General features: G+C 35.1%; 9 protein-coding genes and 1 long non-coding RNA gene across 14 annotated transcripts in view; 8 read left to right on the top strand and 2 right to left on the bottom strand.

Moving 5' to 3' along the window:
• LOC115981203 (putative disease resistance protein At4g11170) overlaps positions 1–4019 on the top strand; it is a 5538-nt gene extending 1519 nt beyond the window's left edge. Inside the window, exons 3-9 of the mRNA XM_031103369.1 lie at positions 1–144; positions 504–651; positions 760–1000; positions 1553–1623; positions 1768–1840; positions 2023–2754; positions 3468–4019. The exon at positions 1–144 is cut by the window's left edge and continues 92 nt beyond it. Of these exons, the coding sequence (XP_030959229.1) occupies positions 1–144; positions 504–651; positions 760–1000; positions 1553–1623; positions 1768–1840; positions 2023–2754; positions 3468–4019 (1961 nt within the window). The remainder of the gene's footprint in view (positions 145–503; positions 652–759; positions 1001–1552; positions 1624–1767; positions 1841–2022; positions 2755–3467) is intronic.
• Positions 4020–15215: 11196 nt separating this feature from the next.
• Positions 15216–16655, bottom strand: LOC115981202 (ensconsin-like). The gene is made up of 2 exons (XM_031103368.1): positions 16328–16655; positions 15216–15871 (listed from the first exon to the last, which is right to left on the bottom strand). Exons 1-2 carry the CDS (start codon positions 16653–16655, stop codon positions 15216–15218), a joined length of 984 nt encoding a protein of 327 aa, XP_030959228.1.
• A 9442-nt stretch (positions 16656–26097) lies between these two features.
• Positions 26098–40838, top strand: LOC115979492 (TMV resistance protein N-like). Of its 2 annotated transcripts, XM_031101543.1 has the most exons (7): positions 26098–26180; positions 26272–26791; positions 28298–29393; positions 30242–30529; positions 30721–31452; positions 31515–32073; positions 40390–40838. In XM_031101543.1, the coding sequence occupies exons 2-7, from the start codon at positions 26286–26288 to the stop codon at positions 40401–40403; spliced, it is 3195 nt and encodes a 1064-aa protein (XP_030957403.1). In that variant the 5' UTR covers positions 26098–26180; positions 26272–26285; the 3' UTR covers positions 40404–40838. The 2 variants fall into 2 exon arrangements, with proteins under 2 accessions (XP_030957403.1, XP_030957404.1); XM_031101544.1 differs by lacking the exon at positions 40390–40838 and having other exon boundaries at positions 31919–32012.
• A 3378-nt stretch (positions 40839–44216) lies between these two features.
• Positions 44217–44901, top strand: LOC115981201. The gene is made up of 2 exons (XM_031103367.1): positions 44217–44545; positions 44637–44901. The coding sequence occupies exons 1-2, from the start codon at positions 44217–44219 to the stop codon at positions 44899–44901; spliced, it is 594 nt and encodes a 197-aa protein (XP_030959227.1).
• A 10388-nt stretch (positions 44902–55289) lies between these two features.
• LOC115979676 (TMV resistance protein N-like) lies at positions 55290–61448 on the top strand. Of its 4 annotated transcripts, none has more exons than XR_004089140.1 (6): positions 55290–55535; positions 55659–56180; positions 56828–57920; positions 58518–58805; positions 59000–59520; positions 61363–61448. XR_004089140.1 is itself a non-coding variant. In XM_031101739.1 (5 exons), the coding sequence occupies exons 2-5, from the start codon at positions 55678–55680 to the stop codon at positions 59366–59368; spliced, it is 2253 nt and encodes a 750-aa protein (XP_030957599.1). In that variant the 5' UTR covers positions 55290–55535; positions 55659–55677; the 3' UTR covers positions 59369–59797. The 4 variants fall into 4 exon arrangements, 1 of the variants encoding a protein (XP_030957599.1); XR_004089139.1 differs by having other exon boundaries at positions 61315–61400; XR_004089141.1 differs by lacking the exon at positions 61363–61448 and adding an exon at positions 59808–60217.
• A 6475-nt stretch (positions 61449–67923) lies between these two features.
• On the bottom strand, positions 67924–68634 carry LOC115981200. The gene has a single exon (XM_031103366.1). It carries the CDS (start codon positions 68632–68634, stop codon positions 67924–67926), a length of 711 nt encoding a protein of 236 aa, XP_030959226.1.
• A 10869-nt stretch (positions 68635–79503) lies between these two features.
• LOC115982624 (TMV resistance protein N-like) lies at positions 79504–85175 on the top strand. Its single transcript, XM_031105269.1, has 6 exons — positions 79504–79653; positions 79776–80318; positions 81430–82516; positions 83074–83361; positions 83549–84280; positions 84366–85175. Exons 2-6 carry the CDS (start codon positions 79792–79794, stop codon positions 84915–84917), a joined length of 3186 nt encoding a protein of 1061 aa, XP_030961129.1. The 5' UTR covers positions 79504–79653; positions 79776–79791; the 3' UTR covers positions 84918–85175.
• An 11618-nt stretch (positions 85176–96793) lies between these two features.
• Positions 96794–97454, top strand: LOC115982626. The gene is made up of 2 exons (XR_004089688.1): positions 96794–96885; positions 97089–97454. It is a non-coding gene; the product is annotated as an uncharacterized LOC115982626 (long non-coding RNA).
• A 2180-nt stretch (positions 97455–99634) lies between these two features.
• On the top strand, positions 99635–110603 carry LOC115982625 (disease resistance protein RPP2B-like). The gene is made up of 7 exons (XM_031105270.1): positions 99635–99734; positions 99826–100345; positions 101847–102942; positions 103791–104078; positions 104270–105001; positions 105064–105622; positions 110073–110603. Exons 2-7 carry the CDS (start codon positions 100173–100175, stop codon positions 110081–110083), a joined length of 2859 nt encoding a protein of 952 aa, XP_030961130.1. The 5' UTR covers positions 99635–99734; positions 99826–100172; the 3' UTR covers positions 110084–110603.
• Positions 110604–138356: 27753 nt separating this feature from the next.
• LOC115982470 (polygalacturonase-1 non-catalytic subunit beta-like) lies at positions 138357–140310 on the top strand. The gene is made up of 3 exons (XM_031105079.1): positions 138357–138469; positions 138563–139567; positions 139956–140310. The coding sequence occupies exons 1-2, from the start codon at positions 138428–138430 to the stop codon at positions 139523–139525; spliced, it is 1005 nt and encodes a 334-aa protein (XP_030960939.1). The 5' UTR covers positions 138357–138427; the 3' UTR covers positions 139526–139567; positions 139956–140310.
• Positions 140311–144179: the final 3869 nt, after the last annotated feature.

Raw genomic sequence — 144179 nt, 5'->3', positions numbered from 1 at the left:
TGGATTCTTCAGTGCAAGAATTGATCACTGCATATTTAAAAAATAGGAACAATGTTTTCATGATAGGGATTTGTGGTATGGGGGGATCCGGAAAGACAACTCTTGCTAGAGTGTTCTATGAAAAACTTCGTAATTCTTTTGAAGGTTCTTCCTTTATTGCTAAGTTAGAGAATATTCAGAAAAAATTGATTTGCTTCAGTTACAACAGCTTCTTCTAGCAGATATTTTGGAGGAAAGAAATATAGAGATAAGGACTGTTTATCGTGGAATTGACATGATCAAGAGAAGGCTATGTCATAAAAAGGTTCTAATTGTTCTTGATGATGTTAATAAACTGGACCAACTAGAAAATTTGGCTGGAGAGCATGGCTGATTTGGATTGGGGAGTTTGATCATCATAACAACTAGAGATGAACGTCTATTGTTCCAACATGGAGTGCGTGAAATACATAAGCCTAATGCATTATCCAGTGACGATGCTTTAAAACTTTTTTGTTTGAAAGCCTTCAAAGATGAAAAACCCAAAGAAGATTATATGCAACTCTCCCTGGATGTTGTACGCTATGCTAATGGCCATCCATTAACTCTTGTAACTTTCGGTTCCTTTTTGTTTGGAAGAACAGTGGATGTATGGCAAAGTGCATTGGACAGGTATAAAAAAAATCCTAAAAGAGAAATATTTGACTCACTAAAAGTAAGTTATGACGGGTTAGTGGAAATGTGGAAGGATATATTTCTAGATGTTGCATGTTTCTTTAGAGGGAAGATGAGAGATCAAGTAATAGAGATATTAGAGGCCTGTGGTTTTCACGCAAGACTCGGAATACAAGTTCTCAAAGAAAAATCTCTCCTAACCATAGAAAACAATGCATTGCAGATGTATGATATAGTGCAAGAAATGGGTATGGAAATTGTCCGTCAAGAATCACCTGAAGAGCCTGGGGAGCGCAGTAGGTTGTGGCTTCATAAGGATTTGTTTCATGTACTGATGAACAATACGGTAAGAACATCGGCAAAACAAAATTTTATTTCAACGGTAATATTGAATAGATACACAACACAATTTCATTCTTTAAAGAAAAAAAATCCAATATATATGTAGTTACCTAAGTACTTAATTTATAAAATATAGAATACAAAATTTTATTTATTTTCATGTTAATATGCTGATTATTTCTTGTGTTAATGTGATTGTCACTTAAAAAAATGTCATCGTTGATGATTTCTTACATTTTGAAAACACAATGTGATTGTGACATTGTTTATTTATTTGAATTGTAGAATTGCATCCTTTCTAGTTGCAATGTATGATTCTCAAATGAAAATATCATTTGTTAATATATGAATAAAACTTAAATAAAAATTAAATTGTTTCTAAGGGCTCAATTTGGCAATTTCTCATCCTTCACCATGTTGGATTTACCAATGGTCTGGGAGATTATATATGTGGAAAACTTATCATGGATATTATTTGCCTCTAATACTATAAAACTGAAAATTTATTCTTAACTTTTGTTGTGCAATTCTCTGGTCCTTTGTTTTTGATTCTTAGGCAAAAACAGCAATTCAAGCCATAGTCCTAGACTTATCTGGAGGGGATGAGGCATATCAGCACATTGAACCGTATTCTCAAGGTTTTTCAAAGATGTGTAATCTTAGATTGCTCATAATTAACAATGTGCACATCCCAAATGGTCTCAATCATTGTTCTAATGAATTAAAACTTCTTGAATGGTGTGGGTATTCTTCAAAATGTTTGCCATCCAGATTCCAATCAAAAGAGCTTGTTGAACTTAGACTGCGGTTTAGCAAAATTGAATATCTTTGGAGAGGTGTAAAGGTGATTTTTTTTTTCTAGCCGTCTTTTTATTACTTGTTATTTCTCTTTTCTCTAGGAGTCGCTTCATATATACTTTCTTTCTGTTTGAGCTTCATCCTTTCATCAATAAAAATTGTTTTAATATTTTTTTAAAAAATCAATAATGGAAGCTAATTATCCTTTTTTTTTTTTTTGGTTGACAGTGTTTAGACAAGTTAAAAGTCATCAATCTTGAACATTCCATAGACCTTATTGAGACACCTGACTTCACAGGGGTTCCAAGACTTGAGAATATTTGTCTTCGAGGTTGCAAAAGTTTGGTTAAGATTGACCCATCTATTGGACAGCTTAGTAAGCTTACTGTTTTAAATTTGGAATTCTGCCAATCTCTTATCAATCTTCCAAGCAGCACAGATAGTTTAAGCTCTCTTGAAATACTCATTCTTTTGGGATGCTCAAAACTTGCCAAACTGCCAGAGAACTTGGGGAAAATCAAAAGTTTGAAGGAACTTAATTTCACTGGAACTGCTATTAGAGAAGTTCCATCTACCATTAGTTTCTTGATATGTCGTGGATGTGAAAAGCAATTTTTTAAGTCAAGGCTTGATAGTGTTTTCTGCGTTCGCTCGTTAAAATCTTTATCACTATCTACAAACAAGCTTGTCTTTGCCCTACCCACAAGCATCAGTCAACTTCAGAATTTGGAATCTCTTAATTTGGGCAACTGCATTCAACTTCAATCATTGCCAGAGTTTCCATCAAATTTGATATATATAAATGCTAAAGGTTGTTCTTCCCTGGAATGGTCACAAGCACTGCTCAGTGCGGGCAATTTGTCACAACCATCAATTTCATTTTTTAATTGCTGCAAGTTGGTTGAGTATGATGAGGGTGGTGATGGTCTGGCATTTGCAATGTTGAAACATTACCTACAGGTAATCTGTCCTCTCTCTCTCTCTCTCTCTCTCTCTCTCTCTCATTGTTAAACACGGGCAGCTCCAGTTGGAGCCCAGGGGGTTCAAATGAACCCCCTGTACTGAAACCAAAAAAAAAAAAAAAAATATATATATATATATATATACCCTCTTTTTTGGTTTTGACCCCTAGAATAAAATTTTGAACACCTTGGTCCTATATTTTTTTTAAGCCTAGTTGAAAATAAGTTTGAATATAATTCTTTTAACAATATCTTGGTCTTTTTAAACACACATACACACGAAAAAAAAAAAAAAAACCAATTTGATATAAAATTTGGAAAAAAATTAATAAGCCTAACAACAAAAGTAGAAATTTGTTAATCTTAAACCTTAGAAAAAATTCACTTAGATCTTTAAAAAATTGAAATAAATCAATAAAATGGGAGATCAATTGATGAACGATTGCTTGGCTATGTATATTGAAAGAGATATAGTTTGTAGGATTAATAATGAAGATATCATGCAACAAATTCAAAATATGAAACATCGTAGAAAGCAATTGTAAAACTTTATGTATTTGAGTTTTTTTTTTTTTTTTTGGTGATGTTGATATATTCAAGTTCTCTTTTATTTAAAATTTTGTATAATTTATGTTTCTTATTAACCCCCCTTAAAAATAATCCTAGAGTCGCCACTGGTTAAACAATATGTTTTTTTTCTTTTATGTACAGAGGCTCATTTATCCAAAAACTGGATTATATGAAACTTCTACCAAAAGGAAAGATAGGTCTAGAGCTGCGTTCCAGATAAATATTCCTGGATTGGATGTTCCAGAGTGGTTAACTCATCGAAGTATTGGGCACTCAATATTGTTAGAGCGGCCTCTGAATTGGTCTAATAGTAGGTGGATGGGAATTTCTTTGTGTGCTCTTTTCAGAATAAATTTCTGCGGGTATTCGAGCGAAAGATATAGTCTTAAAGGTCATGTGAAAGCCTATGGTGATATGCCTCATGATACTTATAAAGTTATTAAAGAGACATCCTCTGAAGTTGTTATTTGGGAGACATCCTTTGAAGTTGCTATTAGGGAAACATCCTTTGATTATAATGTGTGTCACCTTTGGCTATTGTATTGGTCTCGTGATGATTTGCTAGGTGAAGATTGGAATGATCATGAATGCAGTCAGATTAATGTTGTATTTGACAGCAATAGCGAAAGTGTGAAGGTGATCAAATGCGCAGTCTGTTTGATATATGAGCAAGATGTGGAAGAGTTCATTTAAAAAATTGCACAATGCAGCAGTAGGTGCGTTATTGCTTCCACGGGTTTGAATTGTGTCCATCATAAATTTGAAAATTCAACCGTAGTAAAAGCTACCAAAATTATGAGAACCTATGAAGACAATAATGAGGCAGGACGTAGTGCAAGATGGAGCTTTCCTGAGGAAACTGAAAGCGGTAACAACCATCTCATACATCCTGCCTGTTACAAGTATTTTCTTTATAGCTGTAATTTCCCAGATTGTTTGTCCAGATTTTTGTGTAGGTTTGGATTGTTTAGGTGTTGCATAGGCATGTACTGGGTAGGTTTTTTCTTCATAAACAAATACGAGAAATCTCAATTGTGAATGGTTATAATAGGGTATTGCATAATTGTGGCCAACACTCTCCTCCAGTCATGACAAATTGAATCACAATTAACCTGGTAACATTGTGACTGCAAGCAATCCAAATCACCCTTTACTTCTGTATTCTTGAAAATTAACCTTATATTTTGTCGCGAGTTCAATGCCAGTTGTCTAAAGAACTTGATTTTTCAGCCTCCACGTCATCATTTGTTACAAGAAGCCTACTAAACTAGTGAAAGCTTAGGTAATTAATGCCTATGGATTACACAAGTCTTGACAAGTATGTTAGAGATTTAAATGAGTAAATAGTGTGGATTTGTGTGTACCGCTGGTTTTGTCATCAGCAATCAAATTCCAATATTTTCTATTTTTTGGCCTGACCTCAAGCGAACTCATAGACTAAAACAAATCAAAGGTAATTAAGAGGAAAAAGGATCAAATATGGTTCAGTTTCTTTCAAAATCCTTCCCAAGATATGCAACACTAGCAACAAATGTGGGTTCAGCACACCAACGACCTACGAATTCCAAGAGTCCAACCTCAGTATCACTACGCGTTGATGTTGGGCTCGTGTGGTTTGTATTGCCAAGCCCAAGTCAACATAAGATGATAGAATTCCAATTGTAATAGGAATCTCATCTAGCCGACTTAACATGTATATCCATATATATGTGATTAGGTGCGGCAAAGTAAATTGACAAGAGATGAATTCCAAAAGACCTGGTACCGTATAAGAAGAAAAATAAGAGAAAAGGTTGTGGGTTATTCAGTCTTGTGTTTTTCTTGTGAGAGAGAGAGAGCTAGGGCGTAATTGGAATTTAGGTTTCTTGAGAATATTCTTGTGCACTATTGTATCACCCAATTTTTATAGTGAAATTTCTCCGTTGTTGTCGTGGAGATAGGTAGTTTGTCGAACCACGTAAATTCTTGCGTTCTTTGTGTGTGCTTTTTATATAATTTTCACTTATTTACTGTTATTGATTTGAATCTTAGGATGTTATTTGCACAACAAGTGGTATCAGAGCCAGGTTAGGATTCAATCCTTTGAATACAGTAAAGATGTTAGGCACAAAGTATGACGTAGAGAAGTTTTGTAGTAAGAAAAATTTTTCCCTTTGGCAAAGGTAGATGAAGGATCTCTTAATTTAACAAGGAGTTCATAAGGCCTTACTTGGGAAATGGAAGAAACTGGAAACGACGAAGGATGTAGAATGGGTAGACTTTTGTTCAAAACAAGCTGAAGGATGTAGAATGGGTAGACTTTTGTTCAAAACAAGCAACAATGTAATACACGCATGTCCACTTGCAAAAAGATCATTTACAAATCCATCACTATGTACAAAATGATCATTTATGAATCCATCACTATCACCAAAAGCTTTTACAGTTGATCATGTATGAATAAAATTTCTATATTAATCTTGTTACTTCTCTTGTTCAGAATTATTACGAAACCAACTTGTTTTACTTTGCTCAAGGTGAGTCTCCACTTGAATAACTCTTAAGGATTGTGGAGTAACTCCTCAAGAATATTTACTCTAAAGCCTTGTGGGAGTAATAACTCAGGTATTAATCCAATTACTTTATACGTTTTATACTGTTTAGACTCCAAACAGCTTCTGTTCTTACTTTCCATGATGTCTATTGAAGATAATAATGGGCTGCTTTCAAAGGCCATGACTCAAAGCCACCTAAAAAATCAGACACTATTGGTGTAAGAATAATTTTTCAAATTACCACACACATGGTTGTATACCTGAGCAATCTATACTCCCACTTTCTCATCTTCATGTTTTACAACAAAATCATCAATTTAAACCTCATCTTCTTCTCTATTTTCACATCCCACAACCCCAAAATTGGTATCTTTCCACAAGGTTTCCTCCGCTGGGGCTTGGTGGTTTCTCCCTATGGAGTGGTTTAAGGCATCTGGGTATCTCATAAAACCCCTCTCACTAAAGTGACATAGTTTTTCAATTAAAAGTATAAAGAAGGAAAACAACAATCTTGTTACAAAAACCCATTAACAACCAAGGTCAAAGTGTTCTTTAAACCTGGATTTGCAGCAAGCCTGTGGGTTTTCGATGGTGAAGTGGGACCTTCTTCCCTTGGCTTTGGTGGCGAGCAAACCCTTGGCTGTTGCTGGGTCGTGGACTGTTGATATTGGAGACTAGATCTGAAGGAAAGTGAAGCCTAGCTGCGGATTGTCGTTTACAACAATGGAGATGGGGAATGCGAAGGCGTGGGGTTGGTTGAAGATGAAGGAATGAGAAGCTTCAAAGGCACAAAAGGAAAAAGAAGGCCTGAGAAGCTTCAGACACATTTCTTCTCTCCTGAACATTACAGATTTAAAATTTGTACCCGTTGTTAGCTTTTTAAAAATTAAACACACACATACCAAACACACAATTATTTTTCAAACAATGAAATATGTTATTTGAAACATGGTACCAAACACATTCTTTACTTTATGAATACTATAAATACGTGTTTTTCACAACACTTTTTAAACCCCATTTTTCACTTCATTTTAAACAACGTTACTCAAACATCTCTACCAAACGGGCCCTTAATTTTGGAGAAAGGATACGAAAGAGAAGATAGAAAGTGGCGGGGGTTTGAAAATTTTCTAGGAAAAATTGTCATTTGGTTTGTGTTGGTAGAGTGAATTGCAGTGGCTTATTTTTTAACAGTTGTCAATCGTCTATTGGATATGAAATACCAAATAAATTACTAACTTGGTAATACCGAAACACTATATACTTTCTCGTCTATAGGAGGCTTTTTGTTGAATTGTCTATGGGAGGTTGATGGAGGATATTTTTGGTTTTGATGAACATTACAGATTTTATAGGTCTTAAGTTTAAGACAAAGTTTAGTTACAAAATTAGTTGTAGCCTAAAACAGCTGTAACCTAAGACTACAACCTTTCTTAATATCTTTTTATTGGATGTGAATTATTAGAAATTCACAATTGGATTACATCTTCTTTTTATATCCTCCATGCTTGAAAATTTTCTAAAAAATTAAAAATCAATAGCTATATTATCAATAAATTATTTAAATTGCAAGTTTTTATAGTTTAAAATTATGCATAATATATAAACTTATAAATTATATAATAAATAATATCTGATTAACACAAAATTTAGCATGCATATTAAGAGCATGTAGAACATGCAATTCAACAGTTAGATTTTCAAAATATGTAGTAACATTTATTTTATTGAGTAAAGTTGTAACTTTATGCTATAACCAATTTTGTAACTAAACTTTATCCTTAAGTTTTTACCTTTTTTTGTCACAAAATTTGCTTGGCAACTAATTAGTGGTTAATACTTAATAGTGTAGCAAGTATTTAGTTTTGGGTTTTATATATCTTTTTTTGAATTTATTAGAATAGTATTTTAACAATAGTTTTTAAAATTTGATAGTTTAATTCATCTTGTTTGGAATCTTTGGATACTATTTTCCCAATGCATTTTCATCTCGTAGGTTGTTTTTGTTTTCATTAATCAGCTAAACTTGTTGACTTTAAATATCTTTAGAGCATTTGTTAATGAACAATTTTAGAAAAAAATTTAATACTGCTTTTATGGAAAATATAAAAGTTGTCAAAATAATTAATGTGGGGACCGTTCGATCAATAGGCCCATAAAGTTCAGAATTGATTCAGGATTGTTGGGCCCGTGGCCCATCCGAGGATACATATCCGTCCGAGGAAGCCAAGTCAGGTCATAAGGTAGTTACTGAAGGGGATGGTAGACAACATCACAAGGGAAGGGTTCTGCATATCCGTCCGAGGACACCCTACTCCTCGGCAGTATGCGTCCGAGGACGATCAGGACGTGGTCTTATTGCAACCAGACCTCAGGATTAGGTCACCGTAAAGGATAGAATAACCGACCAAGGATGAAAGAGATAAGGCAAACAAATATCTATAACTACAGCTGCCTCCGCATTAATGACCTCTCAACCAACTCTCTGGCCGCATTAATGTGGAGGTGATACCTGAACAGTAAGGAAGCAGTCTTACAGCTGCCCATAGGAAGTTTCAGGAGGTGCTAGATGGGACAGAAAGAAATCTTCTGGACCCAACCTACACGTGTGCGGTAAGGATGGAACGCAAAGGGGGGTATATAAACTAAAAGAAGAGCATGAAAAAGAAGATCGGAACAGAAAAAGAAAAGGGAGAAAGACATAAACAAAAAAGAAGAGAGTAAGAGTAGAGAAAAAGAATTGCATTGATCACTAAAGAAAACGATCGTTGTACCAACTTTAGACCTTTAACATACTTGAGAGTGAATCTTTTTAAGGGAGACCACAGTTAACCTAGTTCTTTACACCCACGCTCTACAAATCATATTGTCTGGGCCTTTTTACGTGCGAACCCAACACTGTTACGGTTCGTTACAAAATCGCGCCCTCACAATTGGCGTCGTCTGTGGGAAGAGTTTGTGTTAGCTTGTACAACTTCTGGTACAACGTTTCCGATGGAAGGAGTGGAACCACCTCATCTCGCAGCGGGACCGCATCAGGATGATGTCAACCTGCATCAGGCGGAGTCAAGGGGCTCTCAGCATGGTGGTCCTCGAAGGAGTCCTGAACGGAGGGAAGTTCGGGAGGGGAGTGTACATACAACTCATACCACCAGGAGCCATTCACGCGGGAAGAGTCACGTTTCCCATGCGAAGCATGGTGGGAATCTGCAACGTGAGATCGCAGACTTGAAGAGAGAGTTGCGCCATGCACGGCGGGAACGTTCCCCACCTTGCTCTGAACCATCATCCGGGGAGTCGGATGGAACTAGCTACAGGCGGAGGTCGAGAACTCCGCAAAGCGAGACTTTCTCCTATGAAGAGGAACATCGCCATAGGCGTAGGCGTAGAAGTCCAACTAGCAGGGGCTTGGGAAACGATGCCATGAACAAAACCCTGAGTCAAATTTCCAAGTCACCCTTTACAAGAAACATAGACGATGCTACCCATCCTCAGCGGTTCCATCAACCTACGTTCTCTCTGTATGATGGCCATTCAGATCCGATGGAACATGTAAGTTATTACAGCCAGAAGATGGCTATTCACTCCAGGGATAATGCTTTAATGTGCAAGATTTTTCCATCGAGTTTGGGTCCAACGGCGATGAGGTGGTTCAATGGCTTAAGGGCCAATTCTATTGGATCTTTCAAAACACTGACTCAGACTTTTGGTGCTCGCTTTATTACATGCAGCCGGACTCCTCTGCCTTTGGGATCCTTGTTGACTTTGTCTATGCGAGAGGGCGAGACTCTCAAAAGCTATTCGGATAGGTACTGGGAAATGTTTAACGAAATAGAGGGGAAGAATGATCCTGTGGCTATAACCACTTTCAAAGCCGGTCTCCCAGCTGATCACGACTTGAGGAAATCCTTGACGGGTAAACCTGTCACCAGTGTGCGCCAGCTGATGGACAGAATAGAAAAGTACAAAAGGGTAGAGGAATATCAACTTCAGGGGAAAGGAAAGGCCAAGATGATCCTTCAGGAGAGGAGGGATTTCAGGTCGGATCGTTATAATAACAGCCGACCGAGGAGGGACTTTGTTGGGCAGTCGGGCTCGGCGGACGCCCAGGTTGTTAATGCAGTATTTCGGGAGCCTGTTCAGCAGGTTTTGGAGAAGATAAAGAACGAGCCATTCTTCAAATGGCCGAACAAGATGGCGGGAGAACCTAGAAAACGCAACCCGAGTTTGTATTGACATTACCATCAGGACCATGGGCACACGACAGACAACTGCAGGAATTTATGGGACCACTTGGAGCAGTTAGTCCGTGAAGGGAAATTAAAGCAACTCTTGCATCACTCCAGCGGAAGGGCGAGCCAAGCAGGTTCCGAGGTGCGTGGGGATGCTTCATCAAGGCTCCCCTTGGGTACGATTAACGTCATCTTTGCGGCCCCGGGAAGGATTGGATCTTGCCCCTCGAGAGTGTTGTCGGTGTCCCGATACCCGGCCGAGGATCATTCTCAGGCATTGAAGAGAGCCAAGAGGCGTGTCCCCTTGATTTTGGGTTTTTCAGATGAGGATCTGGTTGGGACCATACAACCTCATGAGGATGCTTTGGTGGTAACATTGAGGATTAGTGGGTACGATGTCCGAAGAGTGATGGTTAATCAGGGAAGCGCTGTGGATGTGATGTATCCAGATTTGTACAAGGGGCTAGGTTTGAAACCAGAGGACTTAACAACTTATAATTCCCCTCTAGTGAGTTTTGAGGGAAGGTTGGTCACTCCTATGGGGCTAATCAGGCTGCCCGTGCAGTCAGGCACGGATGTGGTGAAGGTGGATTTTATTGTTGTAGATGTTTTTTCTCCGTACACGGCTATTGTGGGCAGACATTGGCTTCACACCCTTAAAGCGGTTTCGTCCACCCTACATCAGAAGGTGAAGTACCCATCCGGAGACCAAGTGCTGGAGATCGTAGGGAGTCAAGCGACTGCTCGGCAATGCCAAGTAGCGGCTATACAGCATCGGCCAGAGGCAGAAACCTCGGCTACCGTCGATAACGAGTTATAGCAATTAAAGTCCCCAGTATCAGGCTTAGAAGTGCCAATCAATGGGGTAGAGTGTGAAGATCTGGAAAAGGCAGTTATCGCTGATGATCCAAAAAAATTCTTCCGGGTTGGGGCCAAGTTGCCTTTGCAAGAGAAAGCGAATTTGCTGGAGTTCCTCCGAGCCAATGTGGACGTTTTTGCATGGGACCCGTACGAGGCCCCAGGGATGGACCCGAATTTCATTTGTCACCGACTCAACGTGAACCCTGCCGTTGTCCCCAGGAGGCAACCTCCTCGGCGACCATCGAAGGAGCATGCCGAGGCAGTTAGAAGCGAAGTTGCCAAGCTCAAACAGGCTGGGGCTATCAAGGAAGTTTTTTACCCTCAATGGTTGGCCAATACGGTGGTAGTAAAAAAGAAGACTGGAAAATGGCGGGTGTGCGTGGACTTCACGGATCTTAATAAGGCCTGCCTCAAGGATTCATTTCCTATGCCGAAGATTGACCAGTTGGTGGATGCGACCGTGGGTCACCCTAGGATGAGTTTCTTGGATGCCTTTCAAGGGTATCACCAAATACCGTTGGCCGCCGACGATCAAGAAAAGACTGCTTTCGTGACCCCGATTGGGAACTACCATTACAAGGTGATGCCTTTCGGTTTGAAAAACGCTGGATCTACCTACCAACGCATGATGACGAAAATGTTTGAGCCACAACTGGGCAGAAATATTGAAGTTTATATCGATGATATGGTTGTAAAAAGTAAAGTAGTGTCCGAACATGTGGACCTCACTAGTATCTTCGGGATACTGAGAGAACATAAGTTGCGCTTGAATGCTTCGAAGTGCTCTTTTGGTGTAGGTTCCGGGAAGTTCGTGGGGTACATGGTGACCCATAGAGGAATTGAGGTGAATCCAGACCAGATTAAGGCCATTAACGATTTGCAAGCACCTCGGAATCCAAAAGAAGTGCAGAAACTGACTGGGATGACTGCTGCGTTGAACCGGTTCATCTCCAGGTCGGCTGAGAGGTGTCGTCCTTTTTTCCGCCTGTTACATAAGTGGCAAGGATTCGAATGGACCGTGGAGTGTGCTGAAGCGTTCCAGCAGTTGAAAGATTACTTGTCCAGGCCACCTATCATGTCTAGCCCTGAAGTGGATGAGGTGTTGTATGCCTATTTGGCGATAGCTCCCCACGCAGTTAGTTTCGTCTTGATACGAGAAGACAATGGCGTCCAAAGGCCAGTTTATTATGTAAGTAAATCCCTCCATGAAGCCGAGGTGAGATATCTGTCATTAGAAAAGGCCATATTGGTGGTGGTCCATGCAACACGTAAACTTCCGCACTATTTTCAAGCTCACACTGTGGTTATTTTGACCCAACTGCCTCTTAAGTCCATACTCAGAAGTGCTGACTACACCGGTAGAATTGCCAAGTGGGGCACGATTCTGGGTGCTTTTGACATCAAATACATGCCCCGCACCTCTGTGAAAGGTCAAGTCCTCGCCGATCTGGTAGCTGAATTCGCTGAGTGCCCTGAGGAAATTAGTAGGAATCAAGATCACATGGATGAAAAATCGGTTGGCTTGATATCCGCACAAGGGGAGTCTATATGGAAAGTGTACGTGGATGGGGCCGCAAACCAACGGGGAGCTGGATTGGGATTGGTGCTGATATCCCCCGAAGAGGTCATCATCGAGAAGTCACTAAGACTAGGGTTCTCGGCTACTAACAATGAATCAGAATACGAAGCCTTGATAATGGGAATGAGCATGGTCCATAAAATGGGTGGAAAGGCAGTGAAACTATTCTCAGACTCAAGGTTGGTAGTCGGCCAGGTGACCGGAGAGCTGGAGGCCAGAGACCCAAGGATGTAAGGGTATCTGGACCGGGTTAGGCGTATGCGAACGGAGTTCGAGTCTTTCGACGTATTACATATTCCACGAGGTGAAAATACCCACGCTGATTCCTTGGCGACCCTTGCCACCTCCTCGGTACGAAATTTCCCTCGGGTGATTATTGTCGAAGACTTGTGTACTCCCACTTCACCAGAAAAGGAGGTTTGCCAAATCCATCAAGTTAGTCTGTCGACAAGCTGGATGGATCCCATATTAAAATTTCTCGAAAGTGACTTATTGCCCGAAGATAAGCTGGAAGCTGAGAAAGTACGAAGGAGAGCTCCTCGGTACTGGTTATCCGAGGATAAAAAGTTATACAGACGGTCCTTCTCTGGGCCATACTTGCTCTGTGTGCCTCCTGAGACTGCAGAGTCAATTCTGGAAGAATTGCATGAGAGCATTTGTGGAAGCCATACAGGAGGAAGGTCTCTATCATGCCGAGCCCTCACGCAAGGTTATTGGTGGCCAAATATGCGGAGAGAAGCGCAGGAGTATGTTAAGAAATGCGATCAGTGTCAGAGATATGCCCCGAATATCCACCAACCGGGAGGAGTTCTTAACCCTCTCTCAAGCCCGTGGCCTTTTGCGCAATGGGGGCTGGACATTGTCGGCCTTTTTCCTAAAGCCATAGGAAACAAGAAGTACCTGCTGGTCGGCACAGACTACTTCACTAAATGGGTTGAAGCTGAGCCCTTGGCTAACATCAGGGACGTAGATGTGAAGAAGTTTGTCTGGAGGAACATTGTTACACGATTTGGAATTCCCCGAACTCTTGTCTCGGATAACGGACTCCAATTCGATAGCAATGCCTTTAGGGAATATTGTTCAGAACTGGGAATAAGAAACAGATATTCCACTCCAGCTTATCCACAAGGCAACGGGCAGGCTGAAGCTGTTAACAAGGTAATAGTCAATGGGCTTAAGAAGAGACTGGATGACGCGAAAGGAAAATGGGTGGAAGAATTGCCACATGTGCTTTGGACGTATCGGACAACACCCCGACGTTCGACGGGAGAAACTCCCTTCTCCATGACCTATGGGGCAGAGGCCGTCATTCCCCTGGAAACTGGATTCCCAACGTTAAGGACCAGTACATTCTCTTCGGGTAATAATGATGCGATGTTGGAAAAAAGTTTAGACCTGATTGAAGAACGAAGGGAGAGCGCGATGGTTCAATTAGCTTACTACCAGCATAAACTCAAGCAGGGCTACGATAGCAATGTGAGGATGAGGCCGTTAGCCATAGGGGATCTGGTGCTGAGGAAAGTCCTAGGGGCCACTAAGAATCCAAATTGGGGAAAACTGGGACCTAATTGGGAGGGGCCATATCGGATCACTTCTATAGCAGGAATAGGAGCCTACTATCTAGAGGACCTAGATGAAAAACCTGTACTCCATCCCTGGAATGTAAATAATCTCAAGAGGTATTATTATTAATAAAAGTGTTTCAATTCAAATATTTTCTTTTAAACTTACGTCAATCATACATCCTGTACTCCTGCATCCTATGATTTATATTGAATTGTTAAACAGAAACTAATTTATGCCAGGTCCTCGGATCGTAAACTTAGTGGAAATTAACATCCTATAACTTATATTGAATTGTTAAACAGAAACTAAGTTATGCCAGGTCCTCGGATCGCAAACTTAGTGGAAATTAACATCCTATGACTTATATTGAATTGTTAAACAGAAACTAAGTTATGCCAGGTCCTCAGATCGCAAACTTAGTGGAAATTAACATCCTATGATTTATATTGAATTGTTAAACAGAAACTAAGTTATGCCAGGTCCTCAGATCGCAAACTTAGTGGAAATTAACATCCTATGATTTATATTGAATTGTTAAACAGAAACTAAGTTATGCCAGGTCCTCGGATCGCAAACTTAGTGGAAATTAATATTCTATGATTTATATTGAATTGTTAAACAGAAACTAAGTTATGCCAGGTCCTCGGATCGCAAACTTAGTGGAAATTAACATCCTATGACTTATATTGAATTGTTAAACAGAAACTAAGTTATGCCAGGTCCTCGGATCACAAACTTAGTGGAAATTAACATCCTACGATTTATATTAAAACGTGGAACAGAGGCTAAGTTATGCCAGGTCCTCGGACCGCGAACTCGGTAGAAATTAGCCTTCTATGTTGTGTATTGAATTGTTGAATGGTCATAGAGTTGTGATAAATCTTCTAATCATAAATTTGACGGAAATAATGCCCTATAACATTCATTGAGGAGTCGGACAGAGAGCTTTGGACGCAAGATTGGCGCACAATAAAGAAGGTGATTAAAATGAACCTATGCAAAATTACAACGATAAAGTGAATGACTGCAAAGATAACATAGAGCCGCCAGAACGATAAGAAAATGAGCAAAAAAGTCCTCTATTAAGTGTCTATTTAAAGTTACAAGACAGATTCTACTTTTTTAATTTCAACTGGATCTGCGTGGTCTGGCTGGCGGGTATGTCTGCCTCCAAAGTTGCGATTCCATCTTTGGCTTTGGTAATGCCCCCAGTTGGTAGAACCGTAGAGTCCAATTCCTGTTGAAAACCCTGGGAAGCCGTCCCTGCCTCCGAAGCGGTGGTGATCTTGTCTGGGGAAGCTCCTGGAGGGGCTAATCTCTCTTTAGTCGGTCCCGGTTGGCCGCAAGGAGGAGAATTACGAGGCAAAACCTCCTCGTTAAGGTTAGTAACTAGAGAAGGAGCGTCAGCCTGATAGGGTTGAGGAGTGGAGGGGCGTATCGCCTCGGGGTAATATACGTTCTCTGGCCTACGTAGCTCAGATGAGGCTTCAACCCCAGCACGGTTAAGAGCCTCGCTCCAAGTTCTCAAAACCTTCTCAGTTTCAGCTATCCCAATTTCGTAGCCTCTGTGCTCGGCTTCGTTCATTGCCTGTTCGGCGTTGATTTTCGCTTTCTCGGCTTGCTCCTTGAGCTTTTCAGCTTGCTCCCTTAGCTTCTGAGTTTCCTCTAGGTGCTTCTTAAGAACAAGAGCTTGCTCCCGAGTCTTCTTCAGCTTGGCATTCGTCTTGCGCAGAAGCCTTGCTTGTTCCTCAGCCTGCTTCTGGTAGCCTTCTGATGTCGATTCAGCACTCTTGCGAGCTTCCTCTTCAACCTGTAGTTTTTTCCTTGCGTCGGTCAAATCCTGTTCAGATTTGGACAAGGTCTGTACAGCCATTACCCTTCTTTTCCTTTCGTCATCTAGCTGATTGGAGCAAGCATTGAGCATCTCATCTAGCTTGAAAGTATTTTGGATGATCTGTAAAAAAAAAAGGGGGGGAGTTAACATTATAGTCAATGAAAAGTACGTATTAGTGAGTAACAGTCATAGAATGAAACAGGGTAAAAGACAGCTTCTCACCATGCCCAAGTATCGTTTGTTGTCAAGGATGAGTTCATTCTTCCTCATATTCTTTATCTCGGTCATATCTTTTAGGAGCAATAAGGCTTCCTCTATGGCCGAGGCTACGTGACACCCAATGCCGCCGTTAAAGTCCCTTATAGAGGCATCGTCTCGCAGGGGCTCCCCACCGTGCATAGGTGCTGGCAACCACGTTTGTGGCTCAGGATGTAGGGAATCAGATTTCTCTTGGCCCCGCGTAGCTGGGTGCTTAGTTTTCTGCTGCTTTGCAGCTTGTTGGTCATCCTCCTCTCGAGTAGGACGAGACTTGCTCGTATCTGCCACCTCCTTACCCTTCTGTTCCCTGCGTTTTTTCTGCTCGGCAGCGCTGGGAAGCGCTGGTTGTGGAGATGAACGAGGAGGGTGGCGAGGAGTTGGAGGAGGAGACCTGGCTGGAAGAGATGAAGCCTGGGATGGTATTGTTTTGGCAGGTGCAGACTTTCTCGGCTGATCTTCCATCAGCTCCAGCAAGCTTTTCTGGGGTTTCCTTTGTATCCCCATCTCGTCAGGGTCTTCCTCGGGGCTTGTGGGCTGATCAAAAATCCCAAAATCGTCCGAGGATCCAGATACTGTTACAACGGTTTCCTCGTCTTTTCCCTTTTTCCTTCCCCTTTTTGTTCCCTTTTTCTTGAGGGAAGGTAAGGGTGAAGAAGGTCCCGCCGAGACGCTGGCCACGAAAAGAGGCTCTGTGCGAGGTGTGTATTGGGGAAGCGGAATACCCTCTGGAACGATAAACCCTTCGTAGGCAACACTGATACGGTGAAGCCGATGATCACGTGCTCTAATCACGTACTTCGGCGCCTGAAAGGCAAAAGAAAGGGGGGTATAGCCAAGAATTAAATGTGCTGCCCGGAGCTGACCATCAGCCTCGTTCACGTATATTTCAGCTTTCAATAACCTGTCTAGGCTCGCCTTATTGACTAATCTGAGATTGGGCTTCGTGTAGCGCCTATCTGCAAAACCGTTGATTCTAAAGTTAAAGTTGTATGATACAAAAATAATAAAAGTAAGTAAAATGTGCTCACGAGCTAAATAGTGTAGATCTATAACTTCACACCCACCTGGTGTTCCCTCTACTGTCGGACAAAGTAAACCATCGTGCCATTCCCCAGAAAAAATAAGGAAATCCTCTTTTAGGTTCTTATTTGAAGTGGGGAGGCACTGAATTAGCCTTACTTCAGGATATCTCGACTTGAGATAATAGCCCTGGTCAGCTAGGCGATGAAGGTTGTGCACCTAATTCACGTCATGGTGGGTTAGCTTTAGATCCATTCTCTTATTCAGAGCGTCTATGCTTCCCAAGACCCTAAACATATTGGGAGCACACTGGGTGGGGGATAGCCTAAAGAAGTTGAGATAACTCCTAGTGATACTACCCATAGGGATGGTCATCCCGCCCTCAATAAAGGCGATCATGGGGATGACTACTTCCCCAGTTTGCCTGGCATTAACCCACTCCCCTTGGGCTGCATACCTCATCCCTACCGTTGGGGGGATCTTGTACTTAGAACGAAAGTTTCTAATACCCTCCTCGGATTCAACGAGACATCGAAATGGATTCTTCTGTTTCCCCATTTTCCTAAAAAACTTAGTAGAAAAGACTTTTGGGCTTGAAACGAAAGTGGTAAAAACTTCAAGAGGACTTATAGGTTCAAAGGAAGGGCCTCGGACAACGTATGATTATTTGTAGTCGCCAGGAGAATGACGAAGACTGGAAAAAGGCAGGTTCAATGTATGAGCTCTGGAACCATGTAATCGTCGAAAGTAAAGTACGAGTTTAATTAGAGAGCGCCTTTATAGTCATGTGAGGGTTGTGAGCGGTGAAATTCCCGCTCACAAAACAAGGGAAGTCCTCTGCCGTTTGATTTAGATCTCACTGTCGAACGTGGGAGACAGTGGAGTTGTCAAAATTTAATGCTGTCAAAATCGGGATGCTGAAGCGTCAGGGGCATGCCCCAAAACGCACGCAGGTACAGGCTTATGACGTCAAAATCCACCTTCTCTCCCGAGGAGTCGAAAAGTACGATTTTGAGGGGCTATTGTGGGGACCGTTCGATCAATAGGCCCATAAAGTTCAGAATTGATTCAGGATTGTTGGGCCCGTGGCCCATCCGAGGATACATATCCGTCCGAGGAAGCCAAGTCAGGTCATAAGGTAGTTACTGAAGGGGATGGTAGACAACATCACAAGGGAAGGGTTCTACATATCCGTCCGAGGACACCCTACTCCTCGGCAGTATGCGTCCGAGGACGATCAGGACGTGGTCTTATTGCAACCAGACCTCAGGATTAGGTCACCGTAAAGGATAGAATAACCGACCAAGGATGAAAGAGATAAGGCAAACAAATATCTATAACTACAGCTGTCTCCGCATTAATGACCTCTCAACCAACTCTCTGACCGCATTAATGTGGAGGTGATACCTGAACAGTAAGGAAGCAGCCTTACAGCTGCCCATAGGAAGTTTCAGGAGGTGCTAGATGGGACAGAAAGAAATCCTCTGGATCCAACCTACACGTGTGCGGTAAGGATGGAACGCAAAGGGGGGTATATAAACTAAAAGAAGAGCATGAAAAAGAAGACCGGAACAGAAAAAGAAAAGGGAGAAAGACATAAACAAAAAAGAAGAGAGCAAGAGTAGAGAAAAAGAATTGCATTGATCACTAAAGAAAACGATCGTTGTACCAATTTTAGACCTTTAACATACTTGAGAGTGAATCTTTTTAAGGGAGACCAAGTTAACCTAGTTCTTTACACCCACGCTCTACAAATCATATTGTTTGGGCCTTTTTACGTGCGAACCCAGCACTATTACGGTTCGTTACAAAATCGCGCCCTCACAATTAATTACTTTTTTCTTTTCCTATATAAAAAATATATATAAATATTTCCTAAACCAATGCTCATCCCATAACTTTCCCCTTTAAATATTCATCTAAAAACAAAAACCTAAATCTGGGTTGTTTTAAACAGTCAAATTGAGATTTTGATGATTTAGGGATTTTGATTTGATCCCTGTGCGCGTCGAAAATGAGGCTGTTGGGTTTGGCCTCACTTGAGCTCACAGCTTACTTATAAGGTGGGCTTAGGATTTCCTACTTTGGGTCATTCTTGGTACAGAGACTCAACGTAGTTTATTCTTTCTCTTATTGAATCACTATTTCTCTCCACTCTCTATTTTTTGTGAACCTCTCAACCACCCTATTCTTTCCCCAACCTCTCATATTTATAGCTCTGAATTAGTGGAGAGATCATGATTACTACCATAGTTAGTGCAATTGAAAGTCCAATATCATCTGTCGTAAGTGGATGTTTAGGTGAGAGTGGAATGTGGTGAATGTGGCCTTGGAACTTAGTTCCAACTCAAGTGATAATGCTTGGTAGTGATGTTTCCTGGAAACTGCCGAGCATGTTATGGTGTGTTCGGATTTCAGTCTTTCTTTATTATTCGGGAACTTCACGCCGAGCAATGGTTAGGTGATGAGACTTGGACTTGTAGTTTGTGAGGGTAGAGTAGAAAGGGATTGAAAGTGTGGGCCGTGCTACTGGGCTTGAATCCAAGGCCTAATTGGGTTCGAGAACCTTGATGCTGTACATTAGCCCTCTCTTGATTCATGCCCTGCTACTGGGAAGAATCAAGGAACCGAAAAGGTATTCTCGTTTTGGGAGATTAACAGGCAGAAACTTGGGCAGTTACGGCATCCCATTAATGCTCTCTCAAAAGACGTGCTATTCCGAAGCGCCAGGTTCAATTGTCATTATTACCTGACAGTTCATGAACCGAGGCGACGCGCGTGTCGGTTACCATTGGCATTCGTAGAGTTTTTCGTTAATCATGCCTATTTATCGCTGATTAAACGTCTCTCTGTCCTTTTTGGCCTCTATAAATAGTTCATCTCAGAACGTTCTTTCACTTTTTCACTTCCCTCTTTCTGAGCTTACTCTCTGCCGAGCATTCACTTGAGCGCTTACTCACCAGTCCAAAGACTTTTCCTTCCTTAGAGCCCAAAGTAAGTTCTCTACCCCTTCCTTTTACTTCAGTTTCTTTCTTCGAGTTTCTTCCTTCAGTTTTAGACTTTGAAATGGGTTTTGCTTTTCTTCTAGATACCTCGACGTCTTTAGCCACCTTTAGGCAAAAGTTTGATATCCCCAATGATGTGGAAGTGGCATACTGCCATGAGAGCGAAATTGCTCTCCACAGAGGGCACGATACTGCTTTCTTCCCCCTAATGGCGATTCTAGAGGGCGGAGTTTGGCTTCCCGTGGACCCTCTTTTAGTCAACACACTTAGGTATTATGGGCTGTGCCCTGACCAACTCCCACCCAATTTTTACCAGGTAGTTAGTTGTGTTAGTAGGTTGAACCATATATTTGATTTGCAATTGGACCACCATGATATAAACCACATGTATAGTCTTTGTTTGGTAAAGTACTCTAGGAAATCTAGAAGATTTGAATCCCCTTTGATAATAATAGGTTAAAGTTGACTCACTTCAGTCACACATTAGAGGTCCACCCCTTTTCTAACCAATTTTCATAGCACTCAAGCTCCGCAAAAGGTATGAGTGTCATTGTGATGGGTAGTCGACCGTCGTGAGGCATCGACAGGAAATATAAAAAGCGGTAAACAATTTTTTTTTTCTTTTCTTATAAAAAATTTCAAAAAAATATCTCTTACCCCATTTGTTAACTTTTCCTTTTAGGCAAATTACAACTTACCCATTTGTGGTTTGGTTGAAATTTAAATTGCATACCTATGATTTGAAATTCAACTCTTTACCCGTCTGTAGTTTAAGCAAAATTTAAGTTGCCTATGGTTTGAAATCTCATGATGTAAGTGTTCCATTAAATTCTTTTTGATCTTATTTGATATTGTTTTTTTATTTTTATTTTTTTAATGTTTTTGGAAGAGAGAGACGTAAAAGTAGAACAAAATTACACATTATTTTTAATAGATGTGGGTTATAGAAATCGAATTGAGCTAATCTCAAGTAGGCAAAGTGTTAAATTTCAAACTACAAGTAGGGAACTTAAATTTCAGCCAAATCACGTGTGGATAAGTTGGGATCTGTCAGTTGGAAAGTGTTGTCTATCTATAATCTACATTAAAAAAAATTAAAAAAAAGAAGAAGAGAGGAGAGTTTGAGTGGTATTGTTTTGCATATAAATGGTAGTTTTGTTGAGTCATTCTGGTTTTTTTTTTTTTTTTTTTTGAGAAACGAGTCATTCTGCTTTTGTTACTCGGTCAATACCATTGAGGATGTTTTACAATTTTATGGATATATATATATATATATAGAGAGAGAGAGAGAGAGAGAGAGAGAGAGAGAGTTTGGTGACATTGTGAGAGGAGGGAGAGAGAACATGAAGAGTGAGTAGATTATATTATGAGCTTTAAAAAATGGGTGATTGGACGTGATTTGACGATTGGATAGTTTAACTAATAGGACCGTAATTACTTTATTACCCCTAGGTATATGTATAGTTCAAAGCATTGTGAGGTATTTTGGTCTTTTTGTCTCATACTTACTCCAACTACTCCCAAATCCCACAGAAGATGGTTTTTTTTTTTTTTTTTTGACTTGAAAGCAAATACAACTTCCCCTGATATTTTTTTTATTCAATTTAAATTTGACAAATCATCGTTGGATTATATTTCCTTGGTCAATACCACGGACAAAAGTGTGTGATGCAATAGATTATGAAATCACTTTTTTACTCCTAAAAGCATTTATAAGTTTCATAAACTTAAAGGTTTTTTGGTCTTTTTGTTTGGGTACTTCCTTTGAAACTTGGGCAACCTCTCTTGCTCACTTACTACTCTCAATTATTTGTCTCTCTTACGGTTCAGCTAACTCCTGTGTTTCGACATTGAAAGTATTTTTATTTTTATTTTCTTTCAGCATTATTTGTTAAATTAATATATACCATTGCATTTTGTAGTTGATAAAGTAGCTAACAAATTAGATTGTTTGGGCCACCTCTGACATTACTTTTTTACTCACTAATAATAGTCTGTCATTTAGGATTTGTTATGAAAAATTTTGTGAAAGTGTTGTGAGTCCAACATTTCTCTTTGATAGAATTGTTATTTACTTTTAAATATTATATTTCTTGTGGCAACGATGATTATGTTTACCTGTAATTGCTTTTGTTGATGAACTCCTTACACATTTTTTGCATTATCGTATTTAAGGATCAAGGCAATTAGGTTCAGGAAATACCGTGACATTATCATTTGATAAATACAGGTAATAGATCTAGCTAACTTTGCATTTAAGTGCTTCATTAAACATTTTATTTAAAGAAAGTTAACTTTTATTGAAGCAAGTTTTACACGCATTGTGTGGAGATCAAGTAAAAGCCCATTGTGTAGAATTCAAACAAAGGTTTGTGTGCATGAAGGATTATTCCTATACTGGAGAGAAGCAGATCATGATCATATAAATGATTGCTAACACTCCAGTAGCAATGATAGCTTTTTCAGATTCAATTTAGCTTAGAGGTCTTGTATTTGCTCACTATTATATGTTATAGGAACTATAGATTTCTAAAAATGTTTGTAACATTAATCATTTATGCACAACAAATTACTGTTGTATATAAATTGTTAGTGTTCATTCTAAACAATATAGAGAAATCAATTTTTAATTAAAAAATTATATGAGGGAATCATAATATTATTTAGAACAAAATTTAGCTATAAAATTAGTTGTAATGTAAGATTAAAACCTTACTCAATAAAATAAACATTATTTCTTGTTTTGAAAATCTAACAGCTAAATTGCATGTTCTTTACACTCTTAATACGTATGTCAAATTTTGTGTTAATATGATATTATTTACTATATGATCTAAAAACTTATATTTTATGTATAATTTTAAACTATAAAAATATGCAATTTAAATAATTTATTGATGATATAACTATTAATCTTTAATTTTCTAGAAATCTTGTAAGCATGAAAGATATAAGAAGAAGATGTAATCTAATGATAGATTTGTCAAAATTTACCTCTAATAAAAAGATATTAAATAAGGTTATAATCTAAGACTACAGCTAATTTTATAATTAAACTTTATCCTATTATTTGCGGTTTAATATTTTCTAATAGTAATTTATACGTGCGTTGCACATGCTTTAAAACTAGTATTGTAATAAAAGAGCAGAGTTAGTTTTTACGCGTAAGATATGCGTATTGATCACGTACGTCCGTAATCTATAAAAAGACTCGTGTCTTCAGTCATATTGGCAATGATACGGAACTATACACGTTAATTTGAGGCTGAAAGTATAATAAACGTTTGTAACGGAACAGGTATATATCGGCATGTTTAGTATGGCTTGATTGAAGAAACAACTTGTTAGAAAGTAACTTTCCTAACGAAAATGGTTGGTTTAGGCATCAAAAGTCAAACACGATATATAATGGTTTTGCTTGAAAGTTCGGTTGTGTTAAAAAAAAAAAAAAAAAAAACACTTTTAGAAATGTATTCCAATCAAACTTTTAATATATTTCTTATTTGATTTTAAAAAAAATGTTTAATATATCTATTTTTTAAAGTTGTAAACCCAAAAATAAAAATAGAAGCTAACAAAATAATCATTGTTAGTTCTTAAAAAATGTTAAAATTATTACAAGTTTTAGTATAAAAAGTGTACAAGTTGATGTGACAATGAATGCCATTAATGTCATTTTACAATGAAATGATAAAAGTGTGTTTTTGTTTTTAAGAATTTTTTTAAAAAAAAGTTATGAGTGTTTTTTTTTAAGGCGGTGCTTTATATATATATAAACAAAAATATGAGTGTTTGAATTATCTTTTATAAATTTATAATAGTTGACACATCAACTTGTTAGATTTATATAGTAAAATTTGTAGTAATCCTAGCATCATTCTAAAAAATATTAACTTTGTCGGGATATTCTAAGGATTAAATCACACCTGGCAAGAGATAAAGGTCACGATACAAAAATTATTGCTTTTATCTTTAAAAAGTATAGATATATGTTTCCGTATTTTTGTTACAATTTTTTTAGAGTCTTTTGGCTGAATATTGCTAAATTTGAAGTTAATTTGTGTTATAGGTACTGTTTCAACTTATTTAGGAATCTGAGGAAAGAGAGTGAATTTCGGCAATACCATTGCCGAAATTCAACAAAAGTAGGAGAGAGAAATTTTTGATTTTCGGCAACACCATCACCGAAATAGGAGGGAAAATTTTTTATTTTTATTTTTTTTTTGAGAAACCATCCAACATATTTCTTTTCTTTTTGTTGGAAAAAGAGTCGTAAATGAAAATTGGTAACTGATGATCCAATGACTTATATTAATTGTGTGTTGTGTTGTGTTGTGTTGTGTTGTGTGATAGAAGAAAGTGCAAGGAGAAACAGGTGAATATATAGTCAGTCACACGTACGGTTCCCACGTGCTGTCCATGCATTGGAATATTTGGATTCGTGAAAAATGAAATACTCATATATAATTCGTAATATTCGCGGTTCCTTAGTGTGTAAATTAAGTGCATCACTTTTCTTTTTTTGTTGAGATAGGAATCATAATAAATGGAGAAACTACGTGGCAAAGCCAAAGTGTTCCATGTGCCCCTTTTTCATTCCTATCGGACAACAACTTTTCTTTTTTTTCTTTTTTTATTCTTGGCTACCGCTGCCGACTTCCTCTTCGCTCCACGCGCCTTTTCAACTTCTCTATCCTATTTTTGGGTTCTAAAAACTTCTAAAACTATCTTTAAATTTTTACTATCGTTTTTGTTAATCTTTTGAGATTCGTAGGAAATTAAAATGCATCATTTTTCATGTTTAATTTTAAATAAACAATTTTGATTGGCAATGCATGATGTCCTTCTAAATCATTAAAAAATATTGGAAATAATTATTTTCGTAATATATGATAAAACTAGTATTATTTTAGAAGATTTGACTTCATTCATGCACGTCTGATATAATTATTATTTTTATTTTATTTGTAAGGAGCCATGTAAAAGTGATGCATGGGTAATTTTGATATAATATTTTTAAACCTAAGGATGGTTTGAGAAGAATAAATAATTATTATAGGAGTCCTAAAAATAAATCAAATATGCAAATTTAGATGTCGGCATAATTAGATGGATACAAATTAAGGTATCCTAAGTTCATAAAAGTATCATATTTATTTTTCCATGAACCTGAATGCGAAAGGGCATTTAGATCATGTCGGTTAACCCACAGATATTAAGCCCCACAAAGCAGAAACATCATTTTGTCGTCAAACAAAAAATGATATGTGCACACAATTTTTACAACAAATTTTAAGTGGCAAGTTATATTTGTTGGATTAAAAAAGTAATCTCAGTGTTAAATTCAAATTTTAACTAATAATAACTAATTATCTGTGATTTGTTGTAAAAATGTTGTAAAAATATTGTAAAAATTGTGTGCACATATCATTTCTAAAAAAAAAAAAAAAAAAAAAGAGTGAAATGTGGCAATGGCATTGCCGAAATAGGAGGGAAAAAAAATAAAAAATTTTCCCTCCTATTTCGGTGATGGTGTTGCCGAAAATCAAAAATTTCTCTCTCCTACTTTTGTTGAATTTCGGCAACGGTATTGCCGAAATTCACTCTCTTTCCTCAGCTTCCCAAAAAAGTTGAAACAGTACCTATAACACAAATTAACTTCAAAATTAGCAATATTTAGTCAAAAGACTCATTTTTTTTTTAAAAAAACCGTAATATACTCGTATTATACACATAGCGCTCTTTCTCCGTTTCCGCATTTTTATGCCGATTTTTTGAAACGTACTTATGCCGAATTAAACCCGTATACTCCCGCACTTTCCCCTCTCTTTACTAATGGGACAACAAGAGTAGTTGACTTGACTGAAAGTAGGGTACATGAATCACACACACTGTCCTCTCCCTCTATAGGTTTAGGTTCCGCGTTACTTCCTCTTTACAATCGCTGCTGCAATTTTAATCTGTGAGTTCTCACATTTTAACTTATTTTCCTTTTAATAATTTTCTTTCAGTTTTGATTGAATGTACTGATTTTATCAATATTGTTGTTCAAGATTTACTAGTTTCCATGAACCCTCAAAGAGCCTCATCGTCATTATCATCTTCGTCGTCTTCTTCTTCTCATTCAATACATCGGTGGAAATACGATGTTTTCCTAAGTTTCAGAGGCGACACCCGCTTTAATTTTACAGACCATCTATATGCTGCTTTGGTACGAAAGGGTATTTTCACCTTCAGGGACAATGAAAAACTTGAGAGAGGACAATCCATTCGCCGAAAACTCTTGGAATCAATAGAGCAATCAAGATTCGCTCTCGTTATTCTATCAAAAGACTATGCATCTTCGACATGGTGTTTGGATGAGCTTGCAAAGATTGTCAAATGCATGAAAGTAATGGGAATGGTAGTTCTGCCAGTTTTTTACTGTGTAAACCCATCTGATGTACGGAATCAGAGAGAATCTTTTGAAGAAGCCTTTGATGAACACGAAGCAAATAACTTAGAGGAGGTGGAAACATGGAGAGCTGCTTTGAAAGAAGTGGGCAATCTCTCCGGTTGGCATTTACAGAATAGGTAATTTCCATGAGAAATTTATTTTTAATTTTATGTTGACATTCAGATGGCGTTCTTCTTTTATGTTCTACTTGATTCAAGAACTTCACTTTCTGTGAAATATAAATCTGCTGACATTGTTTATCGTTTTCTTTAATCTTTTCACTTGCTTTGGTCTATCCCAAAAGTAAGATAAGTTTATCTACAAACTTCTCTTGTTAAAGTTCACCTATGAAAATGGTTGATTCATTATATATTGTTATGTGGAAATTAATTATACGATGAAGAGGCAATCCGTTATTGAGTTATTTACGTGAAGGCTTACATGGGTGTCAAGTGTTCTTTGAGCACCTAACTATTCTCCCAGGTGAGAATAATCCATCCTCCCACAAACATTAGCTAATTACAGGGAGGAATCCCGTGGGGGTGGCTCCAAGTTGGGGCAGCGATTGATTTTCCTTCTTCATTTTATAAAATAAGCATATCCAGCAATTATTCTAGCATGGCCACTTAAGAATTAGAATTTAAGTCAGTAGAAGTCCAGTTTTTTAATTTTTAATTTTATAGTTTTTGCTCTTTTTTATTTTATTTTTTTATTCCTTAGTACACTGCCTGTGTGGTTTGGTTTCTTGTATTGTTTTCTATTTTCAATGAAGTTATATTACTTATCAAGAAAAAAAGTCCAGTTTTGGAAACATTTCACTTTTATAATCGACATGATGCTTTAGTGATCCAAAATAACCTTATTCCATATTATAGGTTGGATTAAGTTCATGCTATGCATTTCAATGGTTTTCATAAAGATTTAGTCATGGCTCAATCATTGTTTTGGTAAAAAAAAAAAAAAAAAAAAAATCCATATAGCATAATTAAAAAAATTTATTCCCAAACCAATTGTTTACATTTTTTGTTGAAGTAGAGCTTCGAGGAATTTATTTTGATATTAGGGTGCCTTTGTGGAGTTTGTAGATGAGGTAATGCATTTCATGTGTAACAAATGAGGTGTAAACATGCACAACTCTGCAGAAATAGAAATTCAACGGACACACGTCTCTTCACATGTCTTTGGCAAGAATGATAATTGTCAGTTTTGAATACCTGCTTCTTATTTCTTACTTATCCAAAAAAAAAAAAAAAAAAAAACCCCATTTCTTATCACCCCCATCCCAACTCCTCCCCCCCACCCCCTCTCCTGAAGAAAAAAAAAATGCATGGAAGTACACCTACACCTAAAGCGACAGGATTGGATAAAAGATTGAATTGGAGAATCTGAGAAGCTTCAAAACATGGTTATATAACTAAGAAAAATTGATGTACTTAGTAAATCTGTTCCTACCAAGTCTTTGTCATGTCACATGTACAACTGATACGATACAATACTTATATGGATAGTTTTATCAGTTGCATGAGCCAATGAATTCATATTTGTTTGACCATTACCTAATATTTTTCTTCCTACCCCCTTCCCCCCTGCAATTTATGACTCATTGAAACCACTGTGTAATTATTGTTCAATCTTCTCCACAGGGAATATGAGTCAGAAGTTATCAAAAAGATTGTGGATGATATACTGCACAGATCAAAGTCAAAATTCTCAGTCATTACCAAAGACTTGGTAGGAACAGATTCTCCAATGGAGGAATTGATCACTCGATATTCAGATCTTGGGAACAACGTTTGTATGGCAGGGATTTGTGGTCTGGGGGGGCTGGGAAAGACAACTCTTGCTAAAGTGCTTTATGAAACAGAACGTAACCATTTTGAAGGTTCTAGTTTTATTGCTAATATTAGGGAAGTTTCAAAAAAACATGATTTGGTTCGATTACAAAAGCAGCTTCTTGCACAAATTTTGGAGGACGGAAATATAGATATATGGGATGTTCATGAAGGAGTTAACACGATCAAGAATAGATTACGTCGTAAAAAAGTTGTTCTTGTTCTAGATGATGTTGATCAATTGGACCAATTAGAAAACTTGGCTAGAGAGCCTCACTGGTTTGGGTCAGGGAGTTGGATCATCATAACAACTAGAGATGAACATTTGTTGGTTCAACATGGAGTCCATAATAGATCTACGCCTAACACATTGAATGATCATGATGCTCTAAAACTTTTTTGCTTGAAATCCTTCAAAAATGCGCAACCTATAGAAGATTATATGCAGCTCTCCAAGGATGTTGTATACTATGCTAAAGGCCTCCCATTAGCTCTAGTAACTTTGGGGTCCTTTTTGATTAAAAGAACAATAAACGAGTGGCGAAGTGCTTTGAAAAGATTAAAAAATAACCCTGAAGGAAAAATATTTGATACACTTAAAGTAAGTTATGATGGTTTAGAGGAAAATTGCAAGAAGATATTCCTAGATATTGCATGTTTCTTTAGAGGGAAGTTGAAAGATAGAGTAATAGAGATATTGGATAATTGTGGTTTTGCTGCAGAAATTGAAATAAGCGTTCTTAGGGACAAATCTCTTCTAACCATAGAAAACAACAAATTGTTGATGCATGATCTACTACAAGAGATGGGTTGGGAAATCGTCCGTCGAGAATCATATGAAGAGCCTGGGAATCGCAGTAGGTTGTGGCTTCGTAAGGATTTGTTTTGTGTATTGACAGAAAAAAGGGTAAGAACAGTGGCAAAACCAGTATTTTATTTTAGGGGCACGATTGAATAGATACACAGTGCACACACAATTTAACTAAAGAAATTAATTCTTTAAGAAAAATAAAAAGTTACTTATTACTTAATTCATAAAATTTAGAATACAAAATCTCATGCTAATATGCTGACTATCTCTTATATTTTGAAAACATAATGTGATTGTTACATTAATTTATTTATAAATTTGAATTCATATATTTTTTTAATTTCTTACATTTTGAAAACAATTGTTATAAGTTTGATTTCTTCTTTCTTGATTTAGTCAACCAATCATTCATCTTTTAATCCCTTGGGTGCATGAGCACTTAGGAAAAAAAAATATTTTTCAAACTTCCTTTATAGGCCTCGTATTTATTATCATTTGTTTTTTTTTTTTTTTTCAATAAGTTATTTAATTTAATTTTATTATAACTTTAAAAACATCCTTCTAAAATTTAGAATTGCATCCTTCCTATTTGGAATGTATGATTCTCAAAAGAAAATAACATTCTTAGTATATAAATTAAACAAGATTTTACAGAGAAAAGTTTAACAAATGATGTTCTGTTATGATCTAATAGTTAAAATTCGGTTTCATCATTATAGTATTTTTTTCTATTTACTGTTGTTAAATTTGAAGTTGTAAATGGTGCAATTTCTCACCCTCAGCCTTCTTGGTTCCACCGATGGTTAAGAGGAGGTTATATTTGGAGACAACTTAGAGAATGAATATTAGTGTCTCCTCTGACACTGGAAAAAACTGAATAATTCTAGTTTTCTTATTTTTTGTTGTGCAATTCACTGATCTTTTTTTTTTTTTTCGATTCTTAGGCAACAAAAGCAATTCAAGCCATAGTCCTAGACTCATATGAAGGGGATGAGGCCTGCAGGAACCTTGAAGTCTGTCCTGAAGCTTTTTCAGAAATGTGTAATCTCAGATTGCTTATAATCGATAATGTGCGCATCTCGAATGTCCCCAATCATCTTTCTAATGACTTAAGATTTCTTGAATGGCATGGGTATTCTGCAAAATGTTTGCCATCCAGTTTTCAACCAAAATATCTTGTTGAACTTAAAATGTGGTTTAGTGAAATTGAATATCTGTGGGAAGGTGTAAAGGTAATTTTGTTCTTTTGTATTTCTATTATTTATTATTTATCTTTTCTTTAGGAGTAATTTCAATACACTTCCTATATATTTGAGCTTCATTTCTTCATTAATAGAATTATTTTAAATTTAAAACTATATATGTGTTATTTTAAAATAGATCAGTGGAGGCTAATTATCCTTTTTTTTTTTTGGTTGAACAGTATTTAAACAAGTTAAAACTCATTGATCTTCAACTATCCAAAAACCTTATTAGGACACCTGACTTCACAGGGGTTCCCATACTTGAGAGACTATGTCTTAGAGGTTGCATACATTTGGTTGAGATTGACCCATCTATCGGAAAACTCAGTAGGCTTACAGTTTTAAATTTGGGATTTTGCCGATCTCTTATCAATCTTCCAAGCAACATGGATGGTTTAAGATCTCTTCAAAAACTCATTCTTTTGGGATGCTCAAAACTTGCCTGCCTGCCTGAGAACTTGGGGAAAATTGAATGTTTGGAGGTACTTGATTTGACTGGAACTGATATTAGAGAAGTTCCCTCTTCCATTAATATCTTCATATGTCATGGATGTGAGAAGCAAATTTTTAAGTCAAGGCTTGATAGTTTTTTCTGCATTCACTCGTTAAAATCTTTATCACTATCTACAAACAAGCTTGTCTCTGTCCTACCTGCAAGCATCAGTCAACTTCAGAAATTGGAAGCTCTTAATTTGGGCAACTGCATTCAACTTCAGTCATTGCCAGAGTTTCCATCAAATTTGAGATATATAAATGCTAAAGGTTGTTCTTCCCTAGAACCATCACCAACACTGCTCAGTGTGAGCAATTTGTTGCAAGCATCTATTGCATTTTTTAATTGCTTAAAGTTACTTGAGTATTATGAGGGCAGTGATGGTCTCGCATTTGCAATACTGAAACGTTACCTACAGGTAATCTGTACTCTCTCTCTCTCTCTCTGCTTGTTATTTATTTATTTATTTTCCTGGTACAGGGACTCATGTATCCAAAAACTGGATATAAAACTTCTAACAAAAGAAAAGATAGATCTGGAGCTGCATTCCACATCATTATTCCTGGGTTTGAAGTTCCACCATGGTTAACCCATCAAAGGTTTGGGAATTCAATAAGCATAGAGCTGCCACTTAATTGGTGTAATAGCAGGTGGATGGGATTTGCTATATGTGCTTTTTTCAGAATAAATTGTTCTTGCTATTCGATTGAAAGATATAGTCTTAAAGGTCATGTGATAGCTCTTGGTGATATGCCTCACAGCCCTCACCATATTTTTGAAGTTTTAATTGGGGAGACATCCTTTGAGTATAGTGTGGGTCACCTTTTTCTATTGTACTTGTCTCTTGATGATTGGCTAAGTACAGGTTGGAATTATCAATGCAGTCGGATTAAGGTTGTATTTGACACCAATAGCCCAAGAGTGGAGGTGATTAAATCTGCAGTTCGTTTGATACATGAGCAAGACGTGGAAGACTTCAACCTAACAATTGCACAATGCAGCAGTAGCTGTGTCAATACTTCTGAGGGTACTGAAAGAGGTAATGAATATCTCACACATCCTTCTTGACAAGTCTTATTTTATTTTACTTAATTTTCTTTATTGTCTGGATTCTTTTTGTAAATTTGGACTGTATAGGTGTTGCGTAGGAATGTACTAGGTATATCTGGTATATATAAACAGATACAAGAAATCTAAACTGTGACTAGTCATAATAGGATTTTGTGTAAATGTAGCTAACATTTTCCCCAGATTGACAAATACTACTAGATGCGACCTGGTAACATTGTCTATCGCACGCAATCCAGATCACCCTTTGCTTTTGTATTCTTGTAAATTAAACTTAGATTCTATCACTTTAGTTCAATACTAGTAGTCTACAGAAATTTATTTTTTGGTGTACATCATCATTAGTTACATGAAGCCTAATAACTAGTAAAAGCTTAGACTAATAACACTTGTGGGTAACACAAGTCTTGACAAGAATGTTAGGGAATTAAGTGAGAAGATTGTGTGGATTTGTGTGTATTGTTTGTTTTTTCTTTTGTAGGCAAGCACAATCCAGTCTTTTCTATTTCATTTTTTTTGCTTGGTTCCAAGCAAACTCATGGGCCAAAACAAATCAAAGATAACTTCTCTCTAAAACCCATTGTCAAAGGAATAAATCAAAGATGCTCATATTTTCCAAGCTAACAAACCATGTATTTCACCATATGCATCTTTTAGTGTAATGCAGTTTCCTTAAAAAAATAAAATAAATAACAAGGTTGATGATACACACGGTACTTTAATTAGGAAAAGAAAAGCTTCATGAACAATGTTCCAATTGTGTTAACCCAAAAAAAATGCTTGCATGAAATAAAAGATTATATTCTTTTTTCTAAAAATCCCATCAAGTATTTATTTTCCTTGCTACTGCACCCAAGTCAAGAATTTCCCTTGAATTTCTCAAACGAGCTCAACTAGAGCCTTACCAACAATAAGTTTCAAGTATCAAAGTCCAACTCCAACTAGAGATACTTCTAACCAAACTATAAACTAGTTCTTCTAGGGCCATACCATTTGTCACAACTTGCTTAAGTGGTTGATTGTGAGTTTTAGACTAAATCCCCCTAACCTAGAGACATCATTTAAAACACAAGAATCATGTCCACACATGGTAGTAGTTCGCAATGAAAAGTGACATAGAATAAATAATTCTATTTCATTTTTAGGAGGATCATGACTAAACTCTTTCAAATGGTATTTACCACCATGATAAAGGAAGATAATTCCTTTTTTATTTCTATAATCAGGATCACCAAGATAATATTTACTTACAAATTTACAATAAATAGAAAAGCATTATGGGTAAATACTAGTTATTTTTAATAATTATAAATTCCTCTAACCTAGAGATCACATTTAAAACACAAGAATCATGTCCACACACGCATAGCCAATGCCACCTTCACTCCCCACCATGTTATCACTAAAGAAGCATAGTCACAAACATGACATGGGAATTCTTGAAAAATTAGGACACGGCACTATGGGAAGACATTAATTAATTAATTAATATATATTTAGGTATATTTTATACATATCTTATGTTTATTTTAGTTTTTAGAAATGAGTAACAACCATCAAAATCTTTAAAAACATATCTAAAAATTATAATAAGTTTCTCTTTTCTTTTTTTTTGGGGGGGGGGGGGTAAAATACTATTTTGGTCCCTTAACTCTTACCAAAAGTTTGTTTTTTATCTCTAAATTTTAAGAAGTTCGTTTTTTAGTTCCTAAACTATTAAAAATGTTTTCTTTTTGTCTTTCAACTTTAAAAAATATATTTTTTCACCCTTAAACTAGTGAAAAAGGTTCTTTTTCCTTCTCCATTTTTGTCTCTAAACTATTGAAAAAACTTTGTACAAAGTTTAAGAATGAAAAAGAACTTTTTAAAGTTTAGGGATCAAAAACAAAATTTTGGTAAAGTTTAAGGACCAAAATAATATTTTACTCTTTTTCCATAAGAAAAATATGATATGATTTCTCTGTTTTATTTATTTTATTTTTAATAATCAATTTAATTATTATGATAGTTATTAATAAGTTTTTTTTTTTTTTTGATAATTCGACATTAAATAAGTAATTAATAAAATCAAATCTCTACAACCATTAATGAAAATATGAATTTTTCTGATGATAAATATATTTTTATTAAGTATTCTTAATAACAAACCTTTCTTTACTAATAACGGAACATCTTTTTATTCATTTTTTCTAAATAAACCAAAAACCATTGGCCTACCAAAACAGGACCCACTTGATTTTTGAAGTTTTCTAACTAGCCGAATAATCTCAATATGTTTAGTGCTTGGTATTTATGTTCATGGTATGATGTTAGTTTCCCTTGAATCTCTTTTTTTGAAATAAAGTTTCCCTTGAATTCTACTATCAAAATAGTAACTATATTTGGGAGTTTGAGACTTTGATTACAAAGAATTAATGCTGGTCTATAAAATCAATAAAAGTGTTTCATTTTTTTAAAAAGGAATTTCTGAAATTGGGGTCTTTGGTAAATCTTAGTAACAATGCAACATTGGTTTTCAATTATTAAAGGTGGATATTAAGGGCTAAAATCTGATATTAATGATAGTATTTAAAAAAAGTGCTGGTTGTGTTGAGAATTTGCGATTTTGAAAAGGAAGTCTTTGAGGATTATAAAATCTGTTTTGAGGGCCATATTTAATGGTGAAAATATGTAATTTGATATCAGGCCCATTAAATTTAAGTTTTGTGTTCATTGTATTTATTGTAGTTAGATTATATACACTAAAGATGGGATTTTTGCTAAAACTTGTAGAACCATAAAACTTATTTGAATTTCTAAAAACAGGTTTAAAGATTTTTTTGATATCTTGGGTAGTTTGAATGAGTTGGGGATGTAAGGCACCTTATTTTGCAAATTGATAGTTATCAAGAATTTGTTTGGGAATCTTGGTGATGGTTTAGCTTGATTTTGTTAAATTGGACTACAGTTTGCAAATTGGTAGTTATCAAGAATTTGTTTGGGAATCTGGGAGATAGTTTAGCTTGATCTTGTTAAATTGGGCTAAAGTTTGTTAGGGAGTTTAGGTATGACTTCATTGGGGCAAGAATTTGAATAAATTGTTGGCTGCCTTGTTAATAATTTAGGGGATAATTGTTTAAGTTGGACTTGAGGCCTCCATTGAAGTTTAGTTAATGCTTTAATTATTAAATTTACAGCACTATTCTTACTTTGTCTACAATTGAGAAAGCTTAAGGACACCACTTTTGTGCCCTAATTTTTTCCACAACTTTGATGTGGTCGTCTATGAGTGGTGGAGAAAAATCCATGCAAAAGTGATTGTTTTAATTATTGTAAATAATCAGTATTTACGAGTAATGTTGTTTACTGTAAATTTATAGAAATAAAAAAAGGAATTCTCTTCCTTTATCATTGTGATAAATACCATTTGAAAGAGTTTAATCAGGATCCTCCTGAAAATGAAATAGAAATATTTAGTCTATGTCATTTTTCCTTGGAAACCACCACTGTCAGAGGTTTTGAAGAAAAGTTGTGTGTTGGATGCAGATCCATATTGGTCATTCGAAACACAAGTAGATGTAGTCCTTGCATGTTGTCATTTAAAATCACATAATAAGAGTTGACCCCATATGCTCAATTATGGAATATGTAAACTCTGATATATAAGTTGAAAATTCCAAACTATAGTCCAATAATCACAAAGTGAAGTTTAGGAAGAAAATAAAAAATGGATAATGAAACACTGAGATATACCAACATGTGCGAAGATTAGAATGTTATGGAGAATGAATAAATTTTCTTATTGGCTATGTAATTTGACTTTCTATTACTTCCATGATTAAAGACTGTTATGTAAATTACAAGTCTCAACTAACCATTCATTCAAATTGTCAATTTTACCATTCTCACCTAGGGTGAGTCTTTCTTCTCATTCTGGGTGAGTGCTCCATCTCACACTGTGTGAGTTCGGATTTTTTTTTTCAGCTCTTGATTTCGTTTTTGTTAGAGATATATATATTAAACATATATTAGTCCAATGTAATAGGCCCAAGCCTAGTCTTGCTTGTACTAGTAGTCTAGGGTTTAGTCGTCTATATATACTCATGTTAGGGTTCATTGTAACACAGGAGGTTACTGTACTACACTCTTATACACAATAAAGATGTAGCCCTTAAGGGATTCCTCCGTGGATGTAGGCCGTTAGGCTGAACCATGTAATCCTCGTGTTCTCAGTGTTCCTATTCTGTGCTTCTCCTTCCGCATCCACTCTAGCATATACAACATGGTATAACACACATCACGTTGCTAATATTCTTAATATTAATATTCAACATGGTATCAGAGCCAAACTTCGTTCTTGGCATCAAACAAAACATCTCTAACAAGCAAAGAAGAATATCACGCGCACACCACCATCAGAAGTCACACATGCTTGTCGGCTAGATCTAGACTCCGCGGCATCTCACAGCCGCCATGGCTCACTGCTGTGTCCAGATCTTCAAGCCCAAGCAATCAGTGCCTCTCCCTATTAGATCTGTGCACATCAAGCCTTCGCCTGATGAAACCAACAAGACATTAGTGCTCCACGACATATCGTGAACAAAACCTAGGAATCCGACCTCCAACGGCAGTCGCACCCGCCACCACGTGCGACCAATGGCTCCTGGAACTCTCACACACACCGCCGAAGATTCTCGACTCCCAGCTCGGATCTAAGTCACACGCGCCACCAAGACAGCCTTGTCGTCCACCGATCCACTTGGCTTGAGAATCTGATAATCTTATGAGGTTACATGCGCCAACACGCGCCGCCTGCGTTTCCGAATCTTTCCCACGCACTGCCACGATTTCTGATTTTGTAGCTCATCCGTTGGCCACACGCGCCATCCTATCGGCCATGTCGACCACCGATTTGCCTACGGAAGAAATATGGCTTTCAATCGATGTTGCATGCGCCTCCACGCGCTACTTGGGTTTCTGGCTTCTCCTCCACACGCCTGCCATGCGCTGAAGACTTCTGCTGATGTCATTTGATGTCACCGGATGACGTCACCTCTCCACATCAGCATGCCACGCACGCCCTAGTCCACGTCATCAGACACGTCATCTAGCCACGTCAGCAGTGTCGCCTCGTCAGCACCACATCACCTTGCTGACCGTTGACTCGGATCAACCCGACCCGGACCACCCGGATCTGACCCGTGAGCACTTTGACTGTTGACTTGACTCTGGATCAGTTGACTTTTACTTTGACTTTTTTTGCGTTGACCTTTGACCAAAAGTCAAAATTTCCAAAAGGGCCTATCTTGCTCAGTTTTTCCCGTAGATTCTGGTTATGTGCTCCGTTTCTGCATTTAAGACTCCGAAATTGGTCAATTGGCACATTTTTCATTATGGTTTCTTCAAAAGGCATTATTCATGGCATCTCCAAGTGATCTTCTCATGCTTATCCAACCTCAAGCCTTCATCGAGCTTTCGCCTTGAGTTTGAGGGAGGGTGTTAGAGATATATATATTAAACATATATTAGCCCAATGTAATAAGCCCAAGCCTAGTCTTGCTTGTACTAGTAGGGTTTAGTCGCCTATATATACTCATGTTAGGGTTCATAGTAACACAGGAGGTTACTGTACTACACTCTTATACACAATAAAGATGTAGCCCTTAAGGGATTCCTCCGTGGATGTAGGCCGTTAGGCTGAACCACGTAATCCTTGTGTTCTCAGTGTTCCTATTCTATGCTTCTCCTTCCGCATCCACTCTAGCATACACAACATGGTATAACACACATCACGTTGCTAATATTCTTAATATTTATATTTAACAGTTTTCTTCTCTTTTCTTACACAATCCAATCCTTTCTTTTTGTGAGTTAGTTTTTTTTTTTTTTTTTTTTTTTTTTTTCCCCAAGCTCTTGCTTTCGTTTTCCTTTCTTTTCTTACGCAATCCAACACCCTTAGATATTATTCTCATTTCACCTAAACTATGGACTCTGTTTTCATAGATAGTTACAGAGTATCACGTTGACTGAGGAAGAAGGCGAAGTTATCACTGTGGGGGCTACTCATAGGGAGAAAATTCTTGAACAATGCTCACTTAGTCTCTTTGGGTGTTTCCTTACAAAAAGGCCATATAATCAGAGAGTTGCCAAAGAGCTTCTTCGGTCCGTATGGAAGTTTGGTACGGACTTGAGGATTGTGGACGTTGGGGATGGCTTGTTCCAATTTAAGTTTACTTTGGAAAGCCAACTGAAGTGGGTGTTGAACAATGGCCCTTAGAGTTTCGATAATCATCCACTGGTGCTTCGTCGATGGGAGAGGGGAATGACAACGAACTCAATTACCTTTACCGTGCTTCCTATTTGGGTACAGGTATGGGGTTTACCTTTCGACTTAATATCCAAAGAGGCAGCTAGGGACATAAGTAGGGGCCTGGGACAAGTGGTGGAGATTGATCATAAGGCTTTTACGTCGGAACAAGCCCGGTTCATCAGGATCAGAGTTAAGATTGCCATTGACAAGCCGTTACGTCGAGGCGGTTTTGTTGTTAATCCTGAAGGTGATAAGGTACGTATTGGCTTTAGATATGAAAGGCTTGTTGGGCTATGTTTCCAGTGTGGCTGCCTGGGTCATGAGGCGAGAGATTGTTCAACTCCTAAATGCTCAACTCAGAGTGAACTTCCATACGGTGATTGGCTGAAAGCAGGCTTAAGGAAGTTGGGCGACAGACCAGATGGAAGAAAGAAGAGTCCTCCTCGACGTGAACCACCACAGGGTGAGGCAAATGGGTTTAAGCTTCAAATACACTCATCCAATACAGTGGTGACCGCCGTAATTGATGACCAGGATGGTGCCCGAAGTCCAAGTGGAGTGGAAGGATCAAACCCGGATATTCAGGGAGTACAAAATTCGAATATGGATAGCCATGAAACAGCAGGTCCTCAAATTTTGAATTTGAAACTCACCCACTTCTCAACAACTCTATCCCACGTTGATAGCATTCCTGTTGAAGATAAGGTTGACACAACTAAGGACTCTGAGGCAATGATAATTGTTGCCCCTGAGGAAGCCGAAAATTGGGTGAGTGGATTATGCTAGTGAAAAGTTCATGCACTTAAGGAGTATTAATTCGGGGCAAGATGAGCAAATATCTTCACCGGGTTTTGAGGGATCAGAGATATGTTTTAAAGTTGGTTGTGGTAACATGCAAGGAAACAAGTATACTAGTAAGGGCCGGCTCAAAAGAAGTGGTAAGATAAAGGTGGGAGTCAATCCTTGCATAGCCCAAAAGAAGTTGGGCCCATGGAGAAGTCTACAATTGGAAGCCCGAAAATAATGAGGAATTGGAAGAGGCTTATCACAAGACCTCAAACTCTTATTAATTCTTCAATTGTTGATGTGGAACCTGGGCAAAAAAGGAAGCAAGTAGAAACCATGAATAAGGAGACTACGGGTGTTAAGGGAGAAAAGAAACATAGAACTGTGGAAAATGAGCAATGTGTTGTGTCAACTATGGGATCGATGGAGGGTGCACGGCAACCATGCTGGGCATGAAGACACTCCTAAGAAGGGGGAAAAAAAAAATTCATCACTTTGATGTCCATGTAAATCAAGGTGTCGTTTGGCAGGTTTTCTGGGCATTCAAGTGAAGATTTGTTTTTCTTACAGTAGTTTGGATTTTGAAGTTTTTTCTTTGTTTCTTTTCTTTTTTTACGATGTAATCATGCTACTCTAGCGAATGCTAGTGTTGCAAAAGAGAAAAAGTGGTCATATGTCCCTCTTTCTCTTCCCCAGTGTATATCATATTTCTCAATTAATAAAGTCTACTATTGTTTCCTCTCAAAAAAAAAAAAAAAAAAAAAAAGGACTGTTATTTAATGTCTTGATTTTTCATGATTGATTGCATAAAGCACGTTTGAATTTGAGCTTTCATTTTGATAATAAAATTTTTTAGTGGACATGAAATAGAGTTTTCACGTGTCATTTTTTGTGTTTGTGTGCTCAATTTTGACTACTCTTCATGTTCTTGTAACTATAACAATAGACAAAACAAAGGATGAGGATAAGGAAAGTATAGGTGAGCAATTTAGGTGGTCAAATCAACTGCAATGTTTGTTACTTGAGATACTTGCTAATGAGGCTACTACCCTAAAATAAGCCGTCCGATACATTTATGCCTGGATCATTAGCTCGAGCAGTGATGTGCATGAACTATATACAATAAAGTATCATCAGATTTGCATAGTTAGCCTTGCTTTTACGTTATTTTGTGACTAATTATATATTTTATTTGTTTTATGGAAAATAAAGGCTATTCATGTTGAGAGGCTGAACAAGTTACAAGTTGTATGCTACGTGGGCCAAGCCGATTATAAAGCTAACTTAAGAGAATAGAGCTTGCAATGAAGTAAAGATTTAGCCCAAAGAAGTAGAACACCCAGCCCAGGCGTGTATTCAAGAAGAAGCCAAGATGCAATCCAACATGGATGAAGTTTGCTAGGAAAGAAACTCTTACAATTAAGCCATGAGGTGTCCGTACCACAAAAGAAATACAAGTTAGCGTGTAGGCCACGGAGTCCCTTGCATGTGCGTGGCTTGGAAATATGAATTCCTTATTTTGATTGTATTAGGAATATAGCATAGTGTAAGGCAGCTATTTTCATATATAAGCCTCTAGGTTAGATTGTTTAAGTGCTATGGCTGGGGGCTGAACATAGAAAGGCGGCTACCTCTTTGGTTTTCTTTCATGACAATTAGTTTTATTTTATTTGTCTAATTTAATGTTTAATATTTTATTTTTGTGTTTTCTTTCAATTACTATAAGTAGCTAAATTTATAATTAAGGTTGAGGATGAAACCTTGTTAAGGATTATTAGTATTGTTTATGTTATTTGATTTTTCCCACAATAGTTATTCTTTAATGATTTAAATTGTTCTTACTTCATATCAATTGACTAAAATGATATTCTAGATATGAGTTCAATCATGTTTTTCTCATGATTTAGGATTTGTCTTGATTAATTTAATGCATGGTTTATTATTTCTTGACTTTAAAATTGGATATCTCTTGTGATTTGTTTGTCAACGGATATAATTGATGATTTGATTTTATACTTAAGAAGCGAAGAAGAACATTCTTTAGATATTTAAATATAAGTTTTAATGATAATATTTTTCATGGTAGCAATATTGATTTCTAGATTATCATGTAGTAGTTGGGAAAAATTAATGATCATAAATATATGCTGATATGAATTAACAAGGCGGATTCCAAAACCTTAATTCATTTCTCTAGATTGTTTATATCTCTTTACTGCTTTATATTATATCTTTGCTTAGTTTAATTATTTGCTTAGTATATTTAATTGCAAGCATCCAATTTTTATTAAACTAGATTAGGATTAATTTGGTTAAGATTTGATTAATTTTCCTACGTTCATTCAAGTACCTGTGGGTTAGACCTCGTTCTTGTCAAACTATACTTTGGTACGGTTCGTACACTTGCGAGTACTTTAAAATTTCACAAGAAGTAGCCAAAGCAATTAGTGAGAAATTTGAGGTTCAATGCCAACCTAATCATGTGGAAAATTGTCTTCAAACTATCAAAAGCATTTGGGGTACCATTACACAACTTCGTGACAGAAAAAATTGTTTTAGATGGGATGATAATTTGAAAATGATTACTTGTGAAAAGAAAGTGTATGACAAAGAAGTAATGGTATGAAGCATATTTTCATCATTATGTAGGTGTTATAATAGTGATTGATCTTTCCTAACTATTTTTGTTTTTTTTTTTAACAGGCACATCCTGATCATGACCAATATTTGAATAAAAAAATTGAGATGTACGATGAGATGGCTTTGCTTTTTGGTAAAGACATTGCAACATGGAGTTTTGCAAAGTCTTTTGGTGATATGGTTTCAGAAAAAAAAAGGATTGGTGACTTTTGAGTCCCATGATTTGGACAAGTATTGATTTTGAGGAGGCATCAAAAGGGAAACAAGTTGGTTCTTCAAATGCAGCTTTCTCTAAAGCAAGTTCTCATAGGAAACGAAGTCGTGCTCAAGTCAACCAAGATGATAATTGTAGGGGTAAAAGACCCAAAAATATACGTCCACATATGTGGTGGGCCTGAGGCCCAGGCCGAGGATAAGGAATCATCTTCGGATGGGAAGGTGCTGTAGAAAGGGGCCCATGATAATAGGTGAAGAGAACAATGTTGGTCATAGTAGTCCAGGAAGCTTTGCTAAGGATGAGGTCCTTCTCAGCAACCCAACGTCGAGGTCCGAAGATATGATTTACCGACAAGAGCAGCATTCCAAACCATTCCGTGGAGGAAGATAAGTACTAAAGATAAATAGAGAAGAGTATGGCCATGAAATATCTCCAGGAAAAGCTACTGCCTCCGCATTCAATGCCCGACAATCAACACTTTAGCCGCATTAATGAGGAAGTGATGCCTAAACAGTGATTTCCAGCCTTACAGCTGTTACCTAAGAGCTTTGGGGAGGGGGGGTTGATGGGATAAAGATCGACACCAGCAAATCTGACCTACACGTGGATGGTAAAGATGAAAAGGAATTGTAGTATATAAAGTAGAAAAAAGAATGAAAGAGAGGACGGGAGAGAAAAAAGAAAACAAAACTACTTCTGTAACTATTATCATCAAATATATATAAGAATAGAGTTCCTCGGACTGTGCCGAGGACAAATTTTCTTACTTAAACATACTCTTGTTTTGTTTGATTGACTTATAAACCAAGTCTAATTGTTTTTTCATTGATGAGAACCTAGTTCTTTGACTCACTTTCTACAAATTTATTGTCTTGGGCTTATTAGGCTTGAATCCAATTACTTTTTGGGTCGGGGATCCAAATCTAGTCTTTACAATTGGCGCCGTCTGTGGGAAGAACTAGTTGATCAGCGAGTGCAACGTTGAACTATGGTAGGATCAGGTCCACACTAGGAAGATCCACACCGAGCAAAATCCGCGGGTTCTCAGCACCAAGATGATTTCCTTAATCTTGAACATGAAAGAGATCGTGAGCGTGAACGACATCGAGAAGGTAGCGTGCACACCATGCATACTAGCAAAAGCTGTTCTCGAGTTGGAAGTCATGTTTCTCAGAGGCAAAACAACAACAGAGACATGTAGGCAGAGATTGACAATTTGAAAAAGCAGTTGCGCCATGCACAGCGGAAGCAAACTCCATCCAATTCTGACATGTCCTCCAATGATGAGGAGAACGATAATTACAGACAGAGGTCAAGAACCCCACCAAGCGAAACCTTCTCCTATGAGGAAGAGCACCCTCATAGATGTAGATACAAGAGCCCGCCTCGTAAGGGTTTGGGAAATGAGGCTATGGGTCAAGTGTTGAAGCAAATCTCCAAGTCACCTTTCACGCGTAGGATAGAGGGGGTAAGACTTCCTCGGCAATTCCATTAACCCACATTCACTAGTTACAATGGTCAGACGGACCCTATTGAGCATGTGAGTCAATTCAACTAGAGGATGGCTGTTCATTCTAAAAACGAAGCATTGATGTGCAAAGTATTCCCATCCAGTTTGGGACCTGTAGCGATGAGGTGGTTTGATGGTCTGATGCCAAATTCCATTAACTCCTTTAAAGAGCTCACCTTGGCATTTGGCTCACGTTTTATCACGTGTAGTAGAGTTCCTCGTCCTTTGGATTTACTATTGTCCCTGTCCATGCGAGAGGGGGAAACCTTGAAAATATACTCGGACAGATACTAGGAGATGTTTAATGAGATAGATGGTAACTTTGACGATGTGGCCATCAGTACTTTCAAGGTCGGCCTCCCCGCTGAGTATGATTTAAGGAAATCTCTGACTGGTAAACTTGTCACTAGTGTTCGTCAACTCATGGACCAGATTGATAAGTATAAGAAGGTTGAGGAAGACCAGCAGCAAGGGAAAGGAAAAGCTAAGGTTATCCCTTAGGAGAGGAGGAATTTTAGGTCGGACCGATACAACAACAACCGAATTCGGATAGACTTTACAGGGCAGTCAAGCTCTGCCAACACTCAGTCGGTTAATGCTGTGTTCCAAGAACCAGTGCACCAGGTGTTGGAGAAGATTAAGAATGAACCATTCTTCAAGTGACCGAATAAGATGGCAGGAAATCCCATGAAGCGTAACCAAAATCTTTATTGCCAATATCACCAGGATCAAGGGCATACCATTAAAGATTGCAGGAATCTGTGGGATCATTTGGACCAGCTAGTCCAGGAAGGGAAACTAAAACATCTTTTGCATCGTTCCAGTGGTCAGCAAGGCCAGACGAATCCAATGCTCACGAGAGATACATCCTCAAGGTCTCCTATTGGCACGATAAATGTCATCTTCGCTGCTTCAGGGAGGACCGGTTCATATCCTTCAAGGGTGATGTCTGTGGCTCAATTGCCGTCTGAGGAGTCCGATTCGGAGCCAAAGAGGGCCAGGTTGGATATCCAGCCGGTATTAAGTTTTTCGGAGGACGATAAAACTTGGAACCATACAACCCTATGATGGTGCATTGGTGGTTACTCTTAGGATTGGAGGATATGATGTGAAAAGGGTAATGGTAGATGATGATAGTAGTGCTGAAATCATGTATTCTGACTTGTATAAGGGGTTGAACTTGAGACCCAAGGATCTGATAGCCTATGACTCTTCTTTGATAAGCTTCGACGGGAATGTGGTCACTCCGAGGGGTCAAATTAGATTACCCGTACAGGCTGGCACAGCGGTGGTGGAGGTGGACTTCATTATGATGGATGCTTATTCTCCATACACAGCCATTGTGGCCAGGCCTTAGTTTCATGTCGTGGGAGCCGTATCTTCTACTCTGCATCAAAAGGTGAAATACCTGTCCGAGGGTCGAGTTAAAGAGATCATGGGGAACCAGTCCACAGCTAGGCAATGCCTGGTGGCTGCCCTATTACATCGGTCTGAAGTTGAGTCATCGGCCTCTGCTGAAAAAAGCTTATAGCAATCAAAAACTCCGGTGTCGCCTAATAATGGAGCAGCCAAGGAGGCGAAGTGTGAAGATCTAGAAAAAGTTGCTATTGGTGATAATCTGGAGAAGTTCTTTCACATTGGGGCTCAGCTGCCTCTTTAAGAGAAGGAAGGGCTGATAGAGTTTCTTCTAGAAAATGTTGACATATTCGCATGGGACGCCTATAAGGCCCCAGGAATAGATCCAGGCTTTATATGCCATCATTTAAATGTCAACCCATCCGTTACTCCCAAAAAACAACCACTTCGGCGACCATCCAAGGAACATGCTGATGCTGTTAGAAATAAGGTGATAAAACTCAAGAAGGTAGGAATTATCAAGGAGGTTTTCTACCCCGAATGGCTGGCTAACACTGTGGTGGTGAAGAAGAAGAGTGGGAAGTGGCGAGTGTGTGTAGACTTCACCGATCTGAGTAAAGCTTGCCCAAAGGATCCTTTCCCTATGCCTCGGGTAGACTAATTGGTGGATGCAACTGTGGGCCATCCTCAAATGAGCTTCCTAGATGCCTTTCAGGGGTATCACCAAATACCACCAACCCTGGATGATCAGAAAAAGACAGCCTTTGTCACTCCTATTGGAAATTACCATTACAAAGTGATGCCTTTTGGTTTGAAAAACACAGGATCTACCTATCAAAGGATGATGACTAGAATGTTTGAATCACAGTTGGGCAAGAATATTGAAGTCTATATAGACGACATGGTGGTAAAGAGTAAGGTGGTGTCCGAGCATGTAAGAGACCTCAGAAACATTTTTGGAATTATGAGGAAACATAAATTGTGCCTCAATGCTTCCAAATGTTCGTTTGGCGTAAGGTCAGGCAAATTTTTGGGCTATATGGTAACACACAGGGGAATTGAGGTTAGCCCCGATCAAATCAAAGTTGTTCACAGTTTGCAACCACCTCGGAATCCCAAGGAGGTCCAGAAGCTCACCGGAATGATTGCTGTCTTGAATCGGTTTATCTCTCAGTCAACCGATAGGTGCAAATCTTTCTTCCTTTTGATGAATAAATGGAAGGAATTTGAATGGACCGAGGAATGTGTATTGGCCTTCAAGCAACTTAAAGAATATCTATCTTAGCCACCTATTATGTCCATTCCTGAAATAGACGAGGTCTTATTCGCTTATATTGTTGTAGCCCTTCATGCTGTAAGCTTGGTGTGGATACGAGTTGATAGTGGGATACAATGGCCAATTTATTATGTGAGCAAGTCATTACATGAGGCCGAGGTCCGCTATTTGCCATTGGAGAAGGCCATTTTAGCGGTGGTACATGCTACACGAAAACTTCCCCATTACTTCCAAGTACACACAGTTGTTATCCTAACCCAGCTTCCACTCAAGTCTATACTCCGAAGTGTTGATTATACAGGGAGGATTGCTAAATGGAGCACGGTTCTAGGAGCTTTTGACATCAAGTACATGCCTTGGACTTCAATAAAGGGCCAAGTCCTTACCGATCTAGTAGCCAAGTTTGCTGAACTCAAGTTAGAAGTAGAGGCAGCAAGGCAAAACATGGATGGAAAATCGGTTGGCATGATCTCCTGACAAGACGCTTTATACTGGCAAGTATATGTAGATGGTGTAGCCAACCATAGAGGATCTGGAGTGGGGCTAGTTATAGTATCACCCTAGAAAATTACCATTGAAAAATCATTAAGATTGGGATTCACGGTCACAAATAACGAAGCCGAGTATAAGGCTCTATTGAAGGGAATGGCTATGGTTCAGAAAATGGGCGGAAAGACAGTAGAGATGTTATCATATTCAAGGTTAGTTGTGGGCCAAGTGAAGGGTGAATTGGAGGCTAGAGATGTGAGAATGCAAGAATATTTGGGTCAGGTGAGACGCTTACAATTAGGGTTTGAATCTTTTAGATTGTCATATATTTCTAGAAGTGGAAACACACATGCAGATTCCTTGGCTACCCTCGCTACCTCTTCGGCACAAGACCTGCCTCGGGTTATACTACCCTAAGTATTAAACAGAACATAAGTCCTGCGTGGCTCCTCGGACCACAAGCTTGGAGGAAATTAATCACTTCGTATTTTTACCTAAGTATTAAACAGAACCTAAGTCCTGCGTGACTTCTCGGATCACAGGCTTGGGGGAAATTAATCACTTCGTATTTTTACCTAAGTATTAAACAGAACCTAAGTCCTGTGTGGCTCCTCGGACTATAGGCTTAAGGGAAATTAATCACTTAGAAAGGACGCAAGACACGGGGGAAGAATTTTTTTCTATTGTTTGTACTAAGATATATTACTTCAACTACGAATAATGAATTGGAAATCTAGCAACACAATCTAGATTCATTCATGATGACAATAGAGTTAAAACAGTAAAAATAAATACCAAAGAAGAAGAAGTTCTATCATTCATTAAACTAAAAGGTAAATTATCTTACAAGCACTGGCAAAAGCCAAGTAAATGAAAAGACAGAAGGAAACAATTACAAAAGAAAACCCCACACCTAAAGTTCTAAGCTTTATCTTTGATTGGGCCTTTTGTGGGGTCATCAGTCTCGGGACGATCATCTCTAGTTTTGGACTTAGATTCGGCATCCTTGGCCTGCGAAACAACGTCTCTGATTGCAAGGGTGTCCTCAGGCAACTTGTCCTTAGCCGGTGACAGAGCCTTCTCATCCACTCCTTTCCCCTTAGGAACAATGGGATCAGGAACAGAAGTCTAGGTAGAAGGGAGCTTCTCAGAAGGATCCGAATCAGGAATCTCTCGAATATTCTTGGGGAAGAAGATATTCTCGATTCTCCTGAGCTTGGAGTCTGCAGGGACTCCCGCCTGATCCATGGCTACTCCCTAGGACTCGGTGCAGTAGACCCTGCAAACCACAGCCACCTCCTCGGTCGGCCTGGTCTTTGTGTCCTTCACCCCACGCTTATAAGAGGCTGCTACCGCAGCTTCAGATGCCTTTCTGGCCACCCGAGCTGCCTCTTTAGCCTGTTGCAGTTGCGCTTTGAGATCCAGGACTAATTGCTTCTCGATGGCCATGTTTATTTCAGTTGTGTGCAGCAGCTGACGCATGTCCTCGGCCTGCCTTGTTGTGGTCTTAAGGCCTACTTCAGTGCTGTCTCGGGCCTTAATGGTCTCTTTGACCTTCTCATTTAGGCTTTCTTTCTCCAGCCTAAGGGCACTGACGACTTTCTTAGCTACGAGGCAGGACTAAACCTCAGCGTTCACTTCATCTCAGGAGTTCTTCACCCACTCTTTGGCCACGTAGATTTGCTGAGTAACCTGCATAAAAGTAACAGAAGAATCGTCAGAACGTAGACGACAAATAGATAAATATAAAACCAGGAACTTGAACAATGGGGAGCCTTTGCTTTACCATCGCGAGATCCCTCTTCAATGACATAAAGAGGTCTTGTTGCCTCGTGATCCGGAGCCCGTCCATGTCACGAGGCAAGAGGAGGGGTTGCTGTAGAGCCTCAGCAAGATGCAGCGCTTGCGCCTGCTAAGACTCCCAGAGGGTCACGTCCTAAGGGATGGGAGCGCCATCAAATTCGAGCCAAGGGGACCAAGTGCGTTGCCCCCTCCTCTGTGCAGCCTCATCCCGGCTGTCTATGGACTTTGTCCTTTTGTCTTTAGGCTCCTTGCCTTTCTTCTGCTGTTTGGCCTTCTAAGGGTCGACCTCACCCTCCTCCAGTTCATCAACTAGCCTTTTCCTCCTTAAGTTTGGAATGGGTTGCAGTGCGGGGTCAGTAGGAGAAGGAGGTGGAGAAGGAAGACTAGCAGGGACTTGCTCCTTATGGACATCCTCGGAAGATTGCCCTTTATTCCTGCTAGACATAAGGCCTCTCAGACCAAATCTCGACTTTAGATCCATGCCTTCCTCTTTAACTTCTTGGCTTGTATCGATCCGTGCAACTATTAGTTTTGGGGAGTGAGCCATCGAGAAGCGATCTAGATCCGAGCCTGAGTCTGAAAGCTCTACGAGCCTTGTTGACACCTCACCCTCTTCGACGAAGAGGAAGTGATTGATTTTAGCTTCGAGGGATGAGTGCAAAGAGTCAATTCCCTCCCCCAAAGTGGCTACCTCTTGGGGAACACGATGAGCGGGCGGCTTGACAGGTGGCAAGTCTCTTCAAGCTAAAAACTCCGGTATAGAAACGTCGATACGAGCTAATCGGGGACTCCCTGTAATACCCCGATTTTGTCATCATTATTAATATTATTTTTTTAGCTTTGACAAGTGATGTGGATAAACATGTAATGTCATGATAGGATTATTTACATAGTTAGTTTTTGGATATGCTACATGTGAGGTGTAATTTTGTGGCCAACAAAGATTACTACCCAAAGTAAGAGATGAAACAATAGACTGCACAATTAGGTAACGTGTAGTCCTCATTTATTTTGTTTCAGTTATAGAAAGATTAAGGAATTAAAGCATTATTCTCCTTATCAGTTAAGGAAAAGGTTGAGAGAATAAAAACCTTTTTGGATAACAAGTCTAAGAGTTATTGGAATCCCTTGGAGTTCTAGCTTACCTAAATAGGTCAGTAGTTAATAATACCTTAAATTGAGGTTTATTAGAAGCTATAAAATCTTGGAAGGCTCTAGGGTTTCTTCATTATATTCATTAACCAAAAAATGAAAAGAAAAGAGCATGGACGGCTGGAGACATCATCTATAGATTATAGTTAGCACTCAAAGATTGATCTCTCATCAGGTAATCATTCCCTAGTCTTGGCAGTGGCAGATCTATAGTTTTTATTAGAACTATTGTCATATAGTATTTGGCCTGTGATTAAAGATGAATAGAATATCTGTTCAAGTGTATCGCTGCCATGATTAATTCGGTTATTATACTTTAGTGCGTGAAAGATTTGGTATGAAGGACTAGACTAGACTTTGAATACTTCTATTATATTACTAGTTTAGGATTGACCCTAAAGAGAAGGTGGTGTTCAATAATAACATGAAGTCTTGTAGTTGGTTTAATATGATATTTGATATATTGGTCGATTGTTATAGAATAACTAATAGGTATATTCGGATTAGATGTTTCTATGTATGGGAAATAATTCTGCCTATATTATGACTCTAGGAAAAAGAGAAGGTTATGGAGGATTATAGTGTTTTTAGGAAGTAGTTTATGATAATGAATTTTCATGCTTATTGATTAAAGTAATTTTCTGTTTAGAGCTTACGGAAGACTAAAAGTGCTTGGCTGTGTTCGGATATATTAGCAAGAGAGGTAAGTAATTTTGCGTAATATGCACAAGTTTTGTCCATTAGGTTCTTAGAAGTTAAAAGTTTTCAAAAGTTTGTCAAAAGTATTTTTGTATCATTGAAAGAGAAATTTCAACTATGAAATAATATTTTAAAGAGATACTTTGAATTTTAAATAAGTTTCGAATGTCCAAATCTCATTTTAAAGGTGATTTCTAAGCTAAACTATTTTTCATAAATAATTGAGTTTCAATGTAAGTTTTCTAAAAAGGTTCTTGTTCTTTAAATATGTTAAAACCAAGTGATTTCAAGGTCATATTCCTATTATCCAAATGGTATTTAAAATGTATCTTTAAGCAAATTTAATTTTCAGATTTACTCAAGAATTGTAATATATTTACATAAACTCCTCAGTTCTATTCGTTTCCCATGAGAGTCAAGCATCTTTTGATTTATGTTCTATTCGATATTGTGATCTTTGATATGCCTCTGTATTTGAAAAGAAATTGTTAATATCAAGTAAATTATTATATTTTGTATAAACTTTGCTTTGTGATATGTGACTCAAAATAAGTGTTTTTAGAATTGATCAGATATATTAGATATATGTGTAAATCCGCTCATAGGATTGTATGTGAGAATATGTGTTGATTCCTCACCAGCAGGCGTTAGATGTTGGTATCCGCTCACAGGATTGTATGTGAGAATATGTGATGTGTATATGTGACACTGTGCTCTGATCAATTATGTGTATGTGATTTCAAATGACTTTAAGATGCGATTATACATGTATTAAGTGATTCATTATATGTTTTGGAATAATTATTTTTGATATCATTGAATGAGTTTGTGAAAAAAATCAAAATACTCGTGCTTTGCTTGACTCTATTCCGTTGTGTATTCTGTATAATTACTTACTGGATGTGTGGCTCACCTCATCAATTACAATTTTCAGATTAAAGTTTACTTGGGGAACAGAACATTTGGATTGCTTCATAAGGTGCAAGGTAGAGCGTGGGAGTTTAGGCGAAGTCAATAATATTTGAAGTCTTAAAAGATTATTAGTTATTTTTTTTTTATTCCGCTTTAGATTTCACAGTATTTTGGAGATTATTCTAAATTTGTGGATTTTAGTTATTGTAAGAGATTTATCAATAGCATTGTTTATTTGGAGTTTTGAATTATGTTTAAATTAATCATGTTTATTGAGTGATATAAGTTCAGCAAGTTAGTCATGCATCTAAATTCATGTTCCATGGATTTGGGTCGTGACACTTTCGACCCTTATCGCTTGGCCCACGTCCACGAACGCACGGGATAGAGCCTCGTAGTCCAAAATAAGGTGAGCGGCCTGTAACTGCCCGTCCTCGCTCACAAAGATCTCTGACCTCAAGAGGTAGTTGAGAGCTTGGACGTTGACCAGGCTGATCCTCGGAGTGGTGTGCACTTTGTCTGCAAAACATCCCCAGGAAGGGTTACATCAGTCCGAGAGAACGAGTAGCCAAAACCAAGACAAAAACAAATAAAAGGAAAGCTCAAAGGACTAAGATCCCCGCCTAGGGACCTGATCCTAGAGTGTCCCACGTGGTGTTCTTGCCGTAACTGGGCAGTGAAGACCGTCGTGCCACTCCTCGGAGACGACCAGATAATCATCCTTCAAGCCTTTGTTGGACTTGGGAAGGCAAGATATCAGTCTCACCTCATCGGACCTAGATTTCAGGTAATACGTCTCGGAAAGGCAGTGGCACTCGTACAAGTGAACAACATCGTGCCATGAGAGGCCGAGATTCATTTGGTCATTCAGAGCGTTTACGCACCCTATGATTCGGAACATATTAGCGGCGCACTAGTAGGGGGCCAGCCTATGCTTACGCAAGTAATCCCTAATTATCCTACCCATAGGAATTGTTATTCCTCCTTCTATGAAAGCGATCATAGGAATGACGACCTACCTCGTTTCTTTGTCGGTTAAGATTTGTTCCGAAGGGCAGTACTCTAAACCCACTCCTCGCGGGATATGGTACTTGGCCCTAAACCCCTCCATACTGACCAGAGAATCTACTAAGCTCTTAAACTTACCCATCTAGGTAACCTTAAAGGGCGCGGAGAAAGATTTATAAATGAAAGAAGGCCGAGGAAAGCAAAAATAAAATGTGGGTAAGGAAATATGGAAAATGGAAACTTACGGGAATACGAGTTCTAAATCCCTCAAACTTTAAAAGATCCGCAAGGAATCTTTACAGGAACGGCTATGGAACTCAGGAACTTGGAGTATTTCGTGAGAGAAGATACTGAAACGCTCTGGGATGCTTGAATGTTTTTTCTAAAAAAGGGAAAGTAATCTCCCTCATGGGCCTTTTATAGCAAGGGAAAATGGACGGGATTAATCCCGCCCAAAATTTTAGAAGAATATCTGCTGTTGGTTTAGCGCCCCACCGTTGGATGCGAAGGGACATAGAGTCTTCTGGTGCAATTAATGGTGCCTCGCGGGCTACGAAACATCAGTAGCAGTAATGAGGCGCGTGAAACGATGCTCCCACACGTGTGAATTAAAGAATTGGAGTGACTTATCCATTAAGTATCAAAATTCTGCTCTTTTCTCCTTGGATAATAGGGAAAAACCGGAATTTTGAGGGGCAATTGTGGGGGCAAAGACCCCAAATCGTGTAATGGGCCTGGGGCCCCACCCGGGATGATTAACAGTGTCTGAGGAGAGGAAATGGTTGCTAAAGAGATTTCCAACTTAGCTCTCGTAGACAAGGGGTATTTGGAGGACTGTCCAAGGAGGAATGCCTCCTTGGACGTGATAAGCATGGCTCAAACATGCACTTTGGCTACTAGAAAGAGCTGCCCAATGGGCATTAGCGATAGGGATGTGCCCCACAGACCTACTGGAAAGAAGGAAATGCAAAATATCTAAGGAGAGGCTGCTGCTGTCGCATTAAATGCGTTGCAGCTACTTTTCTGGCCACATTAATGTGGAGAGGACCTGTGAACAGTGCTTCCTTGGCCACCGCAACTCACAGAAGGCTGAAAGGGGGTGTCCGATGGGACAAGCACTCAAGTATGGATCCAGATGATTAACAAGTGTAAGACCACGATGGTTTCAAGAGGGCTGCATAAGATAGAGAGTTCCCATGAGGAAGGGGGACGGAAAAAGGAGAAAGAAAGGGGGTAGCAATAGAAAGGACCATAGTCTTCAAACATAAATTGAGATATATTGATCTATCCTTCTCGGACTGATGATCTATGGATGTTAACACGTTTTACTTGTGTTTAATTGTTGTATAGCCCAATACTAACCGCTGTCCACTTGTCTAGACCTAGTTCTACAGCCCACCCTCTACAAATTCATTGTTTCTAGGCTCCTTAGACCAAGACCCCATAACTCTTGGGCTTGGGCTCCAAATTGTGACCTTACAATGGTAATTTGCAGAGAGAAGAGGAGAGGTGAGGGAAAGAAGATTAGAAAAATAGAGAGAACGGGAGGGTTTCAAACGGGAGGGGAGTCGGACCCAATGAAGTTCTGCTTTCTTCTCAAAAAAACAAAAACCCCTCCCTTTTAATAATTATATTAGGGGACTGTTTGGTAAGAAATTTTTAGTAACATTATTTATGTGTTGTAAAAATATACATGGATGAAAAAGTATGATAAAAATACTTATTATGGTATTTTTAGTAACAAGTATTTTTTTTCTCAAAAAAAAAAAAATACTTGTTATGGTATTTGAACAACAAATACTGTTTCGTAAACGATCATAAATTACCAAAAATACTAGTATTAGATGACCCACAGCAAATGTGGCAAATGTGGCAAATGCCAAATATTTGGCACATTTGCCACACCAAACACAAAAAACACCTCCCATCAGATGTTCTATATGTGCCAAATTTTTACCATTTGTGTCCGTACCGTTGCAAATTTGCAACGGTACGGACACAAATGTAAACTGAAAAATACTATTTCATTCGACTTTTCTCTCTCCTCTCATTTCTTTATTTGATTTTCTCTCTCCCTTCTCAGAATCTGTTTCTCTCTTTCTCCCAAGTTCCCAACCTGTGTTCTTCCTCTTCTCATAATCAGATGCGAGCAAGAAGAAGGCGGCGGCAACGGCCAAGAGAGGAGGAAAGGCAGCCGCGACTTTGTCGAAATCGGTGGCTGTGGCTGCGGCTGCGGCTGCGGCCGTGGCGTCAGATTTTCATCGATGGTGGTAGATGGGTTTGTTGGGTTTGCCATGGTGGTGATCGATGGTGGTAGATGGGTTTGTTAGGTTTACCATGGTGGTGAATCTCTCTCTTGGGTTCATCGATGGTGGTAGATGGGTTTTAACAGCGGCCAGTGGTTGGTGGATTTGGTGGTTGAAGGTGGTGCTTGGCGATGTGAGCTTGAAAGTGGGTTTAGTTGGTGATAGCTTTGGGTTTGGCAGGCGATCTCACCCTCTTCCTTCTCCTTTCTGTTCGCCTTTCACTCTACCTCTCTTTGGTTGTGGGTTTTTTTTTTTTTTGCTGCAATTTGGGTTGATTTGATATTGGTGAGTAATTGTGGTGGTTGGTTTGTAGTAGAGGTGTTGTTGCGGTAGTGGATATTGGTGGCTAGTGGTTGTGCCATTGATATTGTGGCTGTTGTTGATGATAATGGGAACGAGATAATATATTATTTTAATGTGTAGTAAATATTATTTTAATATATAGAATTGAATATTAAAACATCTGATAAATGGAATGTTATAAAATAATGTGATAAAATAATAAAATTGGTCTTTTTTTTTTTTTGAGAAAAAATAAAGTTGGTCTTTAATATGGTAAATTGATTTTTTTGACACATCCGATAAGGATGCTTTTACCGTGGCAATTATATATATATATATGAGCTTAAAGATATGAAAATATAAAAGAATTTGAAAAGGTGCTTTATAGCTGGTCACCACCATCTCGAAAATCATAGCTGGTCATCACCACTATCACGAAAATCAGTAAAAGTTACTGTCCAGTTGCCTTTGTTGACTAGGTCTGTTCTTTGTTTGGTCTTGCTGATGAGCGATGATTTGACTTAATAAATAACAGGCCGTGAAATTGTGGATGAATTCCTCCGATCTGCTATTCCTCTATCCTTTTTGTCCCTCTCTAATACACGGAGAAAGAACACTATTTTACTATCCATTCATTTGCTAAAAAGCAATTACTATTTAATCGGAACTGAACCCGGCGTTGTTTCAGGACATCAAGGTTTTCGATCTGTAAGTTCTCTTTTTTTCACTCTTTTATTTATTTCCTTTCACTTCGTCCTTGAATTGAAAAATGTACATATCAAATCGTCTCCAGTTTCTATTGAATTTTAATACAAGCTTAAGATTTACCAGTATATTTCCAACGGAATCCATGAGCACTCAAGGACCGTCAACGTCATCAGCGTCTTCTCCTTTTTCAACCCCTCGATGGAAATTCGATGTCTTTCTCACTTTTAGAGGCGAGGACACCCGCAATAGTTTCGCAAGCCTTCTATATACTGCTTTGAAACAGAAGGGCGTTTTGGCCTTTATTGATGAAAAAATGGAGAGAGGAAAACATATTTTACGAGAGATCTTCGAAGCAATAGAAGGATCGAGGTTTACGATTGTCATTTTCTCAAGAAATTATGTATCTTCGGCATACCACTTGGAAGAGCTTGTCCACATCGTCGGATGCAGAGAAAAGACGGGAATGAGAGTTCTGCCGGTTTTTTATAACGTTAATCCATCTGATGTGCGGAGGCAAAGTGGAATTTTTGCAGAAGCTTTTACTAAGCACGAAGAACGGTTTAAGGGGGACATGGAGAAGGTTCAAATGTGGAGAGCTGCTTTGACAGAAGTGGCGAATCTGTCTGGTTGGCATCTACAAGATGGGTAATTTCCTAACAAATTTATTTTTATGATGATATTTAAAAGAAAATTTTCTTTTTTAAATATCATGAGCTATATAAATAGCTAATAGAATGTATCATGATATGACTGCATGGAAAAATATTACAACAATTACATTAGTTTTTACTGACTGAAATATTGTTTTCGGTTAGATAAAATCCATAAAGTGCATTTGGACAATTTTATTCACAAACCAATTGTTTAAAGAATTAAAATGTTTACATAATTTTAAGAGGTAGTTAGGTAGAGCTGAGCTTCAAGGACTTTTGAACTGATATTTTTGCAGCTGCTCTGCTTCTCTCCATATTTTGCCTTCTTTTTTTTTTTTCTTTTTTTTGTCTTTTCCCTTTTCTTTCTTTGAGCTCTATAATTGGGAAGGCCACATATCTCGGGAAAGAATGGAAATTGTCCACATGATAAGTAATTAACAAAATTTGATGGATTTGTTTCAGTAAATATAATCATACAATTCTCATATGAATAGTTGAGTAGTTGTATCCACGTTGCCTGAGCTAATGAGTTCATATTTGTTTGGCCAAGGAATATTTTAACCTAATATTTTTCTTCATCCCAAAGATTTTATGACTGGTTCGGACCATCACTTAATTATTGTTCTATCATCTTCACAGGAATTTGTCAGAATCAATCAAAAGCATTGTAGAAATCATATCACAACATCTGCGTTCAAGTTTCACAAGCATTACTCGTAACTTCATTGGAATAGATTCTTCAATGGAAGAATTGTTCACTTTCTATTCAAATTTTAAGGACAATGTTTGCATGATTGGGATTTGTGGTATAGGGGGATCTGGAAAGACAACTCTTGCTAGAGTTTTCTATGAAAATTTTCACAGGTATTTTGGAGGTTCTTCTTTCATTGCTAATGTTAGGGAATATTCAGAAAAATTTGATTTGCTTCAATTACAGCAGCTGCTTCTGGCAGATATTTTGGAGGAAAAAGATGCAGATATAAGGAATGTTTATCACGGAGTTAACATGATCAAGAAAAGGCTATGTCAAAAAAAAGTTCTAATTGTTCTGGATGATGTTAACAAATTGGACCAACTAGAAAATTTAGCTGGAGAGCATGGTTGGTTTGGATTGGGGAGTTTGATCATCATAACAACTAGAGATAAACATTTGTTGGACCATCATGGAGTGCATAAAATATATAAGCCTAATCCATTAAACAATGATGATGCTTTAAAACTTTTTTGTTTGAAAGCCTTCAAAAAAGAGCAACCCGATGAAGGTTATATGCAACTATCCCAGGATGTTGTTTGCTATGCTAATGGGTATCCATTAGCTCTAATAACTTTCGGTTCCTTTTTGCTTGGAAGAACGATGGATACATGGAAAAGTGCATTAGACATATTTAAAAAATTTCCTAAAAAGGAAATATTTGACACACTTAAAGTAAGTTATGATGGCCTGGAGGATATGTGGAAGGAAATATTTCTAGATGTTGCATGTTTCTTTAGAGGAAAGATGAAAGATCAAGTAATAGAGATATTAGAGACCTGTGGTTTTGACGCAAAAATCGGAATACAAGTACTCATGGATAAATCTCTCCTAACCATAGAAAACGACACATTGCAGATGCATGATCTACTACAAGAAATGGATAAGGAAATTGTACGTCGAGAATCACGTGAAGAGCCTGGGAAGCGCAGTAGGTTGTGGCTTCATAAGGATTTGTTTCATGTATTGATGAACAAAACGGTAAGAACATTGGCAAGACAACATTTTATTTTAAGGGAAATAATGAATAAATACAGAACACAAGTTCATTCAAGAAATTAGTTCCTCAAGAAAAGAAAAAAAATGCAAGCTGATATGCATGTAGTTAAATAAGCACTTTATTCATGATATACAGAATACAAATTTCATCTAATTTCATGTTAATATGCTTACTATTTCTTGATTTTTGAAAATATAATGTGATTCACTTAAAAAAAAAAAAAAAGAATTCATCTTTCCTAAATCCTATTTTTTTACATTTTAAAAACATAATGTGATTGTGACATTGTTTATCTATTTGAATTGTAAAATTGCATGGTTTCTAGTTGCAATGTATAATTCTCAAATGAAAATAACACTTTTAGTTTATTAATAATAAAAAAATTAAATTGTTTCCAAGTGCTCAATTTGGCATTTTTTCATCCTTCACCTTCTTGAATTTACCAATGGTCAAGAGGAGGTTATATATGTGAAAAACTCAGTATAGATATTATTTGCCTCTAACACTATAAAACTGAAAATTTCAAGTGTTCTTAACTTTTGCTGTGCAATTCACTAATCTTTGCTTTTGATTCTTAGGCATCAAAAACAATTCAAGCCATAGTCCTAGACAAACCTGGAGGGGATGAGGCATATCAGCACATTGAATCCTATTCTGAAGTTTTTTCAAAGATGTGTAATCTTAGATTGCTTATAATTGATAATGTGCACATCCTAAAAGGCCTCAATCATCTTTCTAACAAATTAAGACTTCTTGATTGGCATGGGTATTCTTCAAAATGTTTGCCTTCCAGATTCCAATCAAAAGAGCTTGTTGAACTTAAACTGCAGTTTAGCAAAATTGAATATCTTTGGAGAGGTGTAAAGGTGATTATGTTCTTCTAACTGTCTTTTTATCACTTATTATTTATCTTTTCTTTGGGAGTTTCTTCAAATACACTCCCTTTGTAATTGAGCTTCATCCTTTTGTTAAGAAAAATTGTTATTATTTAAAAAATTTCTAACTAAAAAAGTTCAATGTTTAATGGAAGCTAATTATCCCTTCTTTTTTGGTTGAACAGTATTTAGACAAGTTAAAACTCATCAATCTTGGACATTCCTTAAACCTTATTAGGACACCCGACTTCACAGGGGTTCCAAGACTTGAGAAACTATGTCTTAGCGGATGCATAAATTTGGTTGAGATCCACCCATCCATTGGACAACTCAGTAAGCTTACTGTTTTAAATTTGGAATTCTGCCGATCTCTTATCAACCTTCCGAGCAGCATGGATGGTTTAAGGTCTCTTGAAAAACTCATTCTTTTGGGATGCTCAAAACTTTCCAACCTGCCAGAAAACTTGGGGAAAATCAAATGCTTGAAGGAACTTGATTTAACTGGAACCGCTATTCGAGAAGTTCCCTCTTCCATTGATATGTCGTGGATGTGAAAAGGAAATTTTTAAGTCAAGGCTTGATAGTGTTCATGATGAATTTGAAAATTCAGCAGTAGTAAAAGCTACCAAAATTATGAGAACCTATGATGACAGTAACGTGGCAGAACATAGTGCAAGTTGGAGCTTTCCTGGGGAAACTGAACGAGGTAACAACTATCTGACACATCCTTTTGGTTACAATTATTATCTTATTTTACTATATTTTCTTTGTAGCTGCAATATTGCATACTGCTTGTCTAGCATTTTGTGTAGATTTGGATTGTTTAGCTGTTGCATAGACATTTACTGGGTAGGTTTTGTCTTGAAAGAGTTTAGCCATGATCCTCTTGAAAATAGAAAAGCTTTATTTTTAGTTTTCGTCACTTTTCCTTGTGAATTACCACTGAGGGAGGTTTTGATGGTTTGAATAAACTGTTTTGTTTATTGGATGCAGGGGTGGAGGGAAGGAGGGGCAATTGCCCCCCTGCCTTCTCAAAAATTCTCAAATAGTAGTAATACTGTATTGTAGTGAAGGGTTATTTGCCCTTTGAGACGAAGGACAATCAACTTTTTACTTTGTTATATGTTTTAGCTTGTCAACAAGAAGCCAAGTTTTACATTCACATGGGAACACTTACATTAAATAATCGATCCCACCTAATTTCTGCACATTACTTTGCCGAATAGGACTGGAAAAAAAAATATTGAATAGGACTCTGAAATTAAAAACCAGGCAGTTGGCCTCCTATTTACAACTTTTTCTCTCGTTATGAAGCTTTTCAATCTCAATCAGAGTTTCTGCTATGAACCCAAATTTTAACAACTTAAAAGAGGAAGATAAAATGTCTACATAACATTTTAAAAGCATTCATGGCATTGGGGCATGTATTCAACTTGATAGGTATATTGCTATATTCGTAATATTTTTACATTAATTTAATTTCTCAATTTATTTTAAAGAGAAGCTTGATCATAATAATGAGTTCAGGCCAAATTCTAAACAAACTCATATCGAGGTAGATTTTGCAATTGAGTAAATCAAACTAGGTATGGAAAAATGAATTAAAGTTTACATTTTATATTACTTTTGTGTATGACAATAACATTAGCATATAGTTGTTTATTTATTTTGTCATTAGTATCACTTAATATTTCTTAAATTAATTTACATTAGCATATATTTCTTAGACTTAAATCTTGGCCCGACAACTAATCAAATCACAGTCTGTAAGACTACTAAATACAATACAAAATAAAAAATAAATTAGTCCAATGATATCTCCTAAATTGAATGGGGATAGGCGCATGAGATTATTTAGGTCAATTATAGTTTTTACAAAGTGATCCTTGGCCATTCTCAAAATGTAGGCCTAAACATTGTTTTTATTAAGCATATGTATTAGAGAGTAAACAATTTCGGAATCCCAAAAAAAGCAATACATTTCTTAGTAAGTAATCCAAATAAATTAAGAAACCCACAATTTAAAAGTAAAATGAATCAAATAAAAAATCATGAAATTTACTGATTTGGAGCCCAACGTGGTCAAACAGCTATAATTTAAATATCTTTTAAAATTAGAATTCATTGATTGGCACCTAGGAAAACAGAATTCCACACTTAACACAACATGGCTTAGTTATTTAGCATCACTAAGGTGAACTTTTTCATTTATAGAAACAAAAGAACTTTGAAAGTAGGGGATCAATATGATATTTTCTTTCATAGTAGCTAAGAGCACTCACAGCAGTGGAGCTAAATAGCTATATAGCTATTTTAGCTCCACCAAAATACAAAAAACTACACCACAGCAGTGGAGGTATAAGTAAAAAATTTTAGCTTCTTGCTACAGTACACATTTATAAATAGATGTGTACTGTAGCAAGAAGCTAAAAAAAAAAATAATATTTTATTACACTTCTCATTAAAATAATATTTCATTTTTTTCTCTTTCCGTTTACAGCTCATCTCTCTCTCTCTCTCTCACGTTACTCCCTCTCTGCTCTCTCAGACCAAAGCTCCTCTCTCATCCCTTGAATCCGTCTCGCCCAGTCCTCCACGCCGCCGACCCAACCTCTCCCATCTGAAGCTGATCTGCACAAAACCCAAGTGCAAAAACGATTGAATTATCGAAATTGGACGAAGACCCATTACTCAAAATTGAAAAACAAGAAATGGGTAAGCGTGAAAGGAGATAAACTCACAGAGGATGGTTGTCTTTCTGGCATTGTCGAGGCCGAGAACGAGGATCCGAGCTTCTCGGTTTCCGAAGAGAGTAGAGAACATTTTCGTAAACACGATACCCATCTTGAGAGATTAACTCTTAGTGAATGAAAATTCAGAACAGATCAGAAAGGTTTTGATTTGATTTTGGTTTGGTTCTTCTTTGAGATTTAAGATATCAAAGCAGAAACGGAATCGCAATGGAAGATGCAGAGCGTGGAAGAGGAAACGTGAGGTCACCACTCTCTCCGGTGCTGAAGATACAGTGGCCGCTTCTTCTTCTTCTTTTTTATTTTATTTTATTTTATTTTTATTGTTTAATGCTTGTGGGTTCTATAATTCCTGCACCTTTGAACAGAAATGGTGATTTGTGTGGTGGTGTTTTGGCGGTGGTTGTGGGTGGTAGTTCTTGGCTTGCTAGTTGTTGGGCGGTTGTGCGGTTGGGGTGGTTGTTTTTCGTTGGCAGGGGTTGTGGATTGTGCGGATGGTTTATGGTGTTTTTTTTTTTTTTTTTTTTTAAAGTATTATTTTATTATAGTAGATATATTATTATATTGTGATGTTTATATTATTTTATTATGTTGAAAGCTAAAATAGATCCACTGCTGTAGTATGTGTATAGGTAAAATAAATAAAGTAACTTTTGATGGAGCTAAATTGCTAAAATTTTAGCTCCACTGCTGTGGATGCTCTGCTAATTTTCTCAGAAGCTAAACAAAGAAAAATAAATGGTAATTCTCTCTATTTTCCTAACATTTTTTCCAGCATCCAAGCAGCCCCTAAAGGGAAGGGAAAAAAAAAAAAAAAAAAAAAAAAAAAAACACTCATAACCAATTGAAAACATAAAGACCCACAACCCGAAAAGCTTAAAAATCAAAACTTGCAAAGAAGATTAAACATACCCATTAAACCAATATGCTCAAATTCCATATCTAATTTTGAAAGGCTTCCATGTGGACATTCTCTCTCCCAAGTCAAAGATTAACTTATAGCTGGATAAAAGTTTAGTGATTATATTACAAATCAAAAGCAAATCTTACACGAATACCCACAGCAAAACTAATTCTAACTTAAATACCTTAAAAATCAAAACTTGCAAAGAAGATTAAACATACCCATTAAACCAATATGCTCAAATTCCATATCTAATTTTGAAAGGCTTCCATGTGGACATTCTCTCTCCCAAGTCAAAGATTAACTTATAGCTGGATAAAAGTTTAGTGATTATATTACAAATCAAAAGCAAATCTTACACGAATACCCACAGCAAAACTAATTCTAACTTAAATACCTTAATTACAAACAAATCCAAATTATTAAAAATAAATAAATTTAATCCAAATACCTAAATCAAAACCCACCCAATTCAAATATCCAAAACCTAAATGATATTTATCACCTAAGAGATCAGTAGTTTGTAAAAGATATGAGATGAATAGTAAGTCAACTACTAATGGCTAACCTTTGTACTGTAAAAATGGTGAGACAAAAATGAATTCAGTTAGAAAATTATTAAAACACAAAAGAAAAAAAAAAATCAATTTTCAAAAGAAGATTTACATTTAAATGATCATCATCCATGTATATTGCATACGGTATTACAAACCTTTAAGCCCTTTGAACATTTTCAGTAAGCTTTCTATAAACCTTGAAGATAGAAAAACTGCTATGCACTACAATTACAATCCCAAAAAATGTATCTAAGACATTTCTTTTGCCAACAAATTTCTATGTACAAAATATAAATGTCTACACTAAGCCAGCAAGTATCAGATGTCTTCCATCATAGCTATTTATTTGCTAAGGCAGAGCCCTTTTCTTAGAAATATCTCCCCATTAATCTTTATCACCAATTCAGGAAATGATTCAATGGAAACCTCTCAAAGATAAAGATTTTAACTTTTTTTTCCCTTTCAAATAAAGTTGAAACAAAGAGTTATCTGGCAACCTAGATAACAAAAAATGTAATAATGATCTTAAGCAATTCCTGTGAATTGGGGTTAGTTTGTATATCAAAAGAAAAATTTAAGTAAAACTACCGAAAAGCACAGGAGGCGGCATGTAATACACATACGTTTCTATAGGCCTTCCGAGCATCTTTGGTGTCTCTCTCCACTTGTTGAACCAAAACAGAAATTCCTGCCCTAAAAATTCAAGGCATCAATGTTAATTCGTTTTAAAGAGGGAAAAATGAAACCCCTAATTAAATATTCCCAGCAAGAGTTGGGAGGAGTTTTGCCAAACAAATGGTGTGCATGTTTCAAATGGAAATGAAGAGAATGTTATTTGCTATGAATTTATAAACAACTCCATACTCATTCTTACATTGTTCACAATAGAGGATGTGGATATCTGCAACATTATAGGGTGTATATACTTCATCTTGTGGAGAATTGTGCTAACAAAAAAGACCTCAAAATTAGGGAAAAAATGAACAAAATTGCAAAGAGGGATGAACCTTAGTGAGAATCATATCCAAAGATTCAATCATGTTTTTGAATCTCCGATCACTGTAAGAAGGCTGGAATTTTAGAAGGATATTAAGAAAAAACCATAGATCTTTTGAAAAAATCACTTATTTTTAAAGTGGGGTAATAAGCGCATAGAATAGATTAATAGATCTTCACTCAACAAGAATTAGTAAAAAAAAAAATCATAGAAAAACAAAGTGACAATGGACAAAAATGACAGACCAGAAGTAGTGATGGTCATGAAAGTCTTAATTGTGTGGACTTGCCATTGCCATTGCCATCGATGTTTCGAAAGAGATATTTGTGTGTAGTTGGTAAAGAAAAACTGTGTTAATTTCCTCTTTGTTTTTTTCCTCTAGAATTTTCTCTCTTTGGAACGTCGTTTAACTTAAGAGGATAACGCCTGTTCTATTCCATTAGACTCCTTGGTTCTTGCATTCATATAAATATTTTGCAGTAAAATTTAGAAATTTAATAGTACAGGTAGTGCAAAAATGTACTCCAATTACAAGTTTTAATTAGATATTGTCTTAGTGGTCTCCACATAAATTTAGACATATGGCACAAAATTGAACTTTAATTTGGAATTTTAATTTGACTTTCTCTGAGTTTCACCTGGGTATATATATATATATATATATAGATTTCTTAGACTTAAATCTTGGCTTGGCCACTAATTGAATGCATATCCATATTGGTCATTTGATGTAGGCTCTTTATGAATTCGGCACTATTCTAGGTTTCTTGATGAGTTCTTGAGTAAGGATTGATGTTTAAGAGTACTAGTCTAGAAAAGAATGATTATTGAAGGTTGTTTTAGGCTAAAACATGGGATAAATAGAAAATAAAATAAATAAAATACTAGGAAATCACACCTAGATCTTCCTAAGTATCACACTCCAGAGAAGTTTGCATCACACAAAAAAGCTTAAAATAAGTTACTAAATTTTATAAATCAATCACCATATGAAATAATATTGACTACAATAGAGCTTTATATGGAGGCTGTAGTTATCTCTTTCCTAGTAGGACTTGGACTTTGGGACTGTTTGGTAAGGTGTTTTGAGTAACAGTTTTCAGTGTTTAAACAATATTACACGTATTTTCACATGTTTTTTGACTCGCACTTATTTTCAAAAAATACAAATAATGTTACTAGAACAACATTACCAAACGGCCCTTAAATAACCTATTCCTAGAATGAATAGGAATACTAGTAACCAAAAGTCTTAATAACTCCTAAACCAAACAGGATGACATAAAACATAAAATAAGACTCATGGGCCTTTAAGACAGCCAATGACAGCCCATCCTAGAAAATTTTGGGAAATTATACTTTACTACTCTAAACTATATCTCATGTTACATTTTGCTCCGTAAACTTTTTGAGTGCAAGTTTTGCATCCTAAACTATTATACTTGTTATTCTCTGAAAGGGCAAACTCCAAATTTTAAACTAGCGGGGGGCGGATTATAAAGGAAAAAAAAAACTTCAAATAGACATTCATATAACATTAAAAAATTATAAATATATAAAATTGTTCTTTCTAAATATATTAAAATGCAATCATTTACTAATAAAAATAAAAACAAACAAAATAATGTTTTTTTTTTTTAATACTAGGCTGGCTATGTTTTATTTTTTATTTTTTGTTGAAGTTAGAGTATTCATAGTGATGGTATTAAAATTTTTAGCTTTTGGCACTTTAAAAAGTTACTTTATCTATATTACCACCCCACTTTATAATACACTTAATATTAAATGTTTTATTTATTTTTAATAATTTCATTTAAAATAATATAAACAACTTATTAAAATAATAAAGGAAGAGAGATAATTTGAGTTTTTTAATTGAAAAAAGAGATAATCTTAATATAATAAAATATTTTGTTTTTAACAATTTGCTACAGTCAATTGGTATTTATACTAGTTTATTGTAGTTGCAAAAAATTTAGTTTTAACTTCTTCAATAACATATGATTTTTTGGTTCTTTGGTGGTGAAATAGTTTTTTTTTTTTTTTTTCCCCCGCTAAAAGACAATTACCATTGTGAATGTTTTTATTGTTTTTGTTAAGTTTTGGGTTGGATAGTTATTATTTGGGTGAGGTTAGCTAAGCGAAGGGGGGCAACTATAAAAATAAAAAATATATTAATTATAAATAAAAATATATATATATTTGGACCTAGGGGGGCTTGGACCTCCACCTGGGTCTGTCCTTGCTCTGATATTAAGTTTGTTGTTAACTTAGATGAAAATTCAAAGTTTAGAGTGTAAAGTGTAATAAGAAGTATAGTTTAGGTTGGTAAAGTGTAATTTATCTTTTATTTTTAAAGCATTGAGAAGAGAGACAATTAGGTCTTTTCATGTGGTGCTATATTTTCCATCCAAATTAACAATAAACTTAATGTCGGAATGCAAAGTGTAGCAAAGATAATAATTTAGGGTGCACAACGTGCATTCGAAAAGTTTAGGGTGCAAAGTATAATCAGAGGTATAATTTAAGGTGGTAAAATTTAATTTTCCCAGAAAATTTGGAATTACCAAATTGCCCTTATTCTAGTAAACCTAATTAAAACTGATCCAATAACTTTCCAACCTAAAAGACTAAAGAATAACTAAAATAACCTATCAAAGGTGCTAAAAGAAGGTCCAACATCAAAACTAGACCACAATTCCTGAATCTTTGTATATATAAAATCTTCTTTTTCCTTGAGCTCTTCCTTATCCTCCTCATTCTCCCCTGGTTAGAGAAGACTTGACCTCGAGTCGTACAATCAGTGACTTTTTTTTTTTTTTTTGGTTAAGTAACGTAAGAAATTTTATTAAGTAAAGAAGCCAACCAAGTACATTGGAAATGTACTACAGTGGCACAAATATCAAGAACCCAAATTACAATGATTAAGAAGATCAAGAGATCAGGAAAGGATAAACAAGAACAAGATAGCAAAACTAAACTCTAATCAAGGAGAGTATGGAAAAAGAAAGAATTTAAGTTAAGAATAGACTTATAGACTGTTCACAATCCTAAGCATCTAGCATTTCACTCCTGCCATAAGCACCAAAATAAACAATGCGGTGGCAGAAACCTCCATATATCTATATTTCGATGTCTACCAAACTTACCTTGCCTTAAAGTTAACAGCTCATTAACTTTATACGGCATAACTCAATGGATACCAAAAAAACAAAATACCATAGACCAGAACTCAAATCCTATAGGACAATGAAGAAAAAGGTGATCCACCTACTTCCACCCCTTTTACACATATAATAGTAATCTAGCACTGCAGTATGCCTCTTCCAAAGATTATTTGTAGTTAAGATCTTACCTAAAGCAACAATCCAAGAAAAGAACGCTACTCTAGGAGGAACCTTTGATTGCCACATCATTTTCCAAGGAAAAGAAATGAAGAAGGAGGAGATACAAAGTGATAGAAACCTCGAACCTCAAAACCTCTACTCATTGTTGGCTTCCAACAAAGTTTATTAACACCAATACCTCGCACATATCCCGCACATTCGTGGAATAAAGTACATCAAAAAGAAGAGCCAACGCTTGCAACTCCCAATCCTGCACTAGACATTGAAATTGAATGTCCCAATGAAGCCTCCCATTAGAGAAGTGCAAGACCACATAGAAGACTCCCTTGCTCGACTAATACTATACAATTTTGGAAATACTTCTTTAAGAGAACAATCCATATACCATACATCCTCCCAGAACTTTACACTAGTACCATCACCCACGGCAAATTGAAGATATTTAGAAAAGTCCAGCCAACCACTTGTAATGGATTTCCACACACTAACACTATAGAGTCTATGACACTGGATTTGTGCACCAACCATTCCATCCGGCCCTATTTTCACCTCAATTACCCTCCTCCAAACGGCATCTCTCTCTTCGTTCCATATCTCCACAACCATTTGCCTAGAAAAGCAAAATTAAATCTTCTTGGATGCCTAATCCCTAAACTGCCATTCTGCACCAGCTTACAAACCTTAGACCAATTCACTAGAGGTACCTTAGGAGCATCAGTACGACTCCAAAGAAAGTCTCTTTGTATTTTCTCCCTACAGTTAGCCACTTTTACTGGAACAAGAAGGAGAGATAGGAAATAAGTAGGCAAACTAGATAGAGTACTCTTAATGAGAGTTACTTTACCCCTTTTAGATAAATACAACCTCTTCCATTTAGCCACACGCCTCTCCATCATCTCCAAAATAGGGTTCCAAATTGTCTCATCTTTATAAGTAGCACCCAATAGAAGGCCCAAGTATTTCAAAGGAAGTGAAGACTGCTTACAACCCAAAATTTCCACTACTTCCTCCATATTAAGCATGTTACTAATTGGAACCAATTTTGATCTCAAGAAATTAATTTTTAACCTTGAAACCTCTTCAAATTTGTCAAGAATTTCACACAAAGCAGCTAAATTACGGGAATCAACATCATAAAAAATAAGTGTATAATTTGCAAATAAGAGATGAGACACTGTTAGCGACATACTAGCTGAATTACCTACTAAGAAGCCCAAAAACTGTCCCAAAGTAGCAACTGCATCCAACATACAAGTCAAGGCCATGACAATATCAAAAAGGAGCGAGATAATGGATCTCTTTTTCAAACACCCTTAGTGCTTCCAAAAAAATCAATTGGGGTACATTGATCAAAATAGAGAATTTGATAGTTGATATACATTACATAATCCACATTCCCCATTTTTCTGAGAAGCCACCCTGCTTAAGCAAATACATGAGAAAATTCCAATTCACATGATCATAAGCTTTCTCAACATCCAACTTGCAAATAACCCCTAGCACCTTTGTCTTCATCCTACTATCTATACTTTCAGAAGCAATTAGAACAGAATTCAAAATTTTCCTACTTTTGACAATGACATTTTGGAGAATCCGAGATAAGACTATGCGCCACCCTTCACAAACAATTAGCCAAAACCTTAGATATAATCTTATACATCCCTCCCACCAAACTAATAGGATGAAAATCGTTCACTTTCATAGCATCAGCTTTCTTGGGAATGATGGCAAGGAACGAAGCATTAAGACTCCTTTCAAACACAATTTGCTCATGGAAGTTATGAAGGACAATCATAATATCTGATTTCAAAATGCTCCAGCAAAATTGAAAAAAAACCATGGAGAAACCATCTGGATCTGGTGGTTTATCTCTGTTGAACCCACTAACCGATGGAAGAAATTTGTGTTCCTATTTCCTTCTTTAGTGCAAAAAACTCTTGTTTTTTGTCTCCAACAAATTTCTTCCAACTGTGTCATTTTATGTAATTTTCAACTAATTCTTTCTTTATCCAACTTTTCCTCCACTATAAGAATACGACTATCCTCAATAGTCTCCAACACTCGAAGATCACTCCACAACTTCTTCCTCTTTTCTTCTACATTACCAAACTCCTTCACATTCCATCTCTTGAGATTAACCTTCAAAGCCTTCAACTTATTTGCTAAAATAAAACTAGGAGCTCTATGAAAATGATAAAGACTCCCACTAGGAAAGCATCCTTTCTACAAAACACTCATCCTTTAGCCACATATTCTTAAACCTAAATGCATCCTGCCTCTATGAAAATTACCTCCCTCTAGAAGAATCGAAAAATGGTCTGATAACAACTTAGACAATCATTTGCTGTCACAAGAAATCTATCCAACTTCGACTTTGAATCATCCTCATGAGAATTAGACCAAGTGAAATTACCCCCTTCTAAAGCAATACCAATCAAACCGTGCTCAGAGATAAAATCAGAAAACTTATGCATAGCCTGAGTAAAGAAACAGAGCCCGAGCATTCAAAGGGAAATCACACAACATTAAAATCATCTCCCACACACCAATGCACATTCCACCAATTGCACAAACTAGATAGCTTCTCCCAAAACAACCTTCTGTTTCTGTCAGAATTAGGCCCAACTCCAATAAATGGCCATTCAAATTGATCAACCACATTTTTAAAAATACAAGAAACGGAAAAACGACCCATTGCTTCCTCCAAAATTTCCACAACCCTTCTGTCCCACATCACAAGCACTACTCCAGAAGCACGTATAGAACCTAAATAAATCTAGTACATATGCTGACCACCCCACAAATTACGGATAACTCATCTAGTTATAAGCTTCAATTTAGTTTCCTGAAAACAAATAATATCTGCCCTCTAATTCCTAATCAAATTTCTAACCCGAAGCCTTTTTTCCCCCTACTCATTCAAACCCCTAATGTTCCATGAAAGAATTTTCAAATTCATTGACCTACCACAACAACCCAATCCCTACTAACCCGTGTGCCTCTAGTTGAGTCAGCCTCACCACTCTAGGAACTCACCAAATTTTTAAGTTCCCAGTGACCTTTCTACCTTACCTTGACCATTTTGATTTGTAAACCTTCTTCACGCACCTCTCTTTTTTCCTACCTTCTAGAGCTAAGAACAAACCCATAACCTATTTTTCAAAATCCTATAATGACTTCCCCACAAATTTCCTGAAGGCTTTGATCCTATTGATTATTTATAGAGATAACTGACTGTTATAAATTTTTTTGGAACCCCCAACCTCTCATGGTTTCCTCTCAAACACCTCCACATGGTTACTCTCAGACACCGCAAGATTTTCTGTTGCCAATGGAACCATAACCAATGGCTCGCCATTACACTCAAAGGGCAAAATACCCTCATCAGACTCCCATAACTCACACTCCGAACCCATATCCTAGGTTGCACGGACACGCCATTTTTGGCGTCGTGTCGGTGTCGGACACGTGTCGGACACCGGAACGGGTACGACTCGTCGGATTCCGGTGTCCGGCGAGTGTCTTTTTTTTTTTTTTCGCTTCTCCGACACGCCGCCGACACGGCTCCGACGCGGCTCCGACACGCTAGCAGTGAAAAAAAAAAAGAAAAATCACAGATGTCTGACCTCTGACCTCTGCCCGCTGCTGCTGCCGCTGCCCTCCGTCGCTTGCCGGAGCTAGATCGGGCCGATCGGCGAGCTCCTCCTCTCTCCTTCTTCTTCTTCTTCTTCTTCTTCTTCTGCTTCTTTTTCTTTTTCTTTTTCTTTGCTCTCTCACCCAGATGCCTTCTTCTTCTTCTGCTTCATTTACGTTTTCTTTTTCTTTTTCGTTCATTTTAACTTTTCTAATATTTTTTTATATTTCCTCTTTGCTTTGTGGGTCTTCTGCGAACCCCACGTGAAAGCCAGTTTCAAACATTCAATTTCAAATTTTAACTATTGAGTACCATATGTCAGTCATGATTTCTTTGATATGCCATTGGTCCAAAAGAAAATAATTTTGACTATTATTTTGACTATTATTTTTAGTATTAGTATTAGTATTTGAACGTAACATATTTAAATTTTTGATTTATACTCTAAATATTTTATGTGTATTATTGTACTATTTTTGACGTTAGTTTACTTATTTATAATTTTGATATAATTTAAATTCTAGACATAAACGTATTTTATGTCTAAAAATATTAAAAAATATCCTAAATATAAAATTTAATTAATTATTTAACCGCCGTGTCCCCGCCGTGTCGTGTCCTTATTTTTCAAAAATTGCCGTATCCTCGTGTCCGTGTCCGTGTCGTGTCCGTATCCGTGTCCGTGTCCGTGCAACATAGCCCATATCAGCATAAGCAATATCCACTGCACCATCACACTTATCAGCCCAACTAGTAATTTGCCCATCAATATGAAAAAATTCGTACCTATGACAGCTTCACCTTTTGAGACTGGGTAATGCAACAATGACTCCAGAGATCGGTATGGAGAAAGTGAAATTGCTATATGCCTCCCATCACGAAGCTCAAGCACCCAATCTTTAGAATTCCCCATACTTTTCCCAAATCACCAACATAATATCTAATTGATGGGCATTGGTTATCTAACCATCATCGGAAACATGGTCAAGAGGCTCTGAACTATTAGTTGACGCTACCGAAACAACCTCACCCTCCTCTAAGTCTGACCCCGACAATGTCGCAGGTGTGAATGGTGTAGGGAAGCCACCTCCTTCACAATCGGACCAAAAGAAATCAGAGCAGACTCGCTAACACTTCTAGCCTGAAGAAAACCCAAAGAAGAATTCCCAATAATCGGAGAGACCAACTTTGAAACTCCGTTTGGTACATGTGTTTAAAAATTGAAAATTGTTGTTTGAAAATATTTGTGAAAAAATGTGTGGGAGAAAAGTGTGAAAATATGTGTAATATTGTTTAAAAACTAAAAATTGTTGTTTGAAAACACAAACCAAACACCCAGTTTCCAGCTGCGTTGGAGCAAGACATGATACACTCGGCTGGGTTGAAAAACTCTGGGGACACACCTCTGGTCTTTTATCAGAGTTTAGAAGCTGGTTTTTGGGCTTAAAAACAAGCACAGACTGTTTCGTACCTATAGGCTTCCAAACAACCCATTTGGGCTTCAACCCACTATCTTTAGGCAGTGAAGATAGTTTGGACTTCAGCCCGTTGTCTTTAGGCAGTACCGTAGTAGCTGGTTCAGTCCCAGTAGGATTAAAAGAGTATGAACCCACCTCACCAACTTTAGAAGAAATCATGCCCCAATTTCCTTCCTTCCCACTCTCAAAACGCAAATAAACACAGCGTATCTTTGATACCACTACTCACAACTCACAAGACCATTAATGACAGATAACTTCTGCCCCGAATTGAGCCTTCACATTCTTAGACTTGTCTTCAAGGGACACATGACCTCCATCAGAAATGAGTAATGCTATAAATACAATTTTTTTTACAAAAAGATTTTACAAACTATTGATGTGGTGAGTGGTTATTGGTAAATGAAAAAGTGATGTTAATGGTAAGTTTAGGTGAAAATCAATAAGAAGTTGGCCATATCAACAATTTGTAAAAATGTTGTAAAATAGTTTATGACTATAGCATGACTCATCGAAAATTATATTGTTTGAAATTTGAATTTCCGAGATTTTCTCCTTTCTCTTGTTTCTTACCCCACCACCGTTCTTCCATGTTTTCTCCATCACCACAATGACTGCCTTGGAGATACCTTTTTGGTTACCAAGGATGCCCTGTTGAATCGGAACTAGTGTCTTTCCCATGTGAATTCCAAAGCCTCTCCAACGACTCCCCAACTTCCCCTCTGGAGCTACTATGGATCCTTTATGTCTGCCTTTAAATAATTCAGATAGCATCAAAAGGGCGTTAGACCCCAATCACATAATGAAAACTTTGTCGCCCTCCCTAATCGTTCTTGCAAACTAACCTGGAGATTGCTTAGAAATCAATTCGTCAACATGAGTCAAAATTCTCATAGCACTCTCCTTTCACATACAAATAGAGGGCAATGAATTATGACCTCGCTCATAAATATATAACAAGTAAATGATCCCCCCTCCTCAACAACAAACTCAAAAGTTTTCGATTCGATGAAAACAAATGTAGAACCCACCATTGGACAAAAAGAATGAACAAAATAAGAGGGAAACTGATAATAGCTTAAAAGTGCAATATTATATTAGTTTTGATCGGCATTATCGCATTTATTTTGTGTTTATTCCCACACTTTCACATGAATATGAGAGTTTGCAAGTTTTCTTTAAAACGTACTCATTATGTGTATCTCTTGTAGGAGATTAGAATTAATGAGCTAAGCATGCAGACATGTAGTCAAGAGAATCCAAGGGTGAAGATCAATTGAAAAATGGCTTTTGAAGAATTTAATGAGTCAAAGATGTGTGGAAACATAAAAGGAAAGAGAAATTCGTTTGATCTAAAGATGGGAAAAAAATCCTGACATGGGAATATTCTGACTAGTTTTGGCCATATCTTTTTACTCCGATGTAGGATTGACTAGATTCTTTTGACCAAGAAAAGAGGACTTGAAGATCTAAAATTTTGTAGTTTACCAAAACTTTAGAATTTGCCGTATGCAAGGCCAAAACCGACCAGAAAGTTGACTCATTATTGAAAAACGAGAATTGACATTTTTTTATTTTATTTTTGGAGAGCATGTGTTTTAGGGTTTTGAGTGTTATATATATAAAAGGGATACAAGGGCAGCCACATTTTTGGCAGCTGGGAAACCTTATTTTTCATTAATTTTTTAGAGTTTTTATTTTCTATGTAAGCTTAAGAACCTAAGTTAGGGTTAAGGGTGAATCTCCATTGTAGTAAGTTGTCCACTATTCAATCTAAGCATGTTTTTTTATGTTTTGATTATTGAAATCAATTGTTCTCTTTTCATAATTGTTTTGTTAGATTGATATTTAATTTCTAATTCTTTCAAATGTCTATTCTTAAATTTTATTGTTAAAATAAAGTTTTATAATCTCTCTAATAAAACGTAATAATCTTATTAGATATTATTTTTGCCATAATATTGCCTCTAGGGTATGTGATGTTTTTGAGTTTTTCTTGCAAAGTTATTATTTTTTCTAAACTAAATTGTTGGAATAATTGATGAATATAATCAACCAAAGAGAGTTTTATTAATAAAGCTTATTTCAAAATCTACCAATAAGATAGTTTATGTGTTTACTTACCTAATTGTGTACTAAATTGGATTGATAATGGATGCTTAACAATATTGGTGGACAAATCCTAATGATCTAGTGATTTTAATTATTGAATTTTACCAAACTTTCTTTGTCCTAGCTTCGATCATATTTTTCTATATATTATTAGTGCTTTTGACATGTTCTTGGTTACCTTTTCTCGGTGGAATAACAACTTTAGCTACACCACAATTTCCGTTATAAAATTGAATGACATCAGAAACAAACACTCTTAAAAAAACTATGATGGACAAAACAATCTATGGCTTATTCGAGGTAGCTAGCCCTCATAGATTATATAGAATATTTCTTGTCAGAACAATTACCTATAATGAACTAAATTGATCCAAGTTCTTGTATGATGTTCATAGTTTAGAGAATAGTCAGCCTGGGCCATCAGTAATAACAATTTCGGCAAAGAGCCTTTGAGCTCAATGGCATAGCTTGCTTTTCTTTATTAAGAGATCCAATTTCAAAATATCTGTGATACTTTAACTTGATGTACAGGTGGAAATATTACAATAGGCTTCACCATCTCAAAATAATAGATATTCCACACTTCACAAATATCTGGGCACTCACATAGTGCATGAAAAATAGATTCAGAAGCTAATGAACATATGCTGCAGATATCCGTCTCCAAAACTTTTCGTTTCTTGAGTCCATATTCTTTAGTCGGTAGAGCTTCGGAACAAGCACGCCAAATAAAAGTCTTTTAACTTTATTTGGCACTTTAAGCTTCCAAACTCGAGACCAAAAAGATTTTAAACTATAATTTTCGGAGCTTGATGCCTCACCCCGCTAATCTTCCTCAAATAACAGCTGGTATCCAGTCTTAACGGAATAAACACCATTTCTACTTCTAGGCCAAATAATAAAATCTGTTTGGTTAGTAGTACAGAGAGGTAGAGCTTTTATTCTTTGGGCTTCAAATGGGAGAAAATTCTGATCTAGCACTTGACCATTCCACCCCTTAAGTCAGAATCAAATAATCAGGGACCGAGGAAGACTTGGACAAGGGGGGCAATGGCCTCCCCTTTTTCTTTTTTTTAATATATTAATATATACATGGGTACTAATTTTAGCAATTTTATTCTATAAAATTATATTTTGCCTTTCTTAACAATACCATTTATTTTTGGCAAAAATGCAAAACTGACCCTCTAACTTTTAGCTTTTGTCATTTCAGTCATCTAACATTCAGTTTTATCATTTCAATCCTCTAAGTTTCAATTTTTGTCAATGTAGTCTTCCATTAGAACTTAGTTATCTTTTTTCGTTAAGTAACCCTCTAACTTTTAGCTCTTTTTTTTAATAATAATTTTCATAATTAAAAGAAAATTAAAAGGAGCTGTAAAAAAAATAAAAAAACTGAGAAATCAAAACCTTGAACATGTCGGAGAAGTCCAATTCATGAACTTGAATCTAAGTCCCAAATGAAACGTAGCCAACAAGGGCATTCTCGGGCAATAAGCCAATGGCACACCGCACGCCTCAAAGCTGATTTGACATAGCCCATCTCCTCCTCGATCATGCAATTATCAAGCGCGAAAACAAAAACCTAGGAGAGTGTATTAATCGGTGGTGTGTTGAGCGTAGACTTCACCAGGGAGATTGGTATTGGAGATCATGGAATAGTGAGGAGGGAAATGGTTGCGCTGGTAATAGAAAGGGCAGATCCAGATCTTGGCGGCAAAGACGACGCAAGTGTAAGGGTTGAGAACAGAGGCATAGGTTTTGCAGCGAAGCGGAGCGTGGGGATGTCAAGGTGAGGGCGGATTGGAGAAATGGAGGCAGCGAGTGGGATTACGCACTTGCTTGCTTCAACCTTCGTTCGTGGCCACACGTTCCAACTCATCCGAACTTCGACGATTCCCTCTGGATTTGCGTTCGCCATTTCCAACATGGTTTTTTTTTTTTTTTTTTTTTTTTTTTTTTTTTTTTAGTTTTCTTTTAACTATGAAAATAATTATTAAAAAAAAAAAAAGTCAAAACGGTGTAGTTTTGATCACTTAATAGAAAAAGATGACTGAGTTCTAACGGAAGACTACATTGAAAAAAATTGAAATTTAGAGGATTGAAATGACAAAATTGAAAGTTAGAGGACTGAAATGATAAAAGCTGAAAGTTAGAGGGTCAGTTTTGCATTTTTGCCTTTATTCTTTTAAGAGTTTACTATAACCACAAACTTTTTTACAACATTTTTACAAAATATTGAGTGAGTAAATTCTTATTGGTTTGCATATAGGCTCATCACTTATACTAACAATTTGTAAAAATCACTCTATTTATTAAAGTCAGATCTAAAATCTAAAACAAAATAAACAAGCCCAAAGAAATTACCCAATAGCAAATATTACCAATAGTAAATCTAAAAACAATTAAGCCAATCAACCAATTTAATCAAAAACAAATAATTAGGGCCTTTACAAAATTTTAAACAGGATAATTTTGTCCATATCTAGATGCACACATAAAAAACACAAATAAGTTAATAAAAAACCAATAATTGTTAAGCAACAGAGCCAGAGGCTAGATTACAGCACACAATCAATAGCAAAACTGCCCCCTAACTCTAAGGCTTTGGCTCCAACCCTGCAAATAATATATCAACTGTTGCTTCCTCCAAACCGGCATCTCATGTAAAAAGCACTCTTGTGGTATAAGTTTCAGGTATCCAATTATCTTCATAAACTTGTATATTTTTTCCCTCCCCAACTCTCTACAACATTCCCGATAAGATTACTTTCCTAGCTTTTAGAATGCTTTGCTAAGCAAAGACGAAATTTTTAAATGGAGCAAACTTCAAGTATGCCAAGTAACATTATTAAATCACTGTTAAGAAAAGTAATTTCAGGTTATGGCAAAACTTAGGTACAGTACCTTACGTACAGTACCTTAGGTTCCCTATTTAAAATTTTGACACCTGTTCAATTTAATAAACCAAATAAACGGCGTTAAAAGTAAATTTTCTTTTCTTCCTTCTTCCTTCCTTTTGGTGTTCCTGCAAACGTTTTCTCTTCCAAACTCACAACCTTTCTCTTCCAAACCACCCATGACCCTTCTCTTCCAAACCCAAAACCCATATTTCCTTCTTCCTTCTTTTTCCTGTACCTAGAAACGGCTTCTCTTCCAAACCCAAAACCTTTCTCTTCCAAACCCAAAACCCAAAAAAGAAAAAGAAAAAGAAAAAAATCTCATATCTCTCTCTCTCGGTGTGTTTTGGATCCACTGATGGTTTGATGGGAGGGTTTATGAAGGTGTTGATTATGTCGTCTAATGCATTGAAAATCAGTGCTGGCATTGATGGCTCTACTTTTCTCTTTGTTGATTGTAAAGAATTTGAAGATGATGATCTTATGGAGGATGGGGTTTGGGACGTTGTTTTTGAAGGTGGGGTGGTTGAAGTGGAAATGGGTTGTGTAGTTTTTGTTGTTGGAGCTTTTCTGATTTATGATTCTTTCTTTTTTGATCTATGACTCTTTCTTCTTTTCTGATCTATGATTCTTTCTTCTCTCTCTCTCTCGGTGTGTGTGTGTAAGTGTATCTGTTTCCTCTTTTTTTTTTTTTTTTCCTGATCTATGATTTTTTCTTCTTTTTTGATCTATGATTCTGTGGAATTTGAACAGATCAGATCTGATTGGATCTGATTGTAGCTTCAAGTTCAAGTGCCATTTTTTTTGTTTAAAACCTAGTAGATCTGGCTTTTATTTTTTGATCTTTCCTGTTTGGTTACTGAGAAAATGATGAAGAAGGGTCCCTTTTTTTGGTTTGAAACCCAGTAGAAAATGAGGCAACTGGAGATTTGAAACTGTGGGTTCTCGCAGTACAGGAAAAAAAAAGGAAGAAGGAAAAAAGAAAAAAATTTTAAGCCGTGGGTTAACGCCGTTTATTTGGTTTATTAAATTGAACAAGTGTCAAAATTTTAAATAGGGAACCTAAAGTACTGTACATAAGGTACTGTACCTAAGTTTTGCCCTTCAGGTTAAAGCATAAGTATCTTTACAGCAATTGCCACAAACAAAACATAAAAATCCATCTATCCTTGTTATTATTATAGACTTATAATACTAAGAGCATCTCTAATAGCTTCTTTAAAACCAATTTTAGAGAGAAAACACCTCAAAAACCCACTCTAATAGCTTCTTCATCTTCATGTTTTAGATTAGAGTTGCTATAGTGCTTCTCTACAAGTAGAGAACACTGTAGCATTTACTGTTCACACTTCAAATATTTTTAGCTACTATAATAATCAATTATTGAATAAAAAAATGTTCGAAGATGTGTAGTTGTTAAAAAAAGAATAAAGAATGAATGAAAAAAATAATATTTAAATGAGATGGAAAAAAAGATAGAAACTCTGTTGGAAAATTTATTTGAAAAAGTAGGTAGGTAAAAGCTAGATATTACTGTTTACTGTCCAAACAATACAAAAATTTAAATAAGCTGCTGGAAATGCTCTAATACCCCAGTTGGTATAGTAGTTTAACAACATATTTTCAATTTTTAAACAACATTATACGTATTTTCATAAACTTTTCCCCTATACATATTTCAAAAAAATATAAATAACATTACCAAACATGCGTTCAATTACCAAAAATGCTAGTATTACTTGTAAGTAAAAAAGAATATACATACTAGTATTACGTTTTCAAAAAAAAAACAATACTAGTATTACAGGGGTAATTATTTGTATGAGCTTAAAATAAAAAAATAAAAAAGAATTTTAAAAGGTGCTTTATAGCTGGTCACCACCATCACGAAAATCAGTAAAAATTACTGTCCACTTGCCTTTGTTGACTAGGTCCTTTTTTGTTTGGTCTTGCTGATGAGATGAGCGATGACTTGACTTAATAAATAACAGGCCGTGAAATTGTGGATGAATTCCTCCGATCTGCTATTCCTCTACCCTTTCTGTCTCTCTCTAATACACGGAGAAAGAACACTAACTGTCTATTCATTTACTAAAAAGCAATTACTATTTAATAGGAACTGAATCCGGCATTGTTTCAGGACATCAAGCTTTTCGATCTGTAAGTACCTTTTTTCACTCATATTCGTCTACTTTATTTCTTTTCTTTCCCCTCATCCTTGAAATGAAAAATCTAAATATCAAATCGTCTGTACTTTTTTGTTTTGTTTATCTGTATTATAGTTCAAGATTTACAAGTATGTGTCCAATGGATTCCATGAGCACTGAAGGAGGGTCAACCTCATCACCGTCTACTTCTTCTTCAACACCTCGGTGGAAATTCGATGTCTTTATTAGTTTTAGAGCTGAGGACACCCTTGCTGATTTTACGGACCATCTATATGCAGCTTTGAAACAGAAGGGCATTTTGACCTTTAAGGATGATAATATACTTGAGAGGGGAGAATCTCCTTCAACAGAGCTCTTGAAAGCAGTGGAAGAATCGAGTTTTGCTATCGTCGTTTTCTCAAGAAACTATGCATCTTCGATATGGTGCTTGGATGAGCTTGCAGAAATCAACAGATGCCGTAAAGAGACTTTGAATATAGTTCTGCCGGTTTTTTATTACGTGCATCCATCTGATGTGCGGAGGCAAAAAGGAGATTTTGAATATCAATTTGCTAAGCACGAAGAACGATTTAAGGAGAATATTGAGAAGCTTGAAGTTTGGAGAGAAGCTTTGAGAGAAGTGGCGAATCTGTCTGGTTGGATTGCTACTGGAGATAGGTAATTTCCTAAGAAATGTATTTTATGTTGATATTTAAATGAAAATTTTCTTGAAGTATATAGAGTAGCATAATATGAATGCATGGATTGAAATATTATAGCAAATACTTAAGTGTTTATTGGTTGAGATATTGTTTTAGGTTAATTAAAATCCTTAAAGTTGGGTGTTTAAGTGGAAATACATAGAAAGATAGAATTCAAAATGAGAAAATTCAAATAAAGGTGCGGGTAGCCCCTATTGATAAAAAATATGAGGGAGGGTCACTTAAGATGATGAAAAGATGAGGGAATGTCGCTTAAGATGGTTCGGTCATGTTCAAAGGAGTGTGACCCATACACTAATAAGAAAGAGTGGGTTGATGCATCATACAAGTTGAGGGAATAAGAAAAGGTAGAGAAAGACCAAAAATTACATTTGTAGAACTAATAAAAAAGGACATTTCAATTAAGTGTTTGTTTCACATCAACTTATTTAGCTTTGTCCTGAAAATGTACTAAAGTCTACTTTTATTTTGAAATTGCGAGAAAAAGTGAGTTTTTAAATAGCTGTGCATAAAAGCTAAAGCTAAAAATTGAACGAAAAAGCTTAATGCCAAACACATGAAGTAATAGAGAGTATGGCTTTAGATAGAATAGAATGGAAGAAAAGAATACGTATGGCCGACCCTAATTAATTTGTTGACGATACATAGCCGATCCCGAAATTTTGGGTCTAAGGCTTTGTTTGTTGCTTTTATTATTAAATAAAATCCTTTAAGTGCATTTTGACAATTTTATTCACAAACCACTTGTTTATAGAACTAAAATGTTTACATAATTTTAAGAGGTAGAGCTTTACGGAGTTTATAATTGATATTAGTCCTCAAATGAAAATTCAAAGAACACTTCTTATATTGGTAGTTGACGAAATTTGATGGATTTGTTTCAGTAAATATAATCATACAGTTACAGTTCTTATATGGGTAGTTGAGTATTTCTATCCATGTTTCCTGAGCCAATTAGTTCATTTTTGTTTGTGCAAGAAGTATTATTGCCCAATATTTTTCCTCATCCCCAAGGTTTTATGATTGGTTTGGACCATAACTTAATTATTGTTCTATCATCTTTGCAGTAATGTGTCAGAATTAATCAAAAGCATTGTGGAACGGATATCACAAAATCTGAGTTCAAGTTTCTCAAGCATTACCAATGACTTGGTAGGAATGGATTCTTCAGTGCAAGAATTGATCACTGCATATTTAAACAATAGGAACAATGTTTTCATGATAGGGATTTGTGGTATGGGGGGATCCGGAAAGACAACTCTTGCTAGAGTGTTATATGAAAAACTTCATAATTCTTTTGAAGGTTCTTCCTTTATTGCTAACGTTAGGGAATATTCAGAAAAAATTGATTTGCTTCAGTTACAACAGCTGCTTCTAGCAGATATTTTGGGGGTAAGAAATATAGAGATAAGGACTGTTTATCATGACATGATCAAGAGAAGGCTATGTCATAAAAAGGTTCTAATTGTTCTTGATGATGTTAATAAACTGGACCAACTAGAAAATTTGGCTGGAGAGCATGGCTGGTTTGGATTGGGGAGTTTGATCATCATAACAACTCGAGATGAACATCTATTGTTCCAACATGGAGTGCGTGAAATACATAAGCCTAATGCATTATCCAGTGACGATGCTTTAAAACTTTTTTGTTTGAAAGCCTTCAAAGATGAAAAAGCCAAAGAAGATTATATGCAACTCTCCCTAGATGTCGTACGCTATGCTAATGGCCATCCATTAGCTCTTGTAACTTTCGGTTCCTTTTTGTTTGGAAGAACAGTGGATGTATGGCAAAGTGCATTGGACCGGTATAAAAAAAATCCTAAAAGAGAAATATTTGACTCACTAAAAGTAAGTTATGATGGGTTAGAGGAAATGTGGAAGGATATATTTCTAGATGTTGCATGTTTCTTTAGAGGGAAGATGAGAGATCAAGTAATAGAGATATTAGAGGCCTGTGGTTTTCACGCAAGACTCGGAATACAAGTTCTCAAGGAAAAATCTCTCCTAACCATAGAAAACGATACATTGCAGATGCATGATCTAGTGCAAGAAATGGGTATGGAAATTGTCCGTCAAGAATCACCTGAAGAGCCTGGGGAGCGCAGTAGGTTGTGGCTTCATAAGGATTTGTTTCATGTATTGATGAACAATACGGTAAGAACATCGGCAAAACAAAATTTATTTCAACGGTAATATTGAATAGATACACAACACAATTTCATTCTTTAAGGAAAAAAAAATCCAATATATATGTAGTTACCTAAGTACTTAATTTATAAAATATAGAATACAAAATTTTATTTAATTTCATGTTAATATGCTGATTATTTCTTGTGTTAATGTGATTGTCACTTAAAAGAATGTCATCGTTCATGATTTCTTACATTTTGAAAACACAATGTGATTGTGACATTGTTTATTTATTTGAATTGTAGAATTGCATCCTTTCTAGTTGCAATGTATGATTCTCAAATGAAAATATCATTTTTTAATATATGAATAAAACTTAAATAAAAATTAAATTGTTTCTAAGGGCTCAATTTGGCAATTTCTCATCCTTTACCATGTTGGATTTACCAATGGTCGAGGTTAATATATATGTGGAAAACTTATTATGGATATTATTTGCCTCTAACACTATAAAACTGAAAATTTATAGTATTCTTAACTTTTGTTGTGCAATTCACTTGTCCTTTGTTTTTGATTCTTAGGCAAAAACAGCAATTCAAGCCATAGTCCTAGACTTATCTGGAGGGGATGAGGCATATCAGCACATTGAACCGTATTCTCAAGGTTTTTCAAAGATGTGTAATCTTAGATTGCTCATAATTAGTAATGTGCACATTCCAAATGGTCTCAATCATCGTTCTAATGAATTAAAACTTCTTGAATGCTGTGGGTATTCTTCAAAATGTTTACCTTCCAGATTCCAATCAAAAGAGCTTGTTGAACTTAGACTGCGGTTTAGCAAAATTGAATATCTTTGGAGAGGTGTAAAGGTGATTTTTTTTTTTTTTTTTTCTAGCCGTCTTTTTATTACTTATTATTTCTCTTTTCTCTAGGAGTCGCTTCATATATACTTTCTTTCTGTTTGAGCTTCATCCTTGCATCAAAAAAAATTGTATTAATATTTTTTTAAAAAATCAATAATGGAAGCTAATTATCCTTTTTTTTTTTGGTTGACAGTGTTTAGACAAGTTAAAAGTTATCAATCTTGAACATTCCATAGACCTTATTGAGACACCTGACTTCACAGGGGTTCCAAGACTTGAGAAAATTTGTCTTCGAGGTTGCAAAAGTTTGGTTAAGATTGACCCATCTATTGGACAGCTTAGTAAGCTTACTGTTTTAAATTTGGAATTCTGCCAATCTCTTATCAATCTTCCAAGCAGCACAGATAGTTTAAGCTCTCTTGAAATACTCATTCTTTTGGGATGCTCAAAACTTGCCAACCTGCCAGAGAACTTGGGGAAAATCAAAAGTTTGAAGGAACTTAATTTCACTGGAACTGCTATTAGAGAAGTTCCATCTTCCATTAGTTTCTTGATATGTCGTGGATGTGAAAAGCATTTTTTTAAGTCAAGGCTTGATAGTGTTTTCTGCGTTCACTCATTAAAATCTTTATCACTATCTACAAACAAGCTTGTCTTTGCCCTACCCACAAACATCAGTCAACTTCAGAAATTGGAATCTCTTGATTTGAGCAACTGCATTCAACTTCAATCATTGCCAGAGTTTCCGTCAAATTTGATATATATAAATGCTAAAGGTTGTTCTTCCCTGGAACTGTCACCAGCACTGCTCAGTGCGAGCAATTTGTCACAACCATCAATTTCATTTTTTAATTGCTGCAAGTTGGTTGAGTATAATGAGGGCGGTGATGGTCTGGCATTTGCAATGTTGAAACATTACCTACAGGTAATCTGCCCTCCCTCTCTCTCTCTCTCTCTCTCTCTCTCTCTCATTGTTAAACAATATGTTTTTTTTTTCTTTTTTTATACAGAGACTCATTTATCCAAAAACTGGATCATATGAAACTTCTACCAAAAGGAAAGATAGGTCTAGAGCTGCATTCCAGATAAATATTCCTGGATTGGATGTTCCAGAGTGGTTAACTCATCGAAGTATTGGGCACTCAATATTGTTAGAGTGGCCTCTGAATTGGTCTAATAGTAGGTGGATGGGAATTTCTTTGTGTGCTCTTTTCAGAATAAATTGCTGCGGGTATTCGAGCGAAAGATATAGTCTTAAAGGTCATGTGAAAGCCTATGGTGATATGCCTCATGATACTAGTAAAGTTATTAAAGAGACATCCTCTGAAGTTGTTATTTGGGAGACATCCTTTGAAGTTGCTATTAGGGAAACATCCTTTGATTATAATGTGTGTCACCTTTGGCTATTGTATTGGTCTCGTGATGATTTGCTAGGTGAAGATTGGAATGATCATGAATGCAGTCAGATTAATGTTGTATTTGACAGCAATAGCCCAAGTGTGGAGGTGATCAAATGTGCAGTCCGTTTGATATACGAGCAAGATGTGGAAGAGTTCATTTAAAAAATTGCACAATGCAGCAGTAGGTGCGTTATTGCTTCCAAAGGTTTGAATTGTGTCCATCATAAATTTGAAAATTCAACCGCAGTAAAAGCTACCAAAATTATGAGAACATATGAAGACAATAATGAGGCAGGTCTAGATTTTTGTGTAGATTTGGATTGTTTAGGTGTTGCGTAGGCATGTACTGGGTAGGTTTTTTCTTCATAAACAGATACGAGAAATCTCAATTGTGAATGGTTATAATAGGGTATTGCATAATTGTGGCCAACACTCTACTCAAGTCATGACAAATTGAATCACAGTTAACCTGGTAACATTGTGGACTGCAACCGATCCAAATCACCCTTTACTTCTGTATTCTTGAAAATTAACCTTAGATTTTGTTGCGTGAGTTCAATGCAAGTTGTCTAAAGAACTTGATTTTTCAGCCTCCACGTCATCATTTGTCACAAGAAGCCTACTAACTAGTGAAAGCTTAGGTAATTAATGCCTATGAATTACACAAGTCTTGACAAGTATGTTAGAGATTTAAATGAGTAAATAGTGTGGATTTGTGTGTACCGCTGGTTTTGTCATCAGCAATCAAATTCCAATATTTTCTATTTTTTGGCCTGACCTCAAGCGAACTCATAGACCAAAACAAATAAAAGGTAATTAAGAGCAAAAAGGATCAAATATGGTTCAGTTTCTTTCAAAATCCTTCCCAAGATATGCGACACTAGCAACAAATGTGGGCTCAGCACACCTAGGACTTACGAATTCCAAGAGTCCAACCTAAGTATCACTACGCGTTGATGTTGGGCTCGTGTGGCTTGTATTGCCAAGCCCAAGTCAACATAAGATGATAGAATTCCAAAGCCGACTTAACATATATATCCATATATATGTGATTAGGTGCGGCTAAGTAAATGGATAAGAGATGAATTCTATAAGACCTAGTACCGTATAAGAAGAAAAATAAGAAGAGAAGTATAGCTGTATCGGAGAAAAAGTTGGGGGTTATTCAGTCTTGTGTTTTTCTTGTGAGAGAGAAAGTTAGGGTGCAATTGGGATTTGGGTTTCTTGAGTGTTTTTGTACACTATTGTATCACCCTATTTTTATAGTGAAATTTCTCCGTTGTTGTCGTGGAGGTAGGCAGTTTGTCGAACTACGTAAATTCTTGTATTCTTTGTATGTGCTTGTTATATAATTTCCACTTATTTATTGTTGTTGATTTGAGTCTTGGGGTGCTATTTGCAAAACAAGTGGTATCGAAGCCAGGTTAGGATTCAATCCTTTGAATACAGTAAAGATGTTAAGCACAAAGTATGACGTAGAGAAGTTTTGTGGTAAGAGAAAATTTTCCCTTTGGCAAAGGTAGATGAAGGATCTCCTAATTCAACAAGGATTTCATAAGGCCTTGCTTGGGAAGGAGAAGAAACTGGAAATGATGAAGGATATAGAATGGGTAGACTTTTGTTCAAAACAAACAACAATATAATACGCATGTCCACTGTAAAAAGATCATTTACGAATCCATCACTATGTACAAAATGATCATTTATGAATCTATCACTATCACCAAAAGCTTTTATAGTTGATCATGTACGAATAAAATTTCTATATTAATCTTGTTACTTCTCTTGTTCAGAATTATCACGAAACCAACTTGTTTTACTTTGCTCAGGGTGAGTCTCCACTTAAATAAACTCTTAAGGATTGTGGAGTAACTCCTCAAGAATTTTTACTCTAAAACCTTGTAGGAGTAATATCTCGGGTGCTAATCCAATTACTTTATACGTTTTATACTGTTTAGACTCCAAACAGCTTCTGGACTGCTTTCAAAGGCCATGACTCAAAGCCACCTAAAAAATCAAACACTATTGGTGTAAGAATAATTTTTCAAATTACCACATAGCAATATATACTCCCACTTTCTCATCTTCATGTTTTACAACAAAATCATCAATCTAAACCTCATCTTCTTCTCTATTTTCACATCCCACAACCCCAAAATTGGTATCTTTCCACAAGGTTTCCTCCGCTGGGGCTCGGTGGTTTCTCCCCATGGAGTGGTTTAAAGCATCTGGGTATCTCACAAAGCTCCTCTCACTAAATTGACACAGATTTTTCAATTAAAAGTATAAAGAAGAAAAACAACAATCTTGTTACAAAAACCCATTAACAACCAAGGTCAAAGTATTCTTCAAACTTGGATTTGTAGCAAGCCTGTGGGTTTTCGATGGTAAAGTGGGACCTTCTTCCCCTGGCTTTGGTGGCAAGCAAACCCTTCGCTATTGCTGGGTTGTGGATTGTTGATAATGGAGACTAGATCTAAAGGAAAGTGAAGCCCAACCGTAGATTGTCATTTGCATCAATGGAGATGGGGAATGCGAAGGCGTGGGATTGGTTGAAGATGAAGGAATGAGAAGCTTTAGAGGTACAAAAGGAAAAAGAAGGCCTGAGAAGCTTTAGGCACTTTTCTTCTCTCTTGAACATTATAGATTTAAAATTTGTACCCGTTGTCAGCTTTTTAAAAATTAAACACAGACATACCAAACACACAATTATTTTTCAAACAATGAAATATGTTATTTGAAACATGATACTAAACACATTTTTTGCTTTATGAATGCTATATATATGTGTTTTTCACAACACTTTTTAAACCACATTTTTCACTTCATTTTAAACAACATTACTCAAACATCTTTACCAAACGGGTTCTTAATTTTGGAGAAAAGATACGAAAGAGAAGATAGAAAGTGTTGGGGGTTTCAAAATTTTTTAAGGCAAAATTGTCATTTGGTTTGTGTTGGTAAAGTGAATTGCAATGGCTTATTTTTTAACAGTTGTCAATCATCTATTGGATATGAAATACCAACTAAGGTGCAGACTTGGTAATACCAAAACACTATATACTTTCTTGTCTATGGGAGGGTTTTTGCTGAATCGTCTATTGGAGGTTGATGGAGGATATTTTTGGTTTTGATGAACACTACAGATTTTATAGGTCTTAAGTTTAAGACAAAGTTTAGTTACAAAATTAGCTGTAGCCAAAGACTACAACCTTTCTCGATATCTTTTATTGGAGGTGAATTTTTAAAAATTCACAATTGGATTACATTTTTTTTTTTTTTTATATCTTCTATGATTGAAAATTTTCTAAAAAATTAAAAATCAATAGCTATGTTATCAATAAATTGTTTAAATTGCAAGTTTTTGTAGTTTAAAATTATGCATAATATATAAACTTATAAATTATATAGTAAATTATATCTGATTAACACAAAATTTGGCATGCGTATTAAGAGCATGTAGAACATGCAATTCAATATTTAGATTTTCAAAATATATAGTAACATTTATTTTATTGAGTAAAGTTGTAGACTTAGGATATAACCAATTTTGTAACTAAACTTTGTCCTGAAGTTTTTACTTTTTTTGTCACAAAATTTGCTTGGCAATTGATTGGTGGTTAATACTTAATAGTGTAGCAAGTATTTAGTTTTGGGTTTTATATCTCTTGTAGGGTCACAATTTAGGGTCTAGGCCCAAAATATATGGAGTCTTGTTCCAATGAGCCCGATACAATGAATTTATAAAGAGTGGGCCAAAAAACTAAGACCTGACGAATTGGGCAACGACTAGAGTTGGGTTCAACAGCAATCAAACATAAATAAGAGGTATTGATGTCAATGAACTTTCAGTCCGAGGAGGCACTCGTCCTCGTGTATTGATCACCGTGAGGTAATATGACAGTTTAAGTTGCTATAATGTCCTCTCCTTCTATTTTTCTATCCCTCTTCATAGAGAGTATTCTACCTTATATATCTTCTTTGGTGTCATATTTACCCTCCATTTGTCGATTATTTGAGCCCTCACTTGAGTGCTTGTCCTATTAACCACCTTTCCTGGCGCTATATGAGTTGCGGCAGTCAATGTGGCACTGTTCAGAGGTCTTTTCCACATAAATGTGGCCAGTAAAGTAGCTGTTGTGCATTTAATGTGGTGGTGTCAGCCTTCCTTTAGATATTTTTAGGCTTTCTTCCTTCTCTCATATCCACGAAGCATGTCTCTGTCATTGAACCTTCTCGGCAGACCACCTTAATCGTTGGGTTATATTTTTTGAACCATATTCACAAGTCCGAGGAGCTTGTGCTTCCTCGAACAACCACTCGTTTGCTCCACTTACAAGTCTCGGTTTGAGTATGTCTCATCATTAGTGGTTTCTCCTCGGATCTATTTATCCCCTTGGACAAAGCTCAAGGCCCAGCATGCAATTTTGGGCCTTTACCCCTACATATCTTTTTTTGAATTTATTAGAATAGTATTTTAACAATAGTTTTTAAAATTTGATAGTTTAATTCATCTTGTTTGGAATCTTTGGATACTATTTTCCCAATGCATTTTCGTCTCGTAGGTTGTCTTTGTTTTCATTAATCAGCTAGACTTGTTGACTTTAAATATTTTTAGAGCATTTGTTAATGAATCATTTAGAAAAAAATTTAATACTGCTTTTATGGGAAATATAAAAACTGTCAAAATAATTAATTACTTTTTTCTTTTCCTATATAAAAAAATAAATAAATATTTCCTAAACCAATCCACATCCCTTAACTTTCCCCTTTAAATATTCATCTAAAAACAAAAACCTAAATCTAGGATGTTTTAAATAGTCAAATCGAGATTTTGATGATTTAGGGATTTTGATTTGATCCCAATTCCCAAGCACTTGAGGTTTTCATTTAGCAACTGTATGCATGGGTTATTTTGTTTTTGCTTTTGTTTTTGTTTTTTGTTTTTTTATATTTATTTATAGGAAAATAATAAAATTACAAACTTTTTTATAACTTTTTTTATAAACTGCAAGTATGGTGGGTAGTTATTGATAAGTAAAAATGTGATATTAGTGGTGGTTCTAGATGAGAACCAGTAAAAGTTTGAAATATCAACAATTTGTAAAAATATTATAATATAGTATGTGCCTTTATGGCTATATCATTACTCTTTTATTTATTTATTTAAGTTTAATCCTAGTTATGGGCTCTAGTTAGCTCAACTGGTAAAGTCTTTGATGGTTGAATAAGAGATTTGGGGTTCAATCTCCGCCTACACCAAAAAGTCATTGGTGTCTTGGTCTGATGATAAAGAGTTATCATCAGAAGTGGACGCCATAGGTTGAAACTCTCTAAAAAAAAAAAAAGTTTAATCCTAGTTAGCATTAAATGTGGCAAGAGTTGGCATTTATTTATTTTTTGACACTAGAGACCATTTTGATACAATATCAAAAAATTATGAATTAAATTGTCCAAATTGACACACAAATACAACCTAAAAAGTTATGACCAAATGGGAAATGTACCCAAAAAAAACTGGTAGCAATGCACTTTGATGGCTTGTCCAGGTTTATATGCATTTACTTTGCCCTTACTTTTGTCCAAGCGTGGCAAATAATGGGATGAGAACTTAGCGCTACATGTGAATTCATTGATTGATTATCCAATTTTTTAATAAAAAATTTTAGGAAAGTTTTGATATCTATTGTTATCAAAGTTGAGATTTAGATGGTAAGATTGGCACAAGGATCGTAAGATCCTACTTTTCGATTAAAAAAAATACTAAAAAAATACTTATAATTCATAATTCATAATATATATGAAAGAAATATTGAAAAAAAAAATTTTGATACAAATTAGTGAAATTACTAATAAAATGCAAAATACCAAATTACTAATATATAAACAAAGTTCAAAAGTTATAACTCACAAATACCAAGTTCTAAGTTTTTTTTTTTTTTGAGAATGAAGTTCTAAGTTAAACAACTCAAAACATACATAATGTTTCACATAAATAACTCAAAGCAAATAACAACATTAATACCTTATCTCTCATGTAAACAACATAAAGCAAATAGCAATATTTCAAACAACACCACAAAATGGGTTCCTCAAAGTAAGATTGATCATCATCAATAACATTCTTGTCATTGTTAACGGAATTACCAACCAAAAAAAAATCACTTTCATTGCTAATGATCTCTCATAGTGGTGACATTGTCGGATTTCTCAGCATCTTGCACTCGCCTTCTACTCTCCAATTGTCTAGTCTAGTCTCTTCTCTTCTACATCTTATAATTTTGTTTATTAGGTCAAAGTGGCAAATGACGTGAGTCTTAGGGTTTTATTTTTTGCTTATATATATATTAATCAATTTGGACTAGGGCCACTAAGTTGATGTGTTTATTACTTTTATTTATCTATTTTTAAATTAGTTTGGGGCCTATGGACTCCATTTGGAGCCCCAAAATAATCAAACAATTTTGAATTTTTCTTTTATAGCATAAGATCTTTAGTATTGCTATGACATTGGGATCCTACAATATCCTAAGATCCAAATCAGAATCCCACAGAGATTAGGGATGTAGGATCTTAGGATCTCGAATTGGCATACTTTTAACATGTTGACACTACTTTCATGAGAAATGTAGATACCATATTTTATTCTTCCTCGATTTGTGTGATAGACTCCAAAAATTCTATAAATATCAAATTTTCACTGGGGGACCATGGAAACATTTAGATTGACATGATACAACCCGTTTGGAGATTGAAGTACTAAAAGTTTCTTTTTAGGTCAAATTGACCAAAATGCCCTTGGTCAACCAAAGTTGACTAAATGTCAAAATTGGTCAAAACCACCCAAAAACAACAATTTTCATGTTTTTACATCAAACTTGAGCTTATCGAAGATTTTTGTCAACTTTGACCTGAGATTGACTCCCAAGAATGATCAAAAAACCTAATTTTAATCTGACCATTAGAATGGGTGGGAACCAATGTCATTGCAAAGGTTATTGAATTCCATTTCCAACAACTATTCATGTGTCGAAATCGGAGTTAAAAATGTTGAAATATCATGAAAACTATGTTGGGCACATTAGCTCGCTTCCCAAGGCCATCACTTTTTTTGACCATTGGATTTTTGAATTATCAAGTGTTCTGGAAACTAATATCCATACTTTTCCATTAGTATCAAGATTAGCTCAATCGAAAGTCGAGAAGGCCTTCAAATAATCAATCAAAGTCAAAATCGAAAAGCGGGGAAAAAGGACAAAGTTGATAACGTCAGCCTAAGGGCTCACTGGAAGCTAAAAGGTTACAAAATCAATATACCCCCCCCCCCCCCTAACCCCTAGAATTGAAAAAAAAAAATGGAGTACTTTTTAGGGCAAATTCTTTGTCTCTTTCTGCCTAAATTCTCTCCCAAACATACACAAAAACCTTTAATTTCTCACCTTTTCCCTACATCAAGAGTTAGTGTTCTTGCTTTCATCTCCTTCTCCTTGATCCTTATACCTTGGATTTGAGGTTTAGGGGTGTAGATGTAGCTTTTTAGCTACAATCTACACCCATTTAATTTCCTAGCATGTTTATTGCTTTATTTTGCTTCCTAGTATGTTTTATTACTTTCCTAACACGTCTACTTGCTTTGTTAACATGTTTTATTGCTTTGATGTTGTTGGCCTCACCTTCTTGAGCTAGGATATGTATAAATTATTTGTTTGAGCTTCCTACCATTTTTTTGTTCTTAAAGCTTTATTTGGATGCTATCCTAATGCTTCTTTTTAGCTTTTGTGCATCTTGGTTTTGCCTTTTTCTTGTGTTTGGTCTCTGTGTTGGGTGTAGATCTAGATCTAGATCTAGTGGTCTAGACCTACATCCATACACCTAAGTTCAATAAAGGGTTTGGATTAGTTCTTATTTACATGTTTATGCTTTGTTTCCCCTTTTCCATGTGTTTGTGTTTAGATCCTTGCTTGTATGCTTAGATCTAGGTTTTTATCATGTTCTTGTTTTGTTTCCCTTTGTGGGTTTGTATTGGCACCTTTGGTGCATCTTTGCTTGTTTGGTTGCATTCTTTCCCATTTTGTGGTATTTTTGGATGCAACTGTGTGGTGAGATTACATCTTAGTGATGTTGGCTTGCTTGCTGCTTGCCCTTCTCTCCTTTGTTTAGCTTTGCATGTTAGGGTTTCTTGTGTTAGCCTTGTATGTGCCTTATAACATGATTAGCTTTCCCCTTTGTGTGATAACATGCTTAGTCTATTTTATGCTTGCTTTGTGCCACCTTATGTGGGTTTTCTTGCTTTTGTTTGTATCTTTGCACCCTTGCCTATGTTCATGCATGTGTCTTTGTATGCTTGTTTGTGTCATCAAGATTTGTTCCTACCTATGATTTTGTGTGGGTTCACGCCTATCTTTGTATACGAAATCCTGAGCCCCTTTTAGGAGCTTAGCTTGATGGCACGTGTGTCATCTGTACTCCAATATAATGGAACTATAGACACGAAATCTAAACCTACATTTGTCCGTGGAGGATAGCCTCTCTTGTTTGTTTGTTTGATAACATGTTTGCTTGCTCCTTTGTATACCCTCTTTGTTTGATTGCTTGTTAGCATGTCTCCTTTCCTTCGCCTGCTTGTCTTGTTTGTTTGCTTAGTGATTTCTCTGTTCCTTTGCTATCTCCTTTGTTTGTTTGTCGGCTTTGTGTTTTTTTTTTTTTGGGTTGCATGTACCCACTTGGAGCATAAGCACAACTTCTAAAAGGCAAGCTAAAAGGGCAAAAATGCAAGCAGGAAGAGCAAGCCTAAAAAAAAAGGCAATGATCAATAGACTAGGAGGCTTAGACTCCCTGTGTGGTTTTCTCTCTCTCTCTCTCTCTCTCTCTTAGCCTTTTTCTTTAGAATTGAGTTTCTAGATTAGGGTATGACAATGCTTGATCTTTACTTTTTTTCTACCTTGCTTGGGCCATACCCTCAAGATTTAGGCAATGTTTGATTTATCTTTCCTGTACCTTGCTTGGGCCACGTTCCTTGGGTATGGCAATGATTGATCTTTACCTTTTCTTGTACCTTGCTTAGGCCATACCCTTGGAACGTTGGCAATGTTTGGTCTATTTTCCCACACCGCGTGTTTGCTTTGTGCATGTGTGTGTGTGTATATATATATACATATATAAGAAAATTCCTTCTTTTCAATTGGACTTTTATATGGTTCAAAAATACCTTCATTAATGAAGGATAACTTTATTTAGAAATAGAGTCATAAATGTCAAATCACAAATTTCATTTTCAATTCAAAAAGAGAAATCTTAAAATTTAGGATTTTTTTTCCCTTCATGTTAAAAAAGAAAAAGAAATTAAAGTTACTGCTTATTTCTAAAGTTTATCATTTTTATTTGTTTGAGAAATAAAAAATATATATTTCTAAATTATAATAGATGCGAATTGTTAAAAAATTGTTAATCTTTACTCAAAAAAATAGAAGAGCTTTTGAGCACGTGCAATGCTTGTGCTTAGAGACTAGTGTGTGCATGTGTGTGTATTTGCCTATTTTAAAGATGGTAATGCACTTTGTATGATGGATTCACATGGTTAGGAGGGTACACCCTCGTGATCAAGGGTGCTCTTGACCTTGGAGTGTGGGTATGCATTCAAGGTGACTGTTATAGATGCATATTCATGCTACGTTGTGTCCATGTCAACTAGTGATATTGGTTTCTTCGTATATGTGACACGCGTCAATGTGTTTAATGCTTCGGTGAGCTTCAGCTGGGTTTAATATGAACACACTAACGCATGTCGTACACATGGGCATGAAACCCTACTAGTACGCCATAGTGCACCAAATGCGAAACTTTGTCGGATTTTTGCCATGGAAATGAGGCATTTTTTTACCATATTCTCACAACGAAAGCTTGGTGAGAATAGTATTTTGTGTGCTATGATACACTTGACCCAACATGTAGCCAGATTTTTGCCACGAAAATAAGGTGAAATGCTATTGGATTTTTGTCATGGAAAATTTGGCAACAATTCCAAATGTAGTAGCAAAGCATTGATAAAGGCCACACCCTTTCCAAAATCAAATCTCAAAGTCCAATTCATTTAAAGCCTTGAAAGCTAGTGCCAATAGCTTATTTTTTTATTGCCAATGTTCGAAAATTAAGATTTTACCAAAACAGAGGACTATCTTTAGACAGGCTTTGTGGGATATCTAACAACTTCCCCACACGTAACCAGACTTTTGAACTCAAGAATTAAGATTTTTTTACCATCTGCATTAGATTAGGAAAAAAGACCATTTTTCTTAGCATAAGACTGGTAATAAAATCAAATAGAGCCTGGTGACCAATCACACCTTAGAAAAAACTCATTGATTGGTGGCAACTTTACTACCTTTGATAGGATTTAGATTCTCTAGATTTTCTAGGGTACTCTATTAATAGATTTCTTTAAATCCTAACCACACTTTAATGATTTAATGGTCTAGATTTTACCATGTCAGCATTCCATTAACTATATTTTTAAACTAATAAAATAATATTACAAACAAAACAATTAAGATTATTGTTAGTGAAATGCTAACATGGCAAAATTTAAACTATTAAATCATTAAAGAATAGTTAAGATTTAAGGAAATTTATTGGGTAGAGTACCCTAAGAAATCTAGAAGATCTGAATCCCCTTTAATAATAATAGGTTAAAGTTGACTCACTGTAGTCACACACTAGAGGTCCACCCCTTTTCTAACCATTTTCCATAGCACTCAAGCTCCACAAAAGGTATGAGTGTCACTGTGATGGGTAGTCGATCGCCGCGAGGTATCGACAGGAAATAAAGTGGTAAACAATTTTTTTTTTCTTTTCTTATAAAAAATTTCAAAAAAATATCTCCTACCCCAATTGTTAACTTTTCCTTTTAGGCAAATTACAACTTACCCACCTGTGGTTTGGTTGAAATTTAAACTGCATATCTATGATTTGAAATTCGACTCTTTACTCGTCTGTAGTTTGACTAAAATTTAAGTTGCCTATGATTTGAAATCTCATGATGTAAGTGTTCCATCGAATTCTTTTTTATCTTATTTGATTTTTTTTTTATGTCTTTTTTTTTTTTATAATGTTTTTGGAAGAGAAAGACATAAAAGTGAAGCAAATTACATATTTAATCTTGTTTTTAACAGATGTGGGTTATAGAAATCGAATTGAGCCAATCTCAAGTGGGTAAAATGTTAAATTTTAAATTACAAGTAAACAATTTAAATTTCAGTCAAATCATGTGTAGGTAAGTTGTGATCTGTTTTTTCCCTTCTCTTTTTCTTTTTCTTTGCTTCTACTTTCTACCAACAAAACGAGCACAAAGAGAGATTTCTTGACGAGCAGTTGGAAAGTTATGTCCATCTATAATCTAAATAAAATAAATAAATAAATAAATAAATAAAAGAAGGAGAGTTTGAGTGGTATTGTTTTGCACATAAATGGCAGTTTTGTCGTGTCATTCTGGTTTTGTTACTCATTCAATACCATTGAGGATGTTTTACAATTTTATGGATATTTTATGGAGAGAGAGAGAGAGAGATGGAGTTTGGTGACATTTTGGCTTTGTTTGGATGGGGGAGTGGAAAAGTGGGAGGATTGAAAATTGTGGGGGGATGGAAAAGTGGGAAGATGGAAAATATTTAGTTTTCCCTCTTATGTGTTTGGTTGGAGGGGTGGAAAAGTGGGAGAGTGGAAAACTCTTTTGTTTGGTTGGAGAGAAAAATGGAAGGATGGAAAATATAATTTATATAAATTGACTATTATACCCTTGTTACATAATATATTAGAAGTAATTTTATTTATACTCATTAAATAATATAAAATCTACCACATCATATATATAAATTTATATTTACATTTTTATTATTATAATGTAAAAATTACATTATAATCTTTTTTCTTTTTTCTTTTTTCCAGATTTCAGCATTTTTTTTTTCACACGTTTCAGCCAAACATTACACCCTTTACAAAGAATTGGCTGGGCATTAACATGGACAATGGCAAGCCAAACATCACGGCACCTTAGAGCCATTGGCCATCCTTGAGCTTGAATAGGACAAAGCCAACTTTTGTAATCTCTTCAATAATATAATCCGTTGTCAAGTAGGTACAAACATTATCTCACCAATGTCAAAAAAAGAAAAACACCGTTGTCAAAAGACCCCTTTGCTGAGAGAAAAAAAAAAAACGAAACTAATGAGTGCATGATAGATGAACGAATGAAAAAAAAAAACAAAAAAATTTGAATGTCATACGAAACCAGAAAATCAACAAGAAAATGAGGAGTATAATGCGGACAGGAACCAATAGATCACGTTGCAAAAAGAAAAGAAAAGAGAGCAGAACCTGGAGCACTGGACGTTTGAAGCTGAGATGAGAAAATGAGAGAAAGTGGGTTTGTGGGCAAAAGTCTTCAGCTGGGTAGGTGAGGCGTATGAATGAGGGTTGGTGGGTGGGTATTTTGGTAAAATACCAATCATGCCTGTTTCCCCTCACTGATTTTCCTCCCGATTTGGGAGGAAAAATTTTGTGGGCCCGGGAGAGAAAAGTTTCTCCCGGTTTTCCACTCCTCTGATTTTCCTTCCATTCCCAAACGGTGGAAAACTGAGTTTTCCACCCCATTTTCCCTCCTATATTTTCCATCCTCCCTATATTCCACCCATCCAAACACAGCCTTTGGGAGGAGGGAGAGAGAACATGAAGAGTGAGTGGATTATATTATGAGCTTTAAAAAATGGGTGATTGGACCTGATTTGACGATTGGATAGTTTAACTGATAGGACTGTAATTACTTTATTACCTCTAAGTATATGTATAGTACAAAGCATTGTGAGGTTTTTTGGTCTTTTTGTCTCATACTTAGTCCAACTACTTCCAAATCCGACATGGTTTTATTTTGTCTGATTTTTTTTTTTTTTTTTTTTTTTTTGGGACTTGAAACCAAATACAACTTCCCCTGATATTTTTTTTATTCAATTTAAATTTCACAAATTATCGTTGGATTATATTTCCTTGGCCAATACCACGGACAAAAGTGTGTGATGCAATAGATTATGAAATCACTTTTTTACTCCTAAAAGCATTTATAAGTTTCATAAACTTAAAAGGTTTTTTGGTCTTTTTGTTTTGGTACTTCCTTTGAAACTTGGGCAACCTCTCTTACTCACTACTCTCAATTGTTTGTCTCTCTTGCGGTTGAGCTAACTCCTTTGTTTCGACATTGAAAGTGTTTTTATTTTTATTTTCTTTCATCATTATTTGTTAAATTAATATATACCATTGCATTTTGTAGTTGATAAAGTAGCTAACAAATTAGATTGTTTGGGCCACCTCCGACATTACATTTTTACTCACCAATAATAACCTGCCATTTAGAATTTGTTATAAAATTTTTGTGAAAGTGTTGTGAGCTCAACATTTCTCTTTGTTAGAATTGTTATTTACTTTTAAATATTATATTTCTTGTGGCAACGATGATTATGTTTACCTGTAATTGCTTTTGTTGATGAACTCCTTACACATTTTTTGCATTATCGTATTTAAGGATCAAGGCAATTAGGTTCAGGAAATACCGTGACATTATCATTTGATAAATACAGGTAATAAATCTAGCTAACTTTGCATTAAGTGCTTCACTAAACATTTTACTTAAAGAAAGTTAACTTTTATTGAAACATGTTTTACACGCATTGTGTGGAGATCAAGTAAAAGCCCATTGTGTAGAATTCAAACAAAGGTTTGTGTGCATGAAGGATTATTCCTATACCGGAGAGAAGCAGATCATGATCATAGAAATGATTGCTACCACTCCAGTAGCAAATATAGCTTTTTCAGATTCATTTCAGCTTAGAGGTTGTTGGAGCATTTTAATATTAAATAATTAAAATGAGTAAATGTTATAACATAAATGTAAAGATGTGGGAGTGAAAATTGAAGATGAAGAGTTGTGAGAATGTTTAATCTCACATTGAAAAGGAGAGATACTATTTTATTATTTTTAATTGTGGTGATTAATGGGTTAACATGAATTGTCTCAGATATTGGGCTAGATACGTGCGCAAGGAGGAGGTGAAGAGTGGAGGTATCAACAGAGGTCTTGTATTTGCACCAACAGAGGTCTTGTATTTGCTCACTATTATATGTTATAGGAACTATAGATTTCTAAAAGTGTTTGCAACATTAATCATTTATGCACAAGAAGTTACTCTTGTATATAAATTGTTAGTGTTCATTCTAAACAATATAGAGAAATCAATTTTTAATTAAAAAATTATATGAGAGAATCATAATATTATTTAGAACAAAGTTTAGCTATAAAATTGGTTGTAACCTAAGATTAAAACTTTATTCAATAAAATAAACATTACTTCATATTTTGAATTCTAACTGTTAAATTACATGTTCTTTACATTCTTAATACACATGTCAAATTTTGTGTTAATCTAATATTATTTACTATATGATCTAAAAACTTATATTTTATGTATAATTTTTAACTACAAAAACATGCAATTTAAATAATTTATTGATGATAAAGCTATTAATTTTTAATTTTTTAGAAGTCTTGTAAGCATAAAAGATATAAGAAGAAGATGTAATCTAATAGTAAATTTGTCAAAATTCATTTCTAATAAAAAAATATTAAATAAAGTTATAACTTAAAATTACAACTAATTTTATAGTTAAACTTAGACCTATTATTTGCTGTTTAATATTCTCTATTAGTAATGTACACGTGCGTTGCACGTGCTTTAAAACTAGTATTGTAATGAAAAAGTCCTCACTTTCCTGAAACTAGTATTGTAATAAAACTAGTATGGGACAACAAGAGTAGTTGAATGACAAGAGCAGTTGACTTGACTGAAAACAGGGTACATGAATCACACACTTTCCTCTCCCTCTATGTTTAGGTTCCGCGTTACTTCCTCTTTACAATCGCTGCTGCAATTTTAATCTGTGAGTTCTCACATTTTAACTTATTTTCCTTTTAATAATTTTCTTTCAGTTTTGATTGAATGTACTGATTTTATCAATATTGTTGTTCAAGATTTACTAGTTTCCATGAACCCTCAAAGAGCCTCATCGTCATTATCATCTTCGTCGTCTTCTTCTTCTCATTCAATACATCGGTGGAAATACGATGTTTTCCTAAGTTTCAGAGGCGACACCCGCTTTAATTTTACAGACCATCTATATGCTGCTTTGGTACGAAAGGGTATTTTCACCTTCAGGGACAATGAAAAACTTGAGAGAGGACAATCCATTCGCCGAAAACTCTTGGAATCAATAGAGCAATCAAGATTCGCTCTCGTTATTCTATCAAAAGACTATGCATCTTCGACATGGTGTTTGGATGAGCTTGCAAAGATTGTCAAATGCATGAAAGTAATGTGAATGGTAGTTCTGCCAGTTTTTTACTTTGTAAACCCATCTGATGTACGGAATCAGAGAGAATCTTTTGAAGAAGCCTTTGATGAACACGAAGCAAATAACTTAGAGGAGGTGGAAACATGGAGAGCTGCTTTGAAAGAAGTGGGCAATCTCTCCGGTTGGCATTTACAGAATTGGTAATTTCCATGAGAAATTTATTTTTAATTTTATGTTGACACTCAGATGGCGTTCTTCTTTTATGTCCTACTTGATTCAAGAACTTCACTTTCTGTGAAATATAAATCTGCTGACATTGTTTATCGTTTTCTTTAATCTTTTCACTTGCTTTGGTCTATCCCAAAACTAAGATAAGTTTATCTACAAACTTCTCTTGTTAAAGTTCACCTATGAAAATGGTTGATTCATCATATATTGTTATGTGGAAATTAATTATACGATGAAGAGGCAATCCGTTATTGAGTTATTTACGTGAAGGCTTACATGGGTGTCAAGTGTTCTTTGAGCACCTAACTATTCTTCCAGGTGAGAATAATCCATCCTCCCACAAACATTAGCTAATTACAGGGAGGAATTGCGTGGGGGTGGCTCCAAGATGGGGCAGTGCTTGATTTTCCTTCTTCATTTTATAAAATAAGCATATCCAGCAATTATTCTAGCATGGCCACTTAAGAATTAGAATTTAAGTCAGTAGGAGTCCAGTTTTTTAATTTTTAATTTTATAGTTTTTGCTCTTTTTTATTTTATTTTTTTATTCCTTAGTACACTGCCTGTGTGGTTTGGTTTCTTGTATTGTTTTCTATTTTCAATGAAGTTATATTACTTATCAAGAAAAAAAAATCCAGTTTTGGAAACATTTCACTTTTATAATCGACATGATGCTTTAGTGATCCAAAATAACCTTATTCCATGTTATAGGTTGGATTAAGTTCATGCTATGCATTTCAATGGTTTTCATAAAGATTTTGTTATGGCTCAATCATTGTTTTGGTTAAAAAAAATAAAAAAACCATATAGCATAATTAAAAAAATTTATTCCCAAACCAGTTGTTTACATTTTTTGTTGAAGTAGAGCTTCGAGGAATTTATTTTGATATTAGGGTGCCTTTGGGGAGTTTGTAGATGAGGTCATGCATTTCATGTGTAACAAATGAGGTGTAAACATGCACAACTCTGCAGAAATAGAAATTCAAAGGACACACGTCTCTTCACATGTCTTGGGCAAGAATGATAATTGTCAGTTTTGAATACCTGCTTCTTATTTCTTACTTATCCAAAAAAAAAAAAAAAAAAAAACCCCATTTCTTATCACCCCCATCCCAACTCCTCCCCCCCACCCCCTCTCCTGAAGAAAAAAAAAATGCATGGAAGTACACCTACACCTAAAGCGACAGGATTGGATAAAAGATTGAATTGGAGAATCTGAGAAGCTTCAAAACATGGTTATATAACTAAGAAAAATTGATGTACTTAGTAAATCTGTTCCTACCAAGTCTTTGTCATGTCACATGTACAACTGATACGATACAATACTTATATGGATAGTTTTATCAGTTGCATGAGCCAATGAATTCATATTTGTTTGACCATTACCTAATATTTTTCTTCCTACCCCCTTCCCCCCTGCAATTTATGACTCATTGAAACCACTGTGTAATTATTGTTCAATCTTCTCCACAGGGAATATGAGTCAGAAGTTATCAAAAAGATTGTGGATGATATACTGCACAGATCAAAGTCAAAATTCTCAGTCATTACCAAAGACTTGGTAGGAACAGATTCTCCAATGGAGGAATTGATCACTCGATATTCAGATCTTGGGAACAACGTTTGTATGGCAGGGATTTGTGGTCTGGGGGGGCTGGGAAAGACAACTCTTGCTAAAGTGCTTTATGAAACAGAACGTAACCATTTTGAAGGTTCTAGTTTTATTGCTAATATTAGGGAAGTTTCAAAAAAACATGATTTGGTTCGATTACAAAAGCAGCTTCTTGCACAAATTTTGGAGGACGGAAATATAGATATATGGGATGTTCATGAAGGAGTTAACACGATCAAGAATAGATTACGTCGTAAAAAAGTTGTTCTTGTTCTAGATGATGTTGATCAATTGGACCAATTAGAAAACTTGGCTAGAGAGCCTCACTGGTTTGGGTCAGGGAGTTGGATCATCATAACAACTAGAGATGAACATTTGTTGGTTCAACATGGAGTCCATAATAGATCTACGCCTAACACATTGAATGATCATGATGCTCTAAAACTTTTTTGCTTGAAATCCTTCAAAAATGCGCAACCTATAGAAGATTATATGCAGCTCTCCAAGGATGTTGTATACTATGCTAAAGGCCTCCCATTAGCTCTAGTAACTTTGGGGTCCTTTTTGATTAAAAGAACAATAAACGAGTGGCGAAGTGCTTTGAAAAGATTAAAAAATAACCCTGAAGGAAAAATATTTGATACACTTAAAGTAAGTTATGATGGTTTAGAGGAAAATTGCAAGAAGATATTCCTAGATATTGCATGTTTCTTTAGAGGGAAGTTGAAAGATAGAGTAATAGAGATATTGGATAATTGTGGTTTTGCTGCAGAAATTGAAATAAGCGTTCTTAGGGACAAATCTCTTCTAACCATAGAAAACAACAAATTGTTGATGCATGATCTACTACAAGAGATGGGTTGGGAAATCGTCCGTCGAGAATCATATGAAGAGCCTGGGAATCGCAGTAGGTTGTGGCTTCGTAAGGATTTGTTTTGTGTATTGACAGAAAAAAGGGTAAGAACAGTGGCAAAACCAGTATTTTATTTTAGGGGCACGATTGAATAGATACACAGTGCACACACAATTTAACTAAAGAAATTAATTCTTTAAGAAAAATAAAAAGTTACTTATTACTTAATTCATAAAATTTAGAATACAAAATCTCATGCTAATATGCTGACTATCTCTTATATTTTGAAAACATAATGTGATTGTTACATTAATTTATTTATAAATTTGAATTCATATATTTTTTTAATTTCTTACATTTTGAAAACAATTGTTATAAGTTTGATTTCTTCTTTCTTGATTTAGTCAACCAATCATTCATCTTTTAATCCCTTGGGTGCATGAGCACTTAGGAAAAAAAAATATTTTTCAAACTTCCTTTATAGGCCTCGTATTTATTATCATTTGTTTTTTTTTTTTTTTTCAATAAGTTATTTAATTTAATTTTATTATAACTTTAAAAACATCCTTCTAAAATTTAGAATTGCATCCTTCCTATTTGGAATGTATGATTCTCAAAAGAAAATAACATTCTTAGTATATAAATTAAACAAGATTTTACAGAGAAAAGTTTAACAAATGATGTTCTGTTATGATCTAATAGTTAAAATTCGGTTTCATCATTATAGTATTTTTTTCTATTTACTGTTGTTAAATTTGAAGTTGTAAATGGTGCAATTTCTCACCCTCAGCCTTCTTGGTTCCACCGATGGTTAAGAGGAGGTTATATTTGGAGACAACTTAGAGAATGAATATTAGTGTCTCCTCTGACACTGGAAAAAACTGAATAATTCTAGTTTTCTTATTTTTTGTTGTGCAATTCACTGATCTTTTTTTTTTTTTTCGATTCTTAGGCAACAAAAGCAATTCAAGCCATAGTCCTAGACTCATATGAAGGGGATGAGGCCTGCAGGAACCTTGAAGTCTGTCCTGAAGCTTTTTCAGAAATGTGTAATCTCAGATTGCTTATAATCGATAATGTGCGCATCTCGAATGTCCCCAATCATCTTTCTAATGACTTAAGATTTCTTGAATGGCATGGGTATTCTGCAAAATGTTTGCCATCCAGTTTTCAACCAAAATATCTTGTTGAACTTAAAATGTGGTTTAGTGAAATTGAATATCTGTGGGAAGGTGTAAAGGTAATTTTGTTCTTTTGTATTTCTATTATTTATTATTTATCTTTTCTTTAGGAGTAATTTCAATACACTTCCTATATATTTGAGCTTCATTTCTTCATTAATAGAATTATTTTAAATTTAAAACTATATATGTGTTATTTTAAAATAGATCAGTGGAGGCTAATTATCCTTTTTTTTTTTTGGTTGAACAGTATTTAAACAAGTTAAAACTCATTGATCTTCAACTATCCAAAAACCTTATTAGGACACCTGACTTCACAGGGGTTCCCATACTTGAGAGACTATGTCTTAGAGGTTGCATACATTTGGTTGAGATTGACCCATCTATCGGAAAACTCAGTAGGCTTACAGTTTTAAATTTGGGATTTTGCCGATCTCTTATCAATCTTCCAAGCAACATGGATGGTTTAAGATCTCTTCAAAAACTCATTCTTTTGGGATGCTCAAAACTTGCCTGCCTGCCTGAGAACTTGGGGAAAATTGAATGTTTGGAGGTACTTGATTTGACTGGAACTGATATTAGAGAAGTTCCCTCTTCCATTAATATCTTCATATGTCATGGATGTGAGAAGCAAATTTTTAAGTCAAGGCTTGATAGTTTTTTCTGCATTCACTCGTTAAAATCTTTATCACTATCTACAAACAAGCTTGTCTCTGTCCTACCTGCAAGCATCAGTCAACTTCAGAAATTGGAAGCTCTTAATTTGGGCAACTGCATTCAACTTCAGTCATTGCCAGAGTTTCCATCAAATTTGAGATATATAAATGCTAAAGGTTGTTCTTCCCTAGAACCATCACCAACACTGCTCAGTGTGAGCAATTTGTTGCAAGCATCTATTGCATTTTTTAATTGCTTAAAGTTACTTGAGTATTATGAGGGCAGTGATGGTCTCGCATTTGCAATACTGAAACGTTACCTACAGGTAATCTGTACTCTCTCTCTCTCTCTCTGCTTGTTATTTATTTATTTATTTTCCTGGTACAGGGACTCATGTATCCAAAAACTGGATATAAAACTTCTAACAAAAGAAAAGATAGATCTGGAGCTGCATTCCACATCATTATTCCTGGGTTTGAAGTTCCACCATGGTTAACCCATCAAAGGTTTGGGAATTCAATAAGCATAGAGCTGCCACTTAATTGGTGTAATAGCAGGTGGATGGGATTTGCTATATGTGCTTTTTTCAGAATAAATTGTTCTTGCTATTCGATTGAAAGATATAGTCTTAAAGGTCATGTGATAGCTCTTGGTGATATGCCTCACAGCCCTCACCATATTTTTGAAGTTTTAATTGGGGAGACATCCTTTGAGTATAGTGTGGGTCACCTTTTTCTATTGTACTTGTCTCTTGATGATTGGCTAAGTACAGGTTGGAATTATCAATGCAGTCGGATTAAGGTTGTATTTGACACCAATAGCCCAAGAGTGGAGGTGATTAAATCTGCAGTTCGTTTGATACATGAGCAAGACGTGGAAGACTTCAACCTAACAATTGCACAATGCAGCAGTAGCTGTGTCAATACTTCTGAGGGTACTGAAAGAGGTAATGAATATCTCACACATCCTTCTTGACAAGTCTTATTTTATTTTACTTAATTTTCTTTATTGTCTGGATTCTTTTTGTAAATTTGGACTGTATAGGTGTTGCGTAGGAATGTACTAGGTATATCTGGTATATATAAACAGATACAAGAAATCTAAACTGTGACTAGTCATAATAGGATTTTGTGTAAATGTAGCTAACATTTTCCCCAGATTGACAAATACTACTAGATGCGACCTGGTAACATTGTCTATCGCACGCAATCCAGATCACCCTTTGCTTTTGTATTCTTGTAAATTAAACTTAGATTCTATCACTTTAGTTCAATACTAGTAGTCTACAGAAATTTATTTTTTGGTGTACATCATCATTAGTTACATGAAGCCTAATAACTAGTAAAAGCTTAGACTAATAACACTTGTGGGTAACACAAGTCTTGACAAGAATGTTAGGGAATTAAGTGAGAAGATTGTGTGGATTTGTGTGTATTGTTTGTTTTTTCTTTTGTAGGCAAGCACAATCCAATCTTTTCTATTTCATTTTTTTTGCTTGTTCCAAGCAAACTCACGGGCCAAAACAAATCAAAGATAACTTCTCTCTAAAACCCATTGTCAAAGGAATAAATCAAAGATGCTCATATTTTCCAAGCTAACAAACCATGTATTTCACCATATGCATCTTTTAGTGTAATGCAGTTTCCTTAAAAAAATAAAATAAATAACAAGGTTGATGATACACACAGTACTTTAATTAGGAAAAGAAAAGCTTCATGAACAATGTTCCAATTGTGTTAACCCAAAAAAAATGCTTGCATGAAATAAAAGATTATATTCTTTTTTCTAAAAATCCCATCAAGTATTTATTTTCCTTGCTACGCACCCAAGTCAAGAATTTCCCTTGAATTTCTCAAACGAGCTCAACTAGAGCCTTACCAACAATAAGGTCAAAGTATCAAAGTCCAACTCCAACTAGAGATACTTCTAACCAAACTATAAACTAGTTCTTCTAGGGCCATACCATTTGTCACAACTTGCTTAAGTGGTTGATTGTGAGTTTTAGACTAAATCCCCCTAACCTAGAGACATCATTTAAAACACAAGAATCATGTCCACACATGGTAGTAGTTCGCAATGAAAAGTGACATAGAATAAATAATTCTATTTATTTTTAGGAGGATCATGACTAAACTCTTTCAAATGGTATTTACCACCATGATAAAGGAAGATAATTCCTTTTTTATTTCTATAATCAGGATCACCAAGATAATATTTACTTACAAATTTACAATAAATAGAAAAGCATTATGGGTAAATACTAGTTATTTTTAATAATTATAAATTCCTCTAACCTAGAGATCACATTTAAAACACAAGAATCATGTCCACACACACATAGCCAATGCCACCTTCACTCCCCACCATGTTATCTCCAAAGAAGCATAGTCACAAACATGACATGGGAATTCTTGAAAAATTAGGACAGGGCACTATGGGAAGACATTAAGTAATTAATTAATATATATTTAGGTATATTTTATACATATCTTATGTTTATTTTAGTTTTTAGAAATGAGCAACAACCGTCAAAATCTTTAAAAACATATCTAAAAATTATAATAAGTTTCTCTTTTTTTTTTTGGATAAAATATTATTTTGGTCCCTTAACTCTTACCAAAAGTTTGTTTTTTTATCTCTAAATTTTAAAAAGTTCATTTTTTTCGTTCCTAAACTATTAAAAATGTTTTATTTCTGTCCTTTAGCTTTAAAAAATATATTTTTTTCACCCTTAAACTAGTGAAAACAGTTCTTTTTCCTCCTCCATTTTTGTCTCTAAACTATTGAAAAAACTCTTTACAAAGTTTTAGAATGAAAAAAGAATTTTTAAAGTTAAGGGATCAAAAAAATTTTTTGCTAAAGTTTAGGGACCAAAATAGTATTTTACTCTTTCTTCATAAGAAAAATATGATATGATTTCTCTGTTTTATTTTTTTTAATAATCAATTTAATTATTATGATAGTTATTAATAAGTTTTTTTTTTTTTTTTTTTTGATAATTAGACATTAAAAAAGTAATTAATAAAATCAAATCTCAACAACCATTAATGAAAATATGAATTTTTCTGATGATAAATATATTTTTATTAAGTATTCCTAATAACAAACCTTTCTTTACCAACAATGGAACATCTTTTTATTCATTTTTTCTAAATAAACCAAAAACCATTGGCCTACCAAAACAGGACCCACTTGATTTTTGAAGTTTTCTAACTAGCCGAATAATCTCAATATGTTTAGTGCTTGGTATTTATGTTCATGGTATGATGTTAGTTTCCCTTGAATCTCTTTTTTTGAAATAAAGTTTCCCTTGAATTCTACTATCAAAATAGTAACTATATCTGGGAGTTTGAGACCTTGATTACAAAGAATTAATGCTGGTCTATAAAATCAATAAAAGTGTTTCATTTTTTTAAAAAGGAATTTCTGAAATTGGGGTCTTTGGTAAATCTTAGTATCAATGCAACATTGGTTTTCAATTATTAAAGGTGGATATTAAGGGCTAAAATCTGATATTAATGATGGTATTTAAAAAAAGTGCTGGTTGTGTTGAGAATTTGTGATTTTGAAAAGGAAGTTTTTGAGGATTATAAAATCTGTTTTGAGGGCCATATTTAATGGTGAAAATATGTAATTTAATATCAGGCCCATTAAATTTAAGTTTTGTGTTCATTGGATTTATTGTAGTTGGATTATATACACTAAAGATGGGATTTTTGCTAAAACTTGTAGAACCATAAAACTTATTTGAACTTCTAAAAACATGTTCAAAGATTTGTTTGATATCTTGGGTAGTTTGAATGAGTTGGGGATGTAAGGAACCTTATTTTGCAAATTGATAGTTATCAAGAATTTGTTTGGGAATCTTGGTTATGGTTTAGCTTGATTTTGTGAAATTGGACTACAGTTTGCAAATTGGTAGTTATCAAGAATTTGTTTGGGAATCTGGGAGATAGTTTAGCTTGATCTTGTTAAATTGGGCTAAAGTTTGTTAGGGAGTTTAGGTATGACTTCATTGGGGCAAGGATTTGAATAAATTGTTGGCTGCCTTGTTAATAATTTAGGGGATAATTTTATAAGTTGGACTTGAGGCCTCTATTGAAGTTTAGTTAACTCTTTAATTATTATAGTGTTATCTCATTTACCGCAGTATTCTTACTTTGTCTACAATTGAGAAAGCTTAAGGATACCACTTTTGTGCCCCGATTTTTTCCACAACTTTGATGTGGTCATCTGTGAGTGGTGGAGAAAAATCCATGCAAAAGTGATTGTTTTAATTATTGTAAATAATCAGTATTTACGAGTAATGCTGTTCTATTTACTGTAAATTTATAGAAATAAAAAAAGGAATTTTCTTCCTTTATCATTGTGATAAATACCATTTGAAAGAGTTTAATCATGATCCTCCTGAAAATGAAATAGAAATATTTAGTCTATATGTCATTTTACCTTGGAAACCACCAATGACAGAGGTTTTGAAGAAAAGTTTTGTGTATTGGATGCAGATCCATATTGGTCATTCGAAACACAAGTAGATGTAGTCCTAGCATGTTGTCATTTAAAATCACATAATAAGGGTTGACCCCATATACTCAATTATGGAATATGTAAACTCTGATATATAAGTTGAAAATTCCAAATTATAGTCCAATAATCACAAAGTGAAGTTTAGGAAGAAAATAAAAAATGGATAATGAAACACTGAGATGTCCCAACATGTGCGAAGATTAGAATGTTATGGAGAATGAATAAATTTTCTTATTGGCTATGTAATTTGACTTTCTAGCACTTCCATGATTAAAGACTGTTATGTAATGTCTTGATTTTTCATGATTGATTGCATAAGGCACGTCTGAATTTGAGCTTTCATTTTGATAATAAAATTTTTTAGTGGACATGAAATAGAGTTTTCACGTGTCATTCTTTGTGTTTGTGTGCTCAATTTTGACTACTCTTCTTGTTCTTGTAACTCTAACAATAGACAAAACAAAAGGATAAGGAAAGTATAGATGAGCAATTTAGGTGGTCAAATCAAATGCAATATTTGTTACTTGAGATACTTGCTAATGAGGCTACTACCCTAAAATAAGCCGTCCCATACATTTATGCCTGGATCATTAGCTCGAGCAGCCAAAGCAATTAGTGAGAAATTTGAGGTTCAATGCCAACCTGATCATGTGGAAAATTGTCTTCAAACTATCAAAAGTATTTGGAGTACCATTACACAACTTCATGACAGAAAAAATTGTTTTAGATGGGATGATAATTTGAAAATGATTACTTGTGAAAAGAAAGTGTATGACGAAGAAGTAGTGGTATGAAGCATATTTTCATCATTATGTAGGTGTTATATTAGTGATTGATCTTTCCTAACTATTTTTGTTTTTTTTAAACAGGCACATCCTGATCATAACCAGTATTTGAATAAAAAAATTGAGATGTACGATGAGATGGCTTTGCTTTTTGATAAAGACATTGCAACATGGAGTTTTGCAAAGTCTTTTGGTGATTTGGTTTCAGAAAAAAAGGATTGGTGACTTAAGTCCCATGACTTGGACAAGTATTGATTTTGAGGAGGCATCAAAAGGGAAACAAGTTGGTTCTTCAAATGCAGCATTCTCTCAAGCAAGTTCTCATAGGAAACGGAGTCGTGCTCAAGTCAACCAAGATGATAATTATGATAAGTTTTCTAAACGACTTGGAAAGATTGAATTAGCGATAAAAACACTAAAAAAAGGTCAACTTGATGTGAATGAGCTTTATGAAGAAGTTATGAAAATAGAAAGGTTTGACAAAGTTTTGCTTGCATCCGCTCTTGACTATTTGGTAATTAATGAAAGGTTAGGAAGGGCATTCATGGCCAAAAACACAAGATTTCGAACGTTGTGGCTAGAGAGCTTTTTTAACACTAACTTGAGCTGCCCCCTAGGTGAGAAATTTAAGATAAAGTTTTTATTTGAGGAAGTATAAAACAATATACTAAAAAAATGTATGTCATACAGTACTAACATCATTCATATAAGGATTTTGATTACATAAAAACTTAGTGTAGTTATTTAACATATGAATATCTATTTTACTATGATAGTTTTTTAAAACGTATTTGCTAAATGCAATATATACTCAATAAAAAGATTCTAAGAATCATAATAAATATCATCTTCCAATAATAAGCAACTGAGTTTTATCAAGACATTGTCACAATATTTGAAATTTTGTAAGGAATAATATCATATGCAATTATTACTCTTCATCAAATACCTATAAGCATCCACAACGAAGATTTGTGTGTGTGTATATTTTTTTTTTCTTTTTTTAATTTTTTTTTAGAGAACAAGATAACAAAAGGCACGTGTTATTGAATTATAAAAAATTATAAATTTAAAAGATTAAAATCTACTAAATCAGTGTTCTTTGGGTAACAAATAGAACACCTTATATTATCATTCAAGCTTTTCAAGCATGGCTATTACATAAAACTAAAAAAAAAAAAAGTGAACGAAATTTTTGGGATATTAAAATTTAGTAGGGGTAGTTTAGACATTGCACAATGGGAATCATAAGATTCCATTAGGATTTAATTGAGAGAGTAACAGTAAGGGGTATTCGCTTGTTTTCAAAATATAAAAGGAAAAATTGCTCTATTTAAAAGTTTAGGGGAAGAATTGTGAACTAACCTAAACATAGAGGAAGAAAGTGAATTTTTTTTAGTAAAACTATGTCGGTGAGTAAAAAAAACAAAACAAGGAGCCGACCTAAGAAAAATGTGCATGAAACAATGAATTTTGGCTTACCAAAATTGACTAACAAAAAACGTTTAGGGACATAACAGAGTGTCACAACATTTTGACAATAACTTTATTCTTAGTTGTGGTTGTCCTGATCTGATAGTTTATTATTTTATTTTGATCTATAAGAAACTTATACTGGGAGTATTTGTGAAAATACTGTGACGACAACAAAATGTTACAACATTTTCATAATATTTTTATTTTTAGTTATGATGGATCTAGTCTAATAATTTATTATTTTAATACCTATAAAGAATTTACACTCTAGAAATTGTGAAAATATTGTGAAAATGAAATGTCACATTTTCACAATACCTTTATTTTAACTTATGGTTGGTTTTGTATGATATTTTATTTTGATCTATAAGCTACTGATATCTCTAGCAACTGTGAAAATATCGTGACAATAACAAAACTGTCATCCATTCTCTTCCATTATCTTCGATAAATGCAATTAAATAATAAAAATAGAGAGACACAACAACATTGCTTGTGCATATTTGAGTACTATAGCTAAAATGCATTTCGCACAATAGATGCGTAAGTTTTTGTGGGTGACTTTTGGGATTGGTTACACAAAATTTGGCTATGCCATTTTGCACGAGCTAATGTGAATGCTTTAAAAAACTTACACCTTAACAATTGTGAAAATATTATGACAATAGCAAAATATCATATTTTAACAGTGCATTTATTTTAAGTTGTGGTACATCCTTGTATGATATATTGTGACAACACCATAAATGTCATAACACTTTCACAAGAGTTTTATTTTCAATTATGATTTGTCATGGTTTGATAATTTATTATTTTATTATATTTTATTTTGTCCCATAGGGAACTAACATCTTAACAATTGTGAAAATATTATGATAATATGTTGCTAAAGGTATAACAACTCCTAAACAAAAATATTGTATCACTACATATATAAATAATAAATATTTAAAAAAAAAAAGAAGAAGCAGAAATGAGCTCAAAGCATGATTTATAGTACAACTATATAGATGTTCAAAAAAAATAAAAAGAGGCCCAGCAGGCCCAGCTCGTGTGAAATACCTCAGCATCAAGTCTTGTTTTCGCAACAACACGCACTGTTTTGGTTACAAAACTTGATTAAACCGAAGCAACTGTCGAAAAAGCTCTTGATACTTTTTATATAGTTAGTAGGAAAATGGTGGAGATGGAAATTAGATAGTAACCTGTAATAGTTTAAATTTGTACAAGGATCTGAACCAATACACATTATTAGGAATGATGTATATGTACGATGGTTGAACGATAATTGATATTGGTTATTTTGGTTTTTGGATGTTGAAGCATGTTGAACGATTACTCCCATTTTTTTTTTTTTTTTTTGGGTCTTTTACTCTACTAACAGAAGTTGAGAGAAAAGAGATTTGGAAAAATATCTTTACTTCTGAATTAATTAACCAAATGATTACAACTCCGTATTTATACCACATGAACTCCCAAACCAAGCAGAAAATTAGCTACAGTAAAAACTGACTAACTTAAGAACTAACCAATCAGTGCTATACACCTGTACATCTAACACCACGTGACCGGCACATGCTTACATCAGAAATTCACTTACTAAGTTATACGACATGTAGCAGGCTAGCAGCAACTATAAGAGTTTCTTAAACTAGAGCCGTTTATTTAGCGACTTCATCTTCTAAACCCTGATGCGGCTTCTTCTTTCTTGTTTGATTCTTTCTTCTTTTCTTCTAATCATTGATATCTACTGGTAGATCCGTAGATGGTTTATCTTGCACCACTTGGACCAAACCATTAATACATTTGTTGCATGTTTTGAAACAATGTTCGAATTCTTTGTTTATTGGAAGCATATGATTTATGATTTTTTATGTTGAACTAGTAAATGTGTGCGTGTTTTTTTTAAAGTTATATATTTTTAATAATATTTATTGGGAATAAAAGTTATCGTTTACATTGTTATACAGAATACATGAAATATTAACTATTTTAACTAAATAGCAAAAAAACTTTTTTAGGTCCATATTAGGATCACAGCCAAACAGAAGAGAACAAATCATTGAACCTGAAAATGTCTTTTTCTTTTTTTCTTTTCGGGGAAAACATATTCCTAAAGAATGAAGACAAGAATTATCTATGTATTTCTGTGTTTCTGTAACCATAAAAGAGGGGCCTTCATATTAAAACATGAGAGAGTGTTTTACAAGCAATCAAAGTACATGATAAGTAATTCAGCAAAAAAAAAAAAAAAAAAGTACATGATAAGTAAAAAGTAAGTAAATTCAGCAATCAAAGTACATACTAAGTAAATTAAACCGGGCTTGAGCCTAATGGGCTACGCATGTGTATAGAGTAAATGTGTCTATATATATATATATATATATATATATCTTGAAACAAATCGAAGCATAATAAGACAAAAGTTCTCAAGCTTAACTTTGATACACTATTCAAAGATTTTTGGTCCCTTTTTTGGACCATTGGGAATTCTTTGTGCACTATATAAATACCATTGTTTGAGATTCGTGTATTGTTTTAAGAGAGAAGAACGATACTATTACATTTTGTATTTTTTCTTATGAATAGTGAAATCATTGCAATTCCGTGGATGTAGGCAAATTGCCTAATCACGTAATATTGCCATGTATGATTATTTTCTTTGACATATATTTTTCTCTATTTCACAAATCACAAATCACAAATCTGAGAATTTTGTGTTTATTCCCTACAAATTCTGCCCAGTAAATTTTTGACATGTGAAACCTATTAATTGCATAACACTTCCTCCTCTACCATGCTTAAACTTCATAGATCATTACTGCCATGCCTTCAAAAAAACAGGCAAGAAGCAACTTCAATTTGACACATGAGTGAATTATTAATTATTTTGTACCAACTCTAGTTTTCACATATATATTCACACCAGTGAATTATTAATTGTTTTGTACTAACTCTAATTTTCACATATTACAAATCAAAAACATATTTGTAGGAGATGATGCTCATATTCTGTAATTATACTTTATACTTCAGACTAGTGGCTGCTAATTAGGGGAGAGAAGATTTCAGAGGATGAAATTAAATTGAGGCCACTACTATTGGGTACCAACCTGCATTTCATCAGCCTGCGGTGCTTTTCTCTTATTTTATACTAGTGTATAGCTCCGTGCATATGCAATAATAATGAGAAATCATTACATATTTTAAAAATATATGGTTTAAAAAAAGTATAAGCTAATACTATGTATAATTTGAATTATATATATGATTTAGAATTTAATTGGATTTAGGCTCTTCAGTTCTTTCACCCAATAATTCACTTGCCACAAATTTATTTATTTATTTTTTATTTTTATAAATTGTCGGACCATGAGCTGTGCCATTTTACTTCAAAACCAATTTGTGATGAGGAAGACACACTCAAATCTTTTATAACTTTCAACATTACATCATGTGAGCCTATTTTTAGAGTGGTTATAGGGAGTCAAATTGTGGTCCCCTCAACAATCCCTCCCTCACAATGACATTCCTATGACTCAAACCCATGACCTTGGCTCTAATACCATTTGTTGAACCGTGAGCTGTGCCATTCCACCTCAAAACCAATTGGTGATGAGGAAGACATACTCAAATCTTTATGGCTTTGGATATCACACCACACGGGCCTATTTTTTAAGTGATTGTAGGGAGTCAAATTATGGTCCCTCCAATAAAAATAAATGGACACATGATGGAAAATTAGATTCCAATTGAAATCCAATTAGATTCTAAATTGGATATGGATTCTTTGATTTTTACGTTCAACTAGTTGCTAACCAGTGCAATGCATGAATTTATCTCTTTTTTGAGTAGTTTTTGTTATATAACATGTGAGTTCAAGCTAATAGAGCATGTTCTTAGCATCCATAAAGTTGCCAATAAGAAACATTACATACAAACCTCTGCACCGAAATAGCCATTGTTGCTAATTCTACATTACAACATTGGGCCTGTTTTTAAAGTGATTGTAGGGAGTCAAATTATAATCCCTCCAACAAAAATAAATGGACACATGATGGAAAATTAGATTCCAATTGAAATCCAATTAGATTCTAATTTGGATATGGATTCTTTGATTTTTACGTTCAACTAGTCGCTAACCAGTGCAATGCATGAATTTATCTCTTTTTTGAGTAGTTTTTGTTATATAACATGTGAGTTCAAGCTAATAGAGCATGTTCTTAGCATCCATAAAGTTGCCAATAAGAAACATTACATACAAACCTCTGCACCGAAATAGCCATTGTTGCTAATTCTACATTACAACATTGGGCCTGTTTTTAAAGTGATTGTAGGGAGTCAAATTATAATCCCTCCAACAAAAATAAATGGACACATGATGGAAAATTAGATTCCAATTGAAATCCAATTAGATTCTAATTTGGATATGGATTCTTTGATTTTTACGTTCAACTAGTCGCTAACCAGTGCAATGCATGAATTTATCTCTTTTTTGAGTAGTTTTTGTTATATAACATGTGAGTTCAAGCTAATAGAGCATGTTCTTAGCATCCATAAAGTTGCCAATAAGAAACATTACATACAAACCTCTGCACCGAAATAGCCATTGTTGCTAATTCTACATTACAACATTGGGCAAGTAATATGATTCTAACTAATACAAAGTTGGCTGATGAAAGTTGTGAGAGATATTTATATATTTATAGATTGAAAGAAAAGAAGAAGAAGAAAGTTGATAGTAAATTTAGTGTGATGCGTGGGGGGTGTCTTTTTTTTTTTTTTTTTTTTTTTTTTTTTTTTTTTATACAAGATAGAAATTCTACTCTAACTTAATCTAAGTGTATATGTGTGTGAAACTCCCTCTTAGAGACTTGAACCCCGACCTTTGTCCCCCACACCCCACAAGCACTTACACTTGTGGAGTGACCATTGCACCAAGGGTCATAATCTAAGTATATATGTGTGTGAAGATCCCTCCTAGAGACTTGAACCCGGGTCCTTGTTCCTCACACCCCACAAACACTTACACTTGTGGAGTGACTATTGCACCAAGGGTGTACGGTGGTCACTCTATATAGGATTTGGATTTGGAGCTTTTACATTTTTCCACATCAGCCATATATATATATATATATATATGTAGATTTTTTAAATCGCAGTATGTTGTAATAAATTTGTGTGTGGTTTCAGTTGTAATGATTTTAAAACTTATTTGAGTGACATATCCATTTATATTGTTTCATAATGATACTGGTGTTAAGAATATATTGATTGGATGATTTCTTATTATAAAATGACATAGCAATCATCTTAGGATTCAAAATAGCTAAACAAAGCCCTATAATCAATTGAAAACAAACTAAGTATTTCTATAAAATAAAATAAAGTAAAGACCTGTGTATTAAAAATAAGGTTGAAATGTAAATTATTGTCTAACTTTGACTAAAATTAAATTTAGGTCTTTAATTTTACTTTTATTCAATTGAGTCCTTTAATTTTCAAATTTATTCAATTCAAGCATTACATTAATCTCTATTAAAAGTACACAGTTAAAGATCCTTAAATTACTCTTTTATCCAGATAAAGGGAAAACGCACTTGGTCACTAATCCTAATTCCTAAATTCCTAATTACTAAGAAGGAAGTTGGTTTGGGGATCTTCAAAACAAGAGCTCAAAATTTAGATGCTATTTGGTTTGTGTTGGGTGTGTATTCATTTTCACTTTTTATTTTCTCTTTCTCAAATCTTGTATTCATTTTCTATTTCCAACTCATTTTATGTTTGGCACAAGTTTTTTGATCTACAGTTTTTTTTTTGGTGGGTTTTAACTTTGTATTTTTCAATAAAAATTGAATAATTAATCTCACAACGGTCTAGTTTAGCTTGTCTTACACACTTAAGACACATCAACATATTCACTAGAAGTCTCCACTTCCATGATCAAGACAAACCATTTGACATGTTATAGTCTTCATAGATGAACATTCAGTTTTATTATTTACTACAAACTACTTTTTTGAGTTTATAAGGAACTTGTGATTTATAGCTTATGTAACTAAATCACATACAATGCATCTCAAGAATTATATGATAATATCCAATTAGTTCATCCACCAATAGTATATAATTAAAAATTTTAATTATTAATAACATGCCAATAAATTGGACTTTTTTTGTTTGTTAGATCATTATGTATTTTGGTATTATGACTCCATTAAATGTATTCTAAATACATCAATATATCAATCAGAAGTCTTCCACTTTCATGATAAAAAAATCATCATGATTGATAATTTGATATGTTATAGTCTTCTTTGATGAGGCACCCAATTTCATCATCGATTATGAACTAATAATTTTTGAGTTCACATGGAACTTGTTATTTACTTTAGTACACAAATCTCATTCACAATACACCTAAATCATATCTCAAGAACTACAACTCATAATGTCTAATATTTTATAAACATACATGTTCATAAAATAAAACACTTTTATTATTAAAAGATAAATCATTCAATTGGGTTTTAGGGCGTTAGTCCAAAACTATCTTGTGCCCATATAGAACAAAAGAAAGTTTTTCTCCAAACCAATTTGGATGAATCTCTTCCAACCCATTATGTGCAACTCATAAAATCATTCTCGCATATTATTTAAGTGAATTACATGACTCATTAAATATGTTATGTGGTCAAAATTGCACGTGGATAGTTTTATGAAACACTATGAAGTGAGTTGGAGAAATTTTCCTCTAAACAAGTCGAGAAAAAAAAAATCAACAATCATAGTCTAAATGGCAGGTCATTTAAAAGTGATTGTCGGGGTTCATTTTTGCACATAGCCACATGTCTTCAACTAGAGGGGTGACTTGACTACATAGATCAATGACTTCCGGTGCATTTTCAAGCCTACAAAATAGATAAAGCCCAAAGTCTAAGAATCATGATAATGGTTGAAATAAATAAATAATATGTTTAGTTGAATAGCTTTGATTAAATGATGAGTTGAACATCATTATTATATATATTAAGTGATGTCTAATATTAGAGAATAATTAATTAAATGTCATACGTCCAACAATGGGATAAGTCCAAAATGGTCCATATCCAGTTGTGGTTCATGGTTCATATTCAATATAATAAGGTATGTCTAGCAATGGTCTATGTCCAATTAATGTATGTCCAACGATGGTTTAATACATATCCAGTTGTGGTTTATGTCCAAATAATACATATCCAGCTGTGGTTTATGTCCAAATATTACATATCCAATAATGGTTCATGTCCAAGTAATATGTTCAATGGTGGTGAGATGGATTCAATTTATTATGTATGTTCATTAGTGAAATATTAGTCAATCCATGTTTATTAAATAGTAAGATATTAATGGAGTAACTTGCATTTAGCAGTATAGTGATAATGAGTTAACATATACTTAATAATGTGATTTCAAAGATAGAGAAACGTTGACTTATCTTAGTATGGTTTATAGTTCCAATTATAACATCACTTTATATGATTTGTGGCTCCAACCGTATAGCGTTAGTGAGCTAATAACATTCTAGCAGTATAATAACATAAGTCCAGCGGTACAATGATAATAAAATAAAATATACTTAATAATATAAATTTGGAGCTAAAGATATAATGACTTATCTTCATAGTTTATGGCTCCAACCATATAACATCAGTGGACTTGTAACATTTTGGCAGCATGATAATGTGAGTCCAGTGGTACAATATGATATTATAAGTCTTTTCATGGCGACTTTATGATTGAAGAGGAAAAATGGGTGCAATTGGAGGGAGAAAGAATATGTCCGGCCATGTATATAGGTTGGTTAAGTTTATCTCATTTATCATGCATTTAAATGATTTTTCCTATGTAATGCTCTTTTAGTTTTTAGTCAAATATGAGTGATATTGCCTTCTATGAGAAGGGCTTTTAATATTATAAGTTTGTGCCATTCATAAGGACTTTTTAGCATTATAATTATATGCCTTCCATGAGAAGAGCTTTGTAATGTGTTCTTGGAAGAGTGTTTGATATCTTTTAGAATGTATGGAGATGGTAAGAAATATACATGTTTTGTGAGATTTGTTGTCTGTAATATATATGGCAAGTATATGTAGACACTTTGTTGAATATGGAGCTTGTATATATATATATATATATATATATATACACACACTTTGTGAGACATGAAGTTTAAACATATATGAGAAGTGTGCATGGATATTTTGTGAAGAATGTGTTTGTAAAATATAGTGAAGTATGAGAGATATTGTGATTAAATATAGTAAATACACGAGATTATAGTTGCTGCTGGAGTGGTTTTTGTCATGGGTTATGTTGCTTTCAAAGAAGAGAGATTTCGTAAGAGAGATGGAGAAGGAGATGAAGATGTATTTATGGGTAGCAAAATGATGAAGTTTCAGAATAATAGAGTGTGAGAGATATGGGTAGTGGTGTGTTAGTGTTGTCTAAGAAAAGAGATATTGTAAGAGAGATAGAGAAGTATGGAAATGTGTATATGGTAGCAAAATGAATGAAGTTTCAGAATATTAAGGATGAGAGAGTAAGAATATGATGGGAAGGGTGTATTGTGTTGAAGGGAAAATCAACAAATAAGGAAAGATCTTTTGCAAAGTAAGTGATTTCCTTAGTTGGTTTTTGGGTTTTAGCTGAAAGAGAAAATTCTGAGATTTTAATGCTGTTGAAGTTGCTATTAAAGCTGTTAGTCATAGCTGTATAGTAGTTGACACAGCTATCAATTGTATAGCAGTAGCTACTGCAGTAGCTAACATTGCTGGATGATGTCACCTAAATGATAGCTTCTACTGGAGGATAGATTCAGTATTAAATTCATGGGTTTGGCTGAAAAATGGTAAGATAACTTTTATGGGATCCTCCTATTTCTGGTATTACAGCTAGAGGTTAAAGATTTGGCTTAAAATGGTAGGACTTCTTTTATGGGATCCTTATTTCTTTTGGTATGGTAAGTAGTTGTTGGGATTGGGCATTAATGGGTTGATGATGTCACCTTTGGACATGTGTCAACTGCATAAGCTACTGCTGGAGTTATTGCAGCTTCTACTAGAGTTAAGGTAGCTTCTGCTGGTACTTTTGGCTAAGTTTTCTCATTTGGAAAATTACATGTTTAGTCCATGGTTTTATACAATACATTTTTAGTATGTAATAAACTAGTTGGTTGACATTTGATGAAGTTTTAAAGATGTAATTATGGTCTCTTTGTATTGTGACCAAACCTTGGAGAGTAAGGAAAGCATTTAATGCTAGATATGTGATATTAATATAGATTTAGCCATGTGTTTAGGCTGGATTTAGATGAAAATAGTAATAAAATTTATATGAAATAAAATAATTAGATTATATGATAGATATTAAGTTTTAGGTAAAGAGCAATAGAGAGTTTTATTATTTTAAGTATTATGTGATATAAGAGGCTCACCAAATATTACTTATTGCACACTGACTCGTCAGAGTTTAGGGAATTGGGGAAGACACGCCAAGCAACATGTTTCCTTTATCAACTTTGAACCGCTGGAGTTTTATTGAATATACTTCTTGGCTCTTTAAATCATGACTCCCAAAATTTTCCTAATGAGACTCATGAGCTTGAATCACGAGTCGAAAATGAAATGATGTGCCATGAGCTTTAATCATGAGCTTTGATGAGATAATATCACCATGGATTTTGGACCATGGGTTTTGGCGCCACTTTTTTGTAAATATGGGTTTTTTTTGGGCTTAAAAAGAGATTTTCCTGAAATCTATAATTTGTTTAAAAAATCCAAATCTTCTGTCCCACTTTTTCTGCTTTACTCTATACTTCACCAATAAAAACTTACCACGTGTTCACCTAATAATTAAATACTAATTAATAGTAGTATTTAATTAATTAGGTGAACACGTGGTAAGTTAATTAGTATTTAATTAATTAGATGAACGCGTGGTAAGTTTTTATTGGTGGAGTAGGAAAAGTGAGATAGAAGATTTAGACTCTAAAATAAAGCCATGTGGCATAAAATTTTTATCCACAACAGTGATCTTACATCAATTATAATTTAACACTTAAAAAAATTATGAAATCTTTTGCTTCTTTGTTGCTCCGGGATAAGAGTGGTAGATACATGCGCTAAATTATTTATTTATTCTTTTTGAGAAAGAAGATACATGCGCTAATTAACTATAAAAAATTGAATAGCTAGGTTACTTTTTAACTTTATGTCTAAAGTTTTTTTTTTTTTTTTTTTTTTTTTTTTTTTTTTTTTTTTTGTGGGGTTGGGGGGGGGGGGGGGGTGGTGAGGATAATCATCCCATCTATGTTTTGGTACGTATATTTTTGGATAACCATCCCATTCCCATCTATCAATAATTGGTGATTTCTTTTGTTATTAATATATATATATATATATATATATTTTTTTTTTTTAATACCTTGGGGCAAGTTATGGTATTCGGAATCTACTGTTTGTTCTAATAATTCCTTGCGTCTCTATCAGTTCAGCCTTTTCCCACTTTTCCCGCTAGAGATAAGGATAATTCCTTGCATCTCCATCAGTTATTCCTTGCATCTCCATCAGTTCAGCCTTTTCCCACTTTTCCCGCTAGAGATAAGGATAATTCCTTGCATCTCCATCAGTTCAGCCTTTTCCCAGTTTTTCCGCTAGGGATAATTTTAGGACCATGCTTTTTACCATATATTTTTTTATAATTATTTTATGTGATAAATTATAATTAGTTGCTTTTTGCTTTCACTTACATGTATTTTTTTTTTTTTTTATTATTTACAGTCTATCACATTAAAATTGTAACAAAATTATGACACAATATAATGTGCCTCTAAATTTTTTCTTATAATTTACCACTTCATAGAAAAGCGGAAGATTTGTGAGTCCATTGACTATTAATAATTGAAAGGAAAAAACTATTTTGATCCTTACATTTAAGGTTACTATAAATTTGATTCTTACATTTTGGTAATAGTTAATTCGGTCCTTGTTATTTTCAACTTACAATTAATTTGGTCCCTACTATCAAACACACACACACACACACACACACATATATATATATATATAGATATATTTTTTTTTTTCATTTTCTTGCACTTTCTTGGTAACCAAACACAAATCAAATTTACTGAATTCCAACTCTAGAAGACACACATATCAACTCAACAACTAAAAAAAAATCCAAATTTAAATTTATAATAAATGCAAATTGAAAATAACATGGACTAAATTAATTGTAAGTTAAAAATAACAATGACTAATTTGACTGCTATCAAAATGTATGGACCAAATTAACAAGAAGATAGAAATAATATGGATCAAATTAATAATTAATGACCCAAAAATATAAGGATGTATTTTTTTGCTTGCTTACTTTTTAACTTTATTTTTTCAATTGTTCAATAGCTTTCTATCTCATCTATGTTTCGGTAAGTATGCAGGTATGCTTTACCAAACATTTGATTAAATTGGTGATTTCTTTTGTTATTAAAATATTCTCTTTTGACCTTGGGGACAAGCCATGGTATTGGAAATCTACTATTTGTTCTAATTAATCTTTGCATCTCCATCAGATGAGTCTTTTCCCAATAGCAGAGATAAGGAACTTAAGACAAAATACCAGGTTATTGTCGTAAGAACAAAGTTTAATTATAAACTAGTTTGTAGCCTAATAATGCCGAAAATCGTCAGTGAGTCACACAGTCCTCACATGCTCGAGAGAACACTTGCGCAACATAGAAAAAAGAAGACCTTAAGAGAGTACTGGTATGGTACCGGCCAAATACCCTCCGAAAGTCAAGTTAGAGAACTTTCACAACTCTAGAGTGCTAGAACTGGGGAAAATTATGCGTACCTTGGTTTGTGAGGGCTTTGGAGGGGGGGGGGTATAGTAGTGTAGAGTTGACATTTGTTTCTTGGCAGATGGGGTCTTTCCTTGTGGGGAAGATCCTTGTTAATGCACGTATTTTGCGAGATTTTTTTCTTGTACGGATCCTCTCAATTAGGATTAACTGTGGGGTGCAAGATGTTTCTTTATACATTCATGCATGGAGGCCAAGCAAGGTCATGTTAGACTCGTCAAAGGTTCACTTAACCCCTTCAGCTTCATCTCGTCAGTTTCCTATCGCGTCGGCCTGGGGGCAAAGTCATCACCTTCTATGTAGTAAAGTTGATGGGTTCTTTGAGCCTAACGGTTTTATCCTATGGGGACAAGATTAATATCTTTCTCAAAATTACCCTTATCATAGCCAATGGATACAACTTGTACTCAATATCTTTTTGTAGGATATAAATTTTGACAAATACACCATTGAATTACATTTTTTCTTATATTTGCTGTAGGGGGGAAATTAAACCAAGGTCCAACCCACTTAGAATGGGATAGGATAGGAACCCCGTACAATTAATTTATAGAGATAGAAATGCAGGCCAACACTTAGACTCCTTGAACAAAACTGCTTAACGATTAAAGAAGAGGAAATAACTATAGGGATAGCTTAACATTGATGGAAATTGAACAAGGAGAAGTTAAATCTTATTTATCACTCTCCTCGGGCAAGCTAAGGATCACTTGTTCTAAAAGGAAATTATAGCTTTTAGTATGATTCTTCTCTCTTTCTCTCTCTAAATTTTTTGATGCCCTCTCAAGTAGGATCTCCCATCCTTTTATAGCCATTTGAATTGCATCCCAGCCTTCTACTTGGAGGGCTGTTAATCTTTCTTTGGATACTTGTCCCATCACTGCCTTGTTGGTGGTGGTAGAGTAAGACATAGGCTATGAGACCACTGTTCAGGGGTTATTCAACCATTAATGTGGCATATTGAATTGTTGTAGGGCATTTAATGCTGGGTTGATGGATGCTTTACCTAGAAGTTTCCTCCTTTTATCCGTACATCACAATGGTCCTCCTCAACTTTCAATCGCACAGTTCTTGCGGCCTTCCTCTTGTCTCTCGAGGGGCAACTATTCCTCGGCCTCCTCAAGCAGGCTGTAACCCTCCATTTTTCTAATTTGCTGAGTACTTAGGTTGTCTTGATTGGGTTGGGCCTAGTTTGATAAACAGTTGGGCCTTAATTACTCCTTAGGTTGATCTTGTCAAGGGTTCCTTATCTTCGGGCTCCAGCGCCACCCCCCCAACATCTTTTATGTATCTTTTATGTTTGCAAAATTTCAAGATCAAAAATCAATAGTTATTTCATCAATCAAATATCTAAATTTCAAGTTTTGTTGTCTAAAATGAATTATGCATAAAAAATTATTTTACAGATCGAATAGTAAATGACATCTAATTAGCACGAAATTTGACATGTGTGTTAAGAATATAAGAAATATGCAATCTAATTGTTAGATTTTCAAAATATGTAATCATGTTGATTTTTTAGTAGGGGTTATAGCCAAACTTTGTTCGTATTGTGAGATTATCTTTATGAGGATATTTAATATGGCCCACATATATTTTATTTAATTATTATTCATTTATTTAATAATAAGAGTAATTTATAAGATGGGTCTAGCTTGTCTCCAATGATACTTTAACAGGAAATCTTCTTTTGTTTTGATAGGAAGTTGTCATATCACCCACTAATTAAATGTGCAATAGATATTAAAATCCAAGGATACATCAATTTTTCTCAAGGAAAAACTAAAGGAGAAAATACATTATTGGTCCTTAAGGTTTACTGTAGTTTCCATCTAGAACAAAATCAAATATTTAGTTAGCAAATCATCAAATATTCTTCAAAACAGTCAAAGGCACCCACCAAAATGAGCAAATCAATCACAAACCATCATGGATCCACCTAAAAAATGAAGAAAATCCACGAGAGAGAGAGAGAGAGAGAGAGAGAGAGAGAGAGAGAGAGAGAGAGAGAGAGAGAGAGAGAGAGAGAGAGATTGTTGCATGCGAAACATTCACTGGGTAAAAGAGATCAAGGATTCCAAGTGATTTTAGATTTAGTTCCAACTTTGCCTTAGGATAACAATCTCCAAAGTGACTAAGAAATGGGTTTCAAAGTTGAGATATATAAACAAGAGGAATGGTTTGGAAATTAAAAAAAAAAAAAAAAATTGGTGGATTTATAACTGAAGAATCTGAAAGAACTAATTGGGTTTTGAAGAAGAGGGAAGCCAAAAAAGCATGTAGTGGGAGAATAGTAACATTAGGCATAATTAACTAGAGGAGCTAAAAATAAAAGAAGAAAAAAAGGTAAATTTCAATAACCTACCCTAAGGCTTGGGCTAATGCCAACCAAGTCCAAACACATTTTAAAAACTGACCAACTTGGTCCCTAAAACCAGTTAGAGCCGATAGTCATTTGAGCCTTATCTTCTCTCTCTCCTTTCTCTGATTCTCTCTCTTGTCCATCTCTTGTATCTTTGTTTGTGCACCAAACCTATATACCAAATCGGATAGGCAGATACACGGAGCATATATACATAGATTTTGACTAATGAACCTATCTATCAAATTCTTCTCATGTATAAACTAAAAAAAATCATTGACTTACCACCAATGTTAAAGAACCCACCACCACAAACAAATCTTACACATCATTGATTCAGGCATATATATACGGATTCAGATACACTATACATTCAAACCCATTTTGAAATCAACCCTAAAATCCCACTTTCCAAGCCCTACAAACCCTAATAGCCAAGCTCAAAACACCTAGTACCCCATCAAAATTACTAAATCCCTACAGACAACAAAAAAGCCAATCCCTAAATTAACCAAACCAAAAACTAATCACAAAACCAAACATAAAAGGGCGTTTTCACCATAAAAAAAGGAGAAAATAAATGAGAAAAAATAAAGAAGGGAATAAGAGAGAAATAAATAGAAGAAGGTGGTGGCTAGCGGTTATGGTGGTGGTGTTTTGCTCAACTACCATTTGTAGTGGCGTGGGTTTCATGGAGTATGGCCATGGCTAAGCTTGAGAGAGAAAGAACCAAAAGAGAGAACCATCGTTATCGTAGCTCACAGTGGTTTGTGGCTTGCTAATGGTAACCTTGAGGTTTTGGCAATTTTGGGGGATCAGAGTTTAAGGTTAGGGAGAGGGATGATAAAATAGATAGATGAGAGAGAAGAGAGAATAACAGAGAGGAGAGGGAGAATAGAAGGCTCAAATGACTAACAGATGGGCCTAACGGTGTTTAAGGACCAAGTTGGGTTTAGGGACCAAGTTGGTCAATTTTGAAATGTCTTGGACCTGGTTGGGATTAGCCCAAATCTCAGGTAGGTGTAGACACTGCATTCTGTACCCCTTACGACTTGGGCCCCTATTCCCTAATGATGATGAAATTCTAGAGGCCAAGGTTGGTTTAGGGTCCGATTAGATTACAAATTGACATGAGAAATGTTAAAATGGAAAATATTTTTTATAAGCAGATAAATCTATTTTTGGAAAATAAAGGCTAAGGAAACCCTTGACCTCTGTATGCATACACGTGTATGCGTACGCAGGTCTTGTGCATGCATACGTAGCTAGGGTTCTAGAAACTATGAAAAACAAGTTTTTCTACATTATTGCTGAGGTTTAGAACGAATCTCACATTGTTTGGGAGCCGTTCCAAACCCCCATTTTCACAATATAAAATGCCATACATGGTACATTTTCAAAACACAAAAAATCCTATGAGAAAACCTAAAATTCACTAGAAATAGTGAATTAAAGAAGGAGTTTTTCACAATACATCCTCAAGTCAATTTTCATTTGATCAATAACTTTTCTGGTCTTGATCTTTTGAGTTTAAAATTACTAATCACTTTAGTATTTGACTGTGAATAGATTTGATTGAGGGGAATGGTCAAAATCAAGTCAAAGAGCTTTTGTTTTTGAGGTATTAGTTCTAAATTTTCTTTTTCATTTCTTTACCTTTTCTTTCTTTAATCTTTATGTTTTCTTTGTTTCTTTTGTTTCCTTATATTATAACATGTTTGTTTAGCTTAGGTTTTTTTTTTTTTTTTTTTTTTTTTTTTTTGCTTTATGATTTTATGCATGTTAAGTTGTTAGATTTCGTTTTTTCTCTTTTTTGTGTTTTAGTTTTTGGGCTAGGGTTTTGGGGCATGTATGCGTACGCATGCTTATTTCATGTGCACGCGTACAACTGGGCTGTGTATGCAAGCCTTATGTATGAGTACGTGTACTTAAGTCCAGAAACCATAATTTGAGTTCTTTTGATTTTGTTTCTTTGTTCCTTTTATATAAAATGCCTCTGTTTGGTTCCTTTTTATGCCTTTTAAGTCTCCGTTTCTCTATTTAAATAACTTGCTTACCTTTAACAAGCTAGATTAGGGTTTCCTTTTGTTTCTTGTTTTAATGCCATGAACATACATTCACATGTCCATTCATTGATGCATAGGCCCTGAGATGTAGTAAGGTAAGTAAGGTAAGTCATGCATTTACATGAACATGCGTTGGGTATATGTTTGATGATGAGTATGAACATGTTTGCTTGGATGATTTGTTCATGATGTTTAGATGCAATCACATGTTTATTTGGATCTTGCCATGTTTGTGTTTCTGCCATATCTACTTGCTGCCATGATCTGTTTGTTGCCTTAGATGTAATGAGATAGGAACATGCTAGGTTTTATGATGGTATGAGAAGCACGATAGATGTATGTTAGGATGATTGATGCCATGTTGTATGCTTAAATGTATGCTAGTGTGTCTAAGTTTAAGATGCAATATTGAACATGCCTTTAATGAGACTTAACACGTAAGACACAATGAGTGGAAGTTGACCCATAGGTCAGGTGGTCTTGGGTGCCTAACATCTTCCCAAGCCGTACTTAAATTTCGAACGCATACTCTGGTAGTAAGATTAGTCCTTCCACATAAGGGCGCTATATACATGGTTTCTAGACCATAAAACTAGGTGGTGACTTATTTTCTCGCCCTGGTCCACTTGGCCGAGTCATACTCTCCATGTATCTACGTGTTGCACCCACATTAGGTTATTGAAATTTACAAAAAAAAAAAAAAAAAAAAAAAAAAAAATGGAGGTGTTAAACACTGGCCCAAAAAAAAAAGAAAAAAGAAAAAGTGTGATATCTGATTCTAATGTAGCCATTATAGAATTCAATATTTAGTATATTTATAATTGTAAGAAAGGGTAAAATTATGAGTTCCTCTGTTCAATAATAGTTATAAATCAAATAGTAACAATTATTATGATTGATAAATTACAACTGGCTTAGAGAATGTGTGAAGTCATGGTGCACTATTGAATATTTTAATATTTATATATTAATATATATTTTAAAAGGGTTGTTCTTATCCTTTTATCTCTTTCCATATTTCCTTGATGGATGTATTTTCTAGTATTTTCTTCATGAATGTCCTTTCAATAATAGTTATAATAGCAATTATTTTGATTGAGAAGTTACTATCAGGTTAAAGAATGTGAAAAAGTGATTACGTTACTATGATTGATAAGTTACAATTAGGTTATAGAGAATGTCCTCTACAAAAAAAAAGGGTTGTAGAGTGTGTGTAAAGTTGTAGTGTACTATTGAATATATTAATATTGTAAAAAAGAAGAAGAAGAAGAAGCTAGAAACCAAAAGAGAAAAGAAAAAAAAATGGTGACATGGTTGATGATGTGGCTCAACAGGAGCATAACAACATTAAATGTTACGCTTTAACTTTCATATATTATTATTACTAGTTGCTAACTCATGCTATGCATGAGAACCTACCTATTAGTGAGGTAGATTAAAATAATTTTATAAAATCTTAAATTGATTAAGAAACTACACCATTGTATGATTTGCTCTTGTATGACTTCAATTTGTGTTACAATTTAATGAAGAATCCATTGTTTGAACGTGCAATAACTTACAAAAAAATTTGCTAGACAGTTTTAGATACTACAAAAAAATAACTCAAAAAATATTAAAGAATCAGATGATTCATTGCTTAGAAATTAGTGAAACAATATATATATATATATATATGACTAAATAATAGAGAAATATAAGAGAAAGATGAGTTATATTCAAAAAAATAATCTATAGCTATAACTATGGAAAGGAATCAAAAGATTCAGAGCCTACAAATTATAAATAATATATATATATATATATTTATATATATAGTGTGTGTGTGTGTGTGTGATTATACAATAGAGAAATATAAGAGAAAGATGTGTTACTATCAAAAGAATAATTCAGATGTTAAAACTTTTGAATGACCAAAAAATATTAAAGAATTATAAGATTTACTTCCTACAAATTTTGAAACAAAATAAAATGCATATGATTACACAATAGAGAAATATAAAAGAAAAATTGATTACCTTCAAAAGAATAATAAATGGTATAGTCATTGAAAGTTGCTAAACATGTTCAAATATTGCAAAAATTAACACAAATTCAGAAGTTAAAACTTCCAAAATGCCAAAAAAGATATATAATTAAAGAATAAGTTATTGAAACAATTCAAATAAATATATGACTATTCAAAAGAGAAATATAAGAAAAAGAAAAAAGTACACGAACCCATAAATCAATAAGTTTTAAATTTAAACGGGTCTAAACTTTAAATGATAAAAAAAAATTATATATAGTCATAGGCGTAGGGTTTGTGGTTTATGTACGAAAATCACTTTTTAAAAAATACATGAAAAACCATAAAATAATTTTTTTTAACAAATTAGAGGAGAAGAAAATAACAAAAGAAGAGCTCATATCTCTATTCAGTTTAAAAAAAAAAAAAATATTGGGATTTGCACTATTTTATAGTGTTCATGATTAACCTCGCAAATTTGGAAATAAATTACCAACGTTTGAGTTTAAGTTTAGCTTGGACTTGTTAGAGAGATAAAGTTTCACTTCTTGTTGAGTTTGGACTTTGGTTGTTGATGTCAAAGATTAGTCCTCCTCGGATTGAATTTGATATTGTTAATTAAAAAAAGTTAAATAATTAAAAAAACAATTTTGTTTTAAAAAAATGATAATGATGTGGCAAGCTCTGGATAGGTCAATAAAAAAAAGGTTTCAGTTATATATATATATGGAAATAGATTAAAAGGGACACTTGGAATCGAATTAGACTACAATTAGAAATCAATATGAATTAGATTTAAATTCTATTGGTCATTCACTTTTAAGTTTTAATAATGCCTTTGACCTCTTGGTTTTCACAATGGTGTAAAATTCTAGTACCATTTTTTTTTTTTTTGAGAAACAAACACATACACAAGGGAGAGAGAAATGGGTTATAGCATAATGACACACCACAATTCCATTCAAAAACCATTGTAAATTTTAAAGGAGTGTGGTGCAAGTTATGCTACACATAACACACTTTCTTAAGCAATGTTGGATAATTACCCATTCTTTAAAAAATAAAAAATAAAAACACACACAAAGAGAAGGGAGAGGAAAAAATTGGATACTTGCCATAAAATTAAAGTTAAATATATGATTGGGTTTTTTACGAATTTTTTATTATTGGATTTCTTGTATTTAATTTGCACTGAATAACTCACTTGATAGTTGGCACAAAAATTGAAAAGTTCGGATGGATATGTGACATAAATTTAGACAACAATTGAAAGTTAATTTGAAATCCTTGTTTCTTAGGCCTAGTCATAGGGATATGGTATAACCATATTCATAACTTTTTAGTATATATATGTAATTTTTTAAAACATTGGTATTATTTCCAAGGTCCAATGAAAAAATTATTATTTGATTGTCAATTGCTTTCAAACATGTAATTATTAGTTTGAAATGAACTTATATAATTATTGTTTCCAAACCTACGAAATTTGATTTTTTTGTGAACAACGATGTTTCTATAAGTTGTGGATGTTTAATTCAGAGACTTGGAAATTTGTATTTGCGGACCTTTTTCTAGTTATAAGTATTCTTGACAAAAGTTTATATTTATTTCCTAGTATTCAGTTTATTTGAATTGAAGCAAACGTTATAATTTTAATTGATTTGAATCATTTCTGTAATCATGTTTTAGAATATTTATAGTTTTTGGTAGGGCCTTGCATATTGAAAGGTAAAGTTTATATACACACACATACACACTAGTCTCATCACGCGCATGCAATGAGGCTTTTTTTTTTTTTTTTTTTTTTGGTGTCATAATTTTTCATTCATTCCAATTTAAGGTTTATACGTTTTCTCATTAATATTATGCATTTAGAATTTAAAAGTGGATAAAGCAATTTGAAAATTTATAGGATTGTGATCATATATATTTTTTAGGCAATGTTTTAATGGGAGTTAACATTGTTACCGGATTGTTATTTAGTTTTGTCTCAACTTAAACATTTTTTTTAGTGTCAAAATTTTTCATTCATTCCAATTTAAGGTTTACATGTTTTCTCATTAATATTATGCATTTGGAATTTACAAGTGGATAGAGCAATTTGAAAATCAATAGGAGAGTGACCCTAATTTTTTAAGCAATGTTTTAGTGGGAGTTAGAGTTGTACTTTTATCGAATTGTCCTTTAGTTTTGTCTCTAGTTAAACATAGGGGTGTAAGGGCATTTTTGATCTAAAAAATGAGGATCCCAAACTGGAGAAGCCCCTTAAATAGTAGTGTATATATATATATATATAAAATGTTTTACATAGTGTCCCGACAAGTAACATTTACCTTTGCTGTTGTACAGCATAGCTGGTACTAGTAGCTTTTTGCAAAGGTCCACCTTATTAGGGGTGGCAAAATTTGACATGACCCACGAACCCGATATGACTAGCTCGTTTATAAATAGGTCATGGGTTGAGACTAAATGGGTTCGAGTTATATTTGAGTTGACACAACTAACTTGTTTAATAAACGGGTTGTGTTCATCTTCAACATGCTAACTTGTCTAACTTGTTTAGCTTATAAAGTTATTAGTTATTTTGATATTATTACTTAATTTATGGTTTTTTTATATGTTTTTTACTATATTTATTGTTGTAATTATATTTTAATTTTAAATATGTGGGAATTGATAAAAAATTATATAGGTTTGGTATGACCTATTAGTTAAATAGATTATTAAACAAGTCATTTGTATTGACCTTTACATGACTTATTAATTAAATGAGTTAAACGTGTTGGGTTGAGTCAACCTGTTTAATAAACAGGTTGTGTTTAGGTTGAGGATTCCTGACATGTTTACTAAATAGGTCGGGTTTGGGTCAACCCATATAGCCGAATACTCTTGGCTCGACACGACATGAACTTGACCCGCAAACGTGAATTGCCACCTCTACACCTTGTGACATCCTTCTCTTATCCCTTGTTAGAGTATTTCTAGTAGCTTCTTTAAATTTTTGTACTGTTTGGATAATAAACAGTGATATTTACTTTTTTTACCTACTTAATTTTTCAAATACACCTTCCAATAGACTCTCTATCATTTCTCCATCTCATTTAAATATTATTTTTTCATTCATTAAATATTATTTTTTCATTCATTCTTTATTCTTTGTTTAATCTTCATATATTTTTCCTCTATTCATTCCCAACAACTATATTTTAAAAATTTTTAACAGCTATATTTTCAAAAAAAAAAAAAAAAAAATTCTTCAAAATTTTCAATAATCATATTTCTTAAGGGATTTTTATTTTTCATTTTTCATTAATTTATAATTAATTTTCTTAAAAACAACTTACCATACTTATCATTGAAAAGAAAAGAAAAGAAAAGAAAAGAAGCTAAATTTCAATAACCTACCCCGAGGCTTGGGTTAATGCCGACCAAGTCCAACACAATTTCAAAACTAACCAACTTGGTCCTTAAACACTGTTACAGCAGATAGTCATTTGAGCTCTCTCTCTCTCTCTCTCTCTCTCTCTCTCTCTCTCTCTCTCTCTCTCTCTCTCTCTCTCTCTCTCTCTGTGTATACACCAAACCCATACCAATTCCGCAATACATATACACATATGTTGGCTGATGAACCTATCAAATTCTTCTCTTGTATAAAACCAAACAAAATCACCGACTCACCACTAATGTTAAAAAGCCCACCACCACAAACAGATCTTTCACATCATTGATTTAGGCATATATACGTAGTTTCATACACACTATACATTCCCATTTTGAAATCAACCCCAAATTCCATTTTCCAAACCCTCCAAGCCCTAATAGCCAAGTTCAAAACACCTAGTACCCCATTTTACAAACCCAAATTAAAATTACTAAATCTCTACAGCCAACAGAGAACCTAATCCCTAAATTAACCAAACCAAAAACTAATCAGAAAACCAAACATAAAAGGGGCTCTTCACCATAAAAAATGAGAAAAATAAAGAAGAGAATAAGAGAGAAATGAAGAGGAGAAGGTAGTGGCCAGTGGTTGTGGTGGTGCTGTTTAGCTCTGCTGCCATTAATTATTGGTGGAGTGGGTTTCATGGAGTTTGGCCATGGCTGAACTTGAGAGAGAAAGAACCAAAAGAGAGAACCACAGTGGTGGTGGCACACAATGGTTGTGGGTTTGCTAGTGGTAGGTTGGTAGCTATGAGGTTTTGGCCATTTTAAGGGATCAGAGTTTAGGGTTAGGGAGAGCGATGAGAAAAGAGAAAGATGAGAGAGAAAAGAGAATCAGGGAGAGAAAAGAGAGAATAGAGGGCTCAAATGACTAACAGATGGGCCTAATGGTGTTTAAGGGCCAAGTTGGGTCTAGGGACCAAGTTTGTCAATTTTGAAATGTCTTGGACCTAGTTGGGATTAGCCCAAATCTCAGGATAGGTTATTGAAATTTACCACAAAATAAGTGGAGGTGTTAAACATCGGCAACCAAAAAAAAAAAAATTGTGATAACTGAGTCTTATGTGGCAACTATATAATTCCATGTAATTATAGAATTCCATATTTTAATATTTAATATAATTATTATTGTAAAAAAGGGGAAATTGTGAGTTCTTCTATTCAATAATAGTTATAAATCAAATAGTAAATAGTAACAACTATTATGATTGATGAATTACAACTGGCTTAGAGAATGTGTGAAGTAATGGTGCACTATTGAATATTTATATATTAATATTGTTAAAAAAAAGGTTGTTCTAATCATACTATCTCTTTCCAGAGTTCCTTGATGGATGTATTTTCTATTATTTCTTTATGATTGTTATTTCAAAAATAATTATAGTAGCAATTATTAGAGAATGTGAAAAGTGATTATGTTACTATTATTAGGTTCTAAAGATTTAGGATTAAATGTTTAGAGTCTTGATTTGTATATGTTAGATTTAGGATTAAATGTTTAGAGTCCTAATTTGTATATGCTAGCAAATCGAGAACAAAAACATATCTAGAATAAGTGTTAGACATTGGTCAAAGTGTTTCAAGTCAAGTCTCAAGAATATTCAAGTTGAAAAAAAAAGAATTAAATTTCAGTGAAGCTCGATTAAGTAAAGATCAGGCTCAACCGATCGAAAATCACAGAAAAATAATTTCTCTAGAATTTAAATCAGGCCCAAACCCGTGAAAACGTTTAGGGTTTCAGTCCAACATTCCTAAGTATAAAAATAAAACCTTAACTACGTTTTGAATATTTTTGGAAGACTTGTGAGTAACTCCTGTGAGATCTAAGAAGTTCTGTGCCTTCTACTCTACAAGTGTCTACCGGAACAAGACCTACAATCAAGTGCTGGTGGAATCTAATTGCTGCAAGATCAACAAGTGGTGATCTGAAACCTTTGAGTGAGATCTTAAAGTCATACACGTGGGAGCTTGTGTGCTACAAATCCAAGAGAGAAGAGTTTGTGGATTTGGACCTTGCATATGATCGTGTTAGTAAGTTACTACTAGAGGTAGCAATAGATTTATGGTTAGATCTTTTGTAAAAACTTCAATTCTCTATTAGTGGATTTGTTTACCTTAAGGATAGTTAGGTCAAATCCTCCTTAGGTTTTTACCTTGAAATGGTTTGTTTCATTGGTTTTTTTGGGTGATCATATCTGTGTGTTATTTACTTTTCCGTTGTTTGCATGATATGATCTTTCTTTGTTTAACCTAGAGAATGTCTTCTACAAGAAGAAGAAGAAGAAGAAGAAGATAGCAAACTAAAAAACAGAAAAAATGGTGACATGACTAATGATGTGGCTCAGTAGAAGCGCAACAACATTAAATGTTATGCTTTAACTTTTATATATTATATATGGAAATAGATTAAAAGGGATACTTGGCATCAAATTAGACTAAAATTAGAAATTAATTTGAATTAGATTTAAATTTTCTTGGTCTTAATTTTTTTTTTTTTTAATAACACCTTGGACCTCTTGGTTTTCATAGTGGTGTAAAATTCCTGTACCAAAATTTAAACAATCAAAATTGGATATTTGCCATAAAAAAAAATTGGATATTTTCCATAAAATTAGAATTAAATATATGATTGGGTTTTTTTTTAATGATTCTTTTATTGGATTTCTCGTATTTTGTACTGAATAACTCACTTGATAGTTGGCACAAAAATTAAAAAGTTTGAACTGAATACGTAATACAAAACTAGACAACAATTAAAACTCAACTTGAAATCTCTGAGACTCGGACCTAGTCATAGGGATATAGCATATAGTCATAACTTTTTAGTAAATATATGTAATTTTTTAAAACATTGGTATTATTTCCAAGGTCCAATAAAAAAATTATTATATGATTGTCAATTGCTTTTGTGGGAGGGGTAAGATTTGAGTACAGAATAGAGTCCGTGGGCCCAGTCCGAGGTCGTGGAGGGGCCCATCCCTACATTAGTCCTGACTCAGTGCATAAATGAAAGCCTGAGAATAAAAGACGAAGAGACCGACTGCCCAAGGAGCCTGAGGAGGGAGCATTCCTCGAGAGGTGTTGAGCAAGCCACATTAGACCAAAAGATAAAGTATCAAGGAAGACGATAGATACATGTAAGCAAAGAAGAAGGGAAATATCTAGATAAAGTGCTTATCACCTCTGCATTCAATGCATTGCACCAACTCAGCTAGCTGCATTAATGGTGGAATAACCCCTGAACAGTGTCCTCAAAGCTTGCAACACCTTCTACCATCTCTGGTAGAACCCTAATGGGACAAGTATCCAAAGAGGGATTAGTAGCTGTACAAGTGGAGGGTTAGGATGCAATTCAACTAACTATATAAAGAGAGGAAACCCCTCCAGATTGGGGGACGAGAAATTGAAAAGAGAAACTTAGTCTGTGTAATACTATCTTATATTTGAGACTTGAATATCATATGAACTGTTAATCCTTGGCCTAACCCGAGGAAGTTTAAATCAAAAAATCTATTTCTCTTTTGTAATTTACATGATGTTTTCCCACTCACTTAATAGCTAAACCATTTGAATGTATCAAGGTTGACCTCGGACACTCACTCTCTAACAAATTAATTGTATTGGGTTGTCATACATGAGCTCTCTGCTCCAGGAGTGCTAACTCTATTTCCGCCTGCTTACAGCTTTCAAACATGTAATTATTAGTTTGAAATGAAGTTAATTATTGTTTCCAAACCTACCATTTTTTTTTTTTTTTGTTAACAATGATGTTTCTATAAGGTGTGGATGTTTAATTCAGTGACTTTAAAATTTGTATTTGTGGACTTTTTACTAGTTGCAAGTATTCTTGACAAAAGTTTATATTTATTTCCTAGTATTTAGTTTATTTGAGATGAAGCTGACATTATAATTTTAATAGATTTGAATCATTTCTGTAATCATGTTTTGAGGATATTTATAGTTTTTGATAGGAATGAAAGGTAAAGTTTATATATACATTAATTTTTTTTTTTTTTTTTGGGAGTAGCTTGTGTCCAGTGCCAGTGATTACTGGACATGTTGCGGTGCGGACACGTGTTTGTATCCTAATGGCTCTAGTGGCCACTGGCCACTGGACAGAAGTCGGGCCCTTTTTTTTCATGTGTACGGTCATTGTCCTAGTTAGAAAGTATTACATGCTGTAATTCGGGCAGCTTTAACCTTTCTCTCTTGGACACACACAACCACAAGCACTTATTGCATGGAAAGATGCTAAATAATTGAATTACAAAATTTTTGACGATTAATTATGTACCTAGCAGCTCAAATTTACTAACAATGGCATTGATTTTTTCTTTTTAGAAGAAGGAATGGCATAGTTGATGGACAATAAGAAAGAAGATAAAAATAAAAGAAGATATTTTACGTAGTGTCCCGACAAGTAATATTTACCTTTGCTGTTGTACGGCATAGCTGGGACTCGTAGCTTTTTGCGAAGGTCCACCTTGTGACATCCTTCTCTTATCCCTTGTGATATTCTTAATCACAATCTCGTTGTCACCACTAGGCAATAATGCATGAATCGATCTTGTTTTATTATTCTATCATAACATATATCTTCTTTTACGTACTACTGTTTTTGGATAATCACTTTTATGTACTAGATTTTTTATAGTTCTGGCATTCTTGTATGATTTTCCTATAAATATCCACGTATTATATGTTGGGTGCAAGTTTAGAACAATATGGCTAGGAGTAGAATTTAGTATCTAAGTTGCTGTTATGCTAGACATGAAAAAAACAGTGTATTGCAGAAACTCTATTGCTGAAACTCTATTTCATTGCAATTTTTATTTCTTTTTTGGATGATACAACTTCATTTACAACTCACATCTATATATAGATGTGTCAAGTGTTTAGGATGAGTACAAGCTTCAAGAATACTACAGAAGTTTGCTTTATTTCTCTTAAATTCACACTTGTCCATGAGGTGTTCCCTTACATGCTTGTTCAATTTTGCTGCTACTGGATTCTTCATCGTTGACACCTAGATTTCAATTGCTTCTATCTTTGACACATAAGGAGCCACTTGTCAATTACATATTACATTTTAACATTATAACCCAACAGACTCGCCAACACTAATCTCACTTCCCCCTTTCCCTTTACAAAAACATAGTAGCGCGCACAAAAAAAATCAGCCCCATGACTCCTCTCCTTCTCTTACTTTTTTTCTCATCTCTCACTGTAAGCACTCTCACTCTCACTCTTCACACTTGCTCTATCTTTGACATTCTCCTATTCTCACATTCTCAATGTTTTCCTTTTGTGTCAATGCAGGTTGGGTCCGCCTCCACTTCCGCTGGTGAAAACTTATACACCCCGAAAGCCAATCTGATTCGGTATTGGAACAAAGAGGTCAAAAACAACCACGCCAAACCAACCTTTCTCCTATCCAAAGCGTCCCCATTGAGCGCGGTCGACGCAGAAAGATTCTCCAAACTTGCAGCCCAGAATGCTCTTTCCTCTCAGTTCCCAGCCATTTGCCCCACCGCCAACCTTTTGTGTTTCCCCGATTCATCACCGATTGTTCAAGAACTCATATCCCATCCCAACGTTGTCGCCTTCAAAATAATTTGGCGTCAGCAAGGTATTTTCTTTCGGGAATCGATGTTAAAGAAAGGGAAGGTGATGCCAATGCCGGATATTAAGGACAAAATGCCTGAAAGGTCGTTTTTGCCTCGTTCCATTTCGTCAAAAATACCATTTTCGACCTCGAAGATTTCTGAGTTGAAGAAGATTTTTCACGCGGAAGATAATTCGACTATGGAGACTATGATAGTGGAGGCGTTGAATAAGTGCGAGAAGGCTCCGAGCCCAGGCGAGACCGAGCGGTGCGTGGGCTCAGCTGAGGATATGATTGACTTTGCAATCTCGATCTTGGGTCGAAACATTGCTGTTCGATCAACTGAGAATGTTAAAGGGTCAAAGCAGAATATAATGATCGGATCAGTCAAAGGGATCAACGGTGGCAAAGTCATGCAATTAGTTGCTTGTCATCAAACCTTGTTCCCGTATCTACTCTATTCCTGCCATTCGGTCCCAAAGGTTCGAGTCTACGAAGTGGATATACTGGATCCGAATTCGAAGGCTAAGATCAATCATGGTGTTGCCAGCTGTCACATGCACACGTCGAATTCAAACCCGAATCATGCTGAATTGACTATAGCATCAGGTCCCGGTCAGATCAGGGCTTGCCACTGGGTTTTCGAGAATCATCTGATCTGGACAGTTGCTAACTAGTCCTTACAGACCTTGGTGGGCAAGACATCAAGTTGATTATGGGTTCGTTTCGTTAGGCATTTTGGAAGCTTAAAAAGGAGTTTTCAAAACCCAAAAACGCCATTTCATAACAGTACTTTTCATAACGTTTTTATAAATGTTCATTTTAAACTTAAAACATATCTTATTTACCATATGTATTTTGCTATTAATAGGAAAAATAGTTATGGAGTTATTTTACGTCTGGAAGATACTTATTATACCATATAATTTGAGTTTTGATGACCTTTTCAAGGTTACTTAAATAATTGGATGGCCAATGAAAAACACTGATTTTTATTTTTTATTTTTAATTAATTTTGTTTAAATTATAAAGATTAAAATATTAAAGAAATGACTAGAAAAACAAGTTGAGATATTAATGCATTATTATTTTTTTTTTTTACTGCAGGAGCAGATCGCTAGAGCTTAATTTGCAAGCTTTGATCCAGCATGTATGATGTAAAGCAAATAAATGTGCTAATAATTTAATTATGTGTGTTTTGAACCTGCCTTTCATCTATGTATTTTGTGTAGAGCTTTGCAGACCTCAATCCAACACATATAATATACAGCTGATAAATGTGTTGATGGTTTATGTGTAATTTGGACTTGCCCTTCATCCAAGTGGTTTGTGTATTTACGGAAAGTCAGGTCTGGCTATTCCTAGACTAGTGTAATTATGTATACAGCTTGTAATATATGGACTTTCACTATTACTTTGTGTATATTTACTAGTATAAGCTAGAAATGATCCAGGTACATATTTTTTTTAGTTCTAAACTATGGACTCTTTGTAATTTTTCTTTATTGTGGAATTTAATTATTACTGTTTCCTTTAAGCTAGGATTTATATAGCATGCATCAAGTTTATATTGTTATTTATGGCTTCTTTGGTTTAATTTGTAATTTACAGTGCGTTATAAGGTCCTACTGTCAGTGATCCGTATCTTTATGGAGCATAATTGTTTCTTATCCCTACAATTCAGTGTGTTTCAGTATGCAATTCAGAGCCTTGTTGCTATTATAACTATTATTAATTATATATACCAAGTTATGCCTTGAAGTCTAGCAGAGCCAACTGCAGAGCAAATTTTAGACAAGAAAAATCCCATAGCTTTTTTGAAAACTGAAAACTGAAACTGAAAACTGAAAAACACTGTAGCAAAATAATTTTTAAATGTGTAAATAGTACCGTGGGATCCATTTTTAATATTTTTTTATGAATAAAGTGATTGTGGGTCCCATGAACAGTCCATGAACAGTGTACAAACAGTGTATGAACAGTAAAATTTGTCTCTACACAGTAAAATTTGTCTTCCGCACAGTGTATGAACAGTACTTTTACTGTTCATTCGCTGAAAAAAAAAAAAAAAAAAAAAAACTCTTAAACGCAAACGTGCGTTTGGGAAGCGCAAAACGCGCTTCCCAAACGCACTCTTATATCACTTCCAATTTATATTTCTGAAACTTGTCTCATTCTAGAATATGTATTTTAGTTATAAACTTTCAATACAAGTATTTCAAGTTAAACCAACCAACTACATTTATAAGTAATTTCAGTCAGTAATTTCTTCAATAAAAGCTTTCAGTTCATTCCTTTTACTTTCAGTTTACATTTTAAGTTTACATATTTAACTTTCGTATATAAGTTTTCATTTAAAATTCTGTCAAAGTTCAGGCCATCGGTTTGGGTCATTATTTCCCTGTAGCATTTATTGTTGGGTGACGGGGGGTTATTATAGCCTTTAAGGTGTTAAAGAGAGTGAGGCATACAGTGGAGAGAGTGAAGGTAGAAGATCTGTGCATTCATGAACTGGGAATAAGACCAATACGTGGAGTACTAAGAAGGGGTAGTAGCTGTGCAAAGGCACCACTTAGGGGTAGGTCGGTTCGGTTTCGGTTGGTTTTCTAAGTGTTGGCCAACTGAAACCGAAATTTTCGGTTTGTGAAATTCTCAACCGAAATTGACCGAAATAATTGGAAATCCATCGGTTTCGGTTGGTTTCGGTCGGTTTTTCGGTTTCCTTATCATTTATTTTCTAAGAAAGTAAACAAAGAAAAAATATTAACAAACCTAGAAAATATTAACAAACCCAAAAAAAAAAAAAAACAAACCCAGAAAATCCCTTTGCTTTCCCACGTTTTCTCATCACCCAAACACCAACAAACACCAAGCACCAAGCAAAGTAGCAAACACAAAACCAAAAAAAATAGAGAGAACGGAGAAGAAGCGTATCGGCGAAGCCAAACTCATAACCTTCTACCTTGAAACCCAGAAATCATGAAGAACAAAACCCAAACCACGAAGAACAAAACCCAAACACCCAGAAACCGCGAAACCCATACACGAAGAACAAAATCCAAACCACGAACCCAGAAACCTTGAAACCCAAATAGAAACCCACAAAGAACAAAACCCAAACCACAAAGACAGAAAAGTCAAACCAAAGAGGCGGCGACAGTGAAGGAGGCGACAGCGATTGAACCTAGGTGGCGAAGACTCCAAGCAGCGGCAACAACGGGGTTTGTTGATGTTTTCTCTTTGGATCTTTGGGTGGGTTTCTTGATTCTTGTTCTTGATTCTCTCTGAATCTTGTTCTTGCTGTGGGTTTTTCATTTCTTGCTTCTTGATGTTCTCTCTTGATGTTGCCAACGGAAGTGAGAGAGAACAAAACCCAAACGTGAGAGACAAATGCTAAAAATAAAGCAAACCCCAAAACGACGTAGTTTTGGTAATAAGGAGAGGAAAAATAAAGGGTTTGTTGATGTTTTCTCTTTGGATCTTTGGGTGGGTTTCTTGATTCTTGTTCTTGATTCTCTCTGAATCTTGTTCTTGCTATGGGTTTTTCATTTCTTGCTTCTTGATATTTTCTCTTGATGTTGCCAACAGAAGTGAGAGAGAACAAAACCCAAACGTGAGAGACAAATGCTAAAAATAAAGCAAACCCCAAAACGACGTAGTTTTGGTAATAAGGAGAGGAAAAATAAAAAGGCATTACTAAGGGTCGAACCTGGGCTGATTGGAGACAAGCGAGTGTCCTTGCCGCTAGGATATCAAGTACTTTGTTAAAATATTTTATACAAATTATTATTTAATATATTTCGGTTCCGTTCGGTCTATTAGAAATTGCCACCGAAAACCAAACCGAAATTTTTGGTTTTTTATATATGATAAAACTGAAACTGAACTAATCTGAAACCGAACCGAAATTTTTGCATCGGTTCAGTCGGTTTGAAGCGGTTTTTTCCGTTCATCGGTTTTTTGCACACCCCTGCCACTAGTCTTGTTTGAGTTGTGTGAGCAATATCAGCCAAAACTCTTGCAATCCCTTCACCACTGCTACCACCGCCACCACTGCTGATCAAACCAACCCCCATCAAAATGGGAAACAAAGAGACGGCAAAAGCATTTACTCTTTGTTTCTCTCTTTCTCTCTCTCTTTCTGACTCTCTGCGTCTCCATTTTATTATGAAATAGTCACCATCACTTTCATTAGGGTATGTTCTTAGGTTATAGTTCTTTTCATCTTATTCCATTTTGACCTTACCCCAGTTTCTTTGCCAACGCCCATGCATAACTTTTTTTATTATTAAATAAACGAAAGCTTTGATATTTTCGCCTTATTAAACCGTAGAAACAGACGCAAAATCTTTCCTTCAAGCATCCCACATATTAGGCATACCATTGACGTCACAACCGCACATAGCAAGATTAATGGATTATGGGCCACATGGCTAAGGTCTCCTTTAACCCAAGAGAGGCTTCAAGCCCCAAAATGATATGCATGCACACCATTTACGTCTACGTACCCTTTATTTTCTTTTAAAAAGAATGTTGCACACTCATCAAGTTGGGGGCACACTTTTGAACCTAAATAACAGTCCACCACAGTGCCAAATTAACAGGCATAGGTGTCCTAGACTCCGAGTTATGTTTCATTCAAATACTGGTTTGTGGAGAAGAATTATGCAGCTGGGTGGCAGGTAGGACCAGAATTGCTTCTGAAATGAGTTTAGCCGTTTAGGTTTTGAACATTTCTTTTTGTTATGCCTCTGCGTTTTTTTTTTTTTTTTGGTTAAAGATGAAATTTTCTTTTGGGAAGCATATATTTAGAGTTTAGTTTAAGTAATATCACACAAAACATCTAGTCTAATGTGTCGTAAATATTAAACATTTTTTTAATTAGTGTAAACCAATTAAATTAGATGGAAAAAGAGAGACTAAAGAGTCAGTCGATTAGTCTTATTTAGTTTCGGGGTATATATCTATTCATTTCTTACAATAATATCATGTTTTGACTGTATCGTACTATGTGTCATTTAGTAACCCAAAAAAAATCCTTTATTCCCATCTAATTTTAAATTAAGGAATTTCAAGGATATTTGGAACTTGATAGATTTCCGCAGCACGACTTCCTATATACCCACTTATTTTTTGGGAATATAGTTATGCACTTGCTTATGATTATGGTTTAAATAGATACATGTTATTGGAAAATATTGGTTATGGTAATAAATATAGTTTACTAATTGTAAAACGTTTAATTACTAGAATAGTAGAATGTATCAATAGAATTATTTGATAATTTCTGCTAATGATTCTAAACAAAATCCATTTTTTTGGGTACAACAA

Source organism: Quercus lobata, chromosome 3 (assembly GCF_001633185.2).
Source record: "Quercus lobata isolate SW786 chromosome 3, ValleyOak3.0 Primary Assembly, whole genome shotgun sequence".
Taxonomy (NCBI): domain Eukaryota; kingdom Viridiplantae; phylum Streptophyta; class Magnoliopsida; order Fagales; family Fagaceae; genus Quercus; species Quercus lobata.
The sequence above is the reverse complement of the archived record's forward strand: the minus strand, read 5'-3'. Positions and strand labels throughout refer to the sequence as shown.

Coding starts and splice junctions, on each gene's coding strand:
- LOC115982624 (XM_031105269.1), top strand. CDS start 79,792: ATGTGTCCAATGGATTCCATGAGCACTGAAGGAGGGTCAACCTCATCA. Junction 82,517..83,073: donor ATGTATTGATGAACAATACG/GTAAGAACATCG, acceptor TTTGATTCTTAG/GCAAAAACAGCAATTCAAGC. Junction 83,362..83,548: donor ATCTTTGGAGAGGTGTAAAG/GTGATTTTTTTT, acceptor TTTGGTTGACAG/TGTTTAGACAAGTTAAAAGT.
- LOC115981202 (XM_031103368.1), bottom strand. CDS start 16,655: ATGGAAGATCAGCCGAGAAAGTCTGCACCTGCCAAAACAATACCATCC. Junction 15,872..16,327: donor GTTGCCAGCACCTATGCACG/GTGGGGAGCCCC, acceptor AATCGACATCAG/AAGGCTACCAGAAGCAGGCT.
- LOC115982625 (XM_031105270.1), top strand. CDS start 100,173: ATGGTAGTTCTGCCAGTTTTTTACTTTGTAAACCCATCTGATGTACGG. Junction 100,346..101,846: donor GGTTGGCATTTACAGAATTG/GTAATTTCCATG, acceptor TCTTCTCCACAG/GGAATATGAGTCAGAAGTTA. Junction 104,079..104,269: donor ATCTGTGGGAAGGTGTAAAG/GTAATTTTGTTC, acceptor TTGGTTGAACAG/TATTTAAACAAGTTAAAACT.
- LOC115981201 (XM_031103367.1), top strand. CDS start 44,217: ATGGCAGGAAATCCCATGAAGCGTAACCAAAATCTTTATTGCCAATAT. Junction 44,546..44,636: donor TCGGAGCCAAAGAGGGCCAG/GTTGGATATCCA, acceptor GGTTACTCTTAG/GATTGGAGGATATGATGTGA.
- LOC115979492 (XM_031101543.1), top strand. CDS start 26,286: ATGAACCCTCAAAGAGCCTCATCGTCATTATCATCTTCGTCGTCTTCT. Junction 26,792..28,297: donor GGTTGGCATTTACAGAATAG/GTAATTTCCATG, acceptor TCTTCTCCACAG/GGAATATGAGTCAGAAGTTA. Junction 29,394..30,241: donor GTGTATTGACAGAAAAAAGG/GTAAGAACAGTG, acceptor TTCGATTCTTAG/GCAACAAAAGCAATTCAAGC.
- LOC115982470 (XM_031105079.1), top strand. CDS start 138,428: ATGACTCCTCTCCTTCTCTTACTTTTTTTCTCATCTCTCACT. Junction 138,470..138,562: donor TTTTTTTCTCATCTCTCACT/GTAAGCACTCTC, acceptor GTGTCAATGCAG/GTTGGGTCCGCCTCCACTTC.
- LOC115981200 (XM_031103366.1), bottom strand. CDS start 68,634: ATGGCCTTGACTTGTATGTTGGATGCAGTTGCTACTTTGGGACAGTTT.
- LOC115979676 (XM_031101739.1), top strand. CDS start 55,678: ATGAGCACTCAAGGACCGTCAACGTCATCAGCGTCTTCTCCTTTTTCA. Junction 56,181..56,827: donor GGTTGGCATCTACAAGATGG/GTAATTTCCTAA, acceptor TCATCTTCACAG/GAATTTGTCAGAATCAATCA. Junction 58,806..58,999: donor ATCTTTGGAGAGGTGTAAAG/GTGATTATGTTC, acceptor TTGGTTGAACAG/TATTTAGACAAGTTAAAACT.